General features: G+C 46.8%; 1 protein-coding gene across 3 annotated transcripts; it reads right to left on the bottom strand.

Moving 5' to 3' along the window:
* Positions 1 to 27,890: 27,890 nt before the first annotated feature.
* On the bottom strand, positions 27,891 to 129,332 carry SKI (SKI proto-oncogene). 3 transcript variants are annotated; one of them, XM_054175629.1, is made up of 8 exons: positions 128,489 to 129,332; positions 127,454 to 128,375; positions 35,931 to 36,056; positions 35,255 to 35,370; positions 33,624 to 33,901; positions 33,104 to 33,405; positions 31,099 to 31,329; positions 27,891 to 29,800 (listed from the first exon to the last, which is right to left on the bottom strand). In XM_054175629.1, exons 2-8 carry the CDS (start codon positions 128,363 to 128,365, stop codon positions 29,612 to 29,614), a joined length of 2,154 nt encoding a protein of 717 aa, XP_054031604.1. In that variant the 5' UTR covers positions 128,366 to 128,375; positions 128,489 to 129,332; the 3' UTR covers positions 27,891 to 29,611. The 3 variants fall into 3 exon arrangements, with proteins under 3 accessions (XP_054031604.1, XP_054031603.1, XP_054031605.1); XM_054175628.1 differs by having other exon boundaries at positions 127,454 to 129,332; XM_054175630.1 differs by having other exon boundaries at positions 33,624 to 33,898; positions 127,454 to 129,331.
* Positions 129,333 to 144,179: the final 14,847 nt, after the last annotated feature.

The raw sequence follows: 144,179 nt of genomic DNA, 5'->3' as shown, positions 1-144,179 counted from the left end.
GGATGAACTGCAAGGTATGAGCCTCTGCTGGGAAAGCTGCTGTGGCTGGCAGGGTTTTGGAGGCCACTTGGGATATTTTACTGTCTGCTGATTTTGGTGTCAGGAAGGTGTCTGCGTGCTCTTGACAAGCTAAGCAGTATTTAAAGGTTTAGATACTTAAACATGACCTTAGAGCTGCCTTCCACTACCTGAAGGGATCCTACAGGAAGGTTGCAGAGGGACTTTTTATGGGGGTGTCTAGAGACAAGACAAGGGGGAATGGTTTGAAGCTGAGGGAGAGGAGTTTTAGACTGGATCTTAGGAAGAAGTTCTTCAGTACAAGGGTGGTGAGACTCTGGAACGGGTTGCACAGGGAGGCTGTGGACACCTCCTTCCTGGGGCTGTTCAAGGCCAGTTTGAATTGAGGCCTTGAGCAACTGAGTCTGTTTGAGAGGTGTCCCTGCCCATAGCAGAGAAGTTGGAGTAGGTGATCTCTGAGGTAGGTGCCTTCCAACCTAGGGTATTCTGCGATTCTCTACACATGAGCCTGCACCACTTGCTGTGCACTCTGGGTTGAACCTGTCCTCTACTTTTGTAACAAGGCAATCAAAATACTCTGGTTTGTTTGAAAATGGGAGTATTAAGCTAGTGCTTGTTTTAATGCAAGTAGTTATTAGTAAGTTACTCTGCAGCTATGTTACATGCCTTCAAGGGTAGTAGCAAGTCCATGCAGTCAGTTTAGCTCAATTCATGCATCTCTCTTGCATACATTCAAAGAAATGGGTTTGTGATCCATATGGAAATCACTTCAGTGAAATCTGTAACAGAAGAGATTTCTGTGGTGGGAGAGGAATGAAATGCCACCTATTCCAGTTGTTTGCAATGTAGGGCCTCTGAAAAGTGTTTATCTTCTCGAGGAAGAGCACTGGACATATCATTTCTCTAGATGTAACACCCAGCTGATAAGCAATTCTGTTTTCTGGCTTAGCAGATCTTTAATTTTTTGAGGGGAAAAGAAAAGGACACAACCTGCCTTGTGATCACTGGCACCTTCTTTCCCCTCTGCCTCAGACAGACTGTGCTCCTTCAAAGCCAGTCTAGGTTCCAGGCTGAGATCAAGCAGGAGCAGCAGATGGGTTGTTAGCAATGATTGAAGCTCAACAGGAATCAGCTGAGCAGAGGGTGAGCTCCTTCGACCATGCGAGTCAAAAAGATACTTTGCTTTCTGGGGTGGGTTTTCAGGCAGCAAATTGTTACTACAAATTGTATTTTATTCTGTCACTCATGTTTCTGTGTCGTGCTGCCTTCTCAGATGGTATAATAGTCAGTTAGGAGAATGAGCAGGAAGACATATGGAGAATGCAGATAGGCAGGCAAACTCTTGGGGGAAAATTATACAACACTTTCTCCCTCGTTTGCTATTATAGGCTTGACTTGTATGGTTATTGCTACTGGCTTCTGATGCTTTATTCACTTGGCTAAAGACACATTGAAACAAAATCAGTGTTTCAGCTTGCTGTCTTTCTCAAAACTGTGTTGTGCTTGAAATTGCTCCTCCATCCTTGTGTTTGGCATGACAAAGAACAGCAAACTTTGCCCGGGCAAGGAGGGGCGTATTTCGAATCGTGTACAACGCCTGGTTCCATCTTATTTGCTATATGCTACATCCTGGGGGAGAAAAGTAGGTTTCATTACCTGGGAAAACATTTCCTTGTTCCACCTTCTATCTGTAAATGCAGAAGCTTGATTACTGGGAGTCTAATTATGTGGGCTTCAGTGGCTTAGGAAAAAGTGTATCACAATCTATTGTGAGCCCAAATCAAAACCATTCTCTTCTCCTTTTTTTTTTTTCCCCCAATCCAGGAATATCTCTTTCTAGTGATAATAACTCAGCTCCTTCTCATCCTGACTATGTGTAGATCTTTGGGCCTTAAACCTATCACTTTTCTCAGATTGCAGAATTCTTAACTCTATTCACAAAGTGGCACTGGCCTGAATACAAAGTGCCACACTTTACGTGGGAGGAAGAAGACAGGAAAAATGTTGTGGCAGGTGGCTTAAAATAAATAAGAATAAAACAAGCTCTGTTTGAATCTGCTTGGAGCTTTGAAATGTTCAAAGCAGCCTCTGCAAACCTGGGGTGCTTTGGAGAGCACTTGAGATGGTCAGCTGCAATTACCGTGTGGGTTTGCAGTGGGGCTTTTTGGCGTGGACGCTACTCTGAGCGGCACAGCGCGTACGTGCGTTTGCATCCTGGGAGATACATAAACTAACCTCTAAATTATAAATCCAGAGCTAGGATAAGCACCACGGACCTGTATGTAAAGCCTAATGCACCTAGAGACCGGGATTTGGCCTTGAAGCTCTGGTTTTACTTCAGTTTCTCTCTGCCTGGATTGTAATTTTAGCGATGTGAATAAGAAACTGTGCAGATGCTAACCAGATGCTAATATCCAACTGTAGTTCAACATGTTTCCATGTAATAACTACAGTGTTACTATGGTGATAACAGATTCACTAGAGGTTTGATTTAATAAAGCAGGATTACATGTTAGGATCTGTACAGTTGCCATAGTTTTAGCCAAACAATTGTGCTGCTTCTGACTGAATTGATGGTGTTGCCACTGAGCTTAGTTTCCCTTGTAAATCTATTTTTCAGGAATAAATTTGCTATGTAAGCAGGTTCTAGAATATTGCTTTAATTGACCTCTCTTCTCTCCAATGGCAAAAAAAAAATAGAATAGTTTTGAATATGAGCACAAAAGCCATTTTTTGCTTAGGTTTTTTCTTTCCTTCTCCTCTTTGGTTTTTTCTGTTCCCCCAAATACTACAATTTGACTTCAGCTTCAAAGATATTTGAGCCAACTGCCCAAGACTTCCCAAGAAAGGCTAAGAATTTAGAATAAGCAAAGCCTCTAAACTGGCCTCCACCTGGATTTGCAAGTGGCAGAAAAGGATGTTGAGTTTTCTTGCCACCCATCCAAGAAACCAAGTGAGAGAGACTTGTGTGTTATTTCAGGTCAATAAACTCAGTCTGGTAGATACTGAAGGCCAGATTCTGCTGTAAGGTCTGCACCTACCAGCTCAATAGACTTGTGGTGTCTGGATTCACACCAGAACTCTGTATAGTTTCCTTCTTGCACTTTGGTTCTGATCTTCTTGGCATTGCATCCTGTCTAATCATCTACAGGGCAGCTACCAGCACTGTGGGAAGAGAAGCAAGAGGGTTCCCACACCCGGTGTTCTGTACAAGACAGGCAAGCTGGGTCTCTTGCCTGATCTCAAACCAAGTTTATTCCTTTCCTAACTGGCAGAGAGCTTTGTCACTTCTATGGAGCAGGACCTTCTGAACTCTCTGTAGCTCTACTTATTGGATATGGTTGTGTGAAGTGGAGGGCGGCATGTGGGTCAGAACTGGCAACCCATCTGTTTTCTGTGAGACCAAGAGGAGCTGTGGACTTCCTTTATGTCTTAATAATAGAAGTAATAATAACAATAATTAATAACTCTAATGATAGTGATAACCTTCCAGCTGAACATGTGCAATTTGTATTGCCTCAGCATTATTCCCAGGCAGAGCCTCATTGATATTCAGAGCATCGCCGTGTCTGTCACTGCTCCATGCACTTTGGGTCTGGAATCCTTGGGGAGCCTCGCAGCTGTCAAATTGACTTCCATCATTTCTCCCTGAGCTGAGAGACAAATTATCCAGCCAGCCATCAGACGAGACTTTGCAATCGAACTCGCAATCTCTAAGTGATAAAACGCTGCCTCCCAGGTCAGACAGATCGTTTGGCCTGTGGGGAGGGGGGGCTGGCTGGCAGTGTTGATGCTGGTTTGGTTTGCTGTGTCCCTTTATTCTTTAGAAGCTGCTATTGGGTTCTTTTGGGTTGTTGGTGGTTGTGGTTTTTTTAAGAGGTATTCATGGTCTAATGGTTTGGCAGGCGCCTGAGTGAGTCACTGACATATGTTGGGCTCAGGGCCCTGCTGGCAGAGGATGCTACTCCTGGGCACACTGCAAGGACAGGCACATTCTACAGCCTGGCCTTGGCCATAGAGAGACAAAACTTGCCCCATCAAGGCTGTGGGAATCATAGAATTATAAGGTTGGAAAAGACCTTTAAGATAGAGTCCAACCATGACCACTAAACTATATCCTGAAGCCTCAGCCTTCTCTTCCCCCGACTAAACAACTGCTTCTCATACGATACCCTCCAAACCCCCCACCAGCCTCACTGCTCTGCTCTGGAGCAGGACCTGCCTTTCATGACACCATGCTGGCTGGGCCTGATCCCACTGTTACCCTGCACTTGGTGTGTGAGCACACCAAGATGAACTGCTCCATAATCTTCCCTGGAACCGAGGTCAGGCTGACAGGCCTGGAGTTCCCCGGATCCTCCTGTTTTTGTAGATGGGTGTCATGCTGGCAAGCCTCCAATCGTCTGGCACCTCCCCTGCTAACCAGGACTGCTGAGAGATGATGGAGAGCAGCTTGGCAAGCTCCTCCAGCAGCTCCCTCAGCACTCTTGGGAGATGTGAATGGGAAAGGCTTTCCCAGCTCCTCACTTGCAAAGAGATTTTGGGGGTGTTTGCTCAAGTTCTTCATGCAGCTCTTTGGGAAGAGCCATCTTCCCCCTTCCCCACAGCTCAGCGCTGGAGCTTTATGCACGGTGCTGGTGGTGCGGTGGAAACCTTGACCGGAGCTCTTCCATGCTCAGCTGTTCCCCCGCACCCGCTTGATTCTAAACCGGGCAGGTGCTAGAGATGGAGGAGCGGTGTTTGGTGGTACTGCCGTGTTTTAACGAGGCTGGACCCGACCGGATAATCGCCGTTTCGACCGTGCCGAGCCCTCCGTGTCCTGGCACGGGGAGGAGCTCGCCGGCCGCTCGCCTTTGTCGCACCCCGGCGCTGTCCCCGTTACCGGCCGCGTCCCGCCCGCGCGCCGCCGCCAGGCGGATGGGGCCAGCGCTGCCCGCCAGGGGGCGCCGCCACCGCGGCTCTTAAAGGGCACGTCCGGCTGCGCTGCTCGGGGTCAGGGACCGCCGGCCGCGGTGGGTGGCTGCGCTGCGAGGCCGTTCCAGCGGCGGCGGTTCCGCGCCTCCCGCCTCGCCGTGCCCTCGGCAGGACCCCAGCTGCGGCCTGGCTCCGCCGCACCCTTTCCCGGCTGTGGCAGCGAGCGGGGCCGGGCCCGCGGCGTGTGAGGCAGCGCGAGCGGCCGGCGGGCAGTTGGCCGCGGGCGGGGCCGGGCCGGGGGAGCAGGTTCCCAGGTGCCACTGTGCCACACGTGTCCGTGCTCGGCGACGACCGAGCGCAGGGCCTCTTGTCCGCCCTGTGGCGTGGCACATTGGCGGCAGGACCTGCACCCCACACCGGGGAGGCGCTGCCGGTGCGGAGCGGCCTGGTCAGGAGCAGCGTTGGCTTCTTGTCCGCCGAGGAGTTCGTCTGGTGAGGGCCGCGAAGGTGAAGGGCAGGCGGCAGCCGTGCTTGGAAACGGGTTGTGCGTGGAGTGCTGTAGAGAAAGAAAAGCTGAGCAGTTAAAAAGGCCTTTCCCTAGGAGACCTTGGTCATCCTTGGTGTTTGGCAGCCATGAAGCTGAGGATCGCCACCTCTCAGCCATCCGTGCTGGGTGCCGCTGGGTCGGGATGGAAGCACCGCACAGGTGTCGGTGGCACATGCTCCTCCCCCACAAGGCGGGGATACACCGAGGGCAGTGACCTGCTCTTCCGCCTCAGGGTGGTGGATGGAAGAGTTTTTCATCGCAAGAGAAGGGAGTGAATAAAAAAAGTGAGGTTGAGTGGAATCTGACATGAATATGCTGGAATTTACATAACAGTTACAGCATTTCTTTGTCTTCAGAAGGTTCTGAAGTCGGTTAGCATTGGCATCAGGTCTAACATGCACCCATTTCCAGGTTTTTCCCTTTCTTTCCACCACCTTGGTTTTAATTACGGCTGTCAAACAGAGTACAAGCCAGACATGGCATTTAGCAACCCAAGTCTACCATCCTTCCTCTTTTCCGTTTCCTTTCCTATTGGCATCCACAAATGCCTGCACCAGTGGGTACCTCTGACATTTCCAAATTGTGATTTGAGTGTGTCAGGAAGGTTCATGAATTATTGAAGTGCCTCAGCATCACAGAGTTTGGAAAATTACGTATCATTTGACAAAACAAGCACACACAGAAAAAGAAAACCCCACCCAGGCATTCCCAAATCAAGAGAGCACCTTTAAAACTTTCCTTTGAATCTGCTTAAAAGGCTTGAATAGTAGGAGAGATGCATGAGTCATTCTCTCTCTGTCTCTCTCTAGAACAGGAAAGCTAGCAGAGGGTGGAGGCATGTCAGCACACAGTGTGGTACACTCTAAAATATCAGCTGAAATGACTAGGCTGAAGAAGTGGGAGGACTGATATTAGTCACACGCCATTACCCAGTTCAGAAGATGAAGGCAGAAGGAATTACCGGACAGACATATGTCACTTGGCCCAACCTTTCCAAACCCCTATCTTGACTTCAAATCTCTTCATTCTTCCCTCAGAATGCCTCTGTTTGCCTTGCATTGGGAGTGAAAGTCATTATCTTGGCCACACAGTGAACAGCTGACTGTTCTTGGGCTGAGAAGTTAGAAAAATGGTCAAGTTTACCACACAGTATCAGCAGCTTCCACTCACCCTCAGTTTGTGCAACCCTTTGGTTCCTTGTCCCGCTGGACAGGCAGGGAAGCTGTTGCAACCTTCCAGCTCCATGAGCGTTAGTAGGATGAGGTTCTGTGTGGGAGGTGCCAAGATCATGGAGAGATCCTTGATAGGATTTCCTGTCCTACTGCAAGCAATTGTGTGTTAGCTGTCTGTGCAGTGAAGTCACAGTTCTCCATTCCTCAGGCCCTGTTCCTTCCCTGTTCTTGGCATTTGCAACTTGATGCCGTTGGCTTACCTTGCAGAGAAACAGACTCTGTGTTTTCTGGTGACCACAACACACGAGCCAAGAACTTGGATGTAAGCTTTGGGATTGCAGTAGTAACAGATGAATTTGTTTCAGGAAAAGAAGCAACATATCCTTTGTGTGAATTTCCCAGTTATAATGCAACAAAGCTTTCTGAGCACCTAATCATTACTTCAGTATCTGCAGCTGAAGGATTTGGAAGGACTTTACAAAGCCCAGCTCACCTCTGTGTGCTCACCTTGCTTTCCTTATGCATCTGAAACTTATTTAAATCTACTTTAGGATGCAGAAGTTAGGGTGACCTGTCAAATTCTGGTATCACAACCACAAACTGAGCTCAGGAGTTACCTTTTCCAGTCTGTGTAACCTGCGTGTCCACCTTACCTCTCAGTACACCACAAAAGATCTTAAAGGTAAACAATAGAAATGCAAATGAGAGGGCATAAAATCTTGTCATGGATTGTGTGGATACTTCCCAGTGTAGCTATAGGGCTCTACATGTTCCATCTTCCCCCAGGGATCTATTTTTGATAGTCTTTAAGTGCCTGGTGCAAAGGAATTAGCTGTGCTCAGTAGGCCTGGAGGTGAGTCCTCCTTGAGCTGAGTCATAAACTGCCTTTGGCAGTAAGACAGAGAGTTGGTCCCTGTTTTCCCAGGTCTTAGTGCAGCACATCTGTCTGCTTGCCAGGTTTGCCCAGAGATGGGAAGAGGTCTGCACTTAGGGGAACTCATCAATAAATACAAACAAGTTTGCTGGCCAGACCCTCTGTTTGCAGGGTAGAGCTGGATTTTTAACAGAAGGTGTTTCATTAAATAGCCCAGACCTTGTCTCTGTTCTGTACTGTTTTATCTCTCTGCACTGCATCTGATAATCTTGTGCATCACATTGAACCATGGGCAGCACCAAGCCAAAAAGAAAACCTGCACCAGGCCTTCCTAGCTGTCTGTGACTGTCTTGAGAAGCACTTCCATCAAGCACTGTGGATTTGTTCTTACCTGGATTTCAGCCTGTTTGCCATCTGCAAATACTTCTTTAGTACCACTCCTCAAGAACTATTTTAGACGTCAGATACAACACCTTTTCCTTTGAAAGAAGAGAGAAAAGTCAGGATCCATTTTCTCTAATTTTGTGACAAATTCTGAAATTAACTCTTGAAAAGGTACCATGCCTCTGCCCTAATTGGATAGCTGGAAAGTGTCTTAACAGCTGTCAGGGATTCTCAGGTGAGTAAAATTCAGTGCTAAAGCTTAGGAAAGTTTTTGTAAGTGAGCTGTACTCACTGATGTCATTCATTGGAACATCCAGAGGAGTTTACCCTTCCCTCTGGTTAATGTGCTCTGCAGGCTGGCCAAAGCTTGCTTTTTTGTGGCATGTATTGAAATAGCCTTCCTTGAACCATTATTTTAAGGGTAATAAGGACAACAGCAGACAAAGAATCAAGAAAAGGTCTTTTCCAACCAAAAGGGTTGGATTTCATGAGCTTAAAATCATTCTCTAACTCTACCAAGGCTGGTACTAAACCATGTCCCTCAGCACCATACATTTCTGCCTCTTTTAAACCCCTCCAGGGATAGGGATTCAACCACCTCCCTGGGGAGCCTGTTCCAGGCTTTGAGAGCCCTTTCAGTGAGGAAGTTACTTCTAAACCTCCCCTGGTGCAACATGAGGCCATTTCTTTTCATCCCATCACTTGTTACTAGGGAGAAGAGACTAATCCCCACCTTGCCACAACCTCCTTTCAGGGAGTTGTAGAGAATGAGAAGGTCTTCCCTCAGCTTCCTCTTCTCCAGGGGAGAAAAAAAAAGACCCTCTTGCCTTTCATGGTGAAACTTGGCTTCCTGAGTGCATTGGTTTGCTCTTCTGATTTCTTTTCTCTTGATCAGAACCATCTGACCCTGGTGTTTAAAGGAAAGTTCTTTGCAGGTTTGAAGTCTGCCTATTACAACATCAACTCTGCAACCCGTGACAGGAGCAGGCAGATGCACACTCAGCTGATACTTAACAAATCTCTCTCTCTTGGCATGCAGAATCCACACCTGGAGCATCTCTGCAGTGGCCTTGGACCCTATGCAGAGTGCAAACATCCAAAGTTACAGATTCCCTCGCTCTGGCAAAACGTTCTTACATGTACAAAACACTGCACACCGTTGTCTTGTGCAAGCCTTCCCTCCTCCTGTTTGGGATGGCAGCTTTTAGCTTAGTTTGAAATGCATTTTCCTCTCCTCTGCATGAAAAATACTCCCAGCCTCTCCCTTACACATGCTGTTTTAAAAGGCAAAAGCAAAAATACTGGATGTGAAGAGAAGTGCACCCAGCAGCATGAGAAAAATGTGCTAACAAGTCAGGCAGTATACACCCAGTTTGTGCACAGGACCAAGATCAATGCCTTAGCAGTGAGATCATGCAGGCTTCAGGAGGAAACAAAGAGAGCTGAGGTGGGGATTGCTGTGATACGTGGGCTCCCTATTTTATGTTCCCAAAATCTCTGCTGTCAGAACAGAGCAGCAGGCAGTGTGTGTTTAGTTCATTGCAGAATGGCAGAGTAGAGAGGGAAGTAGTTCTGTTCCTGGAGCCACGTTTCCTCTTCTTAGAAGGTGCAGTTTCATTTGTCAGCCAAGCTGGTCTAAGTTGGCTCTGTCTCCAAATTGTGTTGGTTTGCCCCTTTCATTTTGCAGGCAGTCGTGATGGCACAGTTGGTCATCAGGATGAGGAGGCTGAATTCTAAAGTGCCTTGTCCCCTTCCTTGCCATATCAGCTCCATGATCTGTCTGACTTTAGGTCAAGCAAGAGCAGGAGATGAGAGGTCCACAGCTTCTGACAGCAGGAGAGGTTGCTGGTTTAGTAGATAGCAAACCACCACCTTCACTGCTAACTCTGCATTAGGATTGCAAGAGCCTCTTTATGATTAAAGCTCCATCAGCTTTCCAGTCAGTAACTGCTTAGGAAAAACAACATTGGTGTTGCAGAAAGAGTCAGAAAGCACCACCCTGGTGGTCTGGTGCAAATGAGTTGTTTTCCACTGACATGAGACCTTGGTTTTGCCAAAATCCCATTTTCCTTTAGACCAAAGGAAGTGAGCTTCAGACTGGATCTTGTCCCATGCAGTTTTGGTAAACCAGTCATCATTTAGATACCTAAATGGGGAGTTGAACTCATCTGGAAAAATGGTCCTTAATTTTTGGTAGCAAACCATGAAAATGTATCTTCTTTGTGTCACTGCTTAGAAGTGGCACCAAAATTGCTGCTTCGGGTTTGAAATCCCTGGCTCTCAATTCAGAACCTAACAGCCTCTGACAGTTCCAGGCACTTTTCAGCCAGACAGCTATTTAATTGTGTAAACACACCCCTGGTTTAATTCCTGGCTTAAACTGTTCTCATTCAGGTGTTACTTCTGACTTACAGGACTCTGAGGTTAGAAACTGACCTTGATGGTAACATTTGCCCTTGTGTTGTTTGTGATTTAATGTGATTTGTAAGCCTCATGCAAGTGATGGGTTAAAAGGAGCATGGTTGTATGTCTGGCACATTTGTATCCCAGACTTAGCACAGCTAGAGAGGGCTGTGCTAACCACACAGATTTTACAGCAGTCACTGACCAGGTGCTTCTCTGGAAGGATTCCTCACATCTCATTTCATTACCAGTTGTAAAATAGGTCACTTGGTGGCTCTGAATTCTGTAGTGAATCTGTTCAGGTGACCTCACAGCAGCATCTGACAATCTGGCATGGTGGGTTGCAGCAGCAACAATTTCTTCACAGCATGAACCTGCCACTGCCCTTCCTGGTTTTCCTTTGAAGTAGGTCAAGTCTGTGAACTACTAAGACTCTGTGGACTCCTCATTATTTGACCATTCTAGCCTCCAGAATGCAGGGCAGAGAGATCACCTCCTTGGTTCTGTCTGAGCACTGGCAGCCAAGGTGCAGAGCACAGGTGGTGCTAGGCCTGAAGCAGAAAGGCTTTCATCATGTTGTACTTAAAAGAGTGAGGGAAAGCAGTTTCCTGTCAGAAGGCATCATCAGGTCTCACTGCTCAGGACTGTGAGACCTGAAGCAAGTATGTCTGACTTTGTCACTGCTAGGGTTGGGACTGTCCCAGGTGCCTGGCAGCTGGTCTCCTCCCTTATGAACTATTGCACAATTACATCAAGGTAATGAATGCATTTCTAAGCAGAGTATAGATAATTTCCCCCACTTTACTGACTGGGGAGGTTAAGGTCTAGAGAAAGGAAGTGATTAACAGAGCTTGAGGAGGAAATTGAGTCCAGAATTGTGTATTACAGACCCTGCACAGTGTGACATGCCCTGAAATATCCATCACATCAGATATGCCTCTGTTCCTCTGCATGCCAAAGAAATACAATACCTGTTGCTCTTCTGTTTAACCAACTATCCCTCTCTCTTTTTTCCAGCTAATCTCTTGGAGCCAGGATATGAGTGCACAGATGATGTACACCCAGCAAAATCATTGGTAAGTCAGTTACATTTCATACTCTAACCAAAGGAGCATGGTCAGTGACCCTCCTGTGAGGCTTCACTTGCCAGTCAGCTGCAGCAGAGCAGCCAGTGGCCTTCAGAGCTTGGTCCACTGAATATGAGGAGGACTTTGCTGTTAACTCAGCTAGAATCAGGAGAGGCAGCCTAGTTCTGTTTACTGCTGTGGTTAGTCTGGGTAGGAAACCTCCACATGCATTCATTCTTTCTTTCTTTCAATTCCTGGGTACCAAAGCAGGCAGCATCAGCTGCAAAATAATGGTTAAGGACAATTTCCCCCTGGCTGCAAATGAAGATTGCTATGGGCAGTTCAAGTCAGCAAATGGAGTAGCTGGAGGATGGTTTGTAGGCTCTTGCAGTTGGTTGTTCTCACATCCTCTCTCAAACAGAATTTCTTCAATTAATAGCAAGGATTTTGTGCAGGAGAACTTGGAAGAACCAGGTTGTACAAATGGCTTTTTTTTTCCCCCCCTGCCATAAGTTGCATTGCTGCATGTGATTTTATTCCTCTCTTCTCTCTGTGGAGCTGCAAAAGTGACAGTGCTTTAAATGGAAAGATTTGCAGCAAGCCATCAGTCATTGTGCATGGAGGATATATCTCCTGGTTTAGTCTTGCTTGTGCTTCCATAAATCAGCATAGCTAAAATATTTGTGGTTGTCTGTAGGAGATTTATGCAGGTGGGAGATTGGAGTCAGTCTGTCATTTCTGTGGGGGAAGTGAGAGATGGAAGGGGCTGGGGAATGCTGGCTTGCAGGAAGGAAGGGTTTATAATAATGTCAGTGAATATTTAGGGGTTCCATAGAGACCATTAGCCAAAGTCTGTGTGTGTACATGTGTACACACCTCTCTGCTTTGGAAACTGGCTGTTGTGCCTCTAACTCCAACATGATACACAGAGACTATTTGGAAGTATTGCCTGAGCTGGGTCTGCCTTTAGACTTGGGTTTCTCTGTTATTCAGGGTGATCTGTATATAGGTTACTTGCTTGTGCTGGCAAATACCTGCTCTGGAAATGGGCTGGAGGAGTAATTGTGTCAGGTTACAAAGATCTTATGACTGTCCCTTGTCACACAGACCCAGTGTAGGCTTAGGTACCTTGGCTAATATCTGAGTTCACCTGAGCAGGGCATGAGAAGTGCATTCTAATATTGGCAGCAAAATCCAGGTCACCTTTTTAGGTGCTGTAGCACTGGATGACTGCACTGGCCCTGCTGTTTCCCTGGTTCACAGCAGTAATGAAGCTGGCCCCTCTTCAGTGGTGATGCTGACTGAAATCAGCTGAGAGCCAAACACTTCATTTTGATGTGACAGAAGCAGTGCACCAGGAGTGCCAAGCATGGGACAGCTGCAGGTGGCCTCTGCCAGTTCCTCTTCCCTTTGCAGTCTCAGCCAGCACTAAGCTGTGTGAAGGCCATTGCTGTAGCTTCTCTTTCACCTCATTACTAACGAGATCAGCCTTATCCCTGGGTGGTTGCTGGTTTAGGGGAGGTTCAGCAGGCCCTGGGGGAAGCTGCAGAGCCCCAGCTCCTTGTAAATACATTTTGGGAAGCTTAAAGTATTAATAATAACAATAAAACCTAGAAGCACAGTATAGAATAGGACAGTTGAAAGTTCTGTAGCCTCCTTGCTCCCTTTGTGCAGCAGGCTTCTGATTCTCCAAATACCTCTGTTCTGCACCCTCTGATTCCAGTTCCCCCCCAGCCCTCCCCCAGTCTTTGCTTCAGTCTGAGCTGTAACATGATAGAACCAGGCAGCAGCAGGCAGCCTGCCTTCAGAGGGAGCCTAGGGCATCCAGTGGAACTCCAGCAGACCAGTCTGCAGATTCCTGCCCTGAATTCCTTTGATTTAGGATTTGAGGAAGGGGCAGCTCCACCTGGAGGACTGCCCAGATCAATACACTGACCCAGTGGCACCCAAACCTGACTAGGTGAAAAATGATCCCCAAATTCATGAAGCCAAAATGGAAGTCTCCAGTGCATTGTTCATAGAGATGCTTTGCCAGTGCTGTTCTGGGGGGAGAAAGAGACCAAGAAAGGAAGTTTGAAGAACAGCTTTGTTGCAGTAGCATTGCTGTGCTGTGTCACCACCATTGAGTCCATGAAACTGAGGAGCAATGGTTTCCAGGGGGGTGTGTAACACGAAGGGACAGAGATACTGGGCTCAAAGCAGGCTTTTTTGTGTTTTCCATCTTTGCCAAGTCCCTATAAATCTTTGCAGTTGTAGAGACAGCCTGAAAAACTGCTAACATTTTCAACTGCAGAGCATAACACTGAATAAGGATAGTTGAAAAATTTCTGTCAAAACTGTGTTTAATGGAAAATAGAGTTTTGATAAAATAGCATTTCCACCCAAAATAGCTGCCTTCCATGGAGAATGTTGGTTTTTCACTGCAATATTGTGACAGAAACTTTAAAATCTTGGGCTGCAATGTGTACAGCTGTTCAAGTCCGTCTAGTGCCACTCAGATTTCTTCACCTCTTCAAATCTGAGATCTTTTGCCAGCTCTTTGGTTTTAACATTGTGATACTTGGGGAGTTTTTGTCAAGCCCACCTCTAGCTTTGTGTCGTAGGACTCTGAGCTTGGTGTTTGAAAGGCTGAGTTTCAATGGCTTTTGAAGCTGGAGGAAAAGACCTCTTGAAAGTGTGGCCCAAGCAGAGCAGGAATTAGAAATCAAAGGAAGCAGAGAGATTCTGTGTTCTTGTGCAAATAACTCTCAGGATTTGTAAGCCATTGAAGAGAGATTTCTGCATGCAAAGTGTTTCATGGTCTCATTAATAACTTTCAGTACATTTCTTTGCCTAACTGTCAGATGTATGATTTGTTAACCATATTATGTAAGGAATGCTTAAAAACGACCCCAACCAACCAAAAAGCACAAGACCCAAATCACCAAAACCACCTGAATTTTGTGCTGTGAAGTGAGTGGTAATGGTGGTTCCCTTAACCAGGCTGTGGCAGTGTTATTGGGAGTGTGTAAAACATTGTGTGGTCTTCATACCTCTGCCTGGTGGTGTAGCACAAACATGCAGCACCAAACAGGTCCAGATGGACTCGCAGGGTGGTGTAGCAGGAGTTGACATCCAGACCCATTGCACAGGTGACAACACACAGGACACTTTGTGGGGTAGGCTGGGAGGAAGCCTGTGTGAAACCAGCTCCCTGCCATGCTGGCTAAAATAAATCAACCTGAGAATAGATCCACACAACAGGCAAATATTTGCCTAGCCACTGTCTGCCTCTGAGAATTGCTCCCATTGTCACACGGCCAGGGAAGAGTACAGCAGAGCAAAGGTACAGAGATGGATGCTGCTGAGGTGCTGGATTCTTTCTTGGCAGAGTTTTGGCCCACAACAGCAATGTGTTTCTGAGCTGCTCCCAGGTGTGGTTTGAAGCTGGGGGCTGTGCCCCATGAGTAGTTCATGTGCAGTCACCACGCTTAGGAGTGATTGCTGACAGAGCTGTGAGCCACCCTCTGTCAGCTGCCTGTCACGGTGGGAGCATTCCTGTGCACTTGTGAATGGGAGTACCTGTTACACCGACTTAAAATCTGGCTAATCCCCCCTTTTGCTGTTCAAGTCACCTGTCCCTTTTAAAGACTGTGACAGCACCCCTGAAGGTACTTCAGGAGGTTGTTTACATGGTGTTTACTTTAAATGATGCTCCTGTGGGTGTCACTGCAGCTGATGCTGTGCTCAGTAATTGCCTTTGATCAGGCAGAAAGATTTAGTGACTTAAAATGATGTTCACGGGCATGAACTTTATGCAGCAGTGTGTGCATGTGTAATAAACTTCTGAACAATATTAATTAGTTTGTGATGTGCTGGCTATGAAGAGAGATCAAAGATGTGCTTCTCTAGAGCTATGTTCATAGGTAGTAGGAAGTTCTCATCCCCAAAGTACCACAGTTTGGAGTGTCTTAGCATCAGCCTTTGATTTGATGGTCCAGGAAGTGCAGGGTAGTGGCTAATATGAAACTCAGGCACTTGGATGTTGTAAAAGAGAACACAGGAGAGAGATACAGGCTCAGGATAGACACTGCAGGCATCTTTTCTTTTTCTTTTGCATGTGTTTCTCAGAAACCAAGTTACTGTGGGTCCTCATCTTACAATTTTATTACCTTGGTTATAAATGTACATAGAGAGATAAGCTGTCTTTATAACCCCAGCAAATAATTATCCATGAGGTGCTGCTGCTGATCAAGGCTTTTCTTACACATTCTAACTAGTTTGAAATCTGTTTGATTTCTCAGGATGAATTTAAAAGGAGTGCTTCTGGGCTGGGAATTTGGGGGTTGACTCCATGGTAGTTAACTCGGTAACAAAGAAGAGGTAGTAGATGGGCCAGGGTGACTGAGGTGAAGGAGAAGGTCTGGTGCCTTTAGAGTAAATGCTGCTGCAGAAACGGGGCAGAGCTGGAAAGCAGAATGGGTAATTGAGACATGAAAGGACTCAAGGCTCCAGTGATGGGAGCTGCAGGCTTGCAGACTTTCCCCCAGCTTCTTTAAAAGAAGACATCAAGCAGATGCCAGTTTACTGGTTTCCATGGTGACCTTAGTCTGATGTGCAAATGCTGTGGTATCAGTGATCACTGGAGGACCAATATCATGAGAACTGGTCAAGAGTTAGATCAGGCACTGCAGACATTGCTCTTAGCTGGAGGAAGGGAAGAAACTTCAGCCCCTGTGCAGTGGCTCAGAGGACATTTCACATTTCAGCCCTTACTCTGCTTCTGATCAGAGAGGGGATAGTTGTCCTCAGCCTGAGCTCACAGAGTACTTTCCTATTGAGTCACAGGCAAGAGCAGTTTGAGGGCTTGGAGCCCAGGAGCATCTACGTGAGTCCTTCCTGTCCCTTCAGTGGGCTCTGACTCCAGCCCTAGAGAGAAGCTGAGCAGTTCCAACTTCCATGATAAAATCACAAAGCCCGTGAAAGAAAATTTCCCAGACTGACTTGAAAGCAGGTTTTTGCCTTGTTGGAGATGAAATGCTTATCAAGGTTTACAAGCCTTCCTGGTACATTTTAGCCCTGTGTCAGGGGAATTCCCTGCAGGGGGTGGTGGTGAATGTTGAGGGAAGAGCTCTAATGCGTTTGTGAAAGCATGAGAAACCATGGAGGGGTTTTCAAATGAATTTTCAGGTTCGTTCACAGCTTGGCTGAAGAGCAGCTGTGGGAAACAAACCTCCTGAGAACTGAAACCACCAAGTCTAGCTCAGAGCCACAGCTCTTTGGTAAGGCAGGGAATGGTAGCGTTTCACTGGTGGGGAAATGAAACTGGCCAGGGCTCTCTTGCACTGGGTGAGCAAGCAGGGCTTGTGGGGTGGACTGCATCACAGAGAAGTTTTCAAGATAGAGGAAAAGGAAAGAGTTACTTTAGATTCCCTCTAGCCCTGACCTGTCTGGGAGGGGAATTATTTCTGTTTAAAATTTCAGAACTGATCATCTAGAGAGATCCTGAGCATCATTTCTGAAAGCACTGAGCCCCTGTAGCTGCCCCTGAGCTCCTGACATTGGCTTGTGACTGGCTGAGGCTCCAGTCTTGCACAGTGGACAGCATGCTGCATCCCAGTGGGAGGGTCTGGATGAGCTGAGTTCAGAGAGATGGTGTTCTGGGGTTCTGTATCTACCTTCAGGCAGCCACACAGCCATCAATGTTGCCTTTGCTGAGACTGCCTAGGCTGTTTTCTCTACTGGACCTTTTGCCAGACAGGCTTTGTGTTTTGCTGAGTGCAGACTCCCTGAGCACATGTAAACAATTTCCTGAGCTATGTCAGTGGCACTATCAACTGAGGGATCACAACATGCTTGCTAGCTGTGTTCTCTGTGTGGGGGACAGGATGAAATACAGAGCATGCCTCCCTCATTCTTCTCTTGGTAACTCCAATTTGCAGATCCATTTGCTCCACATCAATTCTTGGTGGAGCAGACAAATTCTTTGAGAAGTATATTACCAATGTGATGACTCTTTAAAATCACTGCCAGCAGGATCCAGATTCTCAGAGACTCCTAAGTGCTTTACTGTCCAATGATGTCAGTTGGCATCAGACACCTCTACCTCTTTTGCAGGTCTGCAGCTTTATGTTTTCATTGCCACTAGGACAGAGGTGGGGTTTTCCAAGCCTGCCTGTCCTTCTGATAACCTCATCTTCTAGTGTCCACTCTACAAGACCTCCCCAGCTTTTATCTCTAAAGCACCAAGTTCTTTGAATGAATCTTCATTTGTTCTCAGCCAGATAAGCAGTATCCCTGTACCATCCACTTCAGCACTGCCTTCCTTGACGCAGGCAGCCTGTGTGGCTAAGTCTTTATCAGATTAGGGCTTATCAGGCTGCACAAATGCAGCCTGGACACTATCTCCAGGGTTATGTTGAAGACTGCTCTGCCCTGCAGTTAACACAGGCTCTATTCAGGAAAGTGCCTAAGCACAGGCTTGAGCAAGTGAATAGTCCCATTTAGTGGTGATAGTTACTCCTTGGCTTTGTTAAGAATAGGCTAAACACTTCCTTGGATTAGAGCTGGAGGCTGGCAGACTCGCACTAAGTATTCATCTGTGCGGGAGCAGAGGAGTTAACTGTCCAAGCAGAAAGAGGTCCTGGTGTTGCCTGGTTAAATGTGAACAGTCTGCACCCATTGCAGGTGGTGGTGGTGGAAGGGCAGCTATCACTTTTCCAGCAGTACCCAAGTAGTCTTGAGGCATGAAAAATCCTGGCAGAGGAGGATGTTGTGCTGCAGAAGGTGCTGATGCACTGTGTTGTAAACTCCAGACCAGACTTAATGCAGGAAGGTCACTTGTGTAATGGGTAATTGAAATATAGCCTCAGTGCACATGATCTGAATCCATGCTGAGGGGGAAAAAATCCAGAGAGAAACAACCAGTGGGCAGGTTGTTGTCAGGACAAAGTAATGTTGCTTTTAAAGCAAAGGAATGTTTTCTGTTTCATAAGGCTCTGGGGTTGTGGAGGGGCAGGGAGGACAGCAGTGCTCCCTGCTCAGCCAGGCTCTGCAGTTAGCAGTCAAGGCACAGCTCCAGTGGAAGGCACAGGAGGTCACCTCTGCTCCTGCCCTCCAACCTGAGCTGCTCAATATTGCTGTAATCACTGATGTAAGTGGGACTGACAGCTGTGGAGTTCTTCCCAAGTGTGTTCTCTCCAAGGTGACAGACAGCCCCACCAGGGGAAAATTGCACTGCAGGATTCTGCTGATTCGTAGCGGAGTTTGCTTGGGGGGAGACACAGGGAAGGGGGTGGGGGGTGGGGGGGAAAGCCCTGGAACATTGGCAGTGGTTGTAGGTCGTGACCTGCAACAGGGAGTCAAAAACATGCCTTGGTGGTTTCTGCCAGATGGTTCAGGGCTTTGGCTCCCCACAATTTCAGCTGCTTGTAGGAGACAAACCCAGGTCTTTGGTGCAAAGGGAGGGTAAGTTGTCCTTTTCCAGAACACTTTCCCTGGATAGTGTCCCTTGCCTCGTGGCTGGTTGCAACACAAGTCTCAGAGAGATAAAGAGCATCGTCTGAAAGAGATAACTGTATCTGGGTTTGTAGCCTGGATGTGGAGGTGTCACTTATGGCACAGAGAAGCACCTGAGGTGTCTGGAAACACCACTGCCTTCAGCAGCTTGAGTTCACTTACACCTTTCTTATTCATCCCACTGAAAGTGCCAAAGAAATGAAGCTCTTCCTTTGTATCCTCCCAAAGCAGGCAGCAAATACTCCCAGATGTTCAGGAAAAGCACCAGGCACAATAGGATGCCCAAAAGTCAGAGGACTTGACCGTCCCTGCCTTTCTTCCCTGACCTTCAGTGCCATCATTTCTGTCTGCATCTGATTGCTTTGGTCACCCAAACTGTAGAAAATGCACGATCAGGCCTGAGAAATGGGATGTGTTCTTGAGGAAGCAGCAGTTTGGATCTTTCAAGAAGTCTTAGTTAACTTACAATATTGGTTGTGGTTCTGTGACTCCGACCTGTGGTAGGTGTGAGCCTGTCTGAGCCCCTTGGCAGCCGTGGCCGTGTCTCACCTGAGCTGTGTGGTTACTCTTTGGACTGCAGAGATCCTTGGACTGATCTCCAGTGTGGCAGCAAGATAACAGCCATTAGACAAGGTGCTGATTTAGGCTGACTTTCAGTTCTTACTCATTTTGTAAATGATTGAGAGCTGCTTTAGTAAATGATTATTAACCCTAGCCTGTGGAGTGCCCAACCTGTAAAATGTTTATAACCTCACTGAATAGTTTATTGCTTCTAAGTGGAACTTTGGGACGAGGTGTGAGTAAGTGCAGGAACAGAGGAGGAGAGGACAGGGTGTTTGGTATCAAGATCCACTGAACCCAACCATCTCTGTAAGCAGGCTGAGCCCCTGTGTGGCTCTGAGCAGAGGCAGCACTTGTGCTGGTCAGCGTACAGGAGCTAGGACTTGTCAGAGCCCTTTGGTCTCCAGTGCATGTGGGATTTACCTTGAGGATGCAGAAGAGAAGGTGTGAGGCTGAGTGGCAGCTGGCAGAAGATGGAAGGTGCTGCCTGTTGCACCGGGCTTGTGTGGCTCTAGATGTGCTGCATTGCCACCGATGACCTACACAGAGTCAGTCCCTTCCTTTCCCAGTGCCTCTTTCTCCAGCCACTTTGTTTTGTGTTGCTCCATCACAAATCACTTTGGGCTGTGTCTGAATCTCAGACTTTCTTCAGTCCTCTGAATTCTACCCAAACATAAATAACAAAAAAAGGAGTAAGAAAACTCACAAATAGCTTCCAGGGTACCCATGATAAACAGATTTCCCTTTATTTTCTCTTTCATCTTTCGTTTAATGATGCTTTTGTGTCTGGCTTGACTCACCCACGTTCCCTCCATTTGGACTGGCTTCTGGTGTGAAGTTTAGCAGCTGTACCTTTTTTGATGTGTTCTCTCACTGCTGCAGCATGTGAAATTGCAGCTTTTTGTATGACAGACAGCTTCTTACGTGGCTGCCTTAGCCAGCAAACACCACAGTGTCAAACGGGCAGAAATCTGAACTGGTATTATCTGGGGCGACAGCCTGTGCCACCCCAGCCCTCCACACCCCAGCGCTCCAGGGGAGCTCCACAGTCAGAATGAACCCAGGCAGCCTGGCATTCGTGTGTTGTCCTGGGCTGCTCTTCTTCCACAGGCCCATTCATGGGGTCAGAATGAACCCAGGCAGCCTGGCATTTGTGTGTTGTCCTGGGCTGCTCTTCTTCCACAGGCCCATTCATGGGGCTAAAATAACAGAAACAGAAACCCAGTCCAGGATCTCTTCTCTTGCTCCAGGCCTCAATAAGGAGATGAACATGTTAGCACATGTTACATGATCATGTGAAGTGTGGGCCTGCAAAGGACTCCCTGAGGCATATAAGAAAGCCTGTGGAAAACCAAAGAGAAAGACTCCAGAGAATGGCTGAAGCTGGAAGGGACCTTGAGAGGTCCTGGTCCAAACTCTGAATATATTTCTCTTTATGTCTTCTTACAAGGTTTAAATGGCAAAGATGGAGGGAGCAGAGAAATGCCTTTAGTGGGGGAGTCTCAGGACAGCAACATGGAGGGTGAGCTCAGTGGGGATTTCCACCATGAGTAAAACTCCTGCTCCTTGGAGGTGTTTTCAGACCTGTTCATTATCTGATCTCGGGGCTGCTCGCTCGTTTCCACGTAGCTGGCTCTGCCTCATGTTTGACAGAGAAACTGCTATGACAAAATGCTAAAAGCTCTTGCTCTGGGCTATTTTTAATCTACTGTAGGTGAAAGATCAGAAGGCATTTTTGGAAGATGTGTGTGTCATCCCCCTGTGCTGTGCTGGGTAGGATAAATGGGAGTTGACAAACTACAGGACAGGAGATTTAAGCCACTGACCTCTGACACCAGGAGTCATCACAAGTGGACGCTGGCACGTTTGTGTTCAGGAGTCAAAGGCTTTACCTGGGGGGAATCTCCTAAGTGCCTGGCAGAGGTGCACAAACAGCTCTTGGTCTTGAAGCTTTCCTGTTGATCAGTAGTGAGGTCTCCTCTCAGGCCATTGTGGAGTGTAAGCAGCCTCTGAGTCTCGGGGTTGTTTGTGCAGGGACAATCTCCTTTTCTTGCAAAGGGTGTAGCTGCCCAGTGACAGCCCAGCTGCAGCAGCCCCACTGTTTGCTGATCCATTAACAGTCCACTCCTTCAAACAGCTTCCCAACTCTGGGGTCCCTCCTTCACTGTGTCCATTTCTGAAACAAAAGCCCTGATAATGCAGAAAGACTTCAGGCTGTATGAAACTGCTTCCAAACCGAGTGTCTGCTGCGGCCTCCCGCTGAACTAAGCCCCAAATTTCTGCTGTGCCTCATAATGCAAGAGAATAATAGGGGGAGGCTGGGTGCATGCAGCTGCTCCTCTGCCTGTGTGACAGATGTCATCTGAAACTGTTAGAAAACAGGGAGGAGAGGAATGAAGCAGTGAGGGTGAAGCTGATAGAGTGGAAGGTGAGTTGAAAGGTGATGGCCAAAGGGAAGGACTGAGCTTACTGCAAGCTGAGGCACTGCTCCTGACAGTCCCCAGGCTGGAACCTGTCCTGTGCAGAGGATCCTGGCATTTCACTGCCTTCTCTGCTGCCTTGAGATTTCTCAGGCGTGTGCAGCTGACCCCAGGTTCAGACACAGGCTGCTTGCGCTCCTGAGAGCAGCTCACGATGCTCACCCTGCAGTGCATGCGTCCTAAATTACACATCATTACGAGGGGCACATGGCTAATTAGTGCATGGATTTGTTCTGCATGTGCAAATCTTTTCTTGGGCTAAGGAAGTGTCATAGAGACTTGGCTGAAGGAAAAAAGAAAACAGTTTAATCTTCAATGGTAATTGTCATCCTCTGGCTACCGATAAGCAATATTATGGCCTGCATATCAGCTGTAATGAAGCAGGGAGACACAGCAAGGTGTATGTTGCAGGGAGATAAGGCAGTGCTTAAGAGCCAGTGACCTGCAAGCAATTTATCTCCCAGCTGCAGAGTGTTTGTACCTGTGTGCTGGTGAATCCACGATCCCGCTTCCCCCAGCCTCACTCTGCTTGTCGAGGTGCGAAAGCTGCAAAGCATTTTCCTGTTCCTTGTGTCACAGGACTCTGCAAAGCTCTCTTTTTGTGTTGGCCTCTGCACATGGGCTAAGCATGCATGGAGTTTCCCAAGCTGTCATTCACTGGAGTTCTGGCAAACTGGCATCACTTAAAATGAGGCCTTCAGTGGTTGGTTAGACAAGTAGGGATGGAGTGTGCAGGAAGGGTGCTCGGTGCTCAGCCAGGCACCAAACTGACAGCAACTCCTCAATGCCTCCCTGGAAGCAGTAAAACTTCCTTTGCCTTTGACCCCTCTAGGTTTCCTCTTGTCCTGGGGTTTTTTCTCTTGCAGTTCATACAGGAGATAATAGTCATGAGCATGAAGGGTAGAAGGGCCAGAGGAGCAGGACAGGCTCTCTCTGGAGAAGTGCTTGAAAGCATCCAGTTCTCGGGGTTCCAAACTAAGGAGCTGAGTCAGCAGCAAACACACACAAATGAAGTTCAGAAAGAGGAGCCAGGGAAGCACAGAACAGTGCAGCTCCACCAGCTCCGTGCAGAGCTGTGGAAACTTTCTTCCCTCCCAAAGAGAAGTGTGTGGGAATCTGACTGCAGTCAGGTACCCTTCCAGTGCACATAAGCCAGCTCATAAAAATTCCTCCGGAGCGTACGTCACACAGCTGTGCTTTATGGTGTTTGTGCTCTCGTCCCACTGACAGAGCCTCTAGACCTGGATTACTCACATATCATCATTAACTCTGACACTCCTGGGCTTTTACTGCTTCTCTGCTTCCTATCAGCCTCTGCAAGTTTTATCCCTTCCTTGCAGCTGTGCCAAGATGTTTTCTTTAATGTCTTTTCAGCAAGTGAACGCAGGAGCGCGTAAGGAGGGAGGTTTGGGTGCCTTGGAGCAAGGGCTCCCATTTCTGCTGAGTCCCCATCAAAGCTCTGCTGCTGTGTGCCTGGGGAGTTCTCCCTCTGCTCCAGCTGCCAGGTAACTCAGGGGCTGGTGGTGAAGTGTTGATCACCGAGGTGCCACCCGAGCTGAGGGTTAACCCTGGGTGGTGTTTTTGGAGCCGGCTCTTCCGCAGGGGCTCCACAGCGGTGAACTGCAGTACGTGGACCATGGTCAGAGGAGCAGCTCCAAGACCGTGTGTGATTTGGGTGGGGGTTTGGTGTGTGTTTGTTTGCCTGGTGAATAACATCAGCTGTTGAATAAGACATGAAGGGTTTGCACTTCAGGCCTCAGGAAATTTGATTTTTATTTCTGCTCTCCAGCAGCTTGTTTGAGCTGGGCTCAGTTCAGCTGCCTTTGCCAAGTGATCTTTGGGGGGTGTGGAAGGACACAGCTGGAGCCTTGCAGCCGTGCAGGCCAGGAGTGTTGACCACTGCCACCTTCCTCAGAGCTCTGCCCACTGCTCATGGCCAGGTGACAGAAACAGGCAGTGCCCCAGCACCTCCAAGAGAGAGGGGCTGTGCTGAGGCAGGAGTGGAAGCAGATTTCTCTTCTGAAGCTGTTTGATCGTTCTCTGCCTTTTCCACTGCTTTACAGGGACTTGTTCAGCAGTGTCCCAGAGCTGTGGAAACTCTGCAGCCATTTCTCAGAAAACCATGAGAGAATGGCTTTAACTCATGTTTCCATCCTCTGCCTCCTGTGTTTTTCCCCTCTTGTGTTTCTTTTTCTTTGCCCTGGTACAAACTTTCATACACCCATGGCTCTTGTTAGCATTTCCCCACCAAGTGCTGTGCATCCTTCCCACTTCAACCCCACTCTTCTTGCAGGCCTGAAAGCGAGTGTCTGGCTGAATGATGCCCCAGAGAGGCTCTCTATGGGAAATGGTGTGAGCAAGGTGCTGCTCTAGCTCAGGTTGTTCAGGTGCCTCAGCTGCTCTTTGGGTTTGGTGTGCCAGGACAGAGAGAACATAATGCTGCAGAGAAAATGAGGCTTGTGGTGAGCAGTGGGGTCTGAGAGTGTGCCTGTGACAGGATGAGGGTAAGCTCCATGAGCTCCAAACTGGGCTCTGGGAGTGGTTTTTATTGTTGCTGTTACCTCTGATGGTGCTTTGGATCCACACTTGTGTGCAGCCTGGGGTGCAGTCTCAAGCTGCTCCAGGGGAAGTTTAGGCTGGGGGCGAGGAGAAAGTTCTTCATGGATAGAGTTGTTAGCCATTGGAATGTGCTGCCCAGGGAGGTGGTGGAGTCCCCATCCCTGGAGGCGTTCAAGAGGGGACTGGACCTGGCACTTGGTGCCACGGTTTAGTCATGAGGTGTTGGGCGAGAGGTTGGACTCGATGATCTTTGAGGCCTCTTCCAACCTTGGCGATTGTGTGGTTCTGTGAATGGACACAAGCAGGTGTGTGTGTGGTGTTGAAGTTAAAATGAGGCAGATTTGCCTTTTCCAAGAGAAGGTGCCCAGCACTCCTCAGCTCCTGGGCCAGGCATTAGCTTGGGAAGGCCACAAAGCAGACCAGAGCTCCTGCCGCTGGCTTTTTTCTGGACAAACAAGTTTATTTTGGGTAATGCGTCTATACACTGTACATTCAGTCACTGTGGTATATAAGCATAGCTATTTTCATACAGAATCTCATAAAGTCCTTTATTTTACAATATTATCTGCTTCCAGGGGAGGGGCTGTGGAAAAGGGGGTGGAAAAGGACTATCAAGGTACACAGCGAAATAGATAAATATGCCAAGCTTTTGTCTTATTTTTGTTTGTTTTTTGTCTGTTTTTTTTTGTTTAAATCAGGCATTTATAAACAAGAAAGCATACATTACTTACATAAAAATAGTTCTAGAATAGTAGAGTAAGTCATAATATTGTCATTAGCAGCAGCATAGGAGAGACCAGGATAACAAAAATGTGCTGAAATGCTATTGGCTATTACAAAGGTAAAGATTTTCTTCTTCTTCTTCTTCTTCTTTTTTTTCTTCAATTGAAAAAATGTCATGGCTGGGAGTTGTGCTGATTGCAAGTAACAATGAACCCAAACCAACAACCAAACCAACAGGAAAAGACCTCTCTACAACACATGGACTGATGAGAGGGCAGAATGGAAAGGAAGGGGAAAAAAATCCATTATCACCCTTTTGGTAATCAAATACTTGCCAGGGAAAGTAAGGAGAAAGCAAAGGTCACCGCCGGGGAGAAGCTTTAACCCACCTCCAAACCTTGCAAAAAGTTTGTGTGTCAGTGGGGTGTTCTGTTGGGGTGTGTTTGTTTTCCTAACAGACAGCAAAGGTTCTTCTCAGTTAAAAACACAACTCAGAAAACAAGACAACTACCAGGTAAGAAAGAGTTCTGAAAAAGTAAACACCATATACACTTATAATACAACAGTGTAAAATGAAAACAAGTATTTACAGGTTGGAGTTTTTTACTCTTTTTAGGTTTTTTTTTTCTTTTTCTTTCTTTTTTTGTGGGTTTTCTGTTGGTTTTTTTTTTCTTTACATTGGCTAGTTCTGTCTGAAAAGCAGAATATTCTGTATAGAGTTAGCTGCTCTGTAGATATGAAGGTTATTGCTGTTGGTTTTATTTTTATTCTTTCCCCTTCGTTTAGTCTTCGTTCAGTAATAGAAACAATGAGTAATTAAACTGAATATACAAGGAGTTAAGTAATACATTTTTAAGTAGAGGGAGAGTCAACAGCCTGTAGGAAACACCTCTTCTCCCTTTTAACTTCTTAAAGGAAACTAAAGAGCTGCTGAAATGAGAGGATGAGGCCTGACAGGTCCTGCACTCCCCGCTGGAGTGCAAGTGGAATGCGGCAGGGACTGGAGGTGAGCAAAAGCAGGGGGCCCTGCCGGGCTGTGGCTGGGCAGGGGGTGGTGTGGGCAGAAATTACACAGAGAACTCCTCACCCGCGGCAGTTTCCTCTGCAGGTCCCCACCCTCTGACAGCCACTTCTCAGGTAGTGTCTGTAGCAGCCCCCAGGCTATGCTGAACTCAAGTGCAGGGGAACTCTGAACTGGACGTGCAGTCGGCACTGCAGCACCAACAGGGCTGTTGTGACTGCAGTTAGCACAGGCCCAGCTGGGCCTGTGCAGCCCTCCCCTGCTGCTGCACTGCTGCTGTACAATGTCTGTTCCTTATTTTAAACATCAGTTTCTAGAAGTGTTTCTCCTGGGAGGCTTTCACTCTGAGCCCTAACCTCAACCCCTGCGTGCAGCCTGTCCTATGTCACACCTGCCCTGCACAGCCAGAGGAAGAACCTTTGGGTCTTAACAGAGCTGTGCCTCCAGTCTGGAGCCTTCTTCCTTGCCAGTCTGATCCCAGTGACGTGTGGAGCACAGTGCTGCTGGCTGCTTGACAGGAATAACTACCTCTGGGTAAGAGACTGCTGCTGGGATGCACTGCTCTGTCTCTTTCCTTTGGAAAAAGGAAATTTGGAGGCTGGAAGCATCACAGGCACAGAGGAAAGGGTGCTGGTGGATCACACAGGAAACTGCTGCATGGCACAGGTAAGTTGGCTGCTTTGCCTGGTGGACAAACTTGCTGCCAGTCTTTTTGCTGAGTCATAAGGGAGAGACACAACCAAGGATGAGGGGGGAAATCCCAAACCCCAAAGTGTCACCAGTAAGGCTTCAGAGCAGCTGCCGCTGGGGGTGGGGCTGTTTGTTCTGTGTGTAATTTCTCAGCGTAGCAGGGCAGCGAAGCAGGAGAGCTCTGAACGCAGCTAGCACCTAAGGCTGGAGTTTAGTTTCCCTTGAAGAAATGTGAGTAACACAGCTCTGGAACTCATAAGGCTGAGAACATTTTATGCACACTGCATAACAAAAGAAACCCTTTACATAAGACAGTAATAATGCCCATTAATGACTATACGTGTGGCAGAGACTTTAATTCCATGCATATGATTTCATAATCGCAGGGAAAAAACATACAAAGAAGCAAAAAAAAACCCCAAAAAAACCAAACCAACAAAACCACATTTAAAAAAAAAACACAACCAAAACCAAACCTGCTTAAGCATAATCAAAATTCCTTTTGCATTGCACTTTGGAAGAGGAGAGCTGCACCTAGACTCAGTCTCCAGCATCCCAAAAACGGGAGGGCAAAGCCCTCCAGGAACGGACAGTTTCACCTCATCTACTTGGTAGAAGTGTTTCCTGCTCCCAACAGGCTGACACTGTCACAGTTGCCCAGCGCCTTCCAGACTGCTGCTTTCTGTACCAGAGAGGTGCCCAGGGTCTTCTTGCTAGCACTCACAGTTGTTAGGGTGGTGAAGATGGCTTCAAGCAAACAGCTCTTGCTTAAAAAAAAGACTCTAAGGTACTGCAAGTGAAGTCTCTAATTTCAGGACTGGAAGCTGCTTTCCATCTACTGGGAAAGAATTCTGAAGCTCACACAGTTTGTGTTGCTGTCCAAAAGCAAGTGGAGGTTGTTGGAAATGGTTTCTTTGTTCAGAGGAACTCCTGTGCATGATGATGCATGGGGGGTGGGGTTTTGTGGGTTTTTCTTTTCCCCCTTTTTATTCTTTAAGGTAAAAAAAGTGTCAGCATTGCCTCCTAGAAGGTGCTGAGAGGAGAAATGAGCTGGAAGGCACATCTGCAGCCCCAGGTCACACTCGCTTCCTGCTGAGGAGCTCGAGTGTGTAAGAGGTGAGAGTTTGTGGGTGAAAATCATTTTGCTCTTGTTCAGTAAAGCACCAGCTTTAATCACGAAGCACTTCCAGGAGCATCTCCACTGCTCCCCAACCTCCCTTGGCTACAACCCAGGTAGAACAGGTTTAGAACTGAGCCAGCAGTGCGCTGGCCTGGAGAATTCATGTTTGGGAGCATTCCACACCGTGTGAAGGTGATGGTGGTGTCGGGGGGTGGAGAGCTGGGCTGATGGCTTGCACGGGCCGGGCAGGGCAGACTGGAGAGCACTGGGCTGTAAACGTGGCAGCCATGGACTGCAATGCAGAGTGAGGGTGGACAAAGTGCAGCTAAATGACAACTCAACACCTGGAGCACCAGCACCAAGCCAGCAGTGACTCGCTGCACTGCGCTTCTGTTCCAGGGCTGCGGCTTGGATCCAAAAATTAAAGCAATTTCTCTCTTTCAAAACAAAAAAGGGGTTAAGATGGAGGCTTATTCACAGCAGCACAAAGGTGGCTTCTCTGTGCTGTAGCATCCGGCACTGCGCCGCTGCGCTCCGTGGGCACAGAGCTCCTGACTGACAGTTCAAGACAAAAGCAGGAGAATACTGAGGGTATGGTGAGGTGGTGCAGCAGAGATGAGGCTTAAGGAAACTGAGAGCTGAAGTAAAAGATTTCAGAGCGACTTCCAAACCTGTGCCTGCCTGAGCAGCTCAGCCATTGCCTTCTGCACTTCCTTTTCCTACAGCTGAAGTCTCTCTTGAGGGGAGCCCTTGCACGCAGCAGCGAATGAAGATGTCTTCAGAGAAGATGGGGTGGTCTGCAAGGCTGGGTTGTCCTTCTAGAGCACACCTCCTCCTCTCACCACCCACCCCCCTTTACAAGCCTGCATCTTCCTTTCTGCTCGTGTTCAGGACGGGAAGGGAGGAGCATTCTCCCTAAGGAACAGACCAGCTCAGAGAAGCAGCCTGCACTTCCACAGCCAGGGGACGGGATCAGAACTGCGATGGCTTCCTGGGTGGCTGGAAAACTGCTAATGAAGTGGTGTCATCACCAGAGGGCTTCTGCCATGAGAATCCCACAGCCTGTTACAAGTCATTAAAAATTGTGCATCCAAGGTTTTGCTTTTACAGGTTCATATAAAAATCTTGTTAGTTTTTTTTTAATACCAAGTCTGTGTAATGAATTATTTTAAATAGCTTATAAGAAAAGTTTGTTTTTCAAATTCCAAAATGTTCCAAGAGGCAGAAGGGCAACACCAAACCACTGCCATGCTTGCCTTTGACTCTGATTTCAGTTGGACGATGCTGCTTGCTTGGAGTTTGCCGGTAGAAAATTTGCTGTGGACTCAAAAGTAATTTGTTTACAAACACTTTGTGTTTTATAGGCACAGTAAGACGTTGTGCTATGGACTGGAGAAACAAGAGGCGTAGCTCAGTGCTTCTGTTAGCAAGAGGAACGTTTGCCTTCCACCTATTGGGAACTCACATGGCTAGACCTGTGTGCCAGGACACAACTACTCACACATGCATCACACGTACCCCCCACACACCTCCCTTACTGTGCAGACACCTCCTGCTCTGGGCTCTAGTTGCTGTGGTGCTTCAGTTCTCCAGGCTGCTCGTCGTGGTCTCGCTGCTGGGCTGACTGCTGGATTTAGGCCACAGTTGTTCCTGAAGTTCCTTGACTACTTTTTCCAAGTGTTCTCGAGCCTCCCTTTCATGCATCAGGTCAGCCCGGAGCTGCTCCCTGTCAGCCTCTGCGTGCTGAAGCTTAACCTGCAGGTCCTCAATCTAGAGAAAAGCAAATTAGAGACACAAACTATTTGTACATTTCAAGGGCAGTGTGATGCTGTAGACTTAACCACAGACACTCTGAGAGCAGTAACAAACCCCTCTATTTCCAGCCTGTTCCCTATTTTTTCCCTACTGCTGTACAGCTATGCAAAGGCACTGCAGGAACTGTTTCACTTTGAACTGCTTCAAGATTTCTGGTGGCTTCCAGAAAGGAGAGGGAGCACCAGGACGGTCAGGAGTGCCTTGGTGGAACACATCTCTGCTCACTGCAGCCCTTAAACTTTTACAGCTGAGCGTGCACAGGGACTCTGCTGTCAGAGCTCTGACACCCCCTCAGTGCTGGTGAGGTCACAGCCCCCCCAAACACACACAACAGGACCCTGCCAGTGTACCAGCAGTGGCCTTAGCAAAGCCAAACCTGCAGCAGGTTCAGCTGCTGGAATCTCTTTTCTGCAGTGACTTCAGCCTTTCCTATCAGCAAACCCTGCTTGTTCCCTCCCAAGGAGGAATGTAGCAGGAGACTTCAGGCCCATGACACCACGAGGGAGGAGACACCTGCAGAGCTCTCTGGTACCTTCGCTGTTGACTTTTATCTGCACTTGCTGTGGCCTTGGTTTGTTTGGATTTCATTTTGCTTGACTGGAAGTGAACTGCTGGTAACGCCCAGCACAGCAGCTCTGATCTGGTTGTGTTTAGTCTGGACACCTCTTATCAGTGAGACATCCTGTGATGGCAGAGAGGAAGCCCACATCATTTCCTGCTCCTGGGCTCCTGGTTAGACATGTCTCATAGTGGTACCAGTGGACCACTCCCCTTCCCGTTATTGAGAGCCTGGGCTGAGAAGTAGTTCTGATTGCTCCTGCTTTTTCTTTTCCTCTTTCCCTCCTCCCTTAAAGTGACCACACCAGCCACAGGCAGCTCTTGCTCCAGGTGTCACAGCAGGGCTACCAAGCACGTGTGTGTGTAGCACCATGCCTGGCAGGACCTGCTGCTGCACACATGGGCTCCAAGAGCTCCCTGTAACACCAATGCAGGAGTTATCCTTAGGGGGAGAGACTGCTCAGGAGCCCTCTGTCGAGGATGTGGGACTGACACAGGTGGTGCAGCAAGTTGGTAACACCCTGTGTAAGGACTCAGGTTGTCAAGGACATGATGTGGGCAGAGACACAGACAGCAGCCAGGTTTGTATCAAACCAGACAAAACAAGGCCACTGGCATTAGAGTACAGACAGACCCTGGAGGCTGCAGCGCCAGTAGAGCTCCCCTGCTGGCACAGCTTCCTGCGCTGGGCTTACCTGGGCCGAGTACTTGGCCCGCAGCCTGCCGGCTTCGCAGCCCTTGTCGCACACCCGGATCTGCCTGGCCTGCTCCAGCTCCCTCTTCAGCCGCACCCGCGACTCGTTGGCCTCCTTCATCTTCTTCTCGTTCTCGGCTCTCAGCCGCTCGATCTCTTTCCTTAGGTTGCGCTTCGCCTCTGTTGCTTCTCTCAGCTTCTCCTTCTTAGCCACTCTTAGGAACTCCAGCTCCTAGAGAACAAAAGCAGGGACCCTGTGAGAACTCAGAGTGCAAGGAAACAGAGCTGGCAGGGATGAGCCCAGCCCATACCCCCCCCTTCTGCTGGACAGGACCAGGGCTGATGCCTGGAGCTCACTCTTTGTACAAACCCTTCTCCTTTAAACCAGCACCAGATCCTGCACTCAAGATACCCTGAGTTCTTGGATAATGAAGAGCTACAGCCACATTTTGCTTTGTCAAGCAAAATAGCTGTGACCATCTGTGACTGAATAAAGATGAAGTGCGGTTGGAGAGAGCTCTGAGCAATGTGCTCTGCACCAGCTCAAAGTTTCAACCCCCCCCAAGTGCAATAATGCCTGCACTGAAACTGAAGGCACTGAAGATGCTCAATGCACAGAGGTGCAGTCTGTGAGTGCCCTTTGTGGACAGCAAAGCTGAGCAGGAAAGTTCATACCTGCTGAGGCAATCCATCAGCAGCTCCATTCTATCAAGCCCCTCAAGGCAAGCATCAGCAAAACCAATTTGTGTATCTTCTTTCTAATTCTAGGCAGTTTGGGTTTGTTGGAGGTTACTGGGGTGCAGCATGAAGGCTCCTGGCAAGCAGCCCATGGACAGCTCTGGCACAGCATCTGGAAATCTCCAGGCTAAAACTTCAGCTAAATCAAAACCAGGCTTTGCTCTGGAAACTGCTACTGCCCAGGTCCTCCCCAGGAGCTGCCACCTGGAAATCTCACATCCAAGAGACAGCCATTAAGTGAAGTGATAATGACAAGGAGCCTAAAGGTCCAAAGGAACAAAGTCCTAGGCTGTTACAAAGCCGGTTTTAAGGGACATGTCCAGCAGCAGCACAAGGATGGGGCTCACTAAAGGGCTGTCTCCTAAACGGTTAAATTAGAAACTAAAGTTTGATTCCCCTCCCCGCCTACAGTGAAGCAGCATTTCCTCTGTCAGAGTCAAACCCTCACAGCAGCTCCTTTCTGAAAGTTACACTGCAGTGGGGTCATGGGAAATTCACTTTCCTGACACTCTCACCTCCCAGGCAGGCCCTGGTGAGCTCAGCCCTGCCCTTGGAGCACCCACAGCTCCTGCTTTGGAGCTGGGAACCTGCCGCTGCCCAGGTGGGAAGCGAGGGCCAGGTTCCCTCTCAGCCCAAGGTGCACTGAATGCCTCAGCACTCAGTACTGCCTCACCCACTCCTTTGTCTAAGGCCTCTTCACTTCAAGTGCAAGCTGACTGACTTACTTAGACCTGGAAAACTTGCCTTTAAATATCTGCTACTTACAAACATTTACTTTTAAATACATAAACCCAAGCATCTGTTTGCTGAAACAGAAGGGAATGAAGTGGCCAGGCTGCAGTTCAGCTCTTCAGCAGAGCTTCCACCAATGTCCCAGGAATAGCCTCCCTCAGCTGGGCAGTGGCAGGACTTCCACAAAGCTTTTAGAACTAGGGATAAATCCTCCATAAGGACAGAAATGTTTCTAGTTCAGTGAAATGAAGACAAAATAAACTGTGCTGAACCAGAGGATTTTGTTGGTAATGACAAGATGTTGATTTTGGTAACCATGGATTTATACCCCAAGGCAAAAGCAGGTGGCCAGCTTAAAGCTGTCGGAATGGTTCCTGCACACTCCGGTTTCCCAACTGGATTTACAGCAGCACCCCAGAGAAGGCTGTTGCTATTTGGGAAAAATGAGGCAACTCTCCTTCACAGGAGACCACCTCATGGTGTTACCTGGAGGAACATCTGCAGGCAGCGCTGAGAGAAAGCTGCTTTGCCCTTACCTGATGTAGACTGCGTTTGGCTTGCAAGGCAGCGTTTAGCTTCTCTTCCTGCTTCACTCTCATCTTCACAACTTCATGGAGGAATTTTTCTTTGGCTTCTTTAGTATCTAGGCCACTGTCCAGGGCCTGCCTTAGGTGCTCCAGCTCAGCTTCCAACCCGCTGCTGTGAGAGTCAGAATGTGTTGCAACCTCATATGAACTGTTGACTGTGACTGGGGCTTGCATCCCAGGTGAGCTCATGTCCTTTGCGGAGCTGGATGAAGTAAAGGATGGGGAGGAGAGCGAGGATAAGGAGGAGGTGACTGAAAGACAGAAATGTCAAAAATTAATTTAAAAAATGTCTAAAAATATCCTAACTCCCCTCCCAGTTATGTTCCACTCGGTTTTCACTCCCACTTAAGGTTGTTTTACCCCCCACTGAGGTATTTTGAACACAACAGAAGCCGAGCAGCTAACTCCTGTGATTGCTGGGGAAAATCCAGCGTGGACGGAACAAGGCAAAGGCAGCTCTGTCACTTACATTCTTCCCTGGTTTCTACTTCAATTTCTGCTTCTGACTCCTTGTCCTCTTCAGGGGCAGTAACAGTGGCTGCAGCAGTGGCTGCTGCCTCTGGGACAGTTGTGTTCTCTGCAGCCAGCTTCCTCTTCCGTGGCTGGACAGTGGTGCTCAGGGGCTCGCTGCTTCGTGACACCACCGTGGCACAGGGTGGGTTGCTCACAATCTTCTGTTGGGCTGGAGGTGCAAGTGCCACATTGGGGGCCACAGCATTCTCAAAGCTTTTGTAGGAGTAAAAGCTGCTTTAGAGGGGGAGGCAAAAGGAGAAATCAGTCACATTCTTGGCTTTAAAATGCTTCCCAAGCCATGTGTTACACTGAAACTGCAAGACACTTCCTAGAACGCCAGTGAAGCTCCACTGCTTTCCACCAGCTAAGGCTCTGCCCTTATTTGCTCAGTGTTCTGCACTCACTTAGACAGGGAGGTATTTCTGCAGCTGACCTCCAGCCAGTTCAGAAGGGGACAAAGTGTTGTGAGAGCACCAAGGAGATGAGACCTCCCAGAGACTAGAGGTCATGCTGCTGTTTCTTCATGATCTCCCTGCATTACTTCTGTCTATCCACGAATGTTTGGTGAACGTGGCAAAGGCACCTCCTCAAGAAAGGCCACAGCAGACCAAAAAGCCTCCTCTTGAGTACATTTAGCTTTTGACCCAGTGTGAGTCTGAGACCTTGGATGGCAAACCACAGCCTAAACCCCAACAAACCTGCATTAAGGACAGCAAAACTGTAATGCCAAACATGGGAGTTTGCAAAGAACCACAGCAGTGCCCTCTGCCAATTCAGCTCACTATCTACTGCAGCTGCACATTCAAATGTCCCCACAGCTTCTAAGAAATTTATTCATACAGGCAGCAAAATCTGTTCTGCAGAACACTGCCTAAAAATACCTGGCCACTCCTAGTCAAACTTTCCAGAAGCAATCATTACCTTTGGGCAGAAATCGGGCTCGAAGAGTTCCAATTGCCCTGACACCTTCTGTTGTGTGACACCAGTGACTCGCTCTGGTACCAGTTTATGTTCCTACCCAACTGCAGGATCTGCCCTACGCCAGCTTTCTAATGGGTCTTTCAAGCTGAGGAGTCTTCTACAGGCTCTCCTGCCCAGTGTGCTCCACCATGACCCCCCTGGGCCCCTGGCCATCAGGAGGGAATGGTGTTGCCTGGATTGAGTCCTTCCTCTTGCCATGGCACTGCCAGTTACACAGCTGTTGCAGGGACCAGTTGGAGGTTGCCTGGAAATAGCTGGCTGGTCCCTGACCGCCTGCCCTAAGAGAGTAACTCAATTTTCCTCCACACAGTGAAGCCTAAGAGCCTCTGATGACTGTACCCACAAATGATCCTAAGTTCCCAGCAGCAGCCTTCCTTTCAGCCTTCTGTGGCCTAAGAGAACCTCTTTGCTGGACCCACCAAATACCCTTCCCATCACTGTCTCCCTTCTGCAGCTGCAAATGCTTTTTACATCTGACACGAGTGGACCGGGTGAGTTGCAAAGCCACAGTAACAGTGCCAGGGACCAAATACCAAGCAACCTGGCATCAAATAAATCTCCACAGCCCCCAAGCCCTCCCTCCCCCTTCAGCCACTGTCCCCTCACCTGTCTCGGATCAAGGCAGGCAGATGGGTGGAGAGCTCCTTCTCATTTGCCGACACCGCAGGGGACCAGGGCCGGAAAGCAGAGAGACGCTGGCGGGGGTGGACACAGCCAATGCTCTGGGGAGGAGGGGAAAGAAAAGTAAGTCCATAGGAACAATCTTCTGAGCTATGAATCACAGCAGAGTGATGCTGAGGCTTCCTGGGGCACAGTCTGGCATCTCTGAAACCACTCCCCACGGGCTAGAGCCTGATCTGTAGACTCCCTGGGAGAGGGGAACTGCACTGGTGTCCAACCTCCCATGGCTTGGCTCTGCCATGGAGCCTGCAGAGACCACAAAAGGCTTCTGGGTCTTGCGGGATTCCTGTAGCTCAAAGGTGCGAAGGGATTGTGTTCTTCATTGTCACAGTCAAGGACAGTGAGCACTGGAAGATGGCAAAGGAACTGGGGGGACTGTAGAGCTCAAGGGTTTACTGGGAAAAGGATGGAAATGTTACTATGCAGAAACCTGGGCAAGCTCTTTCTCTCCTTTTCTGGTTTCTAGCAGAGGCCCGTGGCAGAGGGGCTGGAACTAGATGACCTTCAAGGTCCCTTCAAACCCAAACCCTTCTGTGATTCTAAGAGTGATGCCACATGCTCATTTGAGCTCTCTTTGAACTACAAAGCCTTCAGCAATCACCTTGTTAGATGAACTGGATAAGGACCGTAACCAACTGGACTGTTTTTCCTTCTCAGAAGAAGCTGGAGATTGGGAAGCAGAGTCATCTATTTTGGGCTTTTTGGAGGCAGGAGGATCTGAAGAGACCTGAAACAAAGACAGGCAGGAAAAATCAAAGACAGAATTACTCATTTTGCAATCAGCTTGGAAACAGGTTACAAGGCAAAAGTAAATTCTGTATTTCAAAGAAGCATGGGGAGGGGTTCTGCTTTTTCTAAGCCCAAGGACAAACAAAGGAGGGACAGCCACAAGCCACGGCACAGTGCGGCTCCATCCCTTCATTTAACAAGCTCTGATCAAGTATGGATGGTGCTGGAGCAATAGGCAGTGCTGCAGTGAGACATTCACACCAGGGTGCAGAGAACCATCAGCCCTTTCTTATTTCTGCATGCAGAAAGGTGAGGTTTAATGTGGCTGCTGAGCTGGAAAGATTATTTTAAACGAGAACAGAACAGACTTTGTTATTCTGTTTGCAGTGGTTGTTATGCCGATGACTTCACTACCCCACAGCTGCAGTGGATTCTGGGGGTGCTGCCAAGAGCTGCTTTGCCTTTTCCACAAGTGGCTCAGCTTGGCCCATAAATCATCCTCGAGCATAAGAAAGCCCTTTGGCAAGCAAAATCCCTTTCCTTCAACACTGTGAAGGAATAAAATTCCTATAGTCCCAGCGTGGCTTGCAAAAAAATTGGTAACTACTGGTTTAACTGGTGCCCTGGGGATACCAGCCTGCAGCCCTGCCAGCACAAACACATCAGGAGGGAGGGAGAAGGTTCTGGACCTTACTCTGCACCATGACCAGAAGTAGAGAGATGTACCACCTCAGCTTCTATTTCTTCTTCTTGCCTGTCTGCCTTCCCATACTCCCATGCAACCTGTTTCCAAGTGAGGTGGCAGAGCCAGGCTGCAGCAGGAAGCGGGAGCTGCTCTTGTTTGCGTTCATTTTTATCCTCCTTGCACCTCGCTGTGATTTCGGTGTATTTATACAGGTGTGTCTGCACAGCAGCTGGAGAGCCTGAAATGCTCCAGCGCCAGGTCTCTTGCCAGTGGAAGGAAGGATCCTATTTACCCATGGCTTGTGTTCAGGAAATCGGTCCCCATCGAGGCATCTTAAACTGGGGACTTGGAGACTGCTCTCCAAGGACTCTTCCCTCCTGAGGGTGGGATCTCTGTGGCTCTACCCCGGGAGTACAGGAGGAACCACAAGCAGCATTGTTAAAATGCACTTCTCCAGGCTCTCCCACTTGACTTCTGGGCCACTAACTAGAGCAGGGCCATCCCTTTTGCACACCTTAACGAGGAGGAAATTATGACCTCACGTCCATGCTCTGTCTGCTACTTCCATGGCAGCAGGGCAGTGGTGTGGAACTGTGGCTCGAGCCGATGCCTCCAGCTGATGCCAGTTCATCTGGCAGCACACACCACTCTTACTGCTTCCTCAGCCCAGTGTGCATAGTAACATAATCAAACCAAGGCTGGAGGCTTTAGTACAACATTCCCTGGCGCTCGGAGCTCGGGGCAGCTTTCCATATGTAGCAGATGAAGAAGAATGACATGGGTGTGTATGTGTCACCCCAAGTATAAAATTAGCCTGTGCCAGTGCCAAATGCCAGCTCCAATGGATTTGCAGAGGATTCTTTGGGCACAGCTTCAGGCTTCCCTAGGGCTGACTCTTGTAGTGGCTGTGGCACAGTCCCTCCCATCTAAGCCAAGGAAGAAAAAGGCATTTCTGTAGAAACTGCAGGCCGATGTGTTGGGAAGGATCTGGGTTTGCTTTCAGAGATGCTGCCTGTGCAGAATTAGTGACAGCATTAGAAAGGTATTTGGCAACTGACTACTGATCCCAACCCTATCCACTGGGGACGGTGAGCTGTGTGGGGAGGGGAACTTGGGGTGGAGGGTGGGGAGGAAGGGGGGCTTGGAATGAGAAAGGCAACAGGTGGCAAGACTCAGCATGGAAAGCCCTTCCTCCCCCCGACCATCCGCGCTCTGCTGTCTGCAGAACATTCTGTTCAGGCAGGCGTGGAGTTGGCCATCCTGGGCCCCGTACCCCCTGCGCGCCCCCTCCACCACGGGGCTCCCGCAGCCAGACTGGGGCCTGTGCCACGGGGCTCTGGGGAAAGGAGAGCAAGGGTCAGGTTTTAGAAAGGTTGGAGGTGAGGCACAGCAACTGATTTCAGCTCTACAGAAATGGTGTCTCACCTCCAGCTTTCTCCTGTCCCTCACTGCCTCCCTTTTAAATCAAGGCTGACACCGAGGATCAGGAGGGCTCTGAGCACCGAGCATTTCAGCAGACCTGGGAAGTGATGCTTAACCTCTTGTTGCCAAGAGCCACTATTGATCTGCAAACGTGAGCTGCTGCTAGAAAAGCCCCTGCAGCAAACAAGGGCATGCATGGGGACAAAATAGGTTTGTCTTCCCCACAGAGAGATGGAGGAGGAGTGAAAAGGGGGGCAGCAGAGCAGGTGCTAAGGGGGCAGTGCAGATTTCTCTAACTTCATTTCCCACCACAGGACTCCTCACTATTCCAACGAACCAGTGCTGTCTGGGGCAGTTACACACTTCAGCTGGACTCAAAAAAGGTTTGCTGCCAACCTAATCTGTGACATGCTGTGGTGACCTCCGTCAGCTTTCTTCCCCATCCACCCCCCCTATTCAGTTCACACAGGTCATCTGCTGCTTGAGGCAGGAATTGCCTCTCAGCACATGCTTTAACCAACCCAGCATGCACCCAGCTTCCATTTTAACAATGTAAAGTGTCACAGTTGCAGTGGTTTCCCACCTGGCCCATGAAACATAAAGGCACTACACACTGCTCTCAGGCAAGAAACGGAGGTCCGTCTCTGGAAGTCACCAAACAGCTTCTAACTACAACCTGTGGTCATCGGATTCCATTCTTGCTCTTGCATCATTCTATCTGCTTGGACATCCCACTGGAAACTGCTCCTGGCAGGGGGGCTGGAACTAGATGAACTTTAAGGTCCCTTCTAAGCCAAACCGTTCTATGATGTGATACCCCCAGCAGTGCTGTGGCTGTGAGGTACTGCACCTCTCCTGCTTTGTGCAGCCCCTGACGCTGGAAGGGGCAGAAGCACATCTGCTCACAGCTACAAGACGACACTCAGATGTGGAACAAGACTTGATACTGAGCACAAAATCTCCTCTTCACATGACTCACCAATTACATCCCACTCTAGGACAGGTTCCAGGCAACCATATACCCCACTCTGACACTTCCAACCCAGCCACAGCAGCCAGCAAACCTTGGTATTGGCTCAAATGTGGATGATTTGACTTCATTTTCTCTCTTTGCCAAATAGTGAAACACACGAAGTTGCAAAAGCAATACTGAAAATCTGATGTCACTTTTTTGCCATCTTCATAAAATGCCTTCAGAAAAACTTGAACACAAACCCCAGAAGGCTGAAACAAATATGTCCTTACTTCCTATTCCATTTTTCTTCCATTGCAGGCAACGTAATGATTTGTTGTCAGATGGGCTTTGTGCTGGGCAAAGGGATCTGACGGTGTTTATGTTCTCCAGCCCACAGAAGTAAGGAACTTCATGATACAAAACGGGACCGGGAGGGCGATGTGAAACATCTACTTAAGCTTTTGGATGGCTGTTTTCTGAAGCAATTGGGTTTTGAGGAAAAACAGATCTAGAAAGATTTATAAAGTTACTAAAAAAAGCTTTCCAGAGTACATTCCAAAGGGAAGTTTGGGCATGTGAACTTTACTGTCAGCCATTTTAAGGCAAACTGAAATTAAGCGGCCCAGTTTGGCCTCCAGCCAGCCAGGGCCACATTTGACATGTCAGATCAAATTTTCTACTTCAATTAAGTGTTACAGTAACAAACCCTGAGAGCAGGAGAATTATTGACCCCCTCCTCCTCACACAGGAAAAAGCCTTCCCCAGTGCTCTGCACCGAAACAGACCCAGCAGGCCCAGCAGCAGCACCAGCACCAGCTCAGCACCAGCACCTTGCTTTGCCATGCAGCAGAGCAGCAGGGAAACAAAAGTGAAGGCTGGGCTTCCAAACCCCATTCCCTGAAGTCATTTTCCTTCCCTTGCTTCAAACACTCTTAAGAGGGCTGAGGTGATGATTTCTGCTCTCTCCTCCCTCGTGGCTCACTCTGCCCCAGAGGCCACTCTGTGCTGTCGGCGCCATCCGCTAGGGGTTAAGCTAAGACCACTCCAACAGGACAGAGCCTGGGACTCGGCAGGGACACCGCCAGGCCAGGCCCTGCGCTGCTCAGGGCTCAGCACTGACGGCCCAGGCCTGCACAAAGGCTCCTACCGCTGACCGAGTGCTCTGCAGCCTGTGCACAACCCCAGCCAGCACCTACCGAACAAGCTAACAGCACTCCCTGCAACCCCGCGTCCACAAAACACTGAGGTCCCTATTAAAATCCCTGATTTCAGCATGCTCTTTGTCAACCCAGGCTTTGCTTTGTTGCTCAGCTCTTGTGCAGGGGCAGTGAAAACCGGGCTGCTTTTGCCTCATTCAGAATGGAAAACCTTAGGTGAAGGGAGTTGAAAGTATTTAAGAGGCCTCCTTGCCTGTGGAACTTGGAGCTTCGAAAAGCACCTTCAGAGAAGCAGCCCATGCCCCACATTGGGATCTCTCCCCTGCCAATAAAATCTCCCCATAACTGGGGCTAAGTCTGGCACCCAGCTCCAATCCTAATTGAAAACACAGATCTCGGTTAAAGCAGGGCAAGAGCCAATGCTAGTCTGTGTTTGTAACCTTTCCAGGGCTAGGTGTGAATGCATTTCCACCATGTGTGGTGAAGGGTATGAGTCAAAGAGTAAGAACTCCAGGCCTCTCTGCTCTTCAAAGTCAGGGACGCAGGGGCAGCCTGGTGCTGGAGCAGCTCTTATGGTGGCTTTGAGAGCATCTGACAGGCTGGGAGCAGGTGCAGTGACCCACACTGCATGGGGCTGCTCATTCATCTCTGCAGGAGGCAGCTGAAGGGGCAGAGCATGCTCGGTGCTGAGGCTGGGCAAGCTGTCCCTTGGAGCAGAGCACTCCTTTTAAAGAGGGACTGGAAATGTGGATGCCATGCCAGCAGAAATCACAGCATCCTATGTGGCATCTTCAGAAATGAAAGATTTAAAGCTCCCCAAATCTATCAAGGATCCCCAAATGCACAAATCTGTATTCTGGGCTCTTGCAAAAATTAATTGGGAAGATACTGGGAGGCTAAGGAATTCAATTTCACATCCCTAACTTGGTGTAAATCAGGAACATCTCCACTGAACACTGCAGTCAGAAAAGCAGGTAGGGCCAGAGCAGGCTAAAGAACAGAAAATGGGCTGTAAGTCTCTAGACAGCTCAGTCTCATTTTGTTCAAGCTCCTGCTTCTGGCTCAAGCAAAGAGCTGAGTTCAGTTATACCATGAGAAAGGGTGAGGCTTCCTGTCTCCTCCATACCCTGTCTGGGTGTGAAAATTAAGCTGCTTTCTCATTTAGGGCACAAACCACAAGCCCAGAGGCTGGCCTGATATAAGCATGGAGAAACCCCAGAGACTGCTTGGGTTCACAACGTGTCAGACACCCGAAGGTAAAACAACACTGAAAGAGCAAGAAGCTGACAGTGTGCATCCTGCACCACCAGCTTCCAATGCCCATGCTGGTGCTCAGCGCTGAAGCTGCAAGGCAGCCTGTGCTGCACCAGTACAGCACCACAGGCTCAACTGCCCTGTGCCTGTGGAGCACTGAGGGCCCACCGGCTGAGCAGGATCTTCCACCCATTCAGTGAGCCTCTGATTCAGAGTTCCCTGGTTGTATTTTTTGTTTCTGTCAAAAATTCTCATCTGCCCCTCTCAGCTGACACTGACGCCAGGGGAACCTGCTCTGCAGGCAAACACCTCAACCAGCAGCTGTCCTACAGAGAGCAGCAGAGGTGCAACACCCTGCTGGCAATGAACACCTCTGCACCACAGGCCCTGGACATTCTGAGACCAGCCTAACACCTCTTCTCAACCAAACTTCCCTCTTTAGGTAAACTGCCTGGGAAAGATGACTTTGCAGAGGACACAGTGGCGGAACAGACAGACAGAGAAGGGTTTGTGACTCCAGGTTTTGCTGCTGATTGATCTCTCTGATTCTAAGCAAATCATTTCCACTGCCCTCCCTGAGGAAGCCAACAGCAGTTCTGTTCTACTTCAAAAGACATGTCAGGAACAAAGCTATCTCAGGCATGCTGCTGAGATGCTCTATGTATTCTCCAGGCTTTGCCAAGCTTACTTCACCACCACTGAGAAGCTCTGGAAGCATCTTTCTACAGGAACTGTAGATGATGCCACTCGGGCCTAAGCCACCACCCCAACCTGCTGATTTCATGCTGTTGCTAATGCCAGAAGAGCCCCAGGAGTCTCTAGAAAATATTTGCACAGAGCATTGCTGAGAGCTCTCAGTGTGTGAGCTCTGCTCCTACTCCAGGCAGAGCTCACCGAGCACACTGACTGGGAACTGCAAGACAGAACTTTTAGGTTCTAGTCTGAAGGGCTTGACTTGCTCACTGGTACGACCAGGGAGCAGTGAACTCAGCTGACCTGTAGAGATAAACCAGCCAGTATTACTTGCCCACTTTTAAAGAGTGCTAAGAGGTTTACCTTCTACTTTTCCTCGGACGAAAAGGGTGCAGAGGCTTATTGTAAGCACGACGAAGCCAAGGCACCGTGTGGTGACTCTACCAATGTCGTCTTTTTCCTCCAGAGCCCTAAGACTGGTACTGACACATGGCTGTCTTGTTGCACAGCCTTCTAAAGAGGCATTTCAGGAGAAATGGACCTTTTCCAGCAACAAGTACTCAAAGCTGCTTCTGGAGATTACCAAGACCACAACTCCTGAGCTTGGGAACTGAACTTAGAATTCTCCACATGGTGCTTTTATCAACTGCAGGCCTGAGTCTGTCTAAGAACAGGCTGAACCACGTGAGAGCAGAGTGTGTTCCCTGCTCCTCTGGCTGTCTGAAGACTTCAGATTTTGAGTTAAAATGAAACTAAACAATGCAAAATGAGAGGTACCTTCCACAGGGGTAAAAGGGCCATTTCTCTGCAGCCTTTAAGCCTTCACAAGCACGTCAGCTATGGATAGAACACTTGCTTCCTAAAGCCTCTTTGTGACGTGGTCCAGAAATGATTCATAAGGCATTAGAGGTCTTTCTAAGGACTGCACTTTCACGTGGATTAAAAGAAATAAATATATTCAGCTCGAGATTGAAAGCCATGAAGGGTTTGTGTCGATAATCAAAGCAGTTAAAAATACTGCTGGGCCAGGGGGCTGTAAGAAGCTTTACTGCTTGTCTACTGTATACCCTGAGAAGGGGAAGAAGAAGCCTTCCCCACTGCAGTGTGGTTCTAGGCAGTGAGGGGAGCATTTGTTTTATTTTCCTTTCTTACAATTTTGGTTGGATTGGGCAGCAGTCCAGGCTTTCCATCTTCCCATTTTTCACTGCTCTGGTGGAAGCAGCAGCGCTCGTTTTACCCTGTCATTTTGGGACGTGTGATTACGGGAAGTATTTGCTTTCTATTCTTGCCTTCACAGCACACATGCTGGCTGCCAGTGTGTCCCCCAAGTCTGACCTGTGGGGAATCTTCACAAACCACACTTGAGAACGTTTTGGAGAGCGCCTGTAATGCACAGGCATAAAAAGGAGCTGTGAAAAAACCCCTCACTGGAACCAACCTGCTCTCCCTATTGCTGAGCTGACAAGGACTCACTTTGTCTCACCCAGAGAGGGGATCTTCTGGTTGTGCAAAGGGCTGCTTTTACTTTGCTGGTTGCAGTGTAAAGCCACCTTCCCATCCCAGCCAGTCCAAAGAGGTGATGTCACAATAATTCACATGGTTATACAGGAAGCTCATCTTAAAAAAAGATCAGGAACCAAGTTTCTCACACCTCTGCAAAATCTTTAATGTCTGTGGAATCACATCCAAAATCTACTGCAGAAGTGGTGAAAAGGGACAGGACTACTTTCTTCCAGACACAACCTCAGCTTAAGGCAAATTTCTACAGAGTACCCTTTGATGAATTCATTCTGTGAAGGCAAATCTAAATTATTCTCTAGAACACCCTACCCAGCCCCTGGTGGAAGCCATCATCCACTTTCAAAGCTTCCTGGCTAGCACAAAAGACAGACCAAGTTTTTTCTCCTGCCTCGACATCTCTTTCTTTCATTCTTCAGCACAGCAACGTGGCCAGATGAGATCTCATGGTTGCTCTTATCCTGAGGAGCACACAGTAAGGCATTTCTACTAAGCTGAGGTATAGCAAAACCAGCAACAACTTCCAGCTCCACAAACTTGATTTTGAAATGGAAAGAGGAAATGCAAATCCTCTCTTTACTTTTCTATTCAACTGTAGGACTGGTAAAATTTCTGGGATTCCCCTGGGCCACTGAGACTTTCCTGCAGCTTGCTGACTTTTCCCTGAGTCCAGGATCAGTGAAGCTTGCTTAAAACGCTGCCTGGAAGCTCGCACTGAGAAAAAGTGCTCAGGCACTTCCACTACCTGTTTAATCCCTGTCTCAACAATTACTCTTTTATGTCACTGTTCTGCTCATATAAAACTAATCTTTTATATAGATCTGATCCTATAAATCCCCCAAACTCTCCAAATCTTTTACAAACATTGACTTTTCTACAGCCACTCTTGCACTCTCACATGTCTATAAATCTTTAGCAGCTGCTCAACGAAATGAGTATTTCCCATTCAAAGTGATTTTGCTTCCCTGATTCTTCCAGTTGAAATCCCTCTGCTGTGGGCAAGCATAAGAAGACCAAAGCCATCACAGTATGATGATACCCACTGCACAGATGGGAAAACTGAAATAAGCCAGAACCAAAAAGCCATGTGTGAATGTGGCTGTCAGCTAGCTCCATGTCAGCATTATATCCCTTAAACCAAGCACTCCCTTGACTTCCCCTCCTCCCCCCCTCCCCCCCACTTTGCTTTTAAAGAAGACAACTGATTACTTGTTAAATGATGTACTTGAGTTTTGCCTCTTGGCTGATGCAACTGGAAGCCTCTTTTCCACTGGCTGGGAGTCTGTTTTGCCCTTCCAGTGGAAACTAAAAGTTACAGTTTGAAAAGAATTCCCTGCCCTGTGCCTGAAAACAAAACAAAAGCACACAAAAAAAGTTCAGCTCACACTTCCCACTGGCTGAGCAGAGCCAGTGATGGAGACAAGTATAAACCAGGTCAGAGGGGCTAAGGAGGAAGAATGGCCTCTTTTCCCCTGGTCGTTTTTATTGGCAGCAGTTGCCTGGGAACTCTGCTGCCCTGTCAGTGCGAGGGGAAGGGACGCGGCCGAGTGCGGAAAACAAGCGGAGCGGCGACTGTGCCTGCACTGCCGTGGGCGTCCCAGCGAAACAGAGCAGCCCTGGCAGCTGGAACGGGCTGAGGGCTCTGCTGTGCTCTCACTGAAGCTGGGGGAAGTTCTGCCCTTGGATTCATCAAGGAAAACTCCACATTTCCTCTATGAGCAGATCTGCTTTGCCCAGTCTTTGCCACGCTGTCTGTGGGGTCAGGGCTCTGGTAATTAAAAAGCTGCCTGCAGCCAGCATTTTCTCCTCACATTTTCTCTGAAATGGAACCAGGCTCTCCTGCTGGAACTGCTCTCAAGTTCCAGCTCCAAACTCTCTCCAAGGCAGCAGTTCCTGTACTGTGAATTCAAGTCCACTCTGCCAGCCAAAACCCCCACTTCAGCCTCAAACGTTACATAAGGGATAAGCGTTCCCTTTGTGATTCCCACCAGCGCAGCTCTCCTCCCGGCACAGGCCCTTCCCCAGGTACCAGCTAACACCTAATGACCTTCAGCAACCAGACACTTTATGAAGCCAGGGAAGGGGGCTCTAAACTTTTGGAAGGGGTTTTTGGTGCTCAACTGTCCTGCAGTACCTGGGCAGGCAGCTGCCAAGCTCCAGACTGCCCTGATTTGGGTTTCCCAACTCCTCCTGCGCCACCAGAGCTCCCCTAGGGCACGGATTCTGGCCCCGTTGCAACTCAAAAGCTACCAGCATCCTGCCTTTGTTTTTTTAATCACAAGGACAAGCATTTGCTAACAGAGCCCTTTTTGCTTCTCAGAACTTCTTCCTCTTGGGTTCATCTGAATTTCATCTCCCTTACTTTGGCATCTTTCCTACTCGCAGGACTGGGAGCCGGTTCTCTGCTTTGAAGCCCAAGTGCTACGAGGTACAACTGCAATTAGCCCAGCTGTCCTCCCGAGTCACTGACTGAGTAGAGCACATCACCAGTGACCGATATTTTTCTGTTTTAACCAACAGACAATGCAGTTTTTCAACCCAAGACTGCTTTAAACCTGTCTTGGTGAAAGTACAGTGGCAATACATTGATCATGGATCATAGTTACAAATCCTATTAAGGTTAAAAGATCACACAGTGCTCCCAGTGAAACAAAATGGTCATCCGCCCTGCTGTACAGGAAACTACCACCCTGAGACTTGGATATCAAAAGATGAGTACATTTCTGACTGAAGGAGATGAGTAGTAAGTGTATAGCTAAGGATATTTTAGGTGCCAAGAGCTTTAAGATACTGAGTAAATTCATTATCATTAAAAGGAACTTGGTTTTCCTTCACATCCCTTCAGTCAAGGCCATTTCTGCAAGAACACACTTTTTGAAGAGTAACTTCTCACCACCCATATATAGAAGACAGGAAAAACCTAAATTCTTTGCTTACAAAATGTTTTGAAAGCTACAGACAGGCAGATGCTTCCTTAAGCAGCCGACAACTAACGTGCTCTACAGTTCTAAGAAAGCCACAAGAAGCTCATCTACTTTAAGTAACAGTTATTACTTCTGAAACCTCCCCAGAGCTCCAAGGATAAAGGCAGACAACCAATTACAGTCTTAGACTTTCAAAGCTTATTTTGCTGCCTTTAGAAATAAGCATCACATGCTCTTTCCACCAGATGCTGAGTTAAAGGGGGGTTGGTGTTAAGAGGGGAAGGAGAGAGTAGGAGGAATGCAGGAGAGGAGAGGACCCTTTGGTTTGCTCTTTCTGGCAAACCCATGCAGCACATCAGTCCTCCGTCAGCGAGGGTTTGCTTGGGAAGAACCTTTTCTGTTCCACTGAGTGACTTGTCTAAATAGAACTAATTTTAGCTGGAACATTAACCATGCAGGAGTGATACACTTAGAAAAGGATTTTTTTGTCCTTCGAAAGAGCTACAAAAGAGAAACATTTGCGACAGTTACCAAAAGATTAAAGTAGCAGAGCAAAACACTAGGCTGCGGCTACCAACGCCACCACCAGGGCTAGAGGAAAAGCCTGCCGCAAATTGTCCCTTTCAACACACACATTTTTAACCAAAAGCCCACCTGGTTTTCCCCTTTTCCCCCTACATTCTGACTACAGATAAGAGATCCAAGATGAAATGCCCACAGAATGCTGTGATGATGTACAGAGACACACAACAGATTTCAAAAGAGCTGTTTTGAATAACACCAAATGAGGCAGCAAAAGATAACGTGAAAGGGAAAATGGAAGGGGAATGGGATGGGCAGGAGGGGAAATCTGGGCCACTCCAGGAAGGCTTTCAGCTCTTGTGCAACGTGCTAGATGTTAAGCCTTTAGGGGAGAAGTGGCTGAGCAATAGCGGCGTGCAGCGTGACCGCGCGGCCACATGGGTTGCGTCTGCTACGACTCTATTAATAGGAGAGAAGATTACAGAGGTTTGCTACATCCAATCTGCATCTACCAACATAATTCCTGCTTTCTCTCCTTCCTGCCTTTCCTCAGAGGCTCCTAGGGATGTCAGAACACCACCAGCTACTCAGAAGAGCCCACTGCAGTCCATCACCACACCAGACTTGACCTTACCCTTGAGGTATTTGCTGGCCCCAGTTCACCCTTCGTACCTGACCAGGCACTCAAACTGCTGCTCGACGTTCGTCTGATGCTGCATATTCACACTGAAGCATTAACAGGCTTTAAACACAGGCTTCACTTCCAGCACTGACCTGAGCAGCAGAGTCTGGGCCTCAGTGGGCTCATGTGCAACGAGCTCTGTTCGTTGTGCCCCAGCACTAAACTCGAACACCCACTGGGCACAACAGCGCCGCTGCTTTTTCCTCTTCCTTCTCGCTTTCTCGTTACAATGCAAGTTCTATTCCCCATCCCCTTTCTGTGTGTGTAATGTGCCTGACCCCTATAAAGATGGTCAAATAAATATCTGGTGACCTCACAAGTATGAAAATAAGCTTGTTTGAAAGAAAATGTATATCTGCAGGGGCTTTGGCAGTAACTTTCAATTATTTTTAATTGCCTGGAAAATTAAAGTAAGAAAATAGTGTGGTATAAATGCTAGGGCACATTATTAAGCCATTTTCATCATATCTTAGCCATAAGCTTAATAGACAAAAAGGGTTTTTTTAAGGCTTGTTCATCTGTTCAATATGAATGGACTGTCTGTTCCCACACTTCCTCAAGGGGTAACTGAACTGCAATGTTCCATGATAGAAACCAGATTCTCTTTGACCTGGTGGGCAACAAGAACTCCACAGAACCTTCAAAATTTGGGTTTAATTACAAACCACCATGGAGCCTGGACGGCAGCCTGAGATCAGAAATACAAAGAAAGGAGCTGAGAGAAAGTTTGGAGCTGCAAATGCCAACCTCCCCTCCCCCACTTTCCTTCTCTTGAACCATGGGATGGATTTTTTTCATTTCCTTGTCAACACGACTGACTTAAAAACTGCAAAGCAAGCAGGATTTCCAAGGTAGCAGTCTCAGTCTGCCTTTCTCCCTTCTGCTGGAATTATGCTGTCCCAGCACTGACACTGCATCCACACATCATGGGGAGCAACACAGAGCTGAGATTCAGCGCTGGGATCATGATGGCTTCAAAGTCTCATCTTTTATTCTCTTGTCTGAAACTTTGAAGCCTCCAGACCAGTTGTCAGTTGAACCTTTCTAACACAGCCTATGATGCAGTGATGGAAACACACCAGCTTCTGAGAAGTATTGTGGCTTACAAACCATAAGGAGCAGCTTAGCCAAAGTGAAGCAAGCAAAACCTTACATAAGCATGGGTCTGTGGCCTTCCAGATTCTGGGCAGAGGAGAACTGTGCTGTAGTTTTGCCAGAGCTGTGGTATAAATTAGCAATAAACACCTGAGCCAGAAGTCTTGGGTCATGGAGAAGACTGAATCTGGCCCTCACTCCATCCAAGCAAACAGCACAGCACCAGTTCGAGCGGGAGGAGGGAGATCAGACCTGGGGGGAACAGCAACACAAAGGGTGCCACAGGCTCTGCATGTCAATGAGGTCTGCAGACATCCAGTATGCAAATTAATAAAAACTAAGGGAAGAGATGGTGTGTAACCATCTCAAACAGGGACAGGAAATCTCTGTCTAGCAACAGGAGCTGAAGTGAGCCTGGATCATGCACAGAAGGAAACTTAATAACCATAGGCTGAGTGCTGCACAGGAAATTGTGATAACGCAGATGAAGGGCTTGGATCTGTGGGGTGGCATGAGAAATGTCAAACATCTGCAGTCAGACACATGCTGCCTTGCTTCTGAAAGGAAGCGAGGAGAGGAGCACTGGTCATTTTCATGAGGACAGATCTGAGCCCAAGCTGGGCTCTGCAGTGCTGTTGTGGGCTCCTGGACAGGCCAGTATGTATGTGCACCACATCCACCAGACTGAGGCAGTCCCTAAGGCCTGAACTTGCTACCACAGAGAGACCAGGGCAAAGACCAGGAAGATGACAGCGGGGAAAGACAGCCTGACACCTACCCAAAAGGACCAGAACCAGAAATTCCCTCTCTTCTGCAGCACTGGAAGACAAGTTTCTTCATGCTCTCTGTGATGTTGCCATAAGCTGAGCACCCAACCCAACAGAAAATGGAAAGCCTGGATAGATCAAGTCACAGTGCAGGTGTTACTGAGGTAAGGTGGCACTAGGGGTGAAGAGATGTTCCTACTAATGCTTTTTCTCTATTGTCATTTATTGGTGACTAGAGATCATCAATCATGATTCCTGAAGCTTTACCAACCTCCTATTAAGCTTCTCTCTGTTCTTTTCTGAGATCAGAAACGAAAGCTCCCAGGTTGCCTTGAAGGTTTAATGGAACATACCTGTGGCAGCTGAAGGCCAAGACCTGCACTGGAAAGACAGCAGTGAAATACTACAGTGGTCACTACCCCAGGGGGAGAAGGTGTAAAGCTGGCTGAAAATCCTTTCTCTCTCTGTGCAAGGCACCAACCTGGCAGCAGGAGGCTGGGAAGGCAAAGTGGACAAGATGGGTTTGGTGGAGGGATGACTCCAGACAGGGCAGATTTTTGTCTCCCCAAGGGAAAAAAATAACAGCCTGCTGCTATAAATTCACCATGCTGTCTGTGGTGCAAATTTAGCCTAGAAAGTGTGAATCAGAGGGAAGCTGACATTTCACCTCAAGAAACACTACTGAGGTTGAGCAAAGAAATAGTTCCTCTCGAGGAGAATCTTGCCAGCCAACAATGAGAACAAAAATCATCACCTTCAGGTAGAGACAAAACTAAACCCACCTGGAGCAACAGCCAAAAGCTTCAAAGGCCTCAAGCACATGAAGGCAAAAATGCTTTGCAGTCACCTGAGCACTCCCAGACCTGGGACTGCAGGGTGGTTTTACAACCAAAATACCAAGACTCTGCTAAGAGGGAAAAGTACTGAACCATGCTGCAAATTCACCACCCCTACTAACCTCTGACAAACTTGCCATCTTCTCCTCAGCAAGGCCAAGCATTATCAGCTTCCAGGAGAAACAGAAAACTCTGCCAGTGGAATGGAGGGAAAGCAGCACATTGAGAGAGGGGGGAAGGAAAAATGATTTTAAATACCAAACAGAATCCCAAGGTTTTATTAAAGAACAGAGATTCATTTGGTGAGAGATGAGTTTATCATTTCAACTGCTGCTGAAGCGGGAGGAAGGAAACCAAGCAAATAATGCCTGGCTCAGCTGTTCGGGGCAGCAGCTGTCCTGCAATCCTCATTGGAGGGAACAAGCCAGGAGGTCATGGAAGTCATGATTATTTGGAATGAAGAGGGGAAACAATAGGTTGGGGCCCTCTGTCGTCTTGCCTGTCTCATGTCTTTTGTTAGCTGCTGCCTTCCCAGAATAGCTGGCTGGCTGTATTCTAGGCAGAGCTGGGCTGGGGTTTGTAGAAGCCTTTTCTGACTCACTTGCACCTCTTTCAGTTACCTTCAGCTGACCAAGAAGATTGTTGAAGGCTTGAAATTTAGTTTTCCCAGTTCCCTCTCCTCTGCTGAGTTTCTCTCTTAGGGCAAAGCTAATGCCAAGCTGCAGAAGACATGACAACTAACAAACCTGTCAAAATCCCTGCTGGGCCCGCAGGCAGGAACAATGCAGCTGCTCTGGTCATCACTGAGAGCCTTTATGAAGAGGGAAAGAGGTTAGAGGAGACGCTGTTCTGTTTGCATACAGTGTAACAGTGCTTAAAGCATCTGGAGGGCCAACAGGGCCTGGTAACAGCTCATGAAGAATGGGAAACAAAAACGGCCAAAGTTGGTTTGGCAAGATTCTGGATAGCACGGTAGAGCACAGCTCTTGTCCTGCCTCTGGCATTGCAGACTTGCATGACCGTGGGCAAGTCACTCAACCCTGATCAGACTCAAGCTTGGTCACCCAGGAATGCTGTGAAGCTGATACACTTCCAGAAGAGCTTCAAAACTGGCCATCCTTACACAATGGCATTGTCTGGCTGCTGGCTTGGAGGAGCTGAGTGTGAGTGCAAACAGGGACTTCACAGCAAATCACAGCTTCCTCAGGGTTTCTCTTGCAGGATTTTTATTACCAAGACTCTCATATCCTGACTCCTGCTTCATGTGAGTTTGGAGAGAAAGAAGACTTAATTTTCCCTTTAGGATGAAACTGTTGTAGTCCTGCTGACTCAAAAGATCATGTGAAACCACAGAAAAGCTGTAGTAACTTCACTTCAGGATTAGCAGTCAGTGGTGGAGTTTCTTGCCTATGGCAGTGAGGATGAGCACAGAGCCTGTGGAAAGCTACACTGCACCTAATGCCAGGGCAAACCTAAGGTCAGAGAAAAACCACTTCTTGTTTTAAGCAAGTGGGGTTCCTCTCCCTTTTAATTTTTCCTCCATACAGCTTTAGCTTAGGAAGAGCTTAGGGAGCCATCAGAATTCCTTAATGGGATACTTCTTGTGTTATAATCTTGGTGTGTTACAGTCTTAGTGAAGAGACCCAGGTATGGATTTGAATACCATGTTGAAAGGAGATTGAGTGTAATAATCTTCTTTCTGTCTGCCTTCTTAAAACTTCATTTGATCCTCAACTCCCAAGCAAAGCCCTTGCTCCATCCTACACCTGCCTGCCTCCAGACACCACATTAAGAGGCAGAAGGGCACAGGAATAAACTAAAAAACCCCAACAAAATGCAGAAGGGTTTGGGTTGTGTTTGGGACAGGTTGGCTGTGCACAGGAGATGAAGCCACAGCCCAGGCAGGTGACTTTCATGTTGGATGTCCACGGCCAGCAGATGCGAAACCGTTGCAAAGCAGTGCTAGGAGATTTACAGCGGCACAAACTATTTCTGAGAGCTAAAGCTTTTCTTTTTTTCTATATGGTATTTGGCTTGGCTTGGTTTTCTGAACTGCTGTTGCTCTCAGGTTCAGCAGCAGACATGTTTCTCTAAGCTGATTTCTCTGTGGTTGAGGATTTAATCAGATCAAAGCAGCGATTAGGACATGGGCTAGAACCACGCTCCTTAAAGGCACAGCTGCAGCACCAAGTCTTCCCCAGTCCCCTCTCAAATCAGAAGAGCAGCAATCCCCACCTCTGGCAAATGCCTGCTTTTAAAACAGCAGGAAATGTTGCTGCCTTCTGGGTCACCTTTCCTGTAGGAAGGGTGCAAAGCTCTTGGGAAGTACCCAGAAACTAAGCTATGCAAATGAACCAAGGGCTGCACTTAATGTGAAGGCATTCACGCAGCCAAGACACCCCTGGAGGTGGCTCCTCTGACACTCGCTTTGCTCCAACACATAGGCTGTAAATTTCCAGCACAGATACCTCAGACCCTGTCAGTGCTCTTGACATTCTTTCCTACACTTTTCCACTTGCTACTTTGTAGGTCTGTGGTTCTTTCCATCCATCCAAAGACAGCACGATAGCATGTTCAGAGTGTGAGAATCAGCAGTATCAAAAAATGGAAATGGAGCAGCATTTCCACAGCTCTGCACAGAGGGAACCAAACATTGAGACCAAGCCCACTCCTTCTAGTGACAAACATTTCAGAAATTAGGCCTAATTCTACAGCAGCTTCAGTCATGACCTGTCTGAAGAGCCAACAAGCTGTGCCATCAAATCCCGGAGCCCTGCTCCCATCTTCATCCTGCACAACAAAAGCAGGCCAAGTGAGTCACTCCTGTGAATGCCAGAGCTAAGGATGAAGGCTGCTGGATGCTGGCTCCTGGTCCCTTTCTCACTGGCACTTTGGATGGGTATTATTCTCAAAGATGCAGAGCAAGAGCAGCTTCTCCTGAACCTCACAGCAGCTCTGCATCAGGAGCACCAAGGGATGTTTGTCATTAATGGGAGCTGGGCATGCTCCATTGGAAGTCAATGTTTATTTGGTAAGCCTGCTTGGCAGTTTAGTCCTCTCCTCACTTCCATCACTGTGACACCTTTGAGATACCAGCTCCTTGGTATGTGGGATAAGATCTTCCAAGCTATTCTTGACACTCTACTCCTACTCCTCTTCTATGTGTTTAACCATTTTAAAGCTGATTTGGGTCATGACTAATAGGATTAGATACTAAAATCATGTGCTGTTAGCAGCAGTCACTGTAGAGCTAAGAGGACACACGAGTGAAATGCAAGCTGGGGGAGCATTCAGAGGGGTGGGAAAGCATTCATGTTCATGTGCTTTCTTCCCCTCTTTAGCAAGAATTAATATTAAAGCTGGACAACCCCACCCCCCACACCCCTAAACCTCCACTCTGCTCTTTTTATAGTCTATTTCTTTATTTGGCATACCAATCTAAAGCCCCAAATCCCATCAAGGGGTGATGAAGTGGTCTCCAAGCACTGCTAGGAGTGAGCTGAGACACTGAATAAATAAAAGCCAAGAGGCTAATTTTAGAACCCCCTGAATTAAACCTGGCACACCTGGGGGTCATACCTAGGGTCACAGACCCAGGGTTTGTGCAAAGTTCACTGGTTCTGGCTACTTTCATCTCTCAATCTGTGAGGGGCACATGCCCTTCTCGTGGGCACTTCCAAGAACTGTTTCCTGTTTTACCAGGAAAAAAAATATTGAACCAGAAGAAGAGAACAGCCCCGTCCCAGCCCTGACGTTTGGAGAATGAGCTCTTTATCTGCTTTAGGGCAAAAGTGCTGGTTACAGAGGCCTGAAGGTCAGGCTTAGTGTCTTTTATTCCTGGCTCTGCTACTGATACTATTTGAAGGGCTTTAGGTAAATCAAATAACGCATGTTTCATTACACTACATTAGTGCAAACAGTGGGGGAATTTCTAAAGGAGTCTGAGATTGTCAAAGAAAAGGCACTGGAGGAACGAGACAAATGTTTTCATAGAAAACAAAGCCCAAAGAATCTCATTTTCCTAATTCTTTAATAGGGTTAAGCACCATTAATTCCAGCTGGGAAACAAAGCAAGCTCAGGAGTTTTGTCTTCTACACATCGAGCTTTCAGTTTTCAAATCTTTTCCTGCAAACTTTCAAAGAGTTGCTGAAAAGTGCTGCAGGACACAGCTGTGGAACTCCTGACAAGTCCAAGCAGCTCAGTTGATCATTCCCAACAAGAACATGCAGTTTAATTCATCAGAGTGCAGTTAGCCTACAAAAACCTTCTCCCAAACTGGGCATGCCACAAGAGCTGCTTGGGTTTTGCTCCTTTCCCTGACCCAGCTCACCAGAAGATGCTGTAGCCTGATCTTGCCACCCTGCTCTTAAACAGCAAGGTTATGTGGCAAGTCCTCACCCGAGTACCTGTATGTGGAACATGATCTAAAATTGGCTTCACCATAGAGGAGCTAGCATCTGCTTGCAGATGTTAACAATGGAGCTGTCAACAGCTGAGGCAGCTCTCTAGATTCCTCTGCAGCCAACAGAAAGGCACTTTTAGGCTGCAATTCATCCTGAAGTAGAGGCTTTAGAGCATATCAGATCATCTATCAGCACAGACTTAGACACCTGCACTGCAGGCAACCAGTAACTTTCCTAAGTTTCTTTAGGTTCATGGAAGAGGCTTCCACAGAGAAAAAGAGGTGTCTGAAGAACCTCAAAAATCTGGCTGAAACCCTCTGCAAGACTGGTCCCTGTTTGGAGGAGCAATCTTCAAGCATCTTTCCTCCCAGCTCACTTATGTCAGCTGACCAAGATTTGTTAACATCTTAGACAACACTTCGATGCCTCATGCATAAATCACATTTATTTTTGTGGTGTCTTCTCCTCCACATGAAGCCAGGAGGCTGAAGAATTACTTTAATGAATGGCTCTCTTGCCATGATTACATTTTCCAGCAGGACAAAAATAATGTCCTGGTTCAGAGCAGCAAAGGAACCAAGGTACTTTTCTTCCAGTACACAGAAAGCCCTTGGGTAGTAATCAGAGAGTGAAAGGCAGCTCCTTCCTGCTGGCAAAGGTGTTTCACCTGAGACTGCACTCCAAATGCAGATCATGAATTAATTAAGTTATGCTTGTGCAGAAGTGGCTTAACTGTCATGCACAAGTTACACAGTTTTGAAGGCTTTTACCACTCCAGGCACACCTGCATCATTCTACCTGCTGGAGCTGTGATTTTACCCTTTCTGCTGGGGTTATCTGCAGCATCATTAAGAGGAGGTTACAATTCTGCAGCGCTAACAGTCTGACTGATGTCACCTTTGTACACACAGTCGTCGAGGACACTGCAACACATCCTCACCCCCTTGTTTTCCTCTTCCCTAGAAAGGCTTCTACTCATTCAGAGGACACCAACATATTCCTTAGAGTCACAGTGCCTCTGGTGCAGTGCTGAGCTTGCAGTTTTTCTCCGTCCTCTACTTCCACTTTCTCTTATGTCAGATCACATTAAAGTAACAATCAATTTCTCTGTCTGGCACTTTCAGTGCCAGCACCACCCCTCTTCTACCCCCCTCCACCCCTCCCAGACCTTTCAGAGGCAAGAGAAATTTGGCTTACAGCCCATGGTCCATCAATAAACCAGCCACATGGCTGGGGGAATAACCCGGCAGCAGTTTGTCTTCTTCCCTCTTTTCCTTGGCTTGTATTCGAGCCTCACACCTACTGAGGGTGATTACTACAGAGATCAGAATTTGCAGAGGTGCAAAATGAAAACAGAGGGCACACAACCTGGGCAAGGACACTGCTGTCTTACCAGCCAAGGTGTCACCTGAGTGGCTAAGCAAAATGAAAGCCTTCTCACAACTGCATCACACCTGGCTTGATAGCAAGATGTTTCAAATGGGCACTGTACAGAACTGGCAGCTGAATATTGCAGGCCAGGGACATCAGCTCCATAGGACTGAATTCCAGTGGTCATTGGGAGTTGGAGCAAAATGCAGGTTTTGTCTCCTCAAGCAAGCAGAGATGAATCTTTGCCTAAGGAAGGCACAAGCATGATGCTTTTGCTGCACTTTAGACTATGCCGGGCTCTTAAGCAGAATTATTTGATCAGCATTTAAACATCTACCTCCCTGAGCCTGTATCTTGACCTGAATCTTGTGTCAATTGTGCTGCTTCAGTTCTATCCTAAATTCATGTGAGACTTCCACAGGCACCTCTCACTCACAGCAAAGTCATGGGAGTTGGAATCCTGAGCTCTCCCACCAGCCTGCTTGCTGCTCATCACTGCCAGGTATGGCAGCTGACAAAGGGGCTGCCATCTAGAGATCAGGCCTCCAAAAGCTGTGCTCAGAGTGTTTGCTAGTATTGTGAACACTGCATCTGCAATGCAACAACAGGAAGGATCACCTGGAACTCTGCAGCTATTCCTGTTGGCTCCAAGTGAAACCCAGGAGGTACAGCAGGTGGAGTGTAGGAGACCCTCTCCACTGTGCACAATCTACTGAAGCAGGACAGGAAAAACTGTTGCATGCAGAATACAAAATCATCCCTAGAATTCAGTAACAACCCAAACTCTTTGATGCTCATTCCCATGCCCAATGCACTTGAGTTTCCCCTGAGAAGAGCAGAGGTGCCACTCTGCACTCTGTGTTTGCCAAGCCAGTTCATACACACCACCTCCCCAAAGGTTTTGTCAGTCTGTAATGTTAAACAAAAGCTTTTCAACTGCTTAGGCTGGACAGGAATCTTCCTAAAGAAAACAAAAAGAGGCACAGAATAAACTGAAATTGTCACTGTACCACTGCACTGCCAAGGGTCTGTTTACTACCTGCTTCAGGAAAATCAGCAATCCCCTTTTCAGCCCTGCCTTTTCACTCCCAGCACCACAGCAGCTCACCACAGGCATACATTCTGTCTCCATCGCTCACCTACAGACAGGTGCCCAGAATAGATCTGCTCTGCCTGAATTATTTCATCAGTGCTGACAGCCCTGTGCCTTAATACAGTTAACAGTCAATTCTGAAAGAGGCTGCTGGGCTCAACAGGATTATTTCCCACTACCAAAATGGATTTCAGATCAGAGGAAAGGCACTAGACTCCCTGCTCTATAAACTGAAAGCCACTCTAGCCATAAAACAAATGTTCCAGTAGCACAAGTGCCATGCAAAATACCCTCAGCTACTCCTCTCAGAGCAAAAGAGGAAATCAATTTCCAAGGCTCATTGGGTCTTGGTCTCTCTCCTAAGCCTCCTCAGCGAGGCTCTGTGTGTGTCCCCAGCAGAGAGGCAAGCCCGGTGTCTCCAAGCTCTGCTGATGGACCGAGGCTGATTATCTCAGCTTCTGCCAGAAGCTCACAGGATTTTAAGGGACGAGTGCAGCAGTGCAGGTGTCTGTGAAAATAAAGAGAAACCACCGAGTCTCCTGGGAGGACGGGCTGAGAGGAGGAGGGGAATTATTGTGGTTTAGAAAAGGGAAGGGGTTGGTGGAGAGAAATGCTATAAAAGCACCATGACGACAGAGCAGGGTGATGGAAAGGTCAGCCCCTTTCAATAATGCTCTTTTTCTCTTGTCCAAATGAAACACTTGGCCACGTCCATCGCCAGAGTTCAGTTGGAGGTAAATGACTAGACAGGGGGGCCATAAACTGTCTAGCAGGGATGCTGCTCTGCACTGGGTGGGGCCTGTCCTTCCAGTGCTTTTCCCCGGGCTTCCACCAAGGCAAAGCCAAGAACTCCAAAGCTGCACCTGACAGGAGGTGCTCTTGTGCACCTCACAGGCACAGAGTCGGGCTGGGACTCCTGTTTACCTCGGGCAAACGTGCTCCGGCGCCTGAGCCCATCGTGGGGGTTTGCAGGAGTGAACAAGAAGGTAGTTGCAGTAATGAAACAGTGATTAATCCTGATAGGCAGGCAGCCCTTACAATTACTTTTCAGCTGCTAGTGGTAGGTGGTCAAATTATACCTTTCCATCACATTTCCCACTATACTGCACATCTCCTCAGTACATTTGCTCATGAAACACTGTAAGGATTCAGAACAATTAAACCTAACCACTGAGTAATTCCCACTCCTTTCCCCCCCTAATATGAAATCATTCTTTCTAGTGCTTTAGGAAAAGAAATGTAAGCTCCAGAGCTCCAGCTCACTCTTAATGTACAAAAGTGGTGCATTAGGAGATGCAGTACAAAGCTGTATTGTTCCCCAGCAGTGCTGCCATGGCCAGCTGAAGGGTCAGTTAGAGTTGTCATCTATGCATGACAGGTGGGAAAGCCTTCAGGAAAGAGAAAAATAAAGGATGATTGTCCAGTGAATGGTTCTGACATTATCCAAACGAGGACATTCCCTGCCTATCACAACCTTCCTCAGGGCTGGGAGCTTTTTTTTCCCCTATTTATTCACTGACAACTGATCCTACTAATTGATTTCTTAAGAGCACTGGAGTGGTGGCACACAAGCAGCTATGTCAGGGAGCAAATACACAGCACTTGGGCTCCTCTACAGACACAGTCCTGTAAAGCCAGAGTAAACCTTGAGTAGCTTTCCATTAAGGGACAGAGCTTTCCCTTCGCTACTGAAGGGTGAGCTACTGTGTATTAACAGAAGCTACAAGTCTTTTATCAGAGTAGCTGCTGTATGGCAAGTTCCAATCCCAGCTTACCTGCTGCTAAGTGTTTGTGTGCCTCTTACTCCTTTAGTAGATCTGCTGTCTGATTTTACACCATTCTTCAGTTCAAAATCCCTCTACCTCAACACACAGTTAGTGTGCTCAAGGGGGCAGAACACTGCAATCACTTCTTACTTCCATTGAGCAAGTTGTTTTCTGGTTTATTTGGGTTTTTTCAATGCTGTCCCCTTCACACACTCCTCTGGAATATTAAAATGGTGCAGTTCCTTCCCTTCTAAGTTCAATTTTAATAGGCATGACCTAAGAATCTAAAAGAAAATGCAGAAAGCCCTTTTTTATTTCCCTAGATTCTAAAACTTCAGCTCCTGCCAGGCAAACTCTCTGCCATACACTCCCCTAGCGACATCAGTTCTCTTCTCATGGTCACCAACAGCACCTGGCAGTTCAGCAGGAGGACTGGGCTGAGCTGGTGGTGTGGGGGCAACTAGAGGCATGCCTGGCTCAGAACTCTGCTGGCATTAAGGATCAATAATGGAAAAAAAACCCAAAATTAACTTTTCCATGAAGAATTAGAGGAAACGCTGAACACAAAATCGAAGCGCAGGGTGTTGAGGTTGTTCTGCTTGGAAAACCTATTTCCTGGGAAGCTGAGTCAATCCAACATCTCTGTTTTCTATGAAGACCAGGTTTGCATGGCTGTGTTTACAGTTTCCTCGTTGGAAATGTGTTCCTGGGCTCCTGTGAGTTGTGCCATTAAGCAGGCTTTATGAAATGGCTGACAGTTTGGCATCCCCCTGCTTTTCCGACGCTAGCAGAGTGCATGTTCAGGACTATTTTTCATCAGTACAATTTTATCATCCAGTCTACAACCTCTGCAGAAGGAGCAGTGAGGCTCTAAGTATTTAAAGCACAGCATTAAAATGGGATGTTTGGATGTGCTGAGCAGAAATAGAGGGGGAAAAAAAAGCAAGGAATGAGCAGAACACCGCAGGCAGTAATTATAACAATACCTCTCTGCCTTGCTAAGTGTTTCAGAGCATGACTCATTAGATCCTAACAATGCCTGTAAGATAGGAAGTGTCATTATCACTGTTTAATAAGTGGGGGAAACTGAGGTAGAGAAATGGGCTGTACTTGTCCAAGGTCACATACCAAAGCAGTACTAGAGCAAACAGCATCGTATCTTGTAAGCCCAGCCTTGGACTCTCCTCTGAAGCAGCCACCCTTGAGCTGACAAACTGCTAACACTGAAGAGGTTGATGATATCCTTTCAGTAGCATCCACTCTGTTACGACTTGGTGAAGAGATCACCAGAATGGAAAAGAATTTGAGCTGTTAAATTACATAAGTGTGTAGTCACCACCTAGCAATGGAGAAAAAAGGGCTGGATATTTTCAGTTACAACTAGATTTTCTAACCAGATGGCCAGAAGAACTGACGTCACTCACATTCCAAATTATAGAGCTGCTTGAAAGCTGCTCCAGCATTAAGGATGCAACCAGGCCTGCATTCTCAGTCGTTTTTCCAGTCCCCATTCTGCACAGGTATCAGGAGGGGCTCTGCCATCGGTTTTGCTGCTCTGTTGACAATCTGCTTCCTCTGGGACCCGGCCGCCCTGGACTGCCTCGGGGCTGTTCACCTGGGAGCGAAGCCCCAATTCTGGCTTAGCATTTAACACAAGCTTCAGGTGATGGCTCAAGCAAGGTACTCAGAAATCTGTAGCTTGGGAAGTTTTCTGACTTTCACTGAACACTTCACAGAAGGAGGTGTCCCCTAACCCTGACTGCTCGCATTTAAATCACCTCATCAGCCAGCGCTGCACTGCAGAAGAAAGCCCCAGGCAACACACAGCAACCCAAGCAGCACAACAAGACAATGGGAACAAGGCGTAAAGGGGGAGACCTGTTCTGGAAGTTTAAATTGCAGCTTCCACACAGAACCAAGTGAAGTGTTTCAGGGCCGCTGTACTTACTGCTGTGTGATTTTTTTCCTCTCTCTTTTTTTCTTTAAGAGCAAAAAGTCCATAAGAAGCCAGGCAGGAGCTTTGCAGCGCAGGGAATGCTGGATGGGATTCAAATGTAAGAACCCTCTCCATCCCAGCTAAGTAAAACGTCTGAACAAGTTCCAAAAACCCATCAATCACTGGCTGGACAATTTCCCACCTCCAATGAAATGAAATACATAAGGGGCCTGCAAAACGTTTTTTAAACCAAAGCATTTTGGAGTTATGGGAGCCCAACAGAGAGATGTGAAACCAGAGGATGTTGTATTTCATACTACAGCATCTGAAGCATCAGAAAAGTAACATTATGTATTTGAAAACGCTGCTCCTCCCGAGCTCTGGCATTACTGTGCTTCAGGACAGCTGGCCACATTTTCATGGCATGCCGATACTGACAGGCTGCAGAGCACATACAGATGTACCACATCCAACTGTGACAGGAGTAACATTTCTGTCTCAAGAAGCCATTCACCACAGCGAGAGGACAACTTCTGGGCAGCATGGACAATCAGAGTTGAAGTCTGCACTAAGCACAGAGCTCAAAAACAAGGCTGGAGGTGGCATTACCATTCTTTTTCTGTTCCATTGCAGCCACATTTTAAGACCACCCATCAAGAGTCTGTAATTAACAGACATTTGCAAAGTGTTCTGAGATCCAGACAGAATTGCAAAACACAAGCACTGCTTGCACACACACAAAAGAGCAACAGGAAAGAGCTCTTTCCACTGGCTATTATCCTTAAAGACATACAAGAGGAATGTTAGGAAAAGTAATCTGCTGCGAAATGCACAATTTTGAAGGTGGTAAAGGAGTAACAAGAAGAAAACAAGTTCTGTTTTTTCCAGCAAGAGGTACAGTTCTTTAAATCACCCCCCGGTGCAAAATAAGCCCAGCATTAGTTGTGTCTGGAAGCTGGCACACGAAAGCCTGCCAAGTTTCCATGCAAAAGAAAACCTTTTATTTGTTCAAATCTCTCCCTCTCTCTCCGCCCTCCCCATGCAGAAGGCTCAAGATTTGGCACAGAATGACGAGTTATGCACTACGGTTTAATTGTGATGAAATAAGCTAAGGAGGGGTCAAAACTGGGGGGCTATGAGGAAGGGAAAAGGGAGAAAAATATTAGGTAAAGAAAGAAGGGAACTCAAGGAACTTCTGGAAAGCTGAGAAAGGGTAGGACGTGCTACCGCTCACAGTTTGAGGAGAAAAGCCAAACAAAACAGAGTAAGGAGTGAAAGATTTCAAAGATGTACAATACCAGCCTCAGTCAGACATCAAAATGCATCCAGAGCCTGCTCACCCTGCAGGTTACTGAACATTTGATAGGGACAAACCCCATCCAGTTCACTTGGGAGCACGTGCAGTGGGAAGCACCTGTGGTGACTTCATGACCAAACCACAGCTTGCAAACGCAAGTTATCTGCGGTGGAGATGAAAATCCCAACTCCAGGATTCCATTATTTCCTTTGCCATAGTAACTGTCTGCTGTAAAGGGCCACTGACATGAAAGGCATGTGCCTCAACTGCACAAGTTTTGATCTATCCATGCAAGGGATTAAGAAATGCCCCTGGAGTTATTCTGGCACTGACTGTTCCTCTCAGCATGGATGCTGTGTGCACTACACCCAGGACATGGGGAGCATGGGGGGAGAGGGAGGAAGGTTTCTTGTTTTCTTCCTCCCACAAACTTCTTGTACCAAGATTCCCCTTTACAGATCTACTGCTTAGCTGCCAGAGTTTAACTATTTTATTTTCTAAGATACTACATATCAGAAGCCACACAACCAAAGGAACTCCTGGAGAAGACAGGATGACTCTCTGTGACGTTCCAGTGTCTACTTCTCTCCCTGAAAAGAACAGACCCCACAGCAGTTTGTCTTCCAAACGGTTTAGTGCCTTTGTTCAAATGGAGTTTTACCTAAAAACCAGATCAATTCATGGGAGTTGATGTAATGAGAACAGCTAATGGCAGCTGTCAGCTCAGGAGATCTACAACTGACAATTCCAGGAGGGGGTGTCACTGCAGTCCTAGGAGAGCTTTGCTCACACCATCATTATTGGCGACCCTCCTTGCACAGAAACATGCACACACACCTTCATCACTCATTACCACAGCCCTGTGCTGCATGACTTGGAATATTCAGCTATAATAATGCTTCTTGACTGCTCCAGTCTCGAAAAGGTCAACCATCATTTCTGGTGCCTCTTAGCATCCCCCCCAGTAAATCTGTAGTACACAGCTCTTGGTGTGCTCCAGCAGCGAGACCTAACCACAACCTGCAGATCCAGCAGTCACTGCTGCAGTATAACCAAGAAAATGTGCTACAAGTACTCATCAGAAATTAAACACAACTTAAGGCAGGGCACTGACACTGAAAACAACAGGAAACAGGTAAGCACCACACAGTTCTGCAGCCCTCTCCCCCCGAAAGCTCCCAAAGTCCCACAGCCAGCTGTGGAAAAATTCAGTGACCAAGCAACTCGCTGACTTTAGACAGGTCTACTGCTACTTCATGAATGGACTGCATCAGGTGCCCTGCAGTCTTTCAAATGATTTTTCTTGGTAATTAGGAAAACTAACAGCATTGCCAAACAAAGTCAGGGTGTCTGGGGCAGAATTTCAAGGCTGCAGTCTAAAGTAAAAAGTGCACTTTGCTCACCTCTGCCCCATCAACTCCCCCACTGCACCTGTCTGTGTGCACGCCACAGACTCCACCCTGACTTAGAGCCACACATCTGAGCTCACTACTTGTGTTAAAAAGCAATACTTAAGTCACCTCATAAACACTTTCCATCAGTGAAAACCAGCTATTAATTGCAAACCTAATGTATTGTGGACTGAGACACTTCTATAAACTGAAGAACTCTCCAAGGAATGTATGGGATTAAATAATAGTCTTATAGTCATTAAAGGCTCTTTGCCTCTCCATGCATTGGGTTTTCTTGCACTAACTGGTATTTTATTTCACATCACTTGTCCCAGACAATTGATTATCTATCGTGATCAAGGGAGGTGAGGAAGGGTTGTTTGACTACAGCTATTAAAGATCTGTAGGATTTGTTAAAAAGGGAATCATTACTCCATTGCTTTTCCAGTGGCTCTTCTCTCTCCCTTCCTCACTTGTAAGAAATTCCATTTGTATCAGGGATCACAGGCACAAGCCAGGATCTCCTGCAGCTCACCTCACCCACTGAGGTGTGCCAGAGACTGAATTCTCCACAGCCAACCACCAAGCCAGTTGTTTTGTCAGCCTTGGGAGCCACCATAATCATTCATTACAATCAAGATGCTAATTATGAAACAAACAAAAAAAATACTTCTAATACTGTACATTTAAAGAGAAACAAACCACAACAACCCTCCCCTCTGCTAGTACCAAGCAACAGAAACTCCACTGAGAAACTGGAGCTGATGCACCTGAAAGGAGGACTGGATGGTTTGATACAGAGCTTTTCCAAGTGCTATTCCAGCAGGCATACAGAGATTCTAGATGCTATAAGAGTTTCCCACATGTACTCTGGGGAAAGGATTCAAGAACAATACAGAAGTCAAATATTTACCTCTGTCCTCTGCAAGCACAACAACTTCTCAGTATTTGCATTGTATACAGAATTTGTGTATGAGAGTGCAAAACCAAACTAAATGAACGTGGAAAAGAAACTCAGTCAGGGTAGGCAAAACGTTCTATGAATCCTATCTGGAGAGGGTTAACTCAGCATGAACTCCAACAGCCCTCAAGAAAGGACTTCACAGCTTTCCTCTGCAGGACTGCCACCACAGACTCTGAAACCTATGCCTTCAGTGCTCAGCAAAATGCCCACATCACTCCACAAAGATGATCACAGCCTGCCATTGCATACTCAGTTCATCATTTTGCCCAATTTGGGCTCAGTTTGAGAAAATGAGACCCAAAAGACCCAGTAGTGGAAGGACTGAGTACAAGCACCTCGGTCTCCACAACAGGGGAGCTGCTTTCTAGGAGCAGAGCAAAAGCCCTTTCCTGTCCCATTGGCTCTCAAGCCATTGCACCAACAGGTAGTCATCCCCCTCACCACCATTTTACACAGGCAGGATCACGAGGAGCTGAAGGAACCAGCATGTGGCAGAGCCAGGAAGACAAGAATAATGCTGGAAACAAGCTTGGCAAGATCATCTTCAAGGTTTTAACAAACACAAAGCCCATTCCTCCCCAAATCATGTGCGGTCTGTGGAGTGGAGTCAAGTCCTTGAAAGAGTGACTCTTCCAGACATACAGACAAAATAAACAGCCCCACAACCCAAACAGCCAGCACAATTAGACTAAATTGTTGATCATTCCAACAGCCTGAAAAGAATAGATGATGAAGAAACATCTGTGTAAATTAAAAGGATACTTACAGCCAGAGGAGCCTTACTTGAGATTTCAGGATGCTCTATAAACACTCCCAGCAGTTTGTGCTAACTTCCAGACAGCTGTTCCCCATTTCTGGGTTGCCGATGCAGTTTTTACCGTTGCTATTTAGACTTACAGTAAGGTAGCAAATGCTTTTAGCACAAACAGGCCCAGCTCAGCCTGAACAGCTGGAGTGATGAAATGCACAGATAACAGGGGAAGGCAAAAAGGGCAAAGTGGGTATTATTATTTTTACTGCAAAGCTGAGGTGCTTTGGAATTCATCTTAAAAACAAACAGCAGCAAAAAAATCCACACTGCAAAAGCTCTGATTCTCCCATCACTTCTGTTCTTACCCAAATAGGAACAGCTTTATTGCACAAAGTTATCCATTAGAGAAAACACTTGGGGCACAACTGTGGAAACTGTGGAAGAAACTCTGCAGGAGCTGACAGCCTGGCACGTACATGTGGATGGAGCATGGCCATGCCATCTTTACAGGCAAGAGCATTCACTGGATGGATTTCTGCTGAGTTTATCCAGGAGACCTCAATGTCCCTCCATTTAGAATGGCTCTCAGACCTAGGAAGATTTCAGGTAAACTGGAAGACTCCACTGGGTGTAGGGAGTGATAGATACACATTGATCTACATGTACTTACTATTGTGATAAAACAACCAGGCTACACTGCTGCTACACCTACTCATTACCTCTGTCCTCCTCTGAACAGTCTCATTCATTTGCTTCATTTTCTGCTAAATTGGATTTCAAGAAGTAAGGAAGTAAATGCCTCTCTCTGCATTTATAGAGCACTAAGCACAGAAGGTCATGAGTCTGGTTTCCAGCCTCTACTCCAGTAGGAATAACAATGAACCTGGTCTCAGCATCTCTCATCAAAGAGGGACTTACTGCTACGAGCACAGAAAGAAACAAATGGCACCAACTGAAGGGCAAGAAGATGTCAACAGAGCCATTCCAGCCCTGCAGAACCATCAGAGAACATGAAATCTGAAAGTTGGGGGTGGGGGGGGAATTCAGACTACTCTCCCTAACTGCAGCTACTCAACTGGATGAATATTCAACATCAATTCAATTCTTTCAACTGTCTGCCCAATGTCCTAGTCTCACATAAACCTGCAGCAATTCCACATTGCTGCTGAGAAGACAAAAAAATAATGCAGATGACTAGCTGAAGCACTTAAAGGTTACAAATTAACTAACACAGTAAGAAAATATTTCTTCTCTTAGGTCTTTGCAGGATGAGCCTTAATCTGGATGAGCAACTGCTAAAATTCTGGATGTGTTTCTCCTTCCTGAGGTCAAAGCTGTCTCTTTCCCAGGGTCTCTGTTAAGTGTATCTGCAGTTTATAATCTGAGTCAAGAGAGACATTTTGTGCTATTTTTGCTAAGAGTTTAGCAAAGACTTAAACACCTATCTAGTGCTCAGCCTCTGAGTCAACACCTTCAGGTGACTATCTGAACTGCTGCTTTTCTCCTATGGCAACCACCATCATCACTGAAATGAAAACAGGCCTTCTTTTTTTCCTTTCTCTTTAAAAAAGGGGAATGAGACTACATCTTCACCAGCTCACTTTCTTCTCTGCTCAGATGAAAAGTAAAAAAATCTTTGTTTCTAGGTGGTGCAGAGTTGTCTGCAGATTCAGAAATGCATGGAGAGGAAGGAAGAGGCAGCAGGCTGGGACAGCTCAAGTTATGTTCTCTATAATCTCTTCATTCTTCCATCCCAGCAGTGGTTCAGAGTGCTGATGCATGTGTCTTTGGAAAGTTAACATTTAACAGAGATTTCAGGTCTACCAAATTCCAAGAAATAAAAATAAACTCTTGCCCTGCTTTAGCTGCCAGCTGAGGCCAATGTTTACTGAGGGGAGTGCTAGGAACCGAGGAGATTTTGGGGTGGCAGAGCTCCAGCAGCCTTTCTGGCCTGTGCCCCCTACCACACACCCTGCTTCCAGCTTGGCCCCACTGCTGCTTTTCTCTGCACATGAATGCCTCCTTATCAAACTCTTGCAGCTACACACTGCTAGTGGAGTTGTTACCCTGTTTATTGTGGTCAGAGAGAAGGCTGAAGTGCACAGCCCCTGTGGTGTGCCAGGCCCAGCCCTCAGTCCCACACACAGCACCGCTGCAGCACGTCCTTCAGCAGGCAATGGCACCAAGAGTATCCTGCTTTCATCTACCAGGCCAGGGCTAGGCTGTTGAAACAAGGAGGATTACAACAGCAATGTCTCACCCTCCAGGCCATGTTGCAATTAAGATATTTGAAACTGCCTTCCCTGCAGTCAGTGTCTGAACTGCCCAAATAAAAGGGGAAATGTGGTTCAGTTCCCCAAGTGTTCTGGGCCTTGTCCTAAAAGCAACTATCTGGAGAAAATCCTCATGTCCCAGGCTCTTTTCAGTGCTGACCTTTGTTTCTAAGCTAAAATGCTCAAGTTGACAGTGTTCAAAAATGTCAGGAGATCCTACAGGACATCCAACAGGAATGGCCAGATTCTAAAGAAGATATGGATGGAGAAATCAAACCAAGGTTAGTAGTAACCAAATCCCACACAATCCAGTCCACCTTTGCCTCACCACAGAATTTCTGTTGTGGCTGGGCCAGACAGATGATGATCCACTGTGTATGTCCAAACCCTGACCTGTACTTTTCATGTGTCTTATCACCAGGTAAGAACAGTGGCACAGAACAGGCAGACACAACATTGTTTGAAAAGAAAATTTTGTCTGTTTAGTGACACCCCCAGACTGGGCTGCCTGAAGCAAGAGATTGTCTTTAACACAAGAGATTCTGATGGGTTTCTTCTCTTTTTTAACAATCTTGTCCCTGTAGAGCCAATCTATAAAAGAGAGCAGGCTTTGTGTGCTATCTGCCTGCGAAAGCAACTGCACTGAGCCCTGAAGTGCAAACAGCGATGCCCAGAGAGTACAGAATTTGTTCCTTCCTTTGTATTGATTTCTAATGTAAAATATGGGAGTCAGAGGAGCCCGGAGTGTGACACACTTATCAGCACAGGAAAGTTTACACAACCCAGAACTAACAATTTCTTTTACAGGCAAAGATATCAAAGTTCTATGACTCAGCATTTCTGAGAGAGGTACCCTTAGGTCTTAAAAAGAGGGAAATTCCTCACAATGAGGAACAACTGACTATTCTACCGTGAGAAACTGCACTGATGAGGGGTTTTATTTCAGCTATATATGTCTGTATATGTCCTCTGACTATTTCTGATGGCAATAAAACCAAAACTCGAGGGGAAAAAAAGACAACACAGAAATTCTGTCTGGTTTCTACACGAAACCATAAATCGCTCCCAGCTTCCCTGCAGCCCAGCCCCAGGCCTGGTCAAAAATCAAGTTTCCAAATCTCGACAACTTCACTCCAAGTCTGAGTTATTATAACAACACCTAAGGACTCTAAAAGTTCCTCCCAGCCTGAGGTGTGGGACACTGCAGAGAAAATACCAGCTCTTGTGTAGGACTGCTTCTGGCACGAGTGAAATGAGGGTGGGGGTCTCACCTCTAGTTACACAGCAAAACTACAAAATGGAGGAGCAAATCCTGCAAGGCTGCAGGAGTCCCACTCAGTAGAGAACACGTGCAAAGGTTTCCAAGGACAGGTTAGTCTCAAGGGCTGGCTGGGGTTGTTCTGTCTGTTCTGCAAGACCAGAGATGCACACAGCTCCGGAAATCATCCCAAAACCCAGCTATGGAGTGATGGATTTTAAACCTGACATCTCCCCCGAGGATGGAGGCCACAGTATTAATCTAAGGGCAGCTAATTTCTTCTTGATTTGTTTTGGTTCCTTCTGCATCCCGATCGGAACACGTCATGCCTCGCTGCTTTACAGGAAGCTGCAAGAACTCCCCAGAGTCAAGATCTTAAGAGACATCTTCTACAGCAGGCAGATGGAGAGCAAGATGATAAAACCCACTCACTTCCATTAACAGAGAAGTTGCAGGGGCTTTTATCTGATGCCAGAGGTTGCTACTGAAACGCTTGAAACACCTACTGAAATGTGACTTCCATTGTAGATGGAAGGAGAGGGGCAGCAGTTTGAAACCGCTCCTCAAAGAGCAGAGCAGGGAGCTTGCCGAGATCGACTGGAAAATCTAAGGCAGGCAAGGGAGAGTTTGGAACCACCTGGATGAAACACTCACCCCATTAATCTCTAATTCTTCAGGATCATCCAGAGGCTTTGACAGAAATACAACCTAAAGCACCTCTGTGATCTACCATGGCTGAACCCTGATCTGTTTCCCACACCACTGGACATGGCAGCTAAAGGCTCCAGGGTCAGAGCCCAGCCCTGCTGCTTGCACTCTCTGTTAAGGACTCTTACCCTTCAGCCTGACTGCCAGCCTGGGACTCAAAACCCACCACGTACAGTTCACAAACAGGGGCAGAGGGGTGAAATCCAGATTCCACCTTCAGAGCACAGAAGGATCACATTTCTCCTCCACCCCACACTCTCCTCACCACCCTCCTCCCACCCCCTTCCTCCTCCTCCTTTTTTAATACTCTTCCAGGTCTGGCAACCCCTGTGTTTTTTTTTCCCCTCCATAGAAACCGACATAACAGCAAGTCTGAGCCAGCCCCAGCTCCACAAACACAGCCTGGCCCGAGGCAGACTCAAGAGAAACACAGAGACATGGAAAGAAATGTCCAGGATACCCACAGGCTGCCAAGCACATCTGATCCTTCAAGGTATTGTTCTAAACACTGGGCTGAAGGCAGCAGACCCATCCATCTAGTGCTGGGAGGCCTGGCCAGGGAGGCCATGCAATGTCCTTCCCTCTGCTCCACACCAGAGGTACAAGTTCACACCAACAAAACTTTGCTAACTTCTTGCTTTTTACTTTCCTTCCCTCCCCCTTCAGCAGGCTGAACACTTACACAAGGAGAGGGATCAGGTATCCACCAGCCCCAGACTGGACCAGGCTGCAGAATCCTACAACCCCTGAATAAAAACCTAACAGCTCATTCACCTTTCTTGGCAAGCAGCATTTGCACCAAAGCTGGACTCAAACACACTGTGGTCCCTATTAAAAAGACATCTGTGACATGGGCTAGGTACACAGACAGCTCCCAAAAAGGTTATGCTTGTTTCCAAAGAGAAGTAAGGCACAGTGGCAACGGCAGACCAGCAAAGTTTCCTGTGCAAAGCTGGTCTAAAAGAAGCAACATTCCTTCTCCTAACCTCTTCACCACAACTCCTTGAGTAACCACTACCTGTGGTTACCCTTCCTGGTTGAGTGCTAAGGCAAAATCACCAGAAACCAAAGTACAACCACCACTGCCTTGGGAGTACCTACAGAGATCCCTCCATCCGTGAGCCACGTCTCCAGTCTTTCAGACTTGTGTCTTCTCACCTACAGCCAAAAACCTGTTTCTGTTCTGGGCCTGTGAGTGCCAGCAGCTCCAGGATGCTGCTTTGTACAGCAGGGAGCTAGTCTGGTGACCTGACTTTGTTCCTTCTCTCTGACAGGGCAGGGCTGCCCCACTGAAACAGCCTTAAGAGCCTTGCAAGGTTCCCTGGCACAGGCCAGCTGCTTCTACTGGGTAAACCCCTTGCTGTTCATCTGCTTGTGCTCACGTAACACTCGACATGCTTGCTCTTGCAAATGGGACATCTCCTTGGGGTGATGAAAGAGGCCTGCTGCTGCCTGGCACTGCCCCTGCTCTGGAGGACGCCTGCACAGCTCTGAAGGTTCTATCTGGACTGCGCTCTGGGCCAAGCCAAACACGTGAAATATTTATCTCTTACAGTAAATATTTTCCTTCACTTTCTCACTTTCCCTTAGAGTATGGAGGTGAACTTACTGGGAGAGGTCAAAGGTCTGAATGTGTATTGTACTGACAGGAGCAAGAGATCTTATTTTGGAACCTTTAGTGCCTCAAGTCATCCTGAGATGAGGAACAAATTTGGAATTGGAAGAGTTGTTTCATCACCTTTCACATAATTGTGTACTATTGCTGTTCTTCTGCCTTCATCAATCTCCATATTCCAACAAAAATAACAGCTGACCCCAAAATCAGAGACCATATGGAAGAAAAACTGAAAGCAAAGTAAAACTGAGGGGTTTACTGCTGCTCCATCTTAGCTCTTCAGCACTGTCCAGCCCATGGTGAATTTCACAGCGTATTCCTCTAGACATCATCAACCCATTGCCTTTGAAGCCTTTCTGAAGCACCAGCCAGAGCCTGTACAGAGCACAACCCAGGCTGTCCCAGCCTTTCCCAAAGCTCTTTAAGCCAAGTATCAAAAAGGACACTGTCAATCACCAACTGACCTTAAATTGTTGCTTTACTTGGGTCACATCCTTGTAACACAGCTTTGAGTAAGTCAGTGGTTGCAGATAACAAATAATAATAGAAGGAGGGGACACAGAAGACTTCACACCTGAAGATAAACATTTTAGAGCAGAACCCAAGGGTGCCCAGAAGGACACCTTACATGATCCACTGTCTTCAGACTAGCAGACAGGACTGTGAACCAAGACTCTGGAGTTCTTTTCCACACCCTGATGTGTAAGGACAGATCCCTGAACCTATCTGGCTTGTTCTCATGCATATATAAAATAATCACCACAGTATTATGAAACAGTGCCTATCACAGGTAATTGAGGACAAATTCAAGCAGGACAGAACAAATAATGCGGCCAGCATCACACCCAGGGAGCAGCAGCTTGTCATGACACTTTACAGCACTGCAGCACTCGGCACCCAGACGTGGCTGAGCTCACAGAACAAGCACAGCTTGAACAAGAACAGCTCAGCTGTGGCAAAAGCCACGTGTAGCTATTAGTTCTCCTTTATCTAAGCAACAAGGATTTATGCTCGCAAGAGCAGGAGGCTGTTTCCAACGTTAAAATCAGTTCTGACTGGAGAGATCGTGAGGAAATACATTGCTGGGTACTGATTTACTCCATTACTGTACAACATTTCACTCAGGAAACAAAAAATCTTCATACAGCAAACTGACATAAGAGAGGAGAGCAAGGAAGCAGCAGCACACGGAAGCCATGATTTATCACAGTTTAGGGGCTTGCTTCTATAGCATTTCAACAGGAGAAGCCTCAAGCCTTTGAAGAAAAAGATTTCCAGAAGGCCAGAGCAAGTGAACTCCCAGACCTGCAGCACTACAATTACTCTTCTGCAATGTTAGGTAAGAAAAACAGCACAGCCACGCAGCATGGAAATGCCAAGCGAAAACAATCCCTGCTACCAAGAGAGGCAGGCTCAAAGCTCCCTGGCTGCTCTTTCCCTCCCGACCTGCAGGAGACACCGGCCTCCCCTGGGCGCGCACCCAGCAGTAAGGGACAAGAGAACAGGCCACAGAAGGCTGGTGAGTAAAAAGCTGCAACAATGCAGCTTTTTAGAGAGGGGGAAAATGGGCAGAGCCCGCTCACAGCCAACACCATGACCCTGCAGGCTGTGAAAACAGCATGTGCTGCACAAGTGTGGTGACTCCTGCTTTTGGGGGGTCCCTCAGGGCAAACAGTGATCCAACTCTGGAAAGAAGAAAGCTGCAATGTTCCCTCCCCTCTCCTCTCCTCTCCTCTAAGGATAGAGCGACAGAAGGCTGTAGAGCACCACCAGAGAAGCTGGCATTATCCTAGACCCCATCTGCTCTTCCATGCTGTCAGACTATGGTTATGTGGTAAATGCAACAACTGCAGATTTGGGGGGGAAAAGCCCTGGGACTAACAGCTGGATTCTGTGAGATGCTACACACCAGGCTGGCTTAGCCAGGCCTGCAGCACACAGTGAAAACATGATACGTGCTTCTGATGGCACTTGGAAAGCTCACGTGAACAAAGAAGATCCTTATGCAGGTGACTGATTCAACTGCCCTGTTGGCAGTGACCTGAAACTTTGTGCCAGGGTGTTAACCATCACCAGTGTGTAAAGCAGAGCCCCAGACTCACTGAACTGAAGGACCTGGACTCTCCGTTCCCTCCCTGCACTTCCCTCAGGACGTTCTGAAACCTCTGTGCACTCCTTTTAACCTCAAGAAATGCAGGGCAGAAGACTCAAACAACTCTTGTGTTTCAGTGAGGTCATACTGGAGATTCCCATCAACTCCCTGCCACGCGACTTCCAGAAAGTCATCTTCGATTGACCCTAGCTCAAGAGAGACTGGGATCAATCCAGCCGAGCTCAACGCCAGCTCTCATTCTCTACCTTCATCGCTACATCATCTCAGCATCACAACAGAAATCTCCTCCTGCACCCTCATCATCCTGCTCCCGTTCTTTCTCTTGCCTGCTGCAGCTCCTCTGTGACCCTCGCGCAGCGGCGCGTTTGGGTCGCGTCCAGAATCCAACTGCACCAGCAATAAACAGCTTTTCCCAGAATTTCATTCCCAACCCTCCTTCCCCATCCCATGTATTTTATCAGAGGCTGTGGTTCAAAACATCCAGACAGAATTACTGCAACCCATCTTTTTTACACACTGTGCAGACTGTCTCCTCAGCATGATGCATTTTTAATAGCTTCTCTAACTGCAGACAACCAGGCTGCTAATAACAAGCTTTCTTCCCCCCCCCCCCTTCTCCTTTCTTTCCTCCTCCTCTTATTTTCTTTTTTTTTTTCTTTTTTCCCCACAAGGTAAAGCTGCTGCAGAGCTTTGATGTCTCACTGCACCTTACTCACAAGAACACAGTTTTTATGGCAAACAATTACAAAATACACAGCACTCGAACTGTGAAGACTGCAGCGTTCCTCACTGGAAAGATTCCTGTGCTTGCCACTTTTGTTAGGTCCACCACACATTTCCCTCTTACCAGCCAGAAAAAAGAATGCTATCTGAACATGAATTGAAGAAAAAAATCTGAGGATGCTGGGCATGGAACCAACAAGAGAGATAAACTCCAAATTTAGCATGCCACAGGCAAAGCCCATCTCCTCCTGCAACGCTTTGACAGTTTGGGGAGAACTCCTCCTCCCTATTGGACTGAGATGAAGAAAAGTGGTGGTGCTATCAGGTTAGAACACCTTTCACCTCCTATCCTATCTACATCTCTCCCATTTCTTTGCTTTGCAACTAACCTCTGTCCTTCCTTGGCACCTCATAAACTGTAAGGCTATCCCTCTACCCATCAGTCCACAGTTACTTGGAAAAGGGCTGATCCTGCACTTCCAGGCATGGCTTCAATGTATGCCCCAGGTGTGACAGGCAAGGAGAAGGATGGAAGGCAGCAAGCAGGAGGTTCTGGCACTGCTTGTGGGTGGGTGGATGGATAGATAAGGAAAAGATGGATAGGCAGGCAGACTCTCCTTGCTATGAAAGAAGGCATCGCCCTTAAGCTTTCCTAAACCAATTGCACTTTCAACCTTTAAAAGCACAGCTAGGATTTAGCTTTGCTTTTGGTGAAGAAAATAAGGGCATAAATAAAACCCAGGAGCACTGATGTCACTAACTTCTTTTCCCCCTGCTTTTCCAAAAACGGAACTTTAAAAATGGGCCAAAATGCAGGAGAAAAGGCTCTACTGTCTCCAGAGCTAAAATGTACCAGTTTGACTTGGCAGCTGAACAACTTTCCACTGATTTGATGCTTTCCCCCTCCTCGAATTCTCCCATCCAAATGCAGCTGGAAATGTCGTTAGAGAAAAGAAGAGGCATTTCCTGTGCGGTTCCCCCTTCCCCCACCACATTCTTGGCACAAAAGGCAAGGGAAAAGCTAGAGAGACAGAGTGTGCATGAGAGGGAAAAAAGAGAGGCAGTGTGCAGGGATTTCTGGCTTCTCACCAGAAAACGTACAACAGGAATTGCACGATTCAAAAGAGACAATTTACCCCTTTTCTCCAAGGCTCCAGCACCAAATCGATGAAGCACTTGGTTCAGTATGGAATAGTGGTCAGAGACAGAAGCATGGCACTACATCCTGGAAAGAATACTTCCCAGATCCTGGAGAGTCCCTGGAGGAGGGATCAAGGATACTTCCCACAACCAGCCACACACAGCTTAGTTTTTTACACCTTAAATCCAGCTGCATTAAAATCCTTCAGTGCTCCAAAAGCCTAACAAACAACGTGGCAGGGGGAGCAAGAGAGAAGAAGGCTCGCTGGAATGCTGTACTCCCTGACCAGCCTTGGTGGACTTTTTAAATATGATTGGCTTGACATTTGAAAAACTGACCATAGAGCACACTCCCTGCAAGAGGCTACAACCAGAAGTGTTTTCATCTGACAAGTTTCCAGCGTCCTGTTTCCCAGAACGTGTGCACTCAGCACTTCGTGAAAATGTAATCCCTCTCAGGTACAAAACCCCAAGCGCTCAGAGGGGTTGGCACCTCTGAAGACAGCCTGAAGACCCCCGAAAGGTTTTGCGACCCTGGCTGCAGCCCAGTCATTTTGCACTGCAGTGCACGGCAGAAAGCAGCCATTGTCCCAGCTCCAGAATTCATGATGCCACTCCCAAACTGCTTGTAACATTCAGTGCTCTTTGTGAAAACGATCCTACAGCAAGGCCGGGAGCTGGGGCACTGCAAGCTGACTTCCCCTGGTTTCACTTAGTCACTCTTCTCCAGAGTGGATCAAAGCCTCCTCAAAGGTTGAGTCAATTTAAACATTCAGTTTGCTTCTTGAGCTGTGAATTAAATGCATTCTTTGGTGGCTGGGTAGGGATGGGTGACTCAGTCTGTATAAACATTAACTGACTCTAAAGCTAATGGAAAAAAGAAATATGGAAAAGAGGAAAACAGAATCATACCCAACTTCTTGTTTCAGCTGGCTGCAAACCCACGGCAGGCTGGTGCACAGCAGCCTGCATGGACTCTGCACCATCCAGTCTGGTTTGTTCTAGGTAATAATGAGTACACCTCTACCTTTAAGATTCTTTAGGTCTCAGTCCAAAATTCACATCCGTGCAGGGGAAGGGAACATTGAAAGGGTGTGGCCTAATTGCTTCCTCCTTTGTTCTGCAATCACATAACAGTACCAGGCTATCTATACCCTTGCTTCCTCCTTGGCAGAGGGGAAGAATTCTCAGCTCACCGAGGAGCCCTCGCTCTCTAAAAACTTTCAATTGATCCCATTCTTCCGGCACGAAGATTGCAAAGGCTTTTACAGGTCTCAGTCGAGAGCACAGTGCTGCACACACACACAAGTAATTCCTATCCCAAAGAGTTTAAAACCCAAGAAGAGGAAAAGAAAGGCCCCTTTTCACAGATCTGGATTAACACGATTTGGATCATGCTTACAGAGGATTTATGTGGCAAAGGAATTAAATTTACATATCCTTAGTCCCAGCTTCCAGCGGAGCGACCGCAAGGCTCTTCCTTCCCCGCCGTATCACAAGCAACACGTTGAGAACTGCACCTAGGCAGCGGCAAAGCAGCATGTGGGGGCCACCGCCAGCACACTGCCTGCCTCTGTGCACAGCAAGATGTTCTACCTGCAGCTGGGCTGTCCCTTCAATATGGAAACAGGCAAAGCCACAGAGATCATATTGACTTGCTAAATTGGTACTGACACCTCTGTAAACACTGTCCCACTCCTCCCAGGGCACTAACCTCTCCTTATCTGTACACGGCTGCACTACTCAGACACGATGATAACGTGCACTTGGCAGGCGGCATCAGGAACTGCTTAATGCTGTTTGACTTCAAGATGATTTAGAGGGTCAGCTCCTGCCGCTCTCTTCTGCTACTGCATTTCACTATCATCTCTGTGTTCCATTAGAGTGGGAGAGAGGTGGTCCTCAGGAAATCAGCCACACTTGGAAACAGCTGTTAATTTTCCCATTTGTGTGCTTGGAAGCTGGTGACGGACAATGCTGCGTGTGCTCAGCTGCATTAAAATCTCCTTATGGCAGCATAAAGGAGCCTCCAAGTGAACCAAAAGGCCCTGTAAGAATAGATTTTACACAAATGGTTTCTCTAAGGGTGCCAGTTCTGCTTCAGCCCTACCACAGGTGTAACTGTGTGTATCCAAGTCCTGTGTTTGTACTCGTCAAGAATATGTCTAGACTCAGAGCCAGTAACAGAGCAGCCCTGAGGCTGCTCTAGAGTTCTAATTGACCAAGAAAGGCAGCTTACCTTGGAATGACTAACTAAGGAGGCTGTCTGAGAATGGCCACTTCTCCACAGAAAGCTGCTGCAGGACAGTAAGGAATTGTAAGCATCTCTCAGAGTTGGAAAGCTTGCTCGCTTTACAGTACAATACTGATGAGAAACTTGACGTTACCCAAAATTAACTTGAGCCATACAAGCTATGCTGGTAACACAGGGCCCAGCTGCATGAGAAGTCCTTATTTCAGGTGTTACAAGCCTTTAACTCCAGCTGGCTGTTCAGCATACAAGTGTAAGAGAGAGAAATCATCTATAAGGACAGAACTGCTGGAACAGATTGTTCTACACACACTGCATTGGGAGTTGGGGGGGGGGGTGTCCCAAGCTGTTTCCTACTCCACCTCAGTTTTCCCAGAGGAGAAGCAGGGATGGTAGTGACCTGCCATTACAAAACACTGCTCTGCAATCCAGAAGGCTTTAAAATGATGACTAACAACTTAATTTTTGAACTCATTTCAGAGCCTGTCATTCCACAGCCTATAAAGTCACTTTTGAGTAATGAAGTACATGGGCACTGTCTGTAACTTACCCCAGCCTGAGTGTTGTGTAAGCGTTCAAACAAGTGCTCAGCTCACAGGACAGATCCACACAGGTTTGTTGCATTACTGCAGCTTTTTCCTTCTGAAGCTGCTAGTCTTTACCATGGCTACCAGTGTGGTTAGATTAAGGTTAAGAAACCGCGGTTAAATATTTGTGGTCATACGAAGCGCTAAAAGGTGGCTGACCTCAGCAGAGGTGGGGGTGAACACAGGCAAGGAGGGATGAAATCTGCTAAGTATCAGCTACTCAAGCCTTCCTTCCACGAGCAGCCATGTTCTGGGAAAAAGGAGGAGAAACACCCTCTTTTTTACTGGCAAATCTCAGTGGTGATAACCAGATGTGTTGGAATTTACCAAGCAGCGACATCCACATGCAAATAAACACTCCGGTTTCGTCAGAATGTTTATCCCTGGTGTACGGATATCACTGCCAACAACACTTGGATACTCCCAGCTGTTTATCACCATTATTTTGTGCTACAAAACTAGAAGGATGGAAACTTCCAAACCACCAGTCTAGTGTCAAATGGCAATGGATCTTCCCTCAAGTGTGAACTGCCACACATGCGACACCCAGTCACTGAGATGGCTGCGCCCAGGTGGACAAGAAGCTGCACTGTGTCCTCACAGGCAGTGACAGGCCCTGGTACTTGGGCCAGCCACCGCCCCTTGATGACTGACAAGCCTGACACGAATCAGCCTGGCTTCTAGCTAAACTGCTCTTTCGAAGTCCCTTTTGTTTCCCCACAAGACTTTGCATACTCACTGTCTGTCTCCGCTTCCTCCTGCTTCCCCTGCGGTCGGTGCGGGGAGCCAAGGGACATGGGCCAATTAAATGTGGGAGCAGGTGGCAGCCAGGTGGAATTATGGGAAGGAGAGATGAAATTTCCTCTATTCTCTAGGATCTGCTCTCTCTGCACTGAGATCATACTTACAAAACAGGTGCTGCTGCACCATATGTCTCAGAAAAGTCACACTAAGCAAATTCTATCTTGCAACAGAAGAATCCCTTCTTCTTCTTTCTGATCCCTCAGGTACCAAAAGCCTCTGGGGAGAGTCTGGGCTGCTTATGCAAAAGGTGCCAGGAGCATTCTGCGTATTGATGAATCTTACAGCTGCATTTACATGCAATAACATTTAGTCCATTGCTGCCTTTCTGCAGAATCAAGAACTCAGGCACAACTCAGAGTAGAGACACAGAGGTCTTCTGATTCGACTGCTGCTTTTCCAAACCCTTTACTGAAGGAGTAGAAAAGGAGTCCAAAAAACCTCTCAGGCATAATGATGTTACACTTTATTAGGAAGCCATTAAAGAATTATTGGGGTTGTCAGAAAGGCCTAATAGAAACACTTAAGTCATCTGCCGACTGTCCTCTCTTTCACCCCTATTCTTGGCCCTTCCTTTGCAGATGAGTATCTTGCACAAACAAAATTACCTTTGATTGCAACAGCTGAACTTTTGAGCGCAGTGAAAAGCAGCTTGCTAACTACAGGGAGTGGGCTGCCACGGACAGAAACACAGGAGTGCAGACAAGAAAAACAAGTTTGAATTAAAGATGCTTCTAGATAATCAATTTTTCCTCTTGTATCATGAAGTTCCAATGCAGGTCTGAAGACCCTGATCCAACTGACATGTCAGATCAGCTGACTGTGATTGAGAGCAAGGTGGCAACGTGTGAAAGGCATGGTCCTGCAAAGTACTGAACGCCTCCAAATCCAAGGGACTACATGATGCAACTAGAGCATGAATGTCTTTTATGACACCCCAAGAAAAAGCAGCAGGAGTATTTCCATATTTTATTTTCCAAGCTCTAGGTGAAAATGCCTGAGTGGCAACAGTGCTCCAGCGGCACCTCCAGAGACCGAGCAAGGGCTGAGGGGATGCCGGTGTCGAACACAGCCCTGCTCATCACTCCCAGAAAAGCTTACACATTTGACTTAATGCTGCTGATAGCAGGTGGAGGAGTCAAGCCAGCTGCTCAGAGGCTAAATCATGTGTGGCTCCCGTGTCCCCAGCCCAGTGATTCCTACAGCCTGCATCACAGTGTCCCAGAAGAACAAGCAATTCTTAAACTGAATTTAACAGCCCAACTTTTACATCAAATGTTCTCAGCTTAATTGATGTAATCTGAGAGAACAATTTGGGGTTATTTTTAGCCAGTGGCTGCTGCTGCTGCTTTTTATGTATATACACCAAGCAGCCAGCCATGCCCAGTATCACTTTACATTATGGTCAGGCAAACTGGATGTATGAGCATTTTTCTACATGTATATGCATACAGATACACACAGGCTCACTCTCCCCCTAGCTTATCTATGCATTTTAACATACATGTCAGGGAATTCGATGTGCAAGGCACACACAGTGCACAGCATATATCCTGCCACTATGCTAAACAATCTCCTTTGAACCACTCAGTTCCATTAATCTTCACAAACTGATCATCCCTGACACCATCAGAAGAGAGCCATTAAAGCACTGTAAGAACCAACGAGCGTAATGAAATTTGCAGCTCTTGGGCTCGGTGGTTTTTTTGCGGGGGGGGAGCGAGGCTGCCACGGGAGGCTGATGAGATTTAGATTTTCAAGCAAGGGGAGCAGCATGCCCCCTCCTCAGCTTCTCCCCCCCAGTCCTTTTTCCAAGTGCACGGTGCCTGTAAAAATTCCTGCGCGCTATTTGCAGGCAAGGTCACTGCGAAAGGGCATGGCTGGAAGCCAGGGTGTTTTTCAGCCGAGCTGCAGGGAGGGGAGGGGAGGCTCAGGAACTCAATTAGAAGTTTCTCCAGTCTAGCCAGGAGGCTGGGAGCCCAGACTGCGGCTGTTCCGCCCTGCGAGCGCCCGCCCCGTCTGCCCGGCTGCCCGCCGCCAGCCCTGACGCACTTCGCAGGCATCCGCGAACCGCGGCGGGGAGGCCCGGGCAGGAGGCTCCGTTCCCTCCCGACCTGGGACTGCCAGCTGCGGTTTTCCGGCACGACACACCGGAATGCGGCAGGCATGTCGCACGGCCTGGAGCGGGCGGCTCTGCGGTGTACCCGAACCTGTAGCCGCGGCTGGGCACGGGCGGGCGGTGGTGGCGAGCGCAGGACCCGGCAGAGCCGAGTCGGCCGGGGGCTGGCGGCAGCCGCTCGGCAGCCTGCGACAGGAGCCACTGCTTTGTCATTCAGAGACACGCAGGGTCATCCCCAGCCAGCAGATCGTTCATCCTCCGAAGCCTGCTGTGTCTGAAGGCAGAGGAGGAGCGAGCAGAGCTCGGGAACGCGCAGGGTACAGCTGAAACCCTGCCGAATGTCACCCAAGGGGAACCTTTGCCCTAAAATTGTCACACAGTTTCCCCGGCTGGGACCATGGCCAAGGCAAATCCATTCACCAGCACCGCATGACTTCCCCTCATGCCTCCAGGACAGGCAACCCCCTGCCCGTGGTTTAGAGAAGCATTTGCCTGGAAGGAGCCTGCTGCTCTCTGGGTATGCTGGTGCCCAGCTCCACGCTCACCCGAAGCAGCACCTTCAGCTGCTCCCAGGTTTCTGACCCGATTCTCAGCTACGAACCAGCAGCAAAAGCTGTCAGACAGCAAGGTTCTAGCAGTAAAATCTGCTACCACCTGGGAACAGAACATTTTAAAGAGAGTGTCTGGGTCCTACAAAGGTAGAGCCTGCTACTGCACCAAACTCCATAGATGTACACCACACACTCAATATACCAGAAATCCCCCTTCTCCCCATGCTGGCTTTCGAGTTACAGGTTCTAATTGAAATCAGTTTGGCACATCACCCTGGAAATTAAATGGCATCTTTAACGATCTACAGAGTATTTCATATGTAGATCTCTGGAATATGCATCCATATAGAGACATTCCAGCCTTCAAAGTATTCACTTTGCTTGCCAAAATACAGCCAGATCAGCACAACAGGGTTAATGGACCAGCAGGACCTTCTCTCCCTCGTCTGCAAACTGGGTGGCAGTTCCATACTTGCACCGACAACTCCTCTGCTTTAACAGACAGGACAGCCCAGAGACTCCAGAAGCCCGAGTGTACTGTACAAGGCAAGGGGCTTGTCTGTGGGCAGATTCCGAGCGGAGCGAGGCTCAGATTGCTCCCCTGAAGCCAATGCATACCAGCAGAGCTGAAATTAGAATCCATTTTCTGAAGTTTTTAAGGTCATGTCACCTTAGATTTTTTTTTGATAAAGGCTGAGTAGAGCTTGCCTGAGAATGCGCTCAGCCAGTCCTCAGAGGCGTTGTTGCATGTCAACTGGAGGAAGTGATTAAAAATTAATGCAAGCGAGGAGATAGAGAAACCTGAAAGGGTGTGCCCGTAAAATACACTTTCAATCTGTCTCGTCAGCAAAAGAGAAAAGAAATCAGATTCTTATAATACCAGACTCTTGGGAAGTGGTTGGGGCATGAACTCGGTGTTCTTTCACAGATTCACCTCCAACAGTTCAGAACAAGAAACTCCACGTTACCACAGAGCTGTTTCTTTCTTGCGTTCCGGGTGGGGATGCTGGAAGGAGGGGGAAGGGAGCGTGGGGGTGTGGAGGTACAGCTGTGGGTGGCAATTACACTGCTGGGATGTGTAATCTCAGTAATTCTATAACATATGGGAGTGAGCTGGCCTTGTATTATTCAGTTCTGGCTGGGTTTTTTTTATTGTTGTTGTTGTTGTTGTTCAAGAGGCATCCTTAAACAACCTTGAAAAGAATGCAGAATCTGTTTCTCAAGGCTTCTCTCTGCTTGGGTTGCCGGGGCACAGAAGGCAGAACACTGGCACAGCAGGGAAAGGACAGACAAACCTAACAGCTTTTCAGAAAGTTGAAGTTGGATAATTTTGTGGTTTTACACTACCCTTTGCGCACAAACCTGTGCTTAAGATACTTAGTTAGGCTGGTAATGAAGATCTGATGAACCAAGAGAAGAGCAGAATCTTCCACTGTCCAGCAAAGGAATGCTTGTCCTCAAACTGGAAGTGTCCTCATTTTCCCCAGAGTAAGCAATCCTGCTTGGAAGTGTCACTGCTCTTTGGAGTTTAATAATCTAGTCAGCAGATATGGTTTCTTCTTTGGTGTCTGGGAAGCAGCAGGATTCAACCTTATTCTCCTGAAGAGACTGAAGTGTTTATCTGAGGGGGAAAATGTTAATTTCTGGTTTGGGGGGAAATGAGATAGGAGAAGGTATCCAGTTCATTGGATTAGCCTCACAGAAAGCTTGGGCTGCTATTCTTTCCCTGTCTCCTCACTTTCTCTACTAAAAATCCCAGTCATTTCATTAACAAGTTCAGACTGCTTCTGTTTTTCCCAGTAAAGGGTCTTAACCTATGACCTTTGCCATTTTCCAGTCCTCTTGACTCCTCCGTGCACCATCATCTACCCCTGGGACTTCTATTTTTTACTGCTCCCTCTCCATTACTGGTAGTATAATGAAAGATGGAAATGAAGCATTAGAAGGGATAATACTAAGTGTATGGCCTTTATATATGACAGAGCTTGCACGCTGGGACAAGGATACCTTGCTACTGATGCCATGGCTGCCTGGGAGGCTGTGGAAGAAAGCTACCATCGGGCCCCTGGATCAAATCCTTATTGCCTAGCAGAGCTGCATCCCAGCACTGCAGTTATTACAACAAATAAGCAAATAAATAGATGGAATCAGAGGTATTACCAGCAGGACACCTTAGAAAACCACTTAAAGTCTCTAACCAACCTGCCACTGACCACCGTGAGAGTATAATCAATGCCAACCCCCCCCCCCAAACAACAGCAAATGGCACTTGAAGCTGGGGGGGCTGAAATCAGTAGAGAAATGGCCCTCTCATGGATCCTTCTCTAGAGCACAGAGCACAGACTACTTTTCTTAATTATTCCTGATGTTCATTGGAGGTTGCATCATTTTGGAACATCGGCGGTATCATTTTTAAAACTCTGGTTGCCATGGCAGCACAGAATGTGGCACTTAAATGTACTCTGCTTGCACATTCCTCTGACGAGAGCCTGCTTTGCCTTTTTGGGTTTTTTTTAAGGGGGGGGGGGGGGAAGGCATCTCCACTGAGAAACATGAAACAATGACAAAAAAACCCTAGAGAACAAGCACAGGAAGAAAATGGTGGCTTAAAATAAATAAATATATATGTGTATGGAGGGGAGGAGGCAGAAACTGGGCTGAAAAATAGAGCCAAGAGGGCACTTTTCTTTTCAAGGCAGCATCTAAGCAGTGCATTTTGGATTGTCTCAGGAAGGCTGTAAATTCAGACGAACCAAGCCACTTCCTTAGCGACAGCATTTACAGCACTGTATTCAGCCATTGTTTCCCTTTGTAAGGTCTGATGCTGGACTGATTACTCAAACCCAGAACTTTAAACCTTGAGCAGCCTTTCAAAGAAGTGGTGGCAGGTGATAAGGGACAGGTTTCTATGCAACCAAGCAGACACTCCCTTACCTCAGCTGCTACCCCCTTTCTAACCCTGGGCTGTCTGCAAGAGCTCTTAAGGGCAGAGCAGGAAGTAGGCAGGGCACAAAGCCACTGGGGCAGCAGAGCCAGTTGAGAAGCAGACTTTACCCACATCCCCATCACACAGTAACCATCAGCATCGATTCCAGTGTGACACGGGAGCCTCCTCTGAAATATATCATTTGCGGAGATCGAGATTAGTGAACCCTTGACATCACCGCCACGCCTGGCACTAAAAAGAAGCTGCTGCTAGTAATAACCAGCTCTTAACAATAAATTTTCCAGCTGACAATGGAAGCTTTGCCATCACTGCCCTATAAACTTTAAAGGCACTGTACAGTTCAGAGCCATAAGGGTATTTTTTCTGGCCTTGTCTCCGATTCAAAGTCTGATCCTTTCATTAGGAATCTTCTAAGCAAGAGCCTTAGCTCAATTAGCAGGGTGCTGAGCAGTCCCAGTTTGAAAAGGAATAGCAGATTTGATTATTTTTTGCACCTCATAGGACTGTGTCCTTCAACAGTAGCAGCAGGGTTTGAAACTTAAATAAGAATGCAGTCTTGTCAGTGATCCTCCAGCCTTATTCATTAAAAACAGGGGTTGCAGTTCTTTCACGGGAACTGCTGCACTTCCTGCTTTCCTCCAGCCCTAAAAAAGCTACTGAGATTTGCTTTTTGAAGTACTTCTTGCCTTCTGGCTTTCACTAGCAGCAAGAGTGAAAATTTACATTAAAATCCATTTCTCCAAATGTTCAGTGCAGTCTAGTTTTGGCACAAGCACTCAAGCCATTTTATCCTTCCCTAACAAGCAGCCTATCAAAAAAAGATAACCCTCTAAGTGCTTCATATAAGCCTATAAGCAGCATTATCTCCATTTTTGCAGATAGGTTAACAGAGGCAAGGATTTTGAGTCCATCACTCAGCAACAGACAGAAATAGAAACCAATTGTTCTGACCTTCACGCCCATGCCCAGTTCTTAGGATCGCAGTACGCTCTGAGCATAAGGAAAGAAATGATGTCCTAGGTCAGAAAATCAGCAGGAATGCTGGAGAAAGGAAAGACACTGAGCAAATGAGAGTTAGAGTGACACAGCACCCACCTGACTTTGATATGGTCACGAGATGCTGCTCCAGGTTTAACAACCAAACTGCTCTGCCTGGAGGACTGGTTTAGAATGTAAAGAACAAAGGATGGTTTTACCTGCTTTCATTTCTGGGGGTGAGAGTGAAGTTCAACTAAAATCAGGTCCTAAAATCAAGATAAAGACATATACTTTTCAACAGCTGCCCACTCATTACTGCCTCAAACCCCAAGGCTCATAGGCTGGCTTAGGCAGTCTACCCAAATTCACAAACAACTTTTGGAACAGAATGTAAATCCCTGAATGTAAAGCTTATGTCATTTCATTTTTCTCTTGCAGATTTCCCAGCAGCCTCTAATTCCCCATTTCAGATACACTTGGCTTCACTCTGTCCCCATTACAACCAAGATGTAACTATGACCCAAGTAGAAATCTCTCCCTACTTCTGCATTACCATCACAAATGATTTTTTTCTGTTCTAGAATCTCCTCAAAGAGGTTTTCCTCACCTACAATATTCAAGACTCACAATCAGTCTTGTTTGTGTATTTAAAGAATCAAAGCTTTCTGTCTGAGAAAACAAGGCTCACACAAACCTCCCCAATTCCCATGGCTTTCTAGATGGGCAGCTTCTTCAGAACTTCACAGAGGGATGAGGGTAGGAGGAGGTAACCATAACAATCAGGAAAAGGAAAGAATGTTTGCATGCAACAGGCCTCCTCTGATAAAATATTGCACTTGGAGTCATGTCCAAGTCAGACTTTCACCATTTGGAAACTGAAATATTTCAGAGTGGAAGTGTAGCAGCACTCAGTGTCTCTTGCCCCTTTTCCTCCTCCCTTGCACTGAAGCACGTAGCTCCCCATTTCTTGCTTCCATAGCTGCGCAGTACAGCCAACGATACAGCTCCCAAAGACATCAGAAGGGCTTCTGTGGACACCTTCCACTGATGAATTATTTCACATGTCTCTTTAGCTGCCTTGGACAAACTGTTGGCCAGAGTAAAATGCATTCCCCAGTCACACTAAGCATAAACAGTAGGTTAAAGAAAAGCTGCCTGGTTCTCCTCATGAGATTTTTAACAACTGTTCATCCACCTGCAGCACTGAGACACACAGGAAGAGAAGTGGGCAGGGGGCAGTGCTGGTGGTGTCAGAGCAATGGTCTGATTAAAAAAAGTTGGTGTTTGTCTGAGTTTTGTGAGCCTCCACACACCGTGCAACCTCAGAACAACACTTCCTCTACTATTTTTTACACTACTGCTTTCTGGGCTTCAAAGTTCAAGAATAACAGACACCACCTTCTCTGCCCTCTTCTCAGGTGTAACAGCCTACTTTCTTATCTCAACAACTTCAGCAGGAGGAGCAGTGTCCTGACTCAGACAGCTGATGCTGCTTTTATTGGTGGAGATTAGCTATAAACTGGATTGTGGCCCGAGTTCAGAGTTCAGCCTTATCTACGGAATCCTTCCCCTCTTTACACATTCCAAGGGTTCTTACAACTTCAAGTCACTCAAGGCTGTAAGATTAACCCCTAAGCAAGCTTTCACAGAACACTCTGAAGGAAGAGCAGGTTGGGAGAGGTTCTGACCACCTGTGTTTAAATGCAGAAACAACACAATTTTCACTTCCTCCAAACCAATCCATCCATCCATCCATCCATTTTTGTGTCAAAGCCATCTAATGAAAATCATTCTGCTGGCAAGCTGCACAAATACAGACCAGGCACTTGTCACTGGGTACAGCAAAAGAAGCAAATAGTCTTCTAACTAGTGATGCAGCCAACAGGGACACCTCCCTGTGACCCTTCCTTTTTCAGAGTTCCTCTGGAAGCGCAGCTGGGAATCAGATCTCTTCCGTATTCCAACAGTGCCAGGCAGATCTGATGTGACCTGAATGTGGCAGTATCATTATTTCCTGGGACACAATGGCATTTCTGCAGTTGGTAAATTGCTCCAGCCTGAAAACTGAGCAAATGGAAACTGGGATTTTGGGTTGGTTTTCACACACATATACCACTGCACGCTGAGGAGTCGAGTTTGCTTTCTCCACCTATCCACTGCATCCAGTTAGTTTTCTTTAGGCTTGTGTATCAAACTGCTCAGGAGTGGAAACTTCTATTCTGACTTTAGGACCTCCACTTTCTACCATTATACAAATAAACTATGACTAAAAATATACACCCTGATTGAATAACATTTTGTGGAACGTTGTATGACAAAGCTCCAGACCTAAAAAAGCACTCAATGCTTACCAGAAATTGAACCCTTCTGAGGTGGTTTTGGTTTGGACAACCAAAAACAAATACTCACTTCCTCACTTTCAACATTTTGTGACAAAAAGGGGAAAGTTCAATAGCAGTCAAAATGCCAAACTTTGATTGTGAATGCTAAGCAAAGAGAGGAATTCATTCCACTAAAACCCTTGGAAGTTTTGGGATAGGTCTAGCCCAGCTGTGGGCTGCCAGGCTATCAGCCTTCAAATGACAGAAAAGGCTAAAGGAGGAAAGTCAAGATCTGAGAAACTTTTTTCCCTTCTTTCATTGAAGAATGCCCCCACCTATGTTAATTACTTCTGACAGTGTCTTTAAGGATAGGAAATTCAAGCACAGAGAAAACAAAGCTTCATCTGGTAGTGGTAAACCCCAGTGAAGCCCATACTGCAAGCCCTGTGGCCTGAAGTCAACCAACTTGCAGCCAGGATCACTAAGAAAACAGGTTACAATGAAAAACTAAAATACCACAACACTAATGTCAGATCAGCTCAAGCAGCCTGAGCCTCTCTCCTCTCCTGGACCTTTTTTGTTTGGGTTTTTTTAATGCTATCTCCAAAACACAGCCTTACTGGAAGGAAAGTCAACATTTCTGATCAGGACAACTGAGGTTTCCCTAGAATTACGAGAAGAGAAAGCACAAATAAAAAGTGGAGCTGCAGTGTAGTCCCTCTGCTTTTCCTCCTGAGATCCTGACCTCACTGAAGCACATCTTCAGTTTTCTGCCTTTCACAGCCCTCATTTTTCACAACCTGATGAGCAAATGTTTGTTTGGGGCTCTTGCATTTTTTTCAGGACAAAATACTATTCCAAAACCTCCCTGTTCTTAAAGTAACACATGAAATGTAAAGACCTTGCAGTATTGTAGGTATGTGTTTAGGCCACCTCAGAGCGGAAGCCCAGCTCTCCTACTGCTCACTTTGCAGGGGGGTTCTCAGAAGATGACTGTGATGCATTAGAGAAGACACCAGTGAATTACAAAAGCTAACAGGCACTTCTCAAACAGTCCACCTGGGTGAAACAATCAGTGCTCTGGGATATTCCTCTACAGATACACACAGACTTTGTAACAGAGAGCAGCAGTCTTGCTGTCCTTCTACAGAAAAATGCCCTGTTCTGGTCTCTTATCAACAAAGCCCTGAGGGAAGCCATTTGGAAAACATTTTCCTATGCTGTTTAGAAGGAAATTAAAATGTACTTTGATTACAATGCATAGGAATGGGAAGACAGATGTCTTCTAGCAAGAAGGAATAGTACATAGCTCTGGTATTCAAATACTTTAATGATCATTTGCTTGCATTATGTATGTTTAAAATAAATTAGGAGGCATGGAACTGAACTACTTCTGGTACACAACGGAAGTCCCAAACCCACATGGACTCCCCTCTGAAACAAGAGCTGATGTGCTCCACCTTTCAAAGGTGATGGTAAGGACCAAACAGGTCTGCCAGTCAGAAAGCAAAAACATTTCTCTGGGAAGCATCTTCCAAAGCTGCCTCCACACTTTAAATACAAGACACAAAATATGCATTACCTACCTACTCTAGCATCCAGCATACAGAGCAACAAAAAAGGGGGGGAAGGAGGATTCTTCCTCCATCTCCCCAAGCCTGTTCAATTCTCATCAGGATTTATATGAAGTTTCTTTGTGCCTCTTGTCATAGCAAGTCACATTTCCCAGAATTAAGTTTCACATTTTCAAGTGGAAAAAAACCCCAATGATTAGTAAATCCTGAGGGGCCCTGAAATGGTTTATGGCTGTACTGGGCATTGGTAAGCAGTAACACAAGTCCTTCCCTGGGTAAAGGAAGGGTTCCTGTTCTGAGAAAAGAGAGGCAAAATGATGCCTAGCTGCTTCTCCCCTGTTTTCAAGCCCACTATCTCTCCTACTATTATGCTGTTTTTCTAAGCAGCTGGGAAGTCTCCCAACTGCTTTGCGTTTTAAAGTTTTTGTCTTGCTTTGAAATCAAGGTAAAGACTCAGCTCCTCTTGGGGAATACAAACGTTTCAAACACGGACAGCCAGTGTAACTTACAAGCTCCAGAAGGAATGACTGCTTTGCCTAAAAAAAAAACAACAACAAACCAACCTAAAACCCAACATCTAAGAGTCATAAAGAACAAGATAACACCTCTGACCTGCCTGATGCCCTGGCCAGGACTGATGATGGTCATGAAATGGGACTCCTGAGAACAAAACAGAAGGTAATAAATACACACACACAAGCTGTGACCTTTTGAGCTCTAGATCTACACAAAGGTAGTAGACACAGCAGTTCCATGGAGGAAGGACACTTGGTAGCTGCAGCAGCTGCAGCTCCTTACTGCTGGTGCTTGCAAGCCTTTGGAGAGACGCCTGGGTCTGACCCAGCAAGGGAGGCAGGAAGAGAAAACAGCTCTGGACAAGGAGGCTACAAACTGTTGTTACCTCAATAAATTCTATGAAGTTTACATGACAGGTTGGATGGCAAGACAGTCAGAGAGGCAGGCATACACTCAAATGAACAAATGAATGAACAAGGGGGAAGGATTCAGACCCAAGCCACTTACCCTGATTCTCCAAGCAGGGTACTGGGGGTTATTTTAACCGTATTATGGGAAGCATCACCTGCATTCCTCTGCTGCCCTGCCCTGCCCTGTCCTGTCCTAGCACTAACAACTACACACCAGCAGAGTTTGTAAGCAAGCAGATGGTCCCTGATGGTCCCTGCAGCAATCAAGGAAGAACGTTTTTTTCCTGACCACTTTCACACTCACTCCCAAGTGACAGGCACTAAAATCCTGACACAAATCACTCACGCCTGCTTCATCTACCCACCTGCATGGCAGCTCCTAAATGCAGGATGTGGATGTGTCAGCCTATTTCCTACAGAGCCACCCTTCTAGCTTCATATTTTACAAGAAATCATGTGTCCTGTGCTTTTTACCATGCTTTAGTCAACATTCAGCCCAGCCTTTCATGCTTGCCGCTTGATTGATAGCAATTAGTTGGCACTGACAAGGATATTGCTTGATGTGACAGACCAACAAAACACACCAATTTGTGCCAAGAAAATGTGTTCAAAAAAGGTGGGACATCTCAAGCTCTTAACAGGGCTCCTGCAATAACAACAAAAAGAATTAAATATAATGAGCAAGTTCAGTATAAATAAAGGGGAGGCAGCACCTCACCGCATGGAAGGGCATGGATTTGATACAAACCACTGCTACAGGGCAGGGGGAGGGGATTTACTGTAACTCATCACTATAATAAGAGCATCAGGGCAAAATTCAGTTTCATGCTAACAAGACAACTTCACATTACCTTATTTTCCAATTTGCACCCAATATTCACTTTCAGCTAGGCCAAGTCATTCAGTGGCAGCGATTTTGATATGCCCACAGTGTTGTTCAATAGGCGGCAGGAAAAGACACAGCTGAATTGTGCTGCGTGTCAGGAGCCTGGCACACACTCAGCTGGAGAGTTCAGCTTCCTCTGGAGAGGAGAGCAATTAAACTGTGCGTCAAGAAAGGAACAGCAGCACCATTCCTGCATTGAAAAGCTGCACAAGTTTCAAACCAAACTGGCATCAACAGCAATGGGCTGGCAGTTTGTGTTGGATATACTTCATTTTAAGATGTCCCCAAGTGACAAATCCAAACAAAAAGACCATTCTTGTGGGGTCTGCTTGTACACACACCAAGTACAGCTGCACTGACTGGGCTCTCTGAGCCTAAATTCATCATTAGGTTAAATATCATGTTGATTCTCCATGTGGACACAGCATGTTGTGGATCCCAGATGTGTAGACTCAGGATCTGATTCTACAAACTGCTTACAGCTTTATGTATAGCCAGAGGCCACTTTGAGGCCAGTTCTTGAGGCATCACTGCTGAAACAAGACAAATAGGGCAGTTTTGAAATGGCTTCTGCACCACACACACACACACTCAGAATCAACTAGGTTGGAAGATACCTCAAGATCATCAAGTCCAACTAATCACTGATCAACCAGACCATGGCACTAAGTCTTTTGTTAAACACCTCCAGGGACATTGACCCCACCACCTTCCCTGGGCAGCCCACTCCAGTGGGCAAGCTCTCTTTCTGTGAAGAACTTCCTTCTAAGCTCAAACCTAAACTTCCACCTACAAAGTATGTTTCCTCATTTAGAGCAGGACTGTGACTTACTACACTGCATAGACAGCGCTGCAGGCATGCTCCCCACGGCACAGCTGAGTACCAGGAGGGTAAGTTGGCTTTGCTGAAGATGCAGGCTCAATACTCCAGTGCTGCCCTCCACACATGTTCCGTGCCATATGCCAGTGTTGTTTGACCACAGATGCTTTTGCCAAGTGGTCTGCACACAAAGCATGAGCTTCCATATGCACAGTCCTGTCCTGCATACTCCTGCAAGTGAGGAGGGAGCACTTGGGAGATTCAACTGACTTCCAGGGTAGGCCAAAACAACTGAAGGAAACCGTTACACAAGTCACAATAGTGACCAAAACCTTCCAAGGGTACAATTTCTCCTAGCCAACTCGGACAGGAGCTGTGTGAGTGTTCTATCATCTGCAAACTGAAATGAAGGTGACTGCACTGGAAGAACTACCTGAGCCTCTCCAGCCATCAGTCTCTGCTTCCCTCCATAACGGCATTTGAAAACAAACTGAAATGAGACAATTTATGCCAGAGCAAGACAGAAACTTGCACACATTCTGTAACAGCTTCCAGATCTCCTCCCACTGGTCATGCTGGGTAAAAGAAAATACTTTGTATGAGGACATGCAGGATTGCTGGACAGGAAAAAAAGCCCTTGGCCAACCAAGTATGTTGTGACTGGCTGTCTGCAGAGATGAAGGTAGGGTTCTGTGGTTTTCCGGTAGACAGTTGACTGACACAACACTAAGAAGTCAGCCCTCCTGCTTCCCCTTCCTGTCTTATGACCTTTAGTGGCACTTGTGAGGGTTTACTGTATGCACAAATTCAGCTTTGAATTGGAAATGCAAAGTAACATCTTTAACTCAAGAGAGTCTTCGCTCTTAAACAGCGCTGTGGACATTTTCTTGACCTACCCAGAGCGTCAACTCTTCTACCCTCTGCAGGACGGTCATAAAAGGAGTAGAGAGCTTTGTCAGCATTTATTTCTAACTTCCTGCTACCAGACACCTCCCCAGAATGTCTAGGTGATTGTGTTGTGTGTGAGAAGTTTCATGGGTGTTTATTAACCCAGATTTCACTGTGCCAAACTTCTGCATTTAGAGTAACACTTCCAGACTCCAGTTCTGGAAGCACTGCTAGTCAGGTCAGATCACTATCCTAACGTGAAGCATCTTTAGAGCACAGAGTAAATCTTAATCATTTTAAGTCCCTAAGAGAATTATCCTAAGCAACTTCTAAAATTATGTCCTGAGAATTGGGATTTCAAAGTAAGCATTTCTAATCTTCCATGCATCATTAGAAACCTTCCAGCCCTCAGAACCAACCTCTGCCACACTCCCTTTGGCTACTCTATATTTTGGTTCAATTTCCCACTCCTAGGCCAGAGGTCCACCAGGAACAACCAGCTGAACCCAGGCTCCACGTTGCTACGATTCCAGGACTGTTACAGGCAAGGCTGTCAAGATAGCAGCAGGATATTCCAAAAGTCCCAAGTGTTAGTGTAGACAAAACCTCAGAGAACATTCAGCCAGCCCCTAGCACACTGCTTACTCGCACAGCCTCTGGAACTTTAACGATGGGAGTGAAGCTGTGCACAGATTTCCATGGCATTCTGAGCTCCTCAGCAGGACACTCTATTGAGCATAAACTGGCCCTTTTAATAAAAATTGCCTGGCAACAGGGGTTTGTATAATACAAACACTTCTCCATAAAACCCAAGGTAGCTTTCTCCATGTGATTACAGCCGGGCCCACAGTAATGCAGACCAGATGTGCATCCTGCATTCCAGCATATCTGTTAATCTGGAGGTTCTGTGCAGTGCTAGTGGGGGGGAGGGGGGTGATGAAGAGTTTGCAGGATGATTCACATGAACCAGGTATGGTTTAAAATGGTCTCTACTGCTCAGAAAAAGAAAATAATTGAGGGGTTTTATGTTTAGAAAAAGCTTACAGGTCACCTTTAAAATGTTCCATACTTAGAGTTTAACCTCCCTGCTCCGGGGTTCAACATTGCTCTGGATTGTGGTGGTGGTGGTGGTGTAATACCCTAAGCCTCCTTCTGTCTGCCCACTGATTCTGCAGTGGGTGTAGCTGCTGCATCAGTGCAGTTACTCATGCTTCTTGTTTTCATCAGGAGAGGGAGAATCAGGCCAAAGGGTTGTGGGGTTCACTTGATGCACAAAGCCCACCTCCAAACTTTACTGAGGTCACTTCTGGTACACTCCAATTTTCACCCTTAAGGTGCAGGTGACTCCATCAGTGAGTAGCTGAGTGGGCTCAGCTAAGCTCACACACAACATACAAGTCAGCAGAAGAGAAAACCTCAGCTATCCCAACGTCTACTTTTCATAGGTTATCATCATTCAAATAAGCACCAGAAGTGCTGAATCATTGATCTGTCTTCTCCTTTCATCTGCTTCTGTGACAGCAAGGCCCAGAAGCGCTCGCCTGCCAATGCATCACCTCTTGGGAAGAGATCTTGTGTGCTGCTCTGAACACCAGGCTCTGGAATCTTTGTCGTTTTCCTCTGAGGTCTGGTACAGCAGCACAACCTTTTATAAGCAACTAATTGTGCTCAGGGGAAAATAAATAAATAAACAAACAAACTAAGCAAAAGCCTGACCTTGCCAGCTCATTGTTTGGAGGCTGCCCGGCCGCTCCATCTAACCACAGCATTTTACAAAGTTCAAGCTGTGCTGAATTTCTCTTCTCCTGGAGCTCCAGCACTGAGCCTGCGCTGCCCAACCTCCACCACAACACAGCGACTGAGAAGGAAAAGAAAAGGGTAGGAGGGGCTAGCGGGGACAAGCCATTTTACAGTCTCTCGGCATTCCAGTCCCCGGCCTAATTCCCATCTTTGGAAGGGAAAAAAGAAGGGGGAGAGGACAGCCTGAACTTTTGACCTGCAGCACAGACACCCAACCAGAAGAGAGAAGAGTCATAAAGGTGTCTGTGCAGGGCCCTGATCTCACGACAATCGTCTGCAGCTTGTTTCCTCACCATCCTCCTCAAAAAAATGTTGATTACTTGTTTTATGATTGCCAGATGGTGGACTCCTCTGAGAACCTTCTTCCATCCACAGTGACTGCCTGACCCCATATAAAACTGGAAGGGGCCAAACCTTTTTCTCCCCATCCCACGGTGGGAGGATGCAAAGCCCTTCAAACCTTAAAGAAGCTGCTCCCATTTGCACCAACGTGTTTGCCATTCCCTGTGAGGAATTCACACCCACACTGGGTCCCAGCAGAAGGTTTGCTGCTCCTCAGACACGGCCGTTATACCCAAATGTGTAACGTGGCTAAGAGACAAGCGCGAGATGAGCTTCTCCTTGCCCCGAGACGGGGATTTAAGCTTTGGTGCCGCCCTCGTAGTGCGGGGACTGCTTGTCTCTAACTTGGATTTTTGCAGTACTTCAGCAGAACTGGCTGTTCACTGGAGACACCAATGTTGACGAAATGGAGTACTGACAGACTCAAGGAAGGAAAGTCCCTTAAGGCTATTAAACAAAGATGTAACTTCCAGCTCAGGAAGCCCTTAAGCCACACGTGACTGGGGTATACGCTGGGGAAAGTCTCTCTGTGCCTTAGCCCAGGCTCTTCCCTTTCCCTCAGCATCTACTGTTGTTCACTCTGAGACGGGACACAGAGCTAGATGGATGCACAGAACGGTCACTCTTGCACACCCCAGTTAATAAGCTATTTTTTTGCCTTCTAACTCCAGCCCACAAGCAATTCACACTCAGAGCTGAGTCACTGAGGCTTATTCTATTATTTTGTTCCCTTCTTCCAGTTACTCCCTCTGCCATTTTAACTGATACAGCCCCAAAGTTCACAACCTCACTGTCCTAGGATTCCCCTCAGATACGGTGTCCTCCCCCACACCAGCGATAAACAAGATTTACAGGGATGCTGAGTGCATCATCCTCTAATCTCCCCCTCGACATACCAACAAGCCATAAAGTTTAGTGTGACCCCCTTTCTGTTGTTGTTTACAACACAATCCTGCTTTTGCTTCTGTCTTGAATAGCTATCAAGAAGGTCAGTTGGACCTAATTGCTCTGGGTGCCTCCTAATGACCACAAATAGCACCTTTTTAATGAGCAGAGAAGGGGGAGAAAGAAAGAAAGTAAAAAAAGAAAAGAATTCAGCCTTTCAGAACCAGAGAAAGCCTCAGCTCCATGCTTCTCAATTACACACATCTTTAACTTCTCATGAACTTTAGTAGGAGATGCCCAGACAGGGGCTCAGAAGGTGTCTTAATTTTTACTACCTAGATTTAATTTGGGGGTTGATGTTCCCCTTGCTCCCTCTTCTCCCTTAGGTGTTGAGTGTGGTACAGCACAGACTCAGCAAAGTTAGCAGGAGGCCACAGTCACACGTGCAAAACAAGCACCCCCGGCTGGTTTACGTAGAATTTCTTATCTACAGATTTGTTCAGGTTCAGTCATCACTTTAGGGGATTTGGATTTCTCATAGGGGCACCTGAGCACACCTGGACTAGTTGCCTTTAGAATGTGAGAAATCTACACATACATCTCTAATTTTTCTTTGCAAAGGGACAGCTCATCCAGAAACCAGTCCAGCCCAGAATGAACACCAGCCAGTCAAACCATGTACAGCTGAACTAGAGGAAAAGAACAGGAATTCAAAGCTTAGTGTAAAGCAAGATATGTAAAGTTTCCATTTATTTACAGTTAATTCCTGCTATAATTAAGAGGTTGAGGTAAATAATTAAGTATCTCCTTCAGCATCCTCTCTATAAAGTAACATACTGTAAGCAGCTTTCATTAAAATAAATACCAGTTTGCAAAGCATGTTTCTGCAGAAGGCTCTCACAACATGCAATGCCACAGAGATGCTTTTCCCACACAAATGTGGAATGAAGTTTGTGCAGAAAACCAGAGCTAAGGCAGTTTCCATTCTGCAGACACTGTCTATGGGAGTGGTTGTGGGGTGTCACTCCAGGGCCTCTTCACTCCCCGCCCCCCATAATTGCTATTCCTAAGGAGCTCTAAGCTGGATGCAGCTCAGGGCATTTTGATAGTCATCCAAATTTTCATCTTCTCCACCACCAAGGTTGGTTTCTGGGTTTTCTGCTTCTTCAAAGAGGCACCATGTTACCAGTCTGGTTCCTGCTTAACATGTTTGCAAGGGGCCTACAACCCAACAGTTGAGATCTCAGACACAAAGCTTCCTTTCTACCCTTGTTAATCAGGATCTCCAAAGTGACATTATTTTTAAAGAAAAGCTCTTTGACGTGTATTAGTTTCTTTCTTACCTGCTTTTTAAGCATCTCATCATCCTCCTAACCACAGCTGCCTGTCCTAATCCATACCCATACAGATATTCCCCCCCCCACACACACTCTCTCTCAGGTCAGCTCTCACCCTCAGCAAGGCTCAGCTGGGTCGTTCAGTGCAGGTGGTGTGGACATGGAACACCACAATATCCTTATTTGCCTTAGGTTTGGTAATTCCCAGGCATGCAAAGAGCACAGAACAAGTGGGGTGGCTATAAAAATAACTTCAGAAGGAATTAGAACTTCCTAAAATGATGAATGCTGTAGGGATGTTTTAGTAGACCTCTGTTGTGACAGTGCAGGGCACACATCTTCTGAAAATCCAACCCCAAGGATGTGTCCCAAAGCTAAAAACCCAAACACTGAACGGAGGAGCATGAGAGAATATCTATACTTAAAGCAACACTAAGCAAAGCAATCCTAGAAGTTCTAGCAGTGTCTAGAGACAGAATCAAGCCACAGGGCAGCTACCAGGTCTACACTCCACTAATGGAAGGCTGCACTGGCTCACTGGAAGCTGGCAGGTCAACCTCCTCATTGACTACACCGTTTCCTCTGGGCACTCATGCTGCAGCTTGCTGCTTAAAAGAAGAGACTGGTAGTCATGACACCCAGCTTTTATTCTCAGGTCTGGAGACACAATAGGGAGGTCAGTACACCATGCTGGAGGTGAAGACTTGCTGGTCCTAGGCTGCATGCCAGGAGCAAGAGCTTATCAAGTCATCAGAACACAGCATAGTCTGGACCGTAGGGTTCTAATTGCAGGTCCGCCAGATAACTCCTTGTGTGGCCACAGACAAGCCCTTGGGTCGTTCTCTATCTCAGCTTACTCCGAAGGAGCAGATAAAATAAAACTCTTTGTCGAGGGTCACACAATGGCTGTTTAACATATGTAAATGATTCTAATAGTCTCAGGCAAACTAAGCAGGAAAGGCAAAGCACTGCTGGTGGTACTGCTGTAACTGCAGTCCTCACAGCCTGTGATGTCACTGGGGCAGCGAATCTGAATGCTGAGCACACAGAAGTTTCTTTAAATGCAAAAGCAAAGCCCTGTGAAAAGATTGTATTTCTAATCAGGCCTCCTGTCACAGCCCTGCCTTCCATTTGCCCTTAAATCCCAGCGCGGCAGCCCCGTGTGCGTGTGCGAAAGTGCATGCACGCCTGGCCTCTCCTCTGAAAAAAGTGTCTAACAAATCCTTCCAGACAGCATTAGCGAGGAGAGGAGACATTGCCAGATTAAAACAGCCACCTGAAGTGACCCCTCTGCTGCTTCAGAGACAGTTACATAAGCTTTGTGCAGCAATGGGAACCGCCAGGAATGCGGCACGACAGAAGGGGAAAGCTCCTGCCAACAGGTTCCCTTTCGCTGGCTACAGGCAGGTCCCCCTCCAGCAGACTGGGTAATGGGACCTGCCCCTGAAGAGCAGCAACACCAATTACCAACTGGCCACCCTGCTCCAAAGAAGTGGTACTACAATGTAAGAAGGGACACGCTTGACAGAAGCCTCTTCTGTCTGTTGGATCCGAGAAGCTCCATCGTAACAGACCACAGCCCACTAAATGTTCAGACAGCAGCAGCAGCCCTCAGCCACTGTCACTGGGAAGGCCCCAGACAGGAAAAAAAATACCCTTGGTATGTTTATTCCTGCTTAGCCCAGCTCCTCTGCCTTAACGGAGTGTTTAAGAAGCATTGTTTGAGGGACTGAGACACTCAAGTTCTGTGGCTGATCAAGCACATGCTCCTGAGGCAGGGAGCAGGAAGGTCTGGCTGGAGAACTACACCAGGATCAAAACAAGCGCTGAAAACAAAGCAACACCTTTTGAACTCAGCTGGGGCAGTAAAACTGAAAAGGCTGGACTAAGATTTACCAAGAGTTTTGGTTTATTCATTTTGTTTTCTGAGTATCTCCACAGTCTTAATGGAAAGTGGCAAAGGGCATTCTGAAGATCTTAAAACGCTCTTTATGCTGTAGGGACCCAAAATAGCATCTTGTGATGTACTTGTGAAATTCTAAAGGAGCCGCACAAAAGCCTGGAAGCCACAGGCAGTGGCAAATAGAGCACAGCAACGCAACTTATGATCACACAGACCACAGGAACATACAGCAGAGGAGAAAAGAGGGACATTCATTCCCTAAATGAGTAGTGAATGGGAGCCTGGGAATTGTATGTTTGGGAGAACTTTCAAAGGGACTTTTAAAGAAGGGGCAGAGGCTTCTCCAGCGCTGCCCTGCCACCAGTAAATCACAGAGGTCGCTGGATTTTTACTACTATGAGCATCACCCTGCTTGAGAGCCTCACTTTTCATCAGTATCTGACTTTAATTGCAAGCTGCTCCCAGAAGATACTTGGGAACAGATGAAAGACTGCTAAACACTTTGAAAGGCTTTAGCCAGGGACCTGTGCTGTGGGTAATTAAATTAACAGTTCAGCATCCAGCACATGACCGCAGCCAACTCTGATGCTGCAGTCTCCAGGCCCTTGGAGAGTGACCTATGAATATTCCAGAAGAGAGATACATCTCCTCTTGCTTACTGATTGTTCTTAGACAAGGTCACTAAGTGCAATACCACTGTGCTTCCTGTCCTCATTCTTCTTCTGACATTAAAAGCTTTTCCTTTATTACATGAAGGAAGTGTTGTCTCCCCAAAGAGGTCCCTCAGAGGACTGAAAGCAACTGCCCATTCAGCTCCAGCCAGCATCTATGATGTTAAATGAATACTTGATGTTACTCACAGGGGCCCTGAAACATGCTGGAGAACACCAAAGCACTTCCAGAGATGTTCTGAAAGTCACTGCTGAATCAAGACTGATTACAGGAATGGACCATGAAGCATTTCTCAATCTTTTCAAGTGGATTTCTCTAGAACATGGTGACCTCTCTTCTTAGAGAGGACAGCAAAATATGCCAATACAAGAGGGGAGGAGGGATGCCTTCTTGCTAAATCCTTCTTCTGCAAAAGCAGAACTGGCTCTTTCAGCTGCATTCAGGTAGTTCTGCTTTTGCTCAGTTCAAGTGGGAAACCATTAGAAAGAGGGAGACAAACAATATGGACAGCTTCTGTGGATCCACAGCAGAGCCACCTGCCAAGCTCCTTCAAATATCCAGAGACGAACACCACGGATTTGGGCTCATTTACAGCAAGATGTGAAGGGTGGGCTGCTTTATCTCAGGAGAGCAGTAGAAGGCTGTACAGCTGAGAAACATGGGACATTAGGAAAGCTACCTTGTCTGCCCCAAGAAGGAGGTAAGAAGGTAAGATTTCTACACACGCCTTTTCTTTCAACACTCTTGGGCACAACCACCATGATTCAACTGTAGAAAGCAAGAACTTCACGCTCCCTGTTTCTCCATGGGCACACAGCTACAGATTTTCCAGCAGCTCACTTGGTGGTTTACAATTTCCAGTCTTGTATGGCAAGCAAGAGATGAAACAGAACAGTTTTTTCTTCAAAGGAACTACCAACATGAAATTACTTTCATCATATCAAATTCCAGCATCAAGTGCAAAGAGATAGCTAAAACTTCAACTGCATCGACATACACAAACAGGAGCTGAAAGCTTCATTTCACTATCACCTTATTCCCACAGATGATGCTTTACCCCATCACAGCATTTCAGAGAACAAAGCAGTGCTGTCAAAGAAGCTGTAAAACCTGAGGAACCTTGCTCTGCCCTTAGCTGGTCCATTCACAACAGCAGAAATAAAAGGTGTCACAAAGCACAACTTTGGGCTGTTGCTGCTCACCAGCTGCATGTGGCATCTGGAAACAATCCTGAAGTTTTCAAAAGACCACCGAGAAAGCTGAGAAGGGATCTTCTCCATGCTGATCAGTATCACAAGGGCAGGAGTCAAGAGGATGAGGCCAGACTCTCTTCAGTGGTGGACAATGACAGGACAAGGGGCAACAGGCACAAACTGGAACCCAGGGAGTTACACCTAAACATGAGGAGAAGCTTCTTTGCTGTGAGGGTGCAGAGCCCCAGAGAGGCTGTGGAGTCTCCTCTGAAGAGATTCCAAACCTGCCTGCACCTCGTGATTCCTGGGCAGCCTATTCTGGGTGACCCTGATTCAGCAGGTGGGTTGGACTGGGTGATCTCCAGAGGTCCCTTCCAATCCCTATCATGGTGAGATTCTGGGATGTTAGGAAGATCCTTGTATCTTTCAATATTGGTAATTTTAGAATGCCTGTGTTTGGTACTTTCTGAAGAGCAGGCCAACACCAGGCATGTCCAGATGTACACACAAACTCACCAGGGTCTTTTGAAAAATCACAGGCAATGAGCAAATTATGCTCTAGTTATGTCAGTGCAGATCCCCAATCAGTGGAGTTAAAGAGGCTTTCACTGAGAGCAGGCTCTGCCCTATTTACTGTATCAAGCACACACAAAGCACAACTGACATCTTGCTGGCACCAAGCTGAATGAGAACATGCCTCTCATAGCTAGCATTTAACACTATAGATACATGGCAGTATGTGTTTCAGAGTTACTATTGTTTTCTTTTCCCTCTAAAGAGAAGAGATTCCCCATCCCCCACCCCTCAGCAACCCTCTCCACCTCATTTCCATCTGGCTGACTCTGCATTAATGCTAAACCTCCAGCTGGATCCCACAGTATTGTCTTGAACATTTTGTTCCAGCAGGGCTGAACTCTAGGAGACTCTGGGCTGGTAACACAAATCACAAGGCTTTATGTACATACAAGAGCAGGCTCTCAATACCAGACTGTGCCCCTGGTACGGTGGCGGGCAGGCTGGAAATAGGGCTGGTGGATGGAAGGAGGCCAGTGGCTGTGCTGGGGGGGTTGTTTTGGTTTTTACACACTGCCTCTTTTCAGATGAGGCAGACAAACAGGCGAGACTCCCTCTCTCTTTCCCTAATGAGAGGGGGTTTACCCCGTAACTCTGAAAGCCTTCTCAGCCTGATCCTTGATCCGAGGTGGGGGTCCCCCTCACACAGCTCTGCCGAAACACAGCCTTCTGAAAGCAGAATTCATTGACACAGAGAAGTGAACTGAAAGAAGCCACAGCACTCCAGCCACACTTCCATGTATTTGCATTTTTCACTCCTCCAGTGATATACATGAGAGCCTCTGGCCACAAGAGAAGCCAGGACACGGGGCTAACTTGGAAAGGCTTCACTTCCCTGTCTCCACCCCGGGTCAGACAAGCAAAGACCACTGGACCAGTTAAAACACAGCTAACAGCAGTACCTTGCCTGTCTGAGGGCAGGCAGCTCCTCGATGACTTCTTCAGGCAGACAGCACAATGCCTTGCACTAAGAGTTAACAGGACTGGGCTGCTCTATTACTTTATCCTCATCAAGCATGGTAAGAGGCCTCCCATGCTGGAAACTCCTATGACCCAGTTAAAAAGACAGTGACCCAATTCTGTTATGGCAGGAATGAAGCCCTTCTAATTTTCTCCAACAAGAACAGCTTCAGCTAACCCGTTCAATTTCATCGAGCAGCCCTCTCACAGAACAGAAATTTGCCCAATGCCTTTTTCATTGCCAGGGCCTTACCCTTTTATAACACCACTCATGCCAGTGGATCTTCAAGTGCCTTAAAATGAAGAAGCACATTTACCACCGAACAACTGCCCACAGTCAAATTCCGCTCTTGCTCTCCTAAACTCAAACCAGAGTAAGGCCTTCCCACAGTCAGGAGTGCTGCTTTTAAGGCAATGCTACTCCTAGTAAGAAATGTGCGAACTATTTCTCACTTACACTAAGCTCCCTTTGCCACTTGAATAGAAAGGTCATGCAGAAATGCCCTGAAATGCATGTAAGGCTCCTGGAAGGTATCTTTGGGGCTTCACAAAGGTACTTTTGATGAAAGCTGCCCGAGAAGCCCTTTGCATAGGAGAACAAGGTGCTACGTGCCACACAGACCTCACTGCAAGTACAAGTATGACGAGGTGGAAAGTCAGCCACAAATACAGAGGAAGTGCTAATCAGTGCACTTGTGCTCAAAGCCAGGAAACAAAAGTCTTTGCTTTACGTGGAACTTTTTTTACTATTGTGGAAAGATCTGATTTACACAAACCCCAACCTGACACCGACCAATGATGCCATTTTCAAGTCAATTGCTACATGAAGACTTTTCAAACTTATCCTTGCCACACAAAGCAGAGGAGCTGGAGAGGGTGACACAAAGGACCAGGCTGAACAAGATTTCTTACTCCTTCAGTCACCACCAGCTCTGTAACATCTGGCTGCTCAGGACAGGTCACCCCATGACCCTTACACCATCAGGGTTGCATCAGGGGTAAAAAAGAGCACACAGAGCCATGACAAACAACAAAAACCTCCTAAACCTCAAAATGAAGATAATTCAGCCAGCAACCTCTGCATGTAGCACGGCACTTGCCGTCTGGGAAAGATGTATTCTGTAGCTAAAAGGAGGAGATCTGTTTCACTCAAAACAACAATTAAGAAGTTTGAATTTCATTCCACTTTCCACCACTGAAATGAAACTTTCCTTTCTCTGAAGAATCTTCTCAATATGGAGGTCAAAGCTGTAACTAATGAGTTACATAAAGAGTTGTTCATAATTCACAAAGCATTGATACCAGCATGCTCATTCACTTCAGAGGTAAAGCATCATCATTTCCAACCACATAAATGCAGAACTTGGTAAGAACAGCAGCACTTCCAAAAGCTCCTCCCCTGCAAATGTTAGCACACAAAACTTAGAACCCCCCACGTGAAGTGTCTCTATGTGCTTCTGTGAATAAGGCTATCTGCTTCAAAGTCACATGAAGAGAGTAAAAATACCATTGTTTCTGTCAGAAATGTCAACAAGAGAGATATGGCTAAAGGAAGCTGAGAAACCTAAGACAAAATGCACTTCGAATGCAGCTACTGCTGCACAGAGCTGCTAGCTAGGAGTGTTGCAGGGGAGTCATTTGAAGACTGGACACTACCTGATCCCGTGAAGCATTTCTAGTTGACAGCTTCCACCACCAGGTTAAAAGAACCATTTCTGTAACCAAACAGAGCAACCCCCAGCAGACTTCATCCTAAGGCTGGAGTGAAAAACCTCGAGTGCACAGAACTCCTCTAGAAAGTCTCAGCTGAGTTAGAGCTGCAAGAGTCAGGGAGATGGGCAGACATGCATGCCCGAGTGCTTTCAGCTGTCACAGAAATCCTCTGAAGCAGGGGTTTGGGGAGGTTTTCTGGGGGAAGAGGGAGCACCAAATGTTTTGCAACTGCAGACCCAGTTTTTTATCACAGAATTTCCCCTAAACTGTGTGCAAATCAACTGCCCCTCCTGAACCGTTACACTTGGCCGGAGCTGGGGAAGAGACAGGGCTACAGCACTCTAGATATTTCTAACAAACTGATAAGAACAAGTGATGCTTAATCCACTCTGCACCACTTTATGTTTCTGCATGTCACAAGTTCACTTTTTAATCCATGATCCCCACAATGTGTACCGTGGATAGGATGGCATTTTAGACATGAGTGTTAACAGCCTGGCCAAAAAGCACAAGCTAAGACGTCAGAGGAGGAGGAAGCACAGTTGTTTATTCAGCTCAGAGCTTCTGACAGGTTCCTATCTGACCTCAACCTACCTTGCCAACACGGTAGACTAAAATCTAGGATTGCTGGCTCTGAGCAGGGACAGGAGATGTTATCTGATAGATGTCATTATACAGTTGACTCATCACCTGAGAAGACCTACAGCCTACAAGGCTGGAACATCTATTATAAAGCACTCGGTGCTCACATACCTCTGTCATTCACCAGCTTCAACCCAAACATGCAGTCCCGTGACAACTCCATGTAAAAAGTCTCCCCACCACCCCCCTTTTTTTTTGCTGTTTTTTAATAGGCAGGACAACTGGAATGGAATGAAACACTGGCAGAGCTCAAGAGTAACAGCCTTTAAGCCCTTCCAAAAATTCACTAATTCTTCAGTTGGCACCTGGGAACAGCTAGACAAGATAAAACAGCCAGGGTTTGGCTGTGTGGGCACCAGCAGCACTGGGAACCAGTGCAGTGGTTCAAACGAAGGTCATGGCCATAGTAAGTCACTGTCTGCCACGCTGCCATTCTCAGCACGCTGCAGTGTGCAGCAAGAGCACAAGGCAAGCCTATGACCAGAGTTTTCAGTTCCTGCCAAAGCAAATCCTCTCAACCACACAGGTCTGCTATGGTCTCCTTCACAGCGTTTCTGCCCTTTTCCCACTGTGTGCAAAAGATCGAATGAGGTAAGGATCACATCCTTCTTTCCTTTTCAAACTGGAAGCCCTCCCAGCTATGAAGCCTCATTCAAAGCAGCCCAGCTGCACAGCAGTACTGATGAAAAGAGGAAGCTGTCCTTGACACCACCAGTGACACCCTGGAGACAGTGCTTGTGCAACCTTCTTGTGGGTCCCTGTGCTGTTGATTCCCGTGTCAGAGCTCAGTTGTCAAAAATAAAACTCCAGCACCATGTTTCATCATCATTTCTCCCCTTCTCCCTCAGCAGGAGGAGCTGTATTGTAGGATCTATCTCACTGTCTACAGAAAAAGATCTTTCATTTGACAGGAGCCTTCCTAAGCCCCATCCCCAGAACTCCTCCAAGAGGACTGCACACTCAGAAGAAATCTATTTTGCTTTTAACACAGTGCTAATTAGAGAAGGAGAAATTGGGTTTGCCACTTTCTCTTCTGAGGATGTCAGCATCTTCTGAGGACAACACGCCTTGTCTCTTCCACTACCTAAACTCAGAGCAACCGCAAGCCTTTAATGAGTTGCGTGTGAAGGCCAAGGTGAGGTAATGTCTTGGCACCTTTGATACATATTCATAAAGAAACATCAATTCTCAGCAATAAAACAATCCTGTGTGTATGCAAGATGCTTCACAAAAATCCTCTCAACACCCCTGTTGGGCAGGGAGGTAAACACTGTTAGTCCTGTTTCACAGACGAGTGAAGCAACTTGCCCAAGGTCATCTCGTGAAATGCTGTCAAAAGCTGGGACTGGAAAAGGTTTTCTTGACTCCATCTTCTGCCCTACCCACTAAAACAGTATCACCTCCCTGCACCTTTGCTAATGCCACGGGAGGAGGGTTCCTTCCCCACCACCCATGAAGAGGTTCTACCCAGCAAACACCAAATAGGCTCAGAGGAGGATTGAGTGAACTCCTATGTAGTTAATTCCAGGAGCTGATCCAGTCCAGGCCTGCCCATGAACTGAAGGAAATTCTTTCACACGCACAGGAAGAAGAAAGAAAAAAGAGAAAAGGAAGAAGGACAAAAGTGAAGAGTTCCATAGAGAGTGAAGCTCCATCACCTGTCAATAGGAGATAAAAGAGTGACTGCCCCAAGAGCTGAGCTGCCCAAGCAGGGATGCAGTTTTTAAGCACATCAATTTCTTGCTAGCCTGACTTACCCTGCAGAGCCTCCAAGGTGTGCTTGTGGCTTTAAATATTTTCTTGTTGCTGCTTTGAAGGCAAGAACAGACATGATCTCCGAATCATCCACTGATACACAGTTGGGGGGTGGGGGGGAAGGAGGAGGAGGTGAATACTGTAGCTAGCTGAGAACTGTCAGATTTTGTTTGCCATCAAGGAATGCCATTTCCCAATGCCTGAGTTTAACTCTAGAATGAGATGCACGCTGCTGCTGACCCCTCTGCTGACATTGTATAGACTCCCTTATCTCATCAGTCCCCGAGCATCCCATCCTCACTCCTCCGCGTTCATGTTCCCAAACTGTCAATCTCCCTGCAGTGACTCACAAGGTTCTGAACCCACCATTCGCCTCTAGGAGGCTTACTATTTTTTCATACATGTCCTTCTGGTTTAGATTGAGAGGCATCTTCCTCTTCTTAAATGTTAAAAACAAAATTAAAAAGAATCACTGAGAGCAGTATGCCCTCAGCACAACAACCTCCCCGAGAGCACTGCATACTTCAAAGAAAAACACCAAACTCTCATTCTGCTCTCCAGTTAGAGTGCTCTAAATTAGGAATAATTCTACTGAAGTCAATCAAGCCACAATCATTACAACAACCTCTGCGAGCAAAAGCAAAGCAGGGCCTGCCTGTGGGCAGATTTCAGGAGTGACAGTGGATCAGAACATACATTGCAGAGGTGATTCGGGTTTAGGTCAGCTTTAGAGGTTCCCCATGCACAACCTTTACAGCCCACTTCAAACCAGCATTTGCTTTACCTACACGACAATCCTCCTCATTATACATGACAGTTGAGTTGTTTATGCATTTACTAGATTAGATATTCAGAAGCAGTGGTGCAATCACCACCTGTGCATTACTAACACAGTTCTGAAGAAGGTGGAGTGGTTTGAGATGGATGCCAACCAAAATTCCAACAGAGGCTTCATCTGCCATGCCTATGTGGCACGGCTGTATCATCCGTCATGGGTGGCTTGCCTTCTTTACCTTCTGTCACCTCCCAACTCAGATTAGCTCACATTAAACCAAAGGCTCAGCTACCAGGCCTTTTGAAAACTGGGAGAGTTCAGCAGTCAGTAACAGAACTCTTTGAATGCCTCCTCATCCAATCCCACTGCACAGAGCAGCAGGAAAATAATAGGATAAAGTAAGGTGGGTCTCCCCCAGACATTCATTCAGATGCTTTGATGTCCCCTCAGCTAGCAAGCAGCTTGACCAAAGCAGGAAGGGTTAAAGAAAACCTAGGATGCTTATTTTTCAGAGAGCATAGAACCAAACACAAACATGCACATCCATATATTATTGGATTTGCTGGTTTAATCAGCAAGTACCAGTGACTCAATTAGCCTCTTAGCAGTGCCTAAATGCCACTAATTCAGCCTGCTGGCTGCTGCAGCACACATACACAAGCTTGTCCCTTTGGATTTAGCGGTAACAGCACCACTATTCTTCTCCTGACAGCACCAGGGGCCCAGACAGTCTCCTTCCCTCTCTCTCCCTTTCTTTCTGTTCTGCCAACCACACAGAAAGAAAAGACCCCAGGGCTGACTGTGTGTGAGCGTTGAGTAGGAGGAAAAAGGAAGAGGGAGACACTATTTCTATTCATTGTACAGCTTCATCCATCAAAAGCCTTTCTGAAAAAAATGGAAGATGCATTCCCAGAAGCTCATGGTTTAGAGCAACAGCCTAATAAGGTGTTAAAGACAAGACACTGACCTAATCTTCATCAGCCACATCCACTACTCCAAAGTTTAACAAACTACAGAAGCCGGGGAAGTACTCCGATTCCAGCTCACACTCCCACCATTGACAGTCCCTTAATACTGTTTGGGTTTAGGATAAAGCAAGAAGCACCAACACGTTAACCACACTTTCAACTGAAACTTCCCTACCTTTGGCAATCTCCAATAATAACAATAACAATACATAAGGTCATTGAACCCAACCCTGATCTGCTTTTCCTCTACACTCAACAGCACATTTGTTCAGTTAATTTTTTTGACTCTCCCTTATATAATGACTAATTTTCAGGCAAATTGATTCCCTGGTGAGTTGCTGCACATTGTGCAGCTATAAAAGCACTAGTGACAGTCAAAGAAGGTGACAGGAACAGTAGGCTGGTGTTAGGGCAGAAGCCAAAAGGAGTTTTGGCAGCAACTAGGTGTATGTCAAATTAAAGTGACCAAGCAACTACAGCTTCAGAAGTATTGACTCAGTATGAACAAAATGTGCTGTCAAAACACAACATGTCAGGACTGAGCCCATCAGATCTATTTTACTTGATGACTATACATAGAATTACAGGTCAGGAGAAACACAGGAGATCCCAGAGGAGGCAAAAAAACCCTTTGCTAATTAACTTACAATGTGGAAAGCAGAGCATCCTTACCCAGAAAACAGAGTAGAAGCCACATGAGCTCTTCCCCCTTTTCATGCAATTCTTCTCTCAACTTACAAATGAAAGGTCATTAAAAAATGGTCAAATGTGGATGCACACCAGGTTTGGGAGCCACAATATTTGTAAAAGAGGCAATGCTGCCTTAAATCCCCCCCAGCAGCTTCCCAGCTGACAATCACTTGGCATCCAAAGGCTAGGTAGGAAACTTGGCAATCACACAGGATTTCTACAACAATATTTGCAACGTAAAATGAAACAAACAGAAAAAGAATATCCCTCTCAAGTAGGAGACAGTAAACAGGCCCTGCACTCCCACTCCCCTTTCCTTATTAATATTCAACAGTTTAAAATAAAGATGTACCAAAACCCCACCAGGGAATCCGGGGAATTCATTAAGTCTTCAGTATTTCACTTCACCAGTCTCTGATTTCCAGTCAGCTGAAACTGGAAAGTCATTACTTCAGCTGCAGCCCAGGTCAGAGGAAAGACTAATCACACTCACCAAGCTGCCAGATTTCAGGTTCAGGATGAATGCAGGGTGGGTTTGGAATTACAAGGGGCTAAGGAGAAAGCATTATCTTAATTAAGAAAAACCAAACAACCTGGCCCAACAAACAAGGATATATCCTCACCTAGCAGAAGGCTGTGTTCCTTAGAAGCCACTAGATCCACACAATATGGAAGCTGTAAATAGCATGGCACAAATAACCACACTCCTGAATGTGTACCTGGATTCCATACCTCCTTTGGAGAGATAATCAATACCTACATTTTTCATATCCTTCACACCTACCACCCAAACTCAATCACAAACACCCAGCTAGTGTCTCAGTAATACAGATACTGCCAAGACTATTGCAGAGCTTCCCCCCTGCACAAAAGCCCACATCATCTGCCCTGCTCAAAGTGAGAGGAAATTGTTGCCACCTCAGGGAACTCCATGGGAAGCCTGTGCAGAGCCAACATCCTGCTTGGTGAACCCTATGAGCCAAGCACAGCTTCTACAAATGGTCAGAGATGTGCAGGGCAGCTCCACCTGTGCTGCTGTATTCACTGCCCACCTCCCTGCCCCTTCCACTGACAAATCCCTTTATACACTCCCAAAGCCAGCTGCTCCCGCAGCACCCCTCCAGCAGCAACTGCTGCTCCTCCTGCAGCTTGGCTTTACACAAACAGTAGAACAAGACAAGCTTCTCTTTGCAGCAGGGTTTTGGGGGGGTTGGGGCTTTCTTTGGTTGGGTTTCTGTTTAATAATCAGAGCTCAACCACCCAGGGTGCAGCGCAACTGCGGGGCGAGGACACTTTCCGTTTTGAAGGGGTCACAGAAATGATAACTCTCAGGCTGCTGTTTGGTAAAAGCTGCAGTTCTCTAAATGCTGTAGTGAGCAGGACAAGGAGAATCTCTACCCAAGTGAAGAGAGATCAGATAAAATGAAACTGCTTCTCTTGAGTAGGTGATGTGACTGCAGCTCGTGGACATTTTGTCTTCCCTCGTCAGAAAAGCTGGCTTGCTAATTTATGGGCAGAGTGGGAAAAGCAGAGGGATACAGACAGACACAGAATACTTAAAGCAGGACTCAGAATGGAGACAAAGCTCCCCTTTCACCTCCTGCTGCTATTTACCATCTGGGATCCTGAAAAGGGGGTGATGGGGAGTTTTGTGATAGGTTTGGCAAGGGGCAGGACATTTAGGATTTTCTGTGTGTAACGAGGTCATGTGTCAGCGCCTTCGAAGCACATGGGAACACTACCCCAAAGAAGGTGCAACAAAAGGCTTGCCCTGGCTGAACTGGAAAGAAAATCTACTGAAAACTAGCCTGGCACCAAGGCAGGATCTTAATAAGGTTGATAACATATTTGAAGAATGTGCCTCCAGAACCTAGCTTGGAAAAGTACAGGAGGAAAAAAGAAGAAATTAACATCCAGTTCAAAAGGGCTGCTTGGTATTTTCACATCTTTGGAAGTGGGAAGATATTTAAAAGTAGACTAAAAGTCCTGCACCACAGCATTTACACTTCACCTGGAAAGCAAACAGGTGAAGTCACTCCATGTTTTGGGTTAACTTTGGCTTTCTTGATTCCCTTGTGTTGTGATTAGGAAGCAAGAGCTCAGCAGGCTTATGGAAAATGTGCTGCAGCTCTGCAGAGAAGGAGAGGTACTCTGTCCTACAGAATTCTTCCACATTTCCAGTAATATTATGGGCTGGAGTGGTGGTCATGTAGCAAGGACTGAAATGCTGAGTGCAAGAAATGCAGCATTTTTTAGTCTCTTTCTAGCAGAGCTCTGTTGCACAAAAGCCACTTTCAAAGCACTGCTCTGTGAAGTGAGGAGCTCTGCTTTGGGAAGGTTTCTTCTCTTTTCATAAAAAGAATTCTTAATAGGGTGAATTTCCCATCATATGGCACTACAGTCAATCTTCAAACAGGATCCTTTAATCAAAGGACCTGAAGGAAACATGAGCATCCTAGGCTGCTGCCCAGACTGGCTGTCTGCTGACTAAAGTGATTTTAGCAGCACTGCTACTGCAGACAGGAATCTGGGCAGTGAATTATTTCAAATCTGTGCTCTACAAGATGCACAAATGCCAGAACTAGAACAGAACCAGGGCAGTACTTCCTTAGCCAGGGGTCTCAGACTTCTGTGTGGTAGGAACCCTGTTTGCAAGTCTGGGAAGTGAAATTAAAGGCTCTGTGCTGTGGAAGACAAATGAGCAAAATGTCTAACTGTACTGAGGAAAAACAATCCAAAAGTGATGTCAGACCAAAAGAGCAGATCCTGTAAAACAAGCACTGGATAATGCTGGCAGATTTGCCTGGACAACATCATCACAGTGTCAGCCCTCCCCTCCTCACCTGCTTGCTGCCTAGAGGAGCAGAGGAGGCAGCTCCCTCCCTGAACTTTTACCTAAAATGCAACGTTTCAGAGAACACAACCGGGAGGGTCAGGGGAAGTTCTTGGTCCCAAACCAGCACTTTCCTAACCAAATGCTGCAGCACAGTGTGGTGCTTCATGGCTAAATATCCTACAGACCTTTCAAGAGCAATCACTCCTGTTTGTTCACCTGCTTTTCTAGTGGCATCCTGGCATTTGGCAATGTCAGGAGAGGGCACGGGAGTGAGGGAGAGAGAAATACCTACAGGCTAAGTGCCTGAAAGCAAGCCAGGTTGTTCTCTAGAGCCAGTTTGCCTGAATGACACCAGATGATAAACTCTGCTCTGCAGCTCCTATCTGGCTTTGCAGTAGCTGCTAACATAGGGATGAATACTATTTGCTGATGAAAATGGGTATCAAAACAGCAGGACTGCATCCAGTTACACCAGAAACTGTAATGTGTCAGGAATCTCAGCAGCTAGACCATCTGCTGTGCTGAGCCAGGGGAAGGGAGGGTCACATAGTCCTATCTGTCCTGGGATACATTCAAATGTGATTTGGGGTTATTAAGGGAGGAATTTATAGAAATTAATCTCATTTCCTTTGTCTCCCAGGGTTTTGCCTTAATTCTGCCATTCCCAGAGATTCTCACATTGGGGGCAGGGAGAAGAAGGAATCAAAGAGAGAAAAGGTGGAAGGGAAGAACCAACATTAACTGGAGTCTAGGATGTTTCAATTCAGACGGTCCTGGGCCGGCCCCTGGAGGGATCATTTTGAAGTCAAAGCATTTTTCTGGTGATTTCCCAATCTAAAGAACATACTTTTGAACAAAGTATTTCCTCAAAACAGTCCTCCTGCTTCGGTTATCAGTTTAGGAAAACAAAGCAGCCATCGATATAAAACTGAGAAGTAATAAAACATGAAGCTATAGCAATCAATAACCTGTCCTCCAGTCCCGATGTAGATGCAAGTGGTATGCATGGTGATCCAGCACTGGGTGGTACCACATCATTCCACAGAACATTTTCCCACCCTTGATGTTTTAAGAAATCCAGCACAAGGCCACAAGGCAGCACCATCCCAGTGCATCATTCCAAAGAGCAGGGGTGGCCTCCTGAGTATCACAGAATTCAGTGGTGCCCCCCTCACACACTCAGAGATCCCAAAGGAGAAGATGTAGAGCAGGTTGGGGTTTGTTTCACACAAGCACTGAAGTATCCTCGTTTGTACTGCGTTCCTTGCAGCCCTGCAGCCCCACTGACACAGCAACGCTCTGACATTCTGCAGTGGTGCAGGAGAGCAACTTCTCCAGACAGAAGCCAAAGCAACCCTTTACTATAATGCATGAGAACCACATTAGGCAGCTACACAGATACTCCTAGAACAGTGTCAGCTAGCTACAACAAACAACAAATCTGTGGCCTTTCACTCCACATTTTCAGTACAAAAATCCTCTTTTTAAATATATTGTTCTACTCCAAGTTGATAAAGAGAGTTTTGCTTTGTCGCCAACATTTTGCAAAGGGCTTTATAAAGAGGGCTGCACAGCAGCAGTACCAAGGTCAAATGCCCTGAGCAAAACTCAGGATGTGAAAATGGTAACCCCCCAAAATAATTAAATAAATAAAAACCCAAACTCACAGTTTTGATACTTCTGTGGGAAAAAAAAAGACATAGCAAATTTGCAACAAAACTGTTAAGTAATTAAGGCAAGACACTTCACACATGAACTTAAACTGCTAATTAAATCCCCCCTGCTTAATTGACTAGATTTGCATATCATTCAGTGAGGAATGGGACTGGCTTGGGCATTACAGCAGCATTATTTTTGTGTGCAGGAGGCAGCTACGTAAAATAAACTCTGGGTAACAAGAAGCAGCAATGACAGTTTCAGCGTGGAACAGACATTTTCAGCTGAGGTTTGCAGCGTTTCCCTGCTAAGAATATCAGAACATAACTGACTCCAACCAGTCACTCTTCCAAGAGCAGGATTCAGAACTACAGCCAGTGTTCTCTACGTGGTAACCATTCCTCTCCTTCAACCTGTGGTCACTGCTGTCTGCTCACATGCACAGCACTCAGTCACTCTCAAAAGCGGGTCTGCATGCAAGAGAATCCATCTCTGCTTTTAAAAACACACCAAATACCTTCATTTTAATAGCTGTAGGAGGAAAAAAAAGTATCAATGTCTGGCCCTCTCTGCCACTCAAAACTCTGCATCCATTTAAAGAAGAATTTAAGAAAATGTTCAGACCTGCAACAGAAAAAAATAAAATAAAATTCCTTTCCTCCAGGATCAGCTGCAGTCAAGGGAAACAGGGAGTGACCTGCCAGCTCCAGTGTGCATACATGACCTAGGATGAAACCAGGCTGTCAGAAGCCCTGCTCCCAGGATGGCAGAAGATGATGGAAGTGGATCAAGATTCCCCATGATGTAACACAGACTCAGTTTTGGGGTGGTTCAGACACTGTAGGAGGAGTCAATAGCTGCTCCCAGCTGGAAGGTTGATGCTAACACAACACTTCCTTTAAAAAAGGATGGGAAACAATTGTGTCTTCTAATATGCACAGTCCTCCAAACAGCAACATCAGCCTCATATTGTTTGTGCTGATACAGATGATGCTGGTGCCGCTTCCACCAATTACCACAGCCTTAAGCTCACTGTCAGTATCTGCTTTGAGCAATAAGACTGAGGAATAAAATGCTAAGAGCTGGGGGCTGCCTCTGCACTATGCATGAAAGGGAATTTAGAGCTGATCATTATTATGATATCTTTATTGAGACAAACACAAGCAAGTGTGTGGTAGGTTGTTTATACCTTAAATTGCTTTGTAATTGATCTGCTGACCTGCCCAGAAGAGGCAATGAAGACTGCAGACAACTGAGCACAGCTGCCCTCCGTACTTCGGGCGGTACAGAAACTTTCCCATCCGATTCTTGATGAACAATGCAAAAAGTGCTCTCAGCTGAAACGACTTTAGGTTAACATCAGGAAAGCTACTTTTTTTTTTTTCCCTATCCATTATCAGGCCAAGCAGGAGGAACCTTAACTGCAATCAAATTACACACAGCTAGTACTGATGGGAGCAACTGAAAAATCAGGGTCACTTTCACACACAGATCTCAGGGAGAAGAGAGCAGAGCTGATCTCACCGAGCTCCCGACTGTTGGGGAAGTTGACCTCACATGAGCTGATAGCACATTCTGCTCACACATATTGATAAGGAGAAATTCTTTCCCCTCAGCTTGTATCTTAAAGGAAAATAATAATAAAAATCTATCCTTTATCTCATTTTTAAAAGGTTCTGTAAGTCTCTGAAACATTAATATTCTCCCTAACAAAGCCAGCAGCTGCTCTGCCAGTCTGTGACATGGATGGTTTTGTTAAAAGGTTTTCATGTGTGGTTTGTTGGTTGTTTTTTTTTCAGTGCAGTGTGCTTTGCATATGAAACAGGACATTTCCCCACCCTCCACCCCCATTCCCTCCTAATCCAGAAGGGACCTTACTTCCTCCCTCTCAAACAAGCAGCTCATTCAGCAAAAGGGAAATCCCAAGATGCACTTGGGCAAGAAGCCCACAGAAGGAGCTTGGATAAAAAAATAACTAACAACCACCAACAAACCAAAAAACAAAAACACCACCCACCCCCAAAAAAACAGCTACCACAGCGTCCAAAACAGAAGGCAGAGGAGCAACTGAGATGGTCACTATGGACTTACTTCTGCAAACTGCTACTTTAGGACATGGATCTGCCATGCCAGTCATCTGAAGCCTTTTTCCAGGGTAGCAATTCAGTTCTGGCCCCACAGTAACAAAACCCACAGAACTGCAGCTCTCCCCTGCCAAACAGAAATTACAGAAAGCCTGGTTGGGAGACTCCATTACATGATTACCGAGGTAGAGGTAGTGGGGGGAGTTTGGGGCAACTCGATTGTTACTTTGCAATCATAATCTAAAGCAATCTGGTTTTAAACTGAAAAAAAAATAAAAATGAAGAGACCTTTTCTTACTTATGAAGCAGGAGCCTTGTGCCTCCCTAGTTCTCTTCCCTGAGACCTGATGGTCACTTTCTAACATCAAAACTGTCCACAGCAATTAACTCTGATGGCACAGGGGATTACGATTTTGAGGGAGGGAGTGAAAAAGTTCAGAAGGGAGGGGGAGGCCTAAGGAATAAGAGAGATTTTTTTGTTAAAGAAGCCACACTCACAAACCCACTAATACAGCAACTTCAGTGTAAGGGTTTCACATCTGTCAAGATGGGATCCAGCTGCTCCTGAAGGAGAACATGAATGAACGTCTCTCTTAGAAACGAAGCAATAGATAAAGTTTAGTGTAAAGCTACAGAGAATCAGGAAAAATGCACCAAAAAATCAGTCCAGCTAACAAGGGCAAATGTGAGACATGTTTAGAAACCTAAATTACAAAGTTGCATGTCAGTTCCTAAGAGCAGAATCAAAATGTAGACACTGACTTCTGGAGAACCTCCACAGAAATCCCAAGAGTTACTCTACATTTTACACCCCCAAGTGCTGTCCCCTCTGCTTGTTGGTTTCTAAAGACTGGGCTGTCCCCTGGTTCCTGGAATTAGAAGCTGCTGTCAGAAAACCCCCGAGTCAGTTGTGCAGCACAGGATGGAAACTACAGGTAGGACTGGAACCCATAGGCTGCTGTTACTCCTAATCTGGTTGAAATGTGAAGCCACAGCTCATCCTCTAGCTCACTCCCACTCTCCAGTGCACTGTGTCTGTGTTGCCTAACTGGGAAGGAGATGTGTAACATTTTTCATCCTGAGCCCTGAACGGCTAAAGTCAGGATAAAGGGAAGCGTGACGGGCTGTACAGATGCAAATGTCCCAAATGCCAAGACTAACATTTCTAAAACCTAATTCAACTCTTTCATTTCTTAGCTGCAGGCCGTTTACTGCCACTCCTTTTTTCACCCAAACAAAAGACGAAAGGGATGACTCAAAGCAACTTGAATTTCAAGCTAAAGCCACAAAGCGCTGAATGCCTCATCTTTAATACTAAACAGGTCTGCAGATGAGAGTCATTCCAGCCCCAGCACGGCTGTGCTGTTAGAAAAACGGCAAAAAAAAGACCGAATTTGCTTAAAAGACACATGGGTGAGTTAAACACTGCTGGGAAGAAGGACGCGACTCATATGGTAAATACAAGCAAATAGTAGCTGCAGCACTGCAAACTCCCTCCACACATTTCTTCCTCCAAATCACTAAGTTATCTTTCTTTATGTTATTCACACAATTTTATATAAAACCCCCATAAATTTAAAAAAAAACAAATAATTTTAAATAAATGTTAAGTTATATAATCATCATCACATAGTTATTTTTCCTTTACCATTCAGTAGCATTACACACACAGTCTTTGCTCTGAAACCAAGAGGGCTAAAGAAGGATCAATGAATCCCCTATAAAAAATTAGTTTCACATAAATACAATTCTAAAGATGAAGTTTTGAGGAAAGAAACTCCTCATTTGCTACACTCTGAGGCCAAGTCATCAGCACAGCAGTTCTGCCTGCTCACTGACCAGTGCAACAGTGCACTTCACACCACTTCCATCACTCTGCTGCTGAATATGGTGCAGAGATTGTTGGGTTTCACCTGCTTTGCAAGAAACAACACTGATGGGGCAAAATAAAAGGCAGAAAGACTAAAGCCGTGGATACCTTTGTGCTAGGATTCATCCTATGCCATGTTTCTTATTAGTGGATGAAAGGGAACTAGGAATTATCAATAATGGACCTCATGCTGTAGTCTGCACCCTTCAGCATCCCATTTACTGGTCCCAGCAGCTCTGCACCACTCCAAATCCACTGATTTCAAAGGAATATTTCTAAATCATACCAGCATGGGCGAGATAATTCACACCCACTGAATAAACTGAAACTGCTGGTGGGGAGTTAAGAATGGCAAAGTCTTTTTTTTTTTCCTCCCTCTTGAATGACACTCCATTATCTTTCATCTCAGCTCTCAGTTTCTCAGCTGTGGAAGGATGGTACTTTTAAGCATGCTTAACATAATTTAATGAGAAATTCTTAATGACGGAAGTGTAAATCTGAAATTCATTACATCAGCAAAGGTTACTGAAATCACAACACTCTGTAGCCCTGGTGGTGTCTAGCTTCTGCCTTTCTAGCCCATTGCTCTCTATCAAAGCAACAAAACTTACATATTTACAGCAGTAAAATAAACCTGAACAATCTTGAGGACTTCAGGCTTGGTTTTTCTTTTCTTTCTTTTTTTTTTTTTTAAAGACACCTGCCAGAAAACACAGGACCTGGACAAATGGAATATTTACAGAGGCTTTTTCAATTATTTAAAGTAGCTCTCTGCTTCTCATTGGTACCACTACAATCTCTGCCTCGGTAAGCAGCAGGATCCCCACGCACGCTGTATTTTTTAGTAGTCAGCAGAATTAATTTTGTTCGCTAGATCCTGACAACAGCCCCTACAAGCGTTATGTATGCAGTCCAAGATAGGCAGCACTCCAGTGTTACATAAAAATAGAAAGAAAATTACTATCATGATCCCATTTCTGCTCTCTGGAGTGCGTGGACAGCCCTGCAGTTCTGTGCAGCTTCCCCACCGACATTGAGAAGGGTCAGTGTGTGCCCAGGTCAGCTGCTCTCTTCGTTGAGGATTTCTTCACCATCACTATGTTCTGTTTAATGGTAATAAAGCAACAACTTCTTACCAAAGAAGAAAATCTGAAGGCTGAGAGAAAACAGGTGGCACCATTGCTGACTGCAGCAGCACCACTGGCACACAGCACTAACACAGACGTGCAGCAAAGATCCTGCAGCCCCCTGGGTGCCTGGCTGGTTCTGCTTGGGCATGACCATTTACATCCCCTAACACAGGTAATGTAGAAAGGGGAAAGGATAAGGAGCTTCATCAAAATGCAGGATATGACAGTGAAAGGAGATGAAATGCTTTTCTTCCAACCCTAACAGATGTTGTCCAATTAAGGATGCAAATAAATCACCCTCTGCATTGCGAGTCAGAAAACAGATACATAAAAGCTTTCTAAATACATTTCAGTTTAAACTTGCATAATTCTCCCAGTGGAGAAATCATCTTCAACTTATGTAATCCTTAAAAAGAGACATTATTGCATACAATTCTGTGCCACTAAGAAGGAAGACACATCTCTAGAAAAGAGGTGCACCCACACACAATTAATTATATGGGTGTGGAGGGAACAGAGGGGAAAAGCTGTAGCAGGGATGCAAAGACCAGAGGCTGCTGTTTCCACAGAGACTGAGCTGTAAGCAAGCTCAAGGGGCTGCTCCCCTTTCACCAGCCAGAACTGTCTGTTATACTTAACCCAGACTTCCGAACACTTGATATCCTGTCTGCTATTTCAATGCCCTTACTCAATGTTTCAGACAGACATTACACAAACTGGCTGGTGAAAAGGGTTGAGAAACCAAGAAGCAATCCAAGTCAATGACCTTATTCTATAAAGCGATACCAGTGCCTGAGCAGAGGATGAAAAACAAAGCACAGGGGTACATCTCTTCTGAACATATCACTGGAAAAGACAAGCACTGGGCTCTCAGTTTGTTAATGCTGCTGCTGGCTTTTGATCCTTAAAGCCTAAGCAGTTCTTGTGCTTCAGAGCAACCCCATCCTCGCACCAAAACATTCAAAAAGAAACAAACGGCAGAAAAACAAACCCCAAAGTCACATTTTCTACAAAGCGTGTGCAAAGGTAACTGTACATAAATCAATAGACAACAAAGCCAGAAACCAAGTTATTGATTAGCTCCTCTGCTGTTTATCTCCAGCATACAGAGTGATGCTGCAGTTTTTACATATACACAGAATCTCCATCCTCAAGTCTGTTTTCCCTGGCTTTTGAAATCAGACCGTTAAGCTAAGACTACTTAACATCGGTACGGGTGGCAGGACTGTCTCACTGAGCAGAATGTGACTATGCAGCTTATCAGGTGGTTTTAATATGCATCCACTGCTTGGAGAATTTTATGTGATAGCAACCAAACCATAGATGGAGGCAATGATAAGAGCTCCACACATGGGAATTCCCACCGGCTTCCAAAGGAGCTCTGTCCAAAAATACTGACAGGATCAGAGCTTGAATCTCTATCAGTGTTTTTGTTACCTCATCCAAAGGTCAGAGCAAAGAAGTAGCTGAGTGCAGAGGGGCCAAGCTCTACCAGCCAGCAGGCTTGCCCAACACTCACAAAACAAGCACACTCAAAAGAACTGCACCTGCACCCAATACACTTCTCAGGCCAAGTTTATGGTCCTTGAATTTGCATCAGAGGGAAAGGCTGGCCCTTAGCCAACATCAGATGTATTTCCTCATCAGAAAAAAAAACCAACTCATTGACAAATCTTAACAACAAAAAAAATCCCATCCTTTTAGGTATCTATCACAACTTTAAAACCCAGTCTTGAATGGAGTGACCTCCACACAAAACCCTTTCAGCCTGAAGGTAGCTCCCAGCTGCAGAAATTATTGTCCCACTCATTAAGATCCATCGGGATGGGAGCACCATCAAATGCCTGTGAGACTAGAACCTTGTTAAGAAGCAAAATGAAAATACTGCAGAACTGCAGGCTCTGCTCTCAGCTTCAGCACAACCCTCTAAGCGCCAGGTAAGGCAGCAAGCTCAGTAAAGCTGCTTTGTCTCAACATGGGCATTTTCTGGATCAGAATCTGTCCCTCTGTTCTGTGCCTGCAAGCCCTGCCAGTCAACACACAGGAAGAAGTCTGATACATACACAAGTCTTCTGTGGTTTGTGGGTGAACTGGTTCCAATTATGACGCCGGCTGATTGCTTGAGTGAGAACTGCAGAACCAGCCCCAAAGCCCCAAACCTTCCAATTAACCTCCTATGTTCCAGGAGATAGGGGAACAGGTAATTTTAGTAGGAATCACTGACAATGAAATGTCAAAGGCACACAAGGTGTAGGTGAGGAAGGGAAGGGACCAGAGCACATCTCAGAGCAACCTTGCTTCTCTATTTTCCAACAACACATACTGACTGTACAAGAGACAGAGGGGAAGGGCACTGAAGTGGTGCAGATGTATGAATGTGCATTACCCAGCCTCAGAAAACAAATGCAAACAAATTAGATATTATCTATTAAAATGTATCAATAAGACACAGGCTGTAATTGACAAATTTAAAACAAAACCACATATATTACTACATATTAAAGTAATGCTTCCTGTACATGAAGATCAATTTGAATTAAGTGCTCTATGGCCACTCAGCTAAAATAGATTAGCCCAGTAATTGACAGGATTCTATTGATAAATTATCTACAATCCCGAGTTACTTTTGTCTACGCCCTATTTTCTTTCCAAGAACCTCCAGCTGGATTTAGTGTCACTGCTCCAGGACAGTCCCCTCTAAGTAAGAGCTGCGGTGTCAAGATCAAAGTTTGGGCTTTTTTTTAAAGGAAAAAAAAGAAAATTAAATTTAAACATTTAGAAAATTAAACCCCCCCCCAAACAGGAGACTGAAGAATGTTCTGGGTCTAAGCACTGCACATATTGAGACACAACTCCTCGTGCGATGGTGAAGCAGTTTGGCCAGCTGAGCCAGCAATGTGAGTTCCAATCATCACTTATCACCAGTAACAGCCAGCCAGCCCACTCCTTACCCTAGTCAGTGCCACTCAAACTGGTAAGGACCTGTGGCAAAGCAACTTTGCCAACTCACAATAACAACAGACGAGTTTTCAGTAAGAAGGGACAACGCGTCTCTTGAGACACCCATATCTCGCTTGGGCTCAACCACCTGGATGCAGCCCCCAAGTACCCCCTGCTCTAGCAGTGCTGAGAGTCACAGAAGGTGTAGATAAGGTACAAGTGGCTGCCAGAATTTTCACTGCTGCATTGTCTAGACACGCTCGGAGCAGCCTCGTACAGACGCCTCCAGATGCTTTTACAACACGATCCAAACGCGCCTCTCAGCAAGTGAAAACACCCCCTCCTTGGTCAGTGCACCCAGCTAGAGATAACCACGGCCAGATCCTGGCAGGGAGACCAGGTGCTAGCTTCTCACACATCCCAAAACTAAACCCTGTTTACACGCATCTTCAAAGCCTGCTACGGTTCGGGCAGAACAGACGCCCAAGCCCAAAACCACAGCGATGGAGAGGCAAGCAAGGCAGCCCAGACAATGAAGGGAGAGGCAGATGTTTCACTATTTTAAGCAGTGATTTTCCAAACAAGAGATTGCATATAATTCCCTCCCTAATTCACCAGGCCTGAATTCAGGAACTCAGGAACTATTCTGGGGCAACAGAGAGCCACAGTTGACTCAATGTCATTAGATCATTATTTGCAGCATACTCTTTGTCTAACACACATGCACGTACCTGCTCCTTTGTTCTCGACCTACAACATCTATAAAACTGTTTGCACGCTTGGGAAGAAAATGCTGATGTCTGCTTAAACACTGACATCTCCTCAGGTGCACAGCACTTTGTTTATGTGTGGTATCAATTCAACTTCTGAGTCTGTACAAAGATACTGAACTGAACTACTGCTTCAAGACTCAGGACTTCAAAATTTTTACCGGAGAATCTCTGAAACAATTCGTGAACATCAGTTAAGAGAACAAATGACTTCATCACTCCACAGAAAAACACCTTGAAGCCTTCATTCTTAAGCAATGTTTTCCAAGAGTATCTATCAAACAGGTTCGTACCAAAAAGACTAAATCCACCCAGCAGTCTGAACACTGCTGCCTCTGAGCGAAACCAGAAGCTCTCTGCTATGCCCACCACAGGATAGATACTGTTAATAAATGAAGGTTAGCGGAGCCAGCAGGCAGAACTTGAGGATGCAGAAAGACACCACTCCAGCAGCCCTTCAGGTGGCCATTAAGTGCAGCACAGCACCCTGAAGCCCACAGCTACTCCACAGCTCAGCCAGAACTGTGTTATTTCACCTTCAGCAATTTCTGTCCTTTGATTTGGCTGCACACTTGACCTGGCTAAACCTCACTCCAGCTGAGAGCCCTGCGTGTTGTGGCAGCACTGGCTTGGTAGGCATTGTGAAATAAAGTGGGAGGCCTTACGTGCTCATTTGTGTGTCAGTACCCAGAATGATGCTTCTAGCTTCCAGCTACTTCATAGAAGTGCTGCTGGGACTTGAACCGTGGGAACACTGCAGTGCTGGCGTGTGTGGGTGTGTTCACACGTGTGCAAGGAAGGCGCTCGCCTTCTCCCCGTGTCTGAGCACAGCTCTGCTCGGAGCACAGATGTCTGGCACACAGGTAGGAAACAGGAACACGCTGTCAAACCCTGCTGGGCTCGCTGTTTAGAAAAGAAAAAAGGACTGGAAAGAGTCAGAGTCAAACCCACCCTCCTTCACTGGGGAAGAGCAGCCAACAGAGCCTTCAGGCCTGCTTTCTGAACTAATGCAGTCCCAGTGAAGGCACACTGATGTTAAAGAAGAGCTGTCTGTCACACAGGGGTGGAAAGAGAGAATGAGACACACACCAAGGCCCTATCTACACCAAGTGAACACTCAGCATGCACCTGCCACTGAGATCAAGAAAAAGGCTTTAGCACTAATGAGGGATTTCTGGGACCCTGTTTTGCAACCCCTTCAGGTTATTTACATCTTAAACTTTTAGAAATAGCCCAGAATGTAATGGTTGTGCTCCCTGCCAGTGATGGCAGATGAAATGAGAGAGGCAGGCAGGGAAATGGGACACCCACTCAAGCAAAACCCCTGTTGGTGACTCTGAAAGACCAGAGAAGAAAACTGAGCAGGAAAAAGCCTGCATGAGTATGGAAGAAGACCCACACAGAAAACCCAGTCAAGGACACAAAGGAAAATGGAAAAGTTAACATATGGCTCAAGGAAAGAAAGAGCTTTGTGAAGTGGCAGAAAAGTGAAGGAGCTTATGGGAGATCAATCACTTATCCAATAATGAATATGGAGCAAAAAAAATCAGAAATTGGTAAAGATTGATTGATTTCATTGATAGAAATCAATACAATTATTTGAAGTTTAGAAGCACATAAGGGAAGAGGCTGAGGCCTCTACAGTCCCTGCTCTGGTGGGGCTCCAGCTATCACAACTCCCTCCAGTTTTTGGTTAAGACCCTTTGTTGACTTCATACAGGTCTAGACAAAAGCTTTTTCTACAAGTGGCAAGACCAGAAAGCATGCATCTTGTTCAACCCACCATGCTGACTGAGACAATACATCTGCATCTCTCCATATGGCCAGATAGAAATGCACAGTGGATACTTGAAGCATACAGAAATACACCTTGGGAGTGAGATAGCCAGACAGCGCTATGCCTTGTCACAATGCCTTACAACCACACCAAGGTAAAAAGGAGGAAAAATAAAAGAGAAAAGAAAAGACAGGAAAAATCAGGCAGTTTTGTCAGTACACTGAATCTGCAACAGGGGCTTGTGCCAACCCAGCTCCTCCATTTAAGTGAGATCCTTAAAAGGCAGAGCTGTGCTGGCAGAGATCTGCATACCTCATCACACAAACCTCATGAAGACACACAGAAAGGTCCAAAACCTCACTGCTTCTTTAACAGCCATAAAAATGGCCATAAGCATCCCAGGCTACCACCATACTAGCAGAGCCCCAGGGAAAACAACACACAAAGCAACGTGTACAGACACACACGTACACAAATAAATTGGGAAACTGAAAAGCCCACTCTTGAAAGTGGGAGACCAAATATCTGACACAGCAGATCGTGGCACGCAACACACACAAACACCCCTGTATAAAACAGAACAAAGCCACGCAGAGATCTACATCAAAAAGGAAGCCCACCACAAAGACACATATGCTTCACCCTTTCATCCAGAGACAGACAGACACAGCCCAACACACACAAAACCCACACAGACTGTCAGCAATTAACACAAATGCACACAGGCAGACACGGACAGGCCTTTCATTTCCTTACTAGGCATCTAAACTTTACTCCAATACTACTTGCCCCTGGCCACAGTCTACCAATCTTGGAGCCTGATTAAATCTCTCCGTAATTATCTGCGCACACTGCTAGAGCACAAATGACCTTAGCAGATGATATCCGTTGGCTAAGCCCAATGGAAAAAGACCTCAGGAAAAGGAAGGATAAGCGTGCAGAACTCTGCCAGCACTGTCAGAGTCTCCTCAAGACTGTGCCCCATTAACAGGACAGCCATGGAGGCAGCTCAAAAGCCTGGAAACTTAAGCCCAGTTCTGCATAGGCTGCATGACAAAGCATTCTTTCCCCCTGCCCCATCCTCCGAGCACACAATTACCACTCTGTTCTCCCCCACCAAACTCCTTCTCACCTCCCAAGTGAACCCATGCAGGAGATTTCACACTTTCTGAAGAGGGATTTTTGGCAGAATTTTCTGAGAAATCGATGGCCACGACCTCCAGACAGAGTTTTTGATGCCCACTATTACATATCTTGAATTCACCAGAAATGCTGCATGCAGGTACTGGAGGATGGGGGGCAAAGTGCTTGCCAAGCTCTGAGCTAGGACCTGTGAAAGGGTCACCAAAACAATAAGGCAAAGCCAAGATTTAGTCATCTTGTTTTCCACCTGCAACTTCACCTAGGGCGTTGGATACATCATACAACCGAAGAGAATGCCCCAACAGCACGCTCATTTTCACTGAGCTCTGCAGGTACCCAAGCTAGGGACACAGCACCTCTCCGGAGCAAGAAAGGGAAGATTTCTTAGTTTTGCTTCCCAAATGAAGCATGCCTTGGAAAATTCATTTCCCAACATGAAAAATGCCTCCACTTTCAGAGGCGTATTCTCCTCTCACAGACATTCATCTCCATCTATCCCACCATTCCATCTTAGCACATGACTGACGGAGAATAGACAAGCCATTAAAAACACATCCACCTCCAACCACGGAGATAATGTGGCTCATTACAGCCTAGCTTTGTCACAGCGGTTCTGACACTCAGGCGGGAGGAAAAGGAGGGGTGAAGACAGGGACTGAAACGGGGGCTAAACACAAGACCAGGAGAGAAACTGGAACTTGAACGACTGCGACTCTACTGCTTCACCAAAAATCAGAGGCCAGGCAAGTGGGTTAACCAGGCCTCTTGGCCAAGCAGTAGCAATTACTGCATTGTCTGCGCTGGATATTTTAAAACCCCTGGAGTCTGTTAGGGTATTTTTGTTGTGGGGTTTTTTTTTCATAAACAAAGGCTCTGAGCGTGCGTCTGTCCCCTTAAACAGGTATTTGTAAGTTACTTAAGAATTGTACTGAACATTCTCAGTCTTGGAGGTTTGTCATTGCCCTGCCGCTCCAGGCATACAAACCCAAGGAAAAGCAGAAGCCAACCAACAAACCTGCAGCGTAAAACTCGGTAGGCAAGAGACTGCTTTAACATTATGCTGGGGGGGGGGGTAAGAATCGGGAAGGGAATTGCTCATGCCACAGCCCATCGCTCCACGGCCAGCTAAACCAGACACCCTGGTGTCTGCAAGGAGTCCTCCAGGCCCTGTGGCACTGCTGCCCATTGCTCAGGACTGGTGCCAGATGCCAAGGCAGCTTCCCACCCACACACCAGGGATTCTGGGATCTAAAGGCAGCTCAGACTGAAAGAAAAACAAAAGGCACCTAAAAAAATGTGCTGGAGCTGTCTGGCTCGGCACGGCGTGACATACCTTAAGAACTGCCGCAGCTGGCCCTAGACAGATTCATTTACTGAATGTACACATAATCCAATATACAAAAGCCTGTCTGCTGGGGAGATTCAGACTCCACAGGGATACTCCATAAGCAGCGACTTCTCCATTCACGCTCCGCACACTCGATCTCAACACCAGTAACCTGCATTTCTGTCAGGATCTTTTCTTAGCAGCCACATTTTATCTCAATACAAGCGTTTAGACAATTTACCCCCCACTTCCATCTGCAGCTGATCAGAAGAATGCACATATTTGAGCCTGAAGCCATCAGTTAGCTGCTATTTTTATCTGGCTTCTTGTCCTGACCCCCTAAGTGAAGCTCTGAAGACCCGAAATCACATAATTCCTGCTGGAGTCTGGGGCAGTCTGATGGGTTTCAAAGATCAGGCTCCGCGCATAGGAAGACATGCAAACACACAGAGGGCATTTAAACAAACTCCAAGCACCGTATTCGGAACACAAGCAGAGGGAAAGAAAAGGTGTCATCTCGGCTACATTAACACACACGTGGTGAGAATTAAGAACACGATTAGACTGCTAAATGACTCAAAGGAAAAGCAGCTGCTAACAAATTCGGTCTCTCAGTGAATGGCACCGAAATTAGAGAACATTCCTTTTCTCTATCTCCCCCCACCCTCTTTAAAATTAAAGGCATCACTTACCCTGGGGGCTTTCCTCTTGTATTTGTTGTTATAGTCAAATTTTTCTTTCATTTCATCTAAGAGCTGGCCCAGTCTAGCTTTCTCCTCTTTCCCAGTGTAATCCTGGCTGAGGAGGATATAGGATCTCCAGTTTGCAGAGTCAAAGCCCCAGTGGCAAGTCCTGTTTTCCAGGGATTTGTGAGAGTGGACCACAAATTTGTGAGGTGGGTACATAAGCCTGCAGTCCAAGCACTGGATGCAGGCTGCGCTAGGGTTACTGTAAAGCTCTGGCACCAAGAGTCCCTTACACTTCCCAAAGCACTCATGATACACCTTGAAGCTCTTCTCTGTGAGCTCCAGCTCAATCGTGCTAGAGAATTCCTTCTTGCAGTGGGGAGGATAGGTGCCACCATAAAGCAAGGCGTTACAAAGCCTCTCAGCATCAGTTTTAGTGATGAGCCCGCAGGAAGGAGCGGAGAAGGGCAGGATGCCCATGACTTTGAGGATTTCCAGCTGGTCAGCAGTGCATCTGGAGCAGTAAATATGTAGCTCATCACACACCGAATTAATCTGCTGCAGGGAGAAGTCCCTGAGCACCGAGTTCAGGATCTGGGGCAAGCAAAGCCGCTTTTCTCCACCCACCACGAAGCAGGAGATGGTTTCCCCTTCCAGGATGGTCTCGCACCTCTCAGTGGATCTGTCCGAGGGCATGAAGAAGGGACCAGGCATCACCGGAGGAGGCTGGATAGGGGGCAGATGCAGTACAGGTTCTGCTGGGTCTTTGCCATTGTCTTTCTTGTACATCTCCTGTGCCCATCGTGCTGAGAAAGCAGCAGGGCCACCCAGGGAGCTCATAGAGCTCAGATGAAACTGTTCCAAGGTCTTCTGCAGTCCTGGATGAGGCTGGAAGCTGCTTCTACTTACAGTCTCCATTTTTTAGTTTCTATTCCCAAAACAAACAACAAAAATCCCCAGTTATCTTCCACCCTGGTACAAATCCACTTAAGGGATTTTTTTAAAAAGAAAAAAAAATACAAACAAAATGAAACAACCCACCCTGGTGGTTTTTTGTTGCTTTTGGGTTTTGTTGTTGGGTTTTTTTCCTCCCTCCTTCCCACTCAGGTTTAACAATCCACTAGCGAATGGGAAATAAATCCTTTTGTATGCGTGTCTCTCTTCTTTTCTCTTCGTTCCTTACAATCTCAAACCCTCCAAGTCTCCAAGCTGCCCCGATGGAGCAGAGAGTCACGGCAAAAAGAGGTCTTCATCCGAGCACTCACCCCCTCAGCCAACCCCCCAGGCAAACCAATCCCGCCTCCCACACCTCCACCACACACACTCACTCACTCACACTCACACACACACACGCCACCCACGGAAACACAAAAAGTCTGTGCCACGCTCCGAGCACCCGCGGCTCAAATATGTTCTGGCGGCTGCTGCTTCTCTGCAGTAATCACCCTTCTGTCCATATCCACCGAAAGGAAGGCGCGGGGGCGGAAAGTAAAAAAGCAGGAGGAAGAAAGCTTGGTCTGTAGAAGGGAACAACGCAGAAGAAAAGGCCCAAATCTCTGGCACTTCCAAAACGGCGCGGGGGGCTTCGGCCGGGCGATAAGCAGGCTCCCTTCCCCCTCGTGGTCCCTCAGCTTGATCTGGGAGGTCTCTCGGTTCGCCTTTCTTCCCTTATTTCTCTCGGTCTTCTCGGCGTGCCGTGGGGAGCCGCGGTAACAGAGCGCACATCCTCCCAGCTCCTCTTTCCAGCAGAGACTGAGAGTGCCTGAGAGCTGAGCTAATGCAGGCTGGCTCAGCCTCCCTCACTCCTCCTCCTCCTCCCCCCCTCTGTTTGTTGGTGTCTGCCTCAGTCATTGAATCCCAGCCAAGAATGTGACCAACTCCCCAGGCCGGGCTCTTCCAGGAACAGCGGCCGCCTCCCCCCTCGGCTCTGCGCGGAGGCTCTGCACAGGCCGGCGGCGCCGGGGAGGGAGGAGGGAGGGAGCGAAAACTGCTGGGTTCACGGACTGCCGCGCCGCCGAGGAGGGGCGGTAGGGCGAGGGCTCTTTCCTCTCGCCGCTTTCTTTCTGGACAGCGGGAAAAGGGAGCGGGTGGAACGCCTCTGCCTCGCACCCGCACGCACGCAAAGTGCACCGCAAAAAACCTGCCCGCCGCAAAACCTGCCTCGGTTCAACTTTGAGCACACGCCCCTCTCTGAGCAGCGATCGCAGGCGTGCAAACACGATTTATCGCCCGAAACTGCACATCCTCGGCTGGGCAAGGTGGCGATCGGCGCAGCGAGCTCGCCCGGCGCTCCGTGCTGCCTGCCCTGCCTCGGCACACGTCACACGCCCAGCTCACAGCCGACGCCTGTGCGCGCGTAACACGTGGAAGGTGCACAGCAGACAGGCGTGCGAGAGGTTGGTGAGGCACCAAAGCCCCGCTGAGGCACCAAAGCCCCGCTGAGGCAGTGACGCAGTCGGGCAAGAGAGCACCCGCCTGTCGCGAACGCTGCGAGCCGATGGCTCCGCTTCGACCCAGGGCGACGGCGAGCGCCGGCCGGCCGGGCGGGCACACGGACCGCGCGGCGCCAGACAGCCAGAAGCGAGCGCCCTCTGCCGATCGAGCGCGCCCTGGCGGCCCGCCGGAGTCGCCGGTACGGGCCCCGGCCCGGCCCGCAGGAGTCGCCGGTACCGGGCCGGCGCACCCGCGAGCGGCCGGGCAGAGCGGCGGGCGTCCCGCTGGCACCCACTGCACACCGACGCGGAGCAGCGGCGCGGCTTATTCCCATTTTTCATTCAGATGGGGACCCTGTGCTCTCCAGGGACAGACAGATCGTGTCCCAGGAACACCGCAAGGTCTAGGGTGATTCTTAGGGGTTCCGCAAGCCCTCTCAGAGCAAAGGAAGGAGGCGTCAGAGCTGCAGAAGGGCGCTGATCGTGCAACTAACGCAGCGCTTCTCCATAGAAGAACCTACTTTCACATACCCAACTTGGACATCAAGCCAAAGGGGAGATCAGAGGAGGCAAGAACCAAGTCCAAGTCATCAATTGTGTCTTCATGTGCTGAGAACAGACACTTGGAGACCCTTTACTAAACTTCCTTTAGTCTAGAAAACTAGTGGTAGGGGAAAGTATCCTTCACGTTTCTGTTGATACAATGTTTTGCACATGAAGCTAATGACCCGCCAGCAGAATTTTTTGATACTACCTCCAGACCAAGGTCTGAAGATGCGATCTAACAATCCAGAACAGACAGTCCTTGCTGATTCCTGGTGCTAAAGAGGTTACCACATCCAGAGGAGGCAGGGCAGTTCTTCACTGGGTAAGAGGGGTATCAGAAAGAACTACTTTCAATAACATTCTTAAGAAAGTGCGTATGGCACTGGTCGATAACACGAAGGACATCTGTGACGTTCCTTCCATGCCATCATTCTCCAGTGGAGAAGCTCCTGCTGCTAGAAGCTGGATATTTTTGTGCTTCCCTCTCCTTCACCCCTTAGAGAGGAGGGACAGTAACTGCAGTTTAAGAGGTGCCATTTCCCCTCTTTTATACAAGTGAAGCACTGGAGCGTGCAACAGATGGTTTATGGGTGGAATTCATAAACGTAATTCCTGAAGCTGAGGGGACTACCAAAAAGACAGGAAGGATGGTCTTGTGGTTAAGACAGAAAACTCAGGACATCTGGGGTCTATTCCCAGATCTCCCACAGACTTCCTGTTGCCTTGGGCATGTTGTTTAGTCTCCCTGTGCCTCAGTTTCTGTACCTGCGGTATCCAGATGGTGACCAACTTGAGTGGCAGCTGCTGAAGCAAAATTCATGGCGGGACAGAAACCAACTTTCAATTCCTGCAGTAACAATACAGTAAAACTTCCATTTCTTTACATCCCACAGGCTCTATAGAACTAAACAGCAGCAGGGCAGGAGAAGGGGAAGTGACAAGAGCTGTCATCTGGGATTAAGGTGGCAGTGGCTTCTGAAGCCTCTGTCTCCTCTGATGAGGGACTGAGTGCTGCACATCTTAAAACCATATTCATCTTTCCCCCAGTAACTGTTTGTCTTGCTCCAGTTCCAAAGCCCTCTGGCTGGAGAAAGGAGAGGGGAAAAATATCTCAGAGGAAGGGCCCTAACACCACAGTGTTTTTCTCACTCTCTTCCTCTTCTCCTCCCCCTCTCCATTGGCTTCAAGGCCAACAGCTCCTGGAACACAAACACTCTTGTAAACTTCTGAACCACACAGCCCTATGGTGGGTGGGTGTTTGCTCCCTGCCTGCCAGTTCCAATCCACCCACAGATTCCAAAGGCCCAGAACAAAAAGCAGACTCCATTTTCCATATTTAACAGGCAATGCATTTCCTTCCCCATCACCTTAATTTGCAGAACTCGGTGCCTCTCACAAGCATTGTGTCCTACCTTCCACACCTTCCCCAAGCAGGGGCTGTCATGTTTGTGTGTACGGCACAAAAAGCACGTTCTGAACAGATTCACCCCAGTCCCACTCTGGTTTTAGAGGCCTGCTCAGTCAGGAGGAACTGGGGACTGTGCTCTATATTGCAGCTATTTGACACAAGGTTTGGGAAGAGCCGGTTGTGAAGAAGGAAAGCTAGCTGAAACCCGAAAGCTTGGGTGCAAATGTGACACACCAAAATTCCTGCTGCAGCTCACATTAGACAGGAAGTTCTTTGTACCAGCAAACATCTAGTTTGTCCCTCTTTATACTCTACATATTTCTTTCTAATTGTCACATTCTGGTACTGAAGTAACAATTTCCAACTGCCAAGGGTATTTCCTTCTCTCCTTTCCTTTAAAGTCTTTTTAGTCTGTAAAGGTCATTGCTTTCATTGGTCATTTCCCTAACAGTGGAACTGAGGGTTGCTGAACTATCCAGAACCTGCAGCAGTCCCCTGGCTGGGAGTCCTATGGTATTTACCACCTATCAAGTCCTACCACTTGCTGGGTGAGCTTTGGGAGGCTGCAGTCTTGAACATGTGCCAGCTTGACTCTGCACACAGTCTTCCACAGTTTGAGAGGAAGTCAAGAACAAGAGGATAAACTAGGTAGGGGGGAAAAAGCCACAATGACAGAATTTGGGAATGCTGGAAAGATACTCCGAGGTATATGCACCAAGCAGGCACAGGTAAACCAGAAGAGATCTTATCTTATTCCTTTCAGCATCCATGGCCTGGACACAGATGATTAAAGAACCTTTCTCTAGAGTGCTGCTCCTCTGCAGGGTCTTGCCTCTCTTTTCTCTGCAGAACAGACTGCTCTTTCCAGTGATGGCAGCCACCACTAAGAAAAGATTGCCATGAAGTCAGAAATCATTCTTATTTTCTTACTCCATGTCAAATTCTGGGTTCCTGTCCAGCTCAGCTCCCTTGGCTATCTTCTTCTAGATCTTTTCCTTCTTTCCAAAGTACAGACCCCCTTGATCAACATACATCTCCTATTCCTCTCTATTCTGATCCTCAGAGGATAATCATCTAGGAAACGATTTGGCCTTTAAGCTCAGGTTACAGCAAGGGCCGCTTTGTGCCCCAGAAGTGCCCAGAGCAACTCTCAGCAAACACAACTCAGCAGGCTGCTCAGAACAAAAGCTGTCTGACTCTAGTGAGCCTCAGAACTGGCTTGGATCACTGCAGTTTGCTGAATGGGCATACATCCCTGATTGCTGAAAACATGACCTGCTCTCACACCTGAAATTCACATTTACAGTGCAAGAAATCTTCAGGCATCCCAGGAAATCTAGGAGGTGAGGGGTTGTGAAAAGCACATGAAAGATCTCTCCATCTCTCCGAATTTTTTCATCCCAGGTTGCCTGGTATGTTGCTCAGGGCTGCCCCTCCCACCCACACACTCTGTACCTACATGCCCCAGTGGACGCTGCCAAACACCTCATTATAAAAGACATGTTTTCTACTGCCAGGGAGAAAACTAATTTACTGGAAAAAAAGGCAGGGAGAGGAATACAAGCTGGAACTCCTGGGATGCCCTACAGACTGGTCCTGTTAGGTGACTCTGGGCTGTCCAGACTGTTGTCATTTGTAATTAATACAAAATCTTTAATTCTTCAGCCTGTTCAGCAATATGCAAACAAGGCACAGCATTCACAGCCAGTAGGGGAAGGGTAGGAAAACCAAGCCAAAGTCTCGCCCCTGTAAAAAGAGCAACTGGATTGTTACTATCCACCCTCAGCATTCCCTCTTAACACGGTTCTTATGCAGGCTATTACCAAAAAGCCATTGTCACCACTCTAGGGAAGGAAAAGCAACATATTAAAGACAAAGTTAAACCTAAAAGTTAAGGAAAGCATCTCCCCTAGCAGGCCTTACAGCTGTCTAGTGTGTCCCAAAGCAATCCGTATCAAAGGAAATGAGTGTGCCAACCTTGCACTACAGGAGTTACTGATTAGCCAAACCCCAGCTTTGAGCTTCACCAAAACAAAGTGGGTTAACTCCCCTCCCTTGCCCTCCCACACACACTCTATCATGCAGAGAAGCTGTGGGAATACTGATTTGATCTGCTGCAGCTGCTGTGGTGAGTAAAAGGGCAACAGAACTGGGCTCTACAGCTAGCGTGTATCAACTTGCGTGAGGGTAGGATTAATGCTGCCTCATTTCCATTCCACCTGAAACCCATCTGCAGCTTGAAGGCCAAACATTCCCCTCCTCAATAGCCTCTCACAGACTCCAAGGAATTCACCTATCCTTCCTGTAATCTCTTCCATCTTTGAGATACCAAAGCACTACAGTATTTTGCAAATAACATTGATATGTTTAATTGCACCTTTGCTAGAAAGACTCTCTAAGACCTTATCTGCTACTTGGGTTATCACTGAGGCTTCTGATTCTCTTCTCTCATGTTCTTTGCTGCACAGGTTACAACAGTTTCACATCCAACATCATGGTGGGGAATGAGCCCTATGGTCTACTTGAAATTCATGATCTCTGCCCCCTGGTGTAAGGAGATCCTCTATCTGCTGGTCTGACATATGAACCTGCCATGTATTTTAAAGGCCTATGTCTCCTATAAATAACACCCAGAGCACCAGGCACTCTATGGAGATAAGTGCTTGCATCATCACTTCAGTAATTCAGAACATGCTGTCCTAAAAAATCTGGAATTTCTCCTCCTTTCTCACAAATTCTTATGGCTTGATCTCGTATTTACTTTATTGATGGCTTTCCTGAATGAACCTGTGATTAAAGCATATGCACACCTCATTAGCATAATGAGATTTTTCTTACAAGCATGGAATGGAATGAAAAAGAAACAAATTCATACTGTCATTTTACAGATGTGGAACTGAAGAACACAGAGCAGTCACAACTGGCTTAAGGACACCCTGCAGATCTCTATCAGAATCCAGTCAATAGCAACTGCTTTAACATAATGACTGTTTTTTTCCTAACAAATGGTTAGGAAAGCACTGGTATTCCTAGAACAATTTCCCAAATAGATTTGTGTGAGGAGCCAATCCAGCCCTAGCAGACAGAGGGGTTTGGGGGGTTGGTTTGTTTTGCTCACAAGAGCTTTCCACTGGGCAAGGCTCTTGAATCAGACACTTCAGACACCTTCAGTCTGTCAGAATCAGGTAATGAAAGTCCTCCACGAGACTGGTATTCACTGCAGTGTCTGTGACTTAACACTGCCCTGTTCTCTTTTTCAAGAAAAGACAGTTAACATTTTGGTTTCTAGACAGCTTAAACTGTCAGACTAGCTTTTATGTGAAACATCTTCAAGTTTGTTCAATTTTTAATCAGCTGTGTCAGAAAAGAGGAGCACAAAAGCTGGCAACAAGTGATGTTAAAGCAGCAGGTTCTCAGTATCACAACCCAAGAACATTTCAGCAGCTGCACAGGGCAGAAAGGGCAATGGTAAGCTTTCAGCATAGCTTGCATGAGTACTGCCCAAATGAGCTTACACCACAGACTTGCAGAGAGTTTCACTTCTGTCTCCAGCAGCCCAACACTTGCAGTATTCCTTATGTCTATATGCACAGTACTCAGGCAGATTAAAGCCATTTTGCTTGTCTTATGTGGCCCTGTGACAAAAAAAACTGGTCTCTGGAATAGTTAGCACTTAAGCTTAGCTTAAGCAAGCAATGAACTCTTGTTCATAAGCTTCTAGACTAGCCACAGATTTTATTAACGTGTTTAATCAGTGACTGCAAGAGGAAGGAGTGCAGGAAAGGTTGGGCCTTGCTTAGATCCCCTTTTTCATCTCCACCCTTTCAAAAATCTCTACTAGATTTCTGCATGTGGCAGGCCTGAGAGTGGTACTTTCTCTCTCCTCCTTCCTCCTATCCATCATGTCATCCCAAGCCCATCTTGAAGCAATGATCATGTCAGTGCACACTGCAGCACTAACACCAGGACCCAAGATCCATCAGCTCACACGCCAGCTGGCACCTTTCCCTCCCCTCTGCTTCCCTTCCCTGAGCAGGAGAAACCGTTCACTGCCTTCTGGGGCTCACACTGGACCCACACTGTTCTTAGTAATGAATGCAACCTGTTCTAACGAATGTGAAGCTTATTTGTGAGCATGGAGCAGCACTCAATTGCCTGACATTTCACATTTCTCACCATAAATCTGGGTAACACTTTATTTTAATTACTGGGACATTTTCTAACTTTTATTGTTTCTGGCAAATACAGGCAAAATGAGCTCATTCATTATATAAGGTATGTGAGCTATTTCTTCAGGGGAAATGCTGTTCTATATTGTCCTTGCCATCCAACAAGATGCCATTCACCTCTCTTCTAGGTGTCATTAAGTGTCCCACTGAGAATAATTAGCTAATTTTTTCCCAAGTGACAGGGACCTTGGGAGATGATCCATCCTTCCTTCTACACATCCATCTTCCTGCATTTCTAACACCCCCATTAATGTAAGTAACTAGAGGGCAATCCATCTCATGCCTTCTTCATGTCTCCATTCCAGAATGGGTGTAGATATCACCTTGAGATGATACAAGGAAAACTGCACGTTTCAGATCCTGATTGGATTTCTCCCAGCTAATTTTGATCCATATGTGTTGTAATGACCAAAAGAATTAGCAGCAGGCTGACACAACTAATGAGCACTGCACTCCCCAGGAGGATGCTGTACTGAGGACCAGGCCAGGACTGAGACTGCAGTCAGGGCCCCAGAGAGTGCCACAGGATTTCACAAATGCCTTAAAGCCTTGGTGTAAAATCCCTTTACATTCTCCCCAGCTAACTTCTCTAACTTCACCAAGATGAACAGTACTACAGACTAGAGTCTGAACTCCCCTAGATCTCCAGGGTCAAACCAGCAGACCTGCAGCAAACCACAGGCGCTATCTCAAGGTCTTATTTGTCCCACAGCAATCGGTGCTAAATCTCAAATGGAGTCCAAACAAAGATGAAGTTTAGACTCTCTATCTCCACAACAATTTAGGGCCAAGATGCAGGAGGAGCTGAACACTCTGCAGGCAATATAACCTCTCACTTGTAAAACCAGGCCATAACTTTTCAATTAGTGAATTCAGGCTGGACTGGAGAAATCATAACTCAGGCCACTTCTGACAATTGTTTAAGCTCTAGAAATTGCCTCCTGCTCTCAGACTGTGGAGCAATTCCTCTCCCCTTGTCTGTGTGTGACATCCCCTCCTCAGACTGTACCTTCCTTGTTCATCCTGCTGAGCCCGAGATGATGGAATTGGCCATTTGCCCAGGTGGAGGAGAGAGAGAAAGAAAGAAAAGGCAAAGCAGTTACTGTAATGGAAGAGCTTTCTGCCTTTTCTGAATACAGGGAGTGAAAATCCCATGCAGACAGCGCAGAGGATGGGTAATGACTCACGCGCCGCATTTTCACCAGGGAAAAATTTCAGGCCTGCACTCAGTTAAAAGATGGAAATTTTTGTGAAACTTCCATTGTGGTATGTTACCATCTGTTCAGAAATTAACAAAACCAAAATCCAAGTCAGTAAATGCCTTGATTTTCTTTCTTCTTCCCGTAGTAAGAACTTTCTGGTTTATAGATAAAATGTAAATCGCTATAGGAGGGGGGTGAAAAACAAAAACCAACAGAGCCTTCAGCTGAATTGCTTGCTGCCTCTGGGCAAATCTACATGCTGAGAAGCAAATTATTCTATACATTATGGCCATGTTCTCATACAATGATCAGCAGCACTTTGTATCAGCCAGGGAGGGAGAGAATTTTGCTCAGCCCAAAGAAGCCTCTCATTTGACCAGTCTCCAAGGTCTTCTGATGTTTGCTTTCTCTCAGGAACCAAGCTGCTGAGGATTGGGTGAAATGTGGATAATAACAAAAGATTCCAAGATTTGGTTGGAGAAAAACAAAAAGAATTTGCAGTCAGCAAATTTTTCCCCTTCCTTTCTCCTTCATTTCTTTCTAATGCTTCATGAAAACACGCAACTTTTTCCGCCTGTTTTTAAGCGAGAACTTCCATTTCTTTCTTTCAGAGAGTTGAATTCTTGGAACTCAGACCATTTTCATTTGGCTATTTTTACCCACCCTGCTCCTTCCTGTATCCATGGAGTTTCATCAAAACATTGAATTCCAGTCTCTAATGACATAACCTTCCCCTTTCCTTCCTGTTCTCATGTCACCTCTCATTTTCTCACCAGCCTTCTTTGATTTTTAAACTTCTTCTACTCTAAGCTTCTTATTTTCTGTACTTTGCAACAGCACTGGCCCCTGCTCTACAGTGGGGAGCATTAAGAAATAACAAATTTCTGCAAAATAAAAAAAAAAAAGGAAAAACAACCCCCCAAACCCACCCAACTGTCTTGTATCAGCATCCAATTGGAATGCTCTCATGAGACCCCACCTGGAGCACTGCGTCCAGTTCTGGCACTCCCAACACAAGGAGGACCTGGAACGATTGCACAGGCTCCAGAGGAGGCCACAACAATTATCAGAGGGCTGGAGAACCTCCTCTATGGAGACAGGCTGAGAGAGTTGGGGCTGTTCAAACCTGGAGAAGAGAAGGCTCCAGGGAGGCCTTAGAACAGCCTTCCAGTACCTGAAGGGGCTACAGGAGAGCTGGGCAGGGAATTTTTACAAGGGCAAGCAGTTACAGAACATAAGGGAATGGACTCAAGCTTGAGGAGGGCAGATTTAGACTGGAGATGAGGAAGAAATTCTTTCCAGTGGTGAGACACTGGAACAGGTTGCCCAGGGAGGTTTGTGGATGCCCCCTCCCTGGAGATGTCTAAGGCCAGTTTGGATCAGCAGCCTGGGCTAGTGGGAGGTGTCCCTGCCCATGGCAGTGTCCCTGTCCCCCTGGCAGGGGGGGTTGAAACTGGACGATCTTTAAGGCCCCTTCCAACCCAACCCATTCTATGAATCTTTGATTTGACAGGAATGACTTTGTGAGAGTTTTACCTGCCATGTTTGGTATAAATCAGCTATAGGGAAATGAATGGAATGATTGTCACGTGGAGCTGAGACAAAGGGCCTGTGGCATACATCTAACAACTACACTGCCTGCATTTAACAATTAAAGGTGAGGTTAAAGTGCTGCTCAGTGTTGTCTGGAATTACTTAATGGATTAGCACCAACAAAATACATGTCAGTGTGGCCCCACCAGATCTCTCCACAGATGCTACAGCTGTGTGTGAGTTTTCAGGGTGAAGTCAGGAGCAGCACTCTGGCAGAAACATTCCTTCTCTTAGAAAAAAACTGAACTGCAAGTGGAATTCATTTGCTGATTTGAACAATGAAGTCAAGCAACAAAACTTAGCAAACCCATAGTAAAAAGTGTCCTCACAAGTATTTTTGCAGGAGAGAGAGGTGTTTATGAACCAAAAAAAGGTGTAGAAGTTACAATTGCTGTAGGGCAAATTTTAACTGGTTTCCCTTCCTTATTAGATTTCTCATTCATAAGAAATTGCCAGCTGACTTAGCAGTCACTGCACCCCAGGAGATCTAGGTGCTCTTAACTATCTGTAGGATTTTTTCCCCCATTTGCCTGATTTTCCTTTTTCAATTAATTGATCTGCATTTGACCTCTTGGCCTATATAATTAGAGTTCTCTGGAACATCAAGACAAGACACAATGATACTAAGCCTTTCTCTCAGCAGGAGCATGGACAGCATCTTTGCTCAGAAGCAAAGAACACAAGCTCTAGGCTATCACAAACTCCATCACCATGCTCAGCTGGCAACACTGAAGTTCTTGATGCTGGAAGCCGTGTTTGATCCTGACACATGTTCCTCATCTGGATCCTGAAAGTTCAGAGTCCTTTTTGAAGGTGTCTCTGAAGCTTCCAGTCAGGTGTGCTCTCAGAACAGAGGAAGAGCACTCAGATAATCAATTGGAACTCTACAATGACCATCTGACAGATTTTCTGCATACAAAACTGAACCCTGTAATGTGTCAGGTGCCCAAAATTGTCATCAAATTCAATGGCTGAGCCATCAAATGGAATTCAAGGATTAGAACATTAACTTGTTCAGACTTACACCTATCCATAACTTCCCTATGGGAAGGCAGTGCTGGAAGATTACAAGACTTAAATCAGCAATTTCTTAGTCCTACAGTCTTATCTCTTGGTGCCCAGCTAAGTCTTTTATCAACAGAAAACAGCTGGAAAGCTTTATTCAAAAAGTTATGATCCTGCAAGATTCAGGATATTATTTGCACAATAAGCTGAGAAATTAGGTTTGAAGTCTTTCCTGCATTTAAGCCCAAAAAGAAAAGCTTAGTAAGATACAGAACTGCCAGGTTTGGTCTTATACGCACAGAAAATTAACAGTCTGTTTGGATCAGTGCAGATGATTTTGTGCTGACCTGCTGAAGCTCTGTGGGGAGCACTTCCAGGTTAAAGACAGCCTGCAAAGCAGAGGTACAGGATACAGACTGATCCTGCCTCTCATTTTTTTGTTCATACCTAGAAGAGCTCAATGACTATGACATCAGTGATGCTGTCTTTGAAGCAGTCAGTCTCACCCACACTGGAGCTCTGTATGTTCAGGATTCACCTGCAATTTGCTCATTTACTCTTTCATGACTCCCTCTCCTGAGTCCTCCCTGCATTGAGATGGACACAGGTCAACCCTGCCAGGCTGGATGGGCCCTTGAGCAACCTGATGTGGTAGGAGGTGTCCCAGCCAATGGCAGGGGGTTGGAACTGGATGATTTTTTTAAGGTCCCTTCTAATCCAAACCATGCTGTGATCCTATGACACTTTTATGAGTTGCAAAAACACATGGCATGACAGACTGGAAGTTCAGAACTGAATCTGATTGTTTCTCAGGTTGGCAAGGCCAGTTTCAGCAAGTCAACTCTCCCTTCTTCCATGAAATGGAAAAGCATGATATGACTTCCTTTATTAGAGCTTTCCATGGGAGCATGTCAAGAGCTGTGTATTAGAAGAAGAAACAGCCTGATGGATCATGTATAGTACTAGAAATAATGAGAGGATAGCTTTGTCATGACCCACTGTCAGACATCTTACAACAGTCCAAAACAGTCTTTAAAGAAATCCTGGAATCAGGAAAAGTTCCAATTTACTGAGTGAATAATGAAGTGGGTTGTAAGAATGAAAGGCAAGGGAGAATATTTCCACCTCCAAGTACTGAGCCTATTTACCAGCTCAGTAAAGAAGCAGCTGGTAGAACACCAATGTATAACCTCCAGCTAAGGATTTCTCTGTAAGTCCTCCATCAGGGTTTCAAAGCACTTACAGAAGTTACACTGCACTGACAAAGAGGCAAAAGTGCAGAGATTTCCTGTGCTCTCAACCAGTGGTGAGCACACTGCCTCAGCAAACCCACGCATGTGATGGAAACTCCTCAGTATCAAGGATCATTATGCAAGACAGAGGATACAAGAATGGTAAGACACAGTCTTCCAGCAGCTCACTCAAGCCACAACTCGGAACAGGAAGTTTCACAGTCAGACTTTCAATTCCCACACCAACTTAAATCAATCTAAATCAAATACATTTAAAATTGAATGGAAAAAACAGTCTCTTTATGCCACCCACTACCAGCAGGATTATTTTCCTTGCTTCAAAACTATTTCAGATTTAAAAACAACTTGCATTGAGAGATACAAGGATTGGTTTCTTTTCTCTTGTGTTTGAGTTTCTACACAAAAAATGTGAGTAATTTGGAGAGTTAGCTAGGCCAAAAACAAACAAACAAACAGGGAGGAGAATGGCCACTTTTGGATTAAAATTGATTTATACTCACAGAACAACACTGTCAGAAATCCCACAGGAACAAGCATTCTTAAGTCTTAAATCAGGCCTCATATTCCTTCCCCCCCCTCTTAAAAGCTTACTTCTCTGATCCCCAGTAATTTTTGTGTCTTGACATCAAAAATTGTTGGTGATATTTTCAGCAGAGGAATTGCTGGAATTTATCACATCTAGTGTCCACTCTCCCTTTCCTGACATTAGCCATGACCTAGCTGCTTCACAGAGAATTTTAAGACACTTCAAGAGGCACCAGTCCAAAAAAGAAGCCACTCCTTCACCCCCAAGTGTGAAAAGGGTTCTCCTGTTTCCTCTGATGTTGCTGTATTTTGTTTTAAAGAACATGAGTGTGGCAAATCTGGGTGTTCTTGCTAACCACATGTCCACATTCAACTCCTATCCAGGGCTAAACTCCAGCAGTTGCTCTGTCACCTGGTGACCTTCTCTCCAGCTGAGAAGGGGAATTGGGAAAAGAAAACCTGAGGGTTGAAATGGATTTAGTGAAACAACAAGACTGATCCCAATGCCAATATCAAGTACAGAAAGCTATACTCAGCCCAGCAAAGGCACAGCAGTCACAACAAATGGGAAACAGAAGGAAATGGAGCATGGTAAAGAGGAGCCCAAGCAGGAAGCCCAACTATTCTCAATAAACTCCCCACTTTATAGTGAGGGTGAGGTTCATGGTCTAGGATACCCCTGTAGGCATCTTGGGGCAGCTGCCCTGGCTGACTCTATACTGCTATTGGCCCACAGCCCATGGCTGGCCCAGGATTCTGGCCCAGAAAACTAGGACACCCTACAAGCACTCCATCATTTCTGAATCCATACACACCCACAACTGCATATCCAGCAGTTAAATAGGTATCTCTGTCTGTACTTGTGCTTCATGGGACATGTTACAAGCTCAAGTCTGTGCCTCCACATAGAAAGGGAGCTGACACAGGCCGGGTCTGCTTCAGCACTCTGTGCATTTATTCCCAGTGAAGGGTATCAGATGTGACAGCCCTGGAGACTGAAGTCTTTTGTCTGCAGAAAAGGTCCAGTTCTGTCAGCAAGAGGGTGGGACTTCACTTTTACACTATTTCAACAGTATGTTTCAATCAACAATGCCTTGAGAAACTTCCAAGAACCACCAGCAGAAGTCAAAGGAATGAGCAATATTAAGGCTAACCAATCGAGGTTCTCTCTTAGAGCTCTTCCTGAGAACTACCAAGGAAACCAACTAAGCACAATTGCATTTGTCATTTAGGTTGCAACACATCTGAGACTACCTAACTTTATTTATGGGTCACTTCAAAAAGACCCTACAGAAAACAACCATTAAGTTGCTGGTAGCACAGAGTGGACTCCAAAGAGCAATTAAAGGTTCTCGTTTCATCAGCAGAGCAGCCTGGTTAGCACAGCACACTGGTCCCCACCAACAGCCAGCTTACGAAGGCTGGGGCAGGAAAAGGGTTACCACTGTACCCATTAAAATGTCACCAAAATATGCTGTGTGCTCTGTTCCCTAGAGTGGTTTTAGGATTACTTTTCCACCAGCAGCAATTCCACAAGCAGACAGGAATCAAAAAGCAATGGAAGCAGTTGTGAAATTGCCCCATCTACTCTTACCGTCCGCACGGAAAAACCACACAAAAAGAACGACAGGCATACACTGGGGGGGGAAACAACCACCTAGGGGAAGCCCTCAAACTTCTCTTTCTTTTCAGAGTGTTTAAGAAGATGGAGAACATTCTGAATGTGTGACTTCTCCAGAAGCAGTGTCTCTTTAAAGTTGGCATGTGCAGTTTTTTCACCCACAAGAAAAAGTGCACTTCCCCAGGTTCTTACTGGAAAATCTTCATTTCCAAAGTGTTGTTTTTACACTTTTGGGTCACTGGTTGTATGACTCTTGTAATGCTTTAACAGTGCTCTTACTCCACCAATGTTTGTAATAACTTAATCCATCTTCTTTCCTACAGTATCTCCTTTTAAGGGTAACTGCATCAATATGCTTCTGCCCTTTTGTAAGCCAAATCATTTCTTTTTTCTAGATTTTGTTCTCAGATTCCAAACAAGACTGAATTGTATGTTCCTGGCCCTCAAAATTTTCTGGAAAAGGTGCTGCACAATAAAGCTTAATAAATAACCCCAAACCCACAGGGAACATGGAAAGCATCCATGAAGCTAAGCACATCAAACAGGCTTAAAGAAGTCTTTCTTGAAAGCTCCACGCATGTGCAGAGCCAACAGACTGTTCCCCTCAATGCTCCCCAAACATCTGTGCTGCTTTGCTCAGGAGAGCCTCAAAACTCTTCACAGAATACTGGAATTTAGGGAATTTACTATACTCTATGGTTTCACAGACTGGTTTGAGAACTAGTGGTTTATCACTTCAGTTGATGTTGCTGCTTAGACTACAGACACATTCCAGGGCAGTCAAGAGTTTTGGTGGTCCCAGCATCTATTGTCCTCTCCAAGATCCTTTGCTTAATACTGAGTGAGGGAAGTGGTGAAGCTGTTTCTTAGCTGTTTCTAAAGGAAACCAGAAGATCCTCTGATAAGATGCTGTCTTCT

Source organism: Dryobates pubescens, chromosome 33 (genome assembly GCF_014839835.1).
Source record: "Dryobates pubescens isolate bDryPub1 chromosome 33, bDryPub1.pri, whole genome shotgun sequence".
NCBI lineage: Eukaryota > Metazoa > Chordata > Aves > Piciformes > Picidae > Dryobates > Dryobates pubescens.
The sequence above is the reverse complement of the archived record's forward strand: the minus strand, read 5'-3'. Positions and strand labels throughout refer to the sequence as shown.

What these genes read in the sequence shown, in the direction of transcription:
- SKI (XM_054175628.1), bottom strand. Translation starts at nt 128,365, where the DNA reads ATGGAGACTGTAAGTAGAAGCAGCTTCCAGCCTCATCCAGGACTGCAG. An exon ending in TATCCAGTTCATCTAACAAG is followed by an intron (nt 35,371 to 35,930) that starts GTGATTGCTGAA and finishes CCTCCTCCCCAG; the next exon opens with AGCATTGGCTGTGTCCACCC. An exon ending in CCAAACGCAGTCTACATCAG is followed by an intron (nt 31,330 to 33,103) that starts GTAAGGGCAAAG and finishes TTTGTTCTCTAG; the next exon opens with GAGCTGGAGTTCCTAAGAGT.